A 144,179-nucleotide genomic window follows, 5' to 3' on the forward strand; every position below is an offset into this window, starting at 1 on the left:
TGAGGATCCTCACTTTCCAGATCATGTATTGAGATTGAAGAAAGCCCTTTATAGCTTAAAACAAGCGCCTAGAGCTTGGTATGATCGGCTTACACATTACCTTCTAGATAGAGGATTCAAAAGGGGGTATGCTGACCAAACTCTGTTTGTCAAAAATGATGAAGATTATCTCCTTGTGGCACAAGTTTATGTTGATGACATAGTGTTTGGGGCAACCATTGAAGATCGTGCTATTGAATTTTCTGAGGAGATAAAGAAGGAATTTGAGATGAGTATGGTGGGGGAACTCACATTTTTTTTGGGTCTTCAAGTCAAACAACAGAAGGAGGGTATATTTGTATCACAAGAGAAGTATGCTAGAAACATTGTCAAGAAGTTTGGACTAGACTCCAAAAAACATGCCTCCATTCCCATGAGCTCATCCACTAAATTGAATGTTGATTCTTCTGGAGTAGAAGTAAGTCCTACCTTATATAGGAGCATCATTGGGAGTTTACTCTAACTTACAGCCAGTAGACCGGACATTGCATTCAATGTTGGCGTTTGTGCCAGATACCAAGCTAATCCGAAGGAATCTCACCTAACTGCTGCTAAGCGAATCATTCGATATGTGAATGGTACTTCAAACTATGGTCTGTGGTATTCAAAAGACTCAAATGCTTGTCTTGCCGGGTATTCAGATACTGACTGGACTAGCAGTGTAGACGATAGAAAAAGTACTTCAGGCGGCTGTTTCTACCATGGTAACAATCTTATCTCATGGATGAGCAAGAAACAAAATTCCGTGTCTCTATCTACTACTGAAGCAGAATACATCGCCGCTGGAAGTTGCTGCACTCAGCTTCTTTGGATGAAGAAATTACTTCATGACTATGGAATTCCTCAAGAGACGATGTGTGTCTTCTATGACAACACCAGTGCCATCAATCTTTCCAAGAATCCTGTCCAGCATTCAAAATCTAAATACATAGAGATACATTACCATTTCATTCGGGATCTGGTAGAGGAAAGAGTTGTGTGTCTTGAGTTCATACACACCGACAATCAAAAGGCGGACATCTTCACCAAGCCTCTCGATGGTCCACGGTTTGAATCACTCCGTAAGACCATTGGTGTTGGTACAATTCCTTGACTCTCTTATGTGATGTGTGCTTCACATATTTATAATATGATAAGTTTGTTTGTGTTGGGGCACACACTAATTTGTTAGCTCTTTGTGCAGCATGATTATTGTTTGTTTGTCTATTTTTGAATATTGTTGCTCCTTTTTATGTTTGTTCAATCTTTTTCTTCTTTTATGTCAAAAATCCAAAAATCACATAAAAATTAGAAAATCAAAAGTTTGATTGATATTGTTGAGCTTTTGTCTCAAAACCTATTTTGTCTTGTGCCTTTGTGCTAATGGCTTTGTGCATTATCGAGCATTGCTTGTTTCTTTGCACTCATATCACTGTGAGAAAAATCTTGAAATCTATGTGATTGTTGTAAATAGATCTTCAAACTTGTCATGAATGATTAGTGAATGGTTATGTTGATCTTGAGACATGCATAGACTTGTGTCTATATATCTTCCCACTCTTTATTTTTGTTTTTGCTAAAAAGAGCTCACCAAATGTAAATCTCCAAATGAAAAGAGATATTGAGCTGCAAAAGCCTGTCGCACATTCTAGTACTCAACTAGGAAAAAGGGTAAGTGACCTTATATTAATGTAAATGTTTATTCGAAAAGCCAAAGGCTAGTTCTTTAAAGTGAAATATCAAATATCACTCTCACAATAAGAGGTGATTGTCTCAAAAGATCAAAATGATCAAATGTTATGTTTGAAAGTGGAGTCAAATGTAAAGCTCCAAGATATGTTATCAAGTTTTGTGGGAGGTCATATATACATATTTCTATAATTGAGATGGATCACTTGATCAAATGTTAATTGTGTATGCCTTGGTTAAATTGATCATTGAAACTTCACATTAGACTAAGGACTATCTCATTGTTGATATCCACACACAACACACAAGTTTATGTTCAATAAATGCCATATTCATTTGTGTGATTGTACTTGATGAAATGTGTTTTCACATGCCCAATCTTTGTTAATTCAAATATAAAAAGATTTTTTGAGTGTTTTAGGTGTTTTTGGAAAGTATTTTGTTTAAAAATCTGAACATTTCAAAAAACCAGTTTTGCCCTGTTTTGGCGACTCAGTCGCGGGTAAGTCAAGTCGCGAGCCTCAGTCACGTCTTCGCGGGTCATTTTTGGCGACTTGTTCGCGAGTGGAAGGTCCAGTTACGAGGGTTACTCAGAGATTTTCACGGCTCAGCTCACGACTCACTCGAGGGTAGACCTTCCAGTCGCGAAAAACACTTAGAAATTTTTTTTCAAACTTTTGTCTTTGAGTGTTTTGGCAGCTTGAACTGGCGACTTTGTGGCGACTCACTTCAGTCGCGAAAAACGCGTGTTTGGCAAAAATAGGGGCAGTTTTTAAATTTCTTTTAGTTTTCCCTCGATCTTTTTGTGACTGTTCATTGTCTCTCTCAACTGCTCTTACCCATTCACACCGTGCCTCCATTTTCGATCTCTATTGTTGCTTCTTTTTAGCTCAAAATCCTCAAGTAACAGGTATGGGTTTTCTATCTTGAACTCTATTTTACTTGTTTTTGTGTTTTTCCCTCTGGATTATTCGCATTTGTTTGTGATTTTGAGATAGTTTTTTAGCTCGGCTATTACTCTTTGTCCATGCTTAGCCTATGGAAACTTTTGTTTCAATTTTGAGCTTTATTAAATTGTTGGTTTTGTTCTTCATCATGTGCTTAGCTAGGGTTTGCTATTTGTTGGTTTCTCATCTTGCCTGATCCGTTGTTGATGTGTTGATTCAAAATGTTCCTGTGTTGACTGTGTGTTTTTTCTAAGTTGATTGTGTTGTTTTAATCTGACCCTCTCTACTGTGTAGCTACATTTGGGCCATTTTTGTCCCTCATTGCTATTTTCTAGTCATTTTCATCTAGCTATTACGGTTTCTTCATTATCCCTAAATTACCACTAACCCACTGCTAATAAAGTCTGTTGGATTGTGTTCTGTCATTTCCTCTATTCATGATTCAGATTAGACATGTCACCATTCAAGAAAGCAGCTGTGAAAGAAGGCAGTTCCAAAGGGAAGGAACCCGTCATTGATGTTGATGATTACCCACCTCAAACAAAAGAGACTCGTTCTTCATCAAAGAGATTCGATCCCAACAAGTTCAGATCCTATGCAGCCTATCAGTCTCATGAGAATTATTTTCAAAATGCTACACCATTACTAGAAAGAACTGTGGATCAATCATCACTTCATGACACTGACATTCCGAAATGGTTTGCTCACAAGGACTGGAATTACCTTCTCTCTGATCTAGATGACGCGTTTGAAGATTTGGTAAAGGAATTCTATGCCAACGCGATTGTGAAAGAAGATGAACTTAAGTGCTGGGTTAGGAAAAAGAGCTTTTCAGTCTCTCTTGCATATCTGGCAGAAATCCTTCACATCAACAAACCAATATTCCGACACTCACCGGTTTATGATGATCTTTGTCCTGATGAGGAGCTTCTCAAAGAAAGTCTTGGACAAGACTTGGAGTTCTCACCCAATGGAAAATCCATCAGTGTTTCCTCTCTTCCTCCAAAACTAAGAGTGCTTACAATTGTGATGTTTCACAATTTGTACCCTTTATCAAGCACTGGGTATATGAACCTCGGACGTGCTTTGTTTCTTCATGAACTAATCTCTGATGTAGAAATTGACATCTATGCTCATATTTTTCATGTTCTGCGCAAAACGGTTCTACGAACTGAGTCTCGAACATGCATTCCTTTCTGTTGTCTCATTTCAAGGATCTTGAAGCTCAAGGGAATTTATCCAACGGCAGATGAATCTCCTCTCTCGAAACCGAGTCCAATCAACATGCGTACATTCAATGCAAGCATTGGACATAGTCGGAAGAGAGCCAAACTAGAAACTTCTGCATCTCACAGTGGCTCTCATTTCAGCACTCTCTCCCTTGATGAAAAACTTGATCACATTGTATCCTCTGTTCACGAGTTGAATACAGAGATGTCCGGACTCACATCTACTCTACACCATCACAACACTCGATGGGATATGAAGTTTACCTCACTTCAAACTCAATTGGATCAAATTCAGAGAAAGCTGGAAGAGGATGTATAGCCTATTCCATGACAAAAAAGGGGAGTGATAGGCCTGATCAGAGGGGGAGGATATTACCTAAGGGGGAGTGTCTTTGCATTCTTCTTCAGTTTTAAGTTGATACATTGTGTTTTGTAAACTGATATATTGTGTTTTGTACCCATGTGCTTATGTAAGCTTTTAGGGTTAATGTTTTATGCATAGTATGTAGGCTTTATGGTTTGTACCTTGCTTAATGCAGTCTTTTATACTATGTTGAAATCAATACTTCTATCTAAATGTCTTGCATTTTGATTTATGTACTATCACTCTTATGCCCTTGTAGGATTGTTCCTAGATGCATATACTTTGTGTATTATGCATTGGTTACGTGTTGTGCATACAAGTATCTTGCCTGGTGCTTGTTAGCTTGTATGTCCTTGTGTTCATTCCAAGTGTGAATGAGCATTGTAATCACTACCTTGTGGTGATTACTTGGTTGATCAAGCCTTGATGTGAGTCTTCACTTCATCTTTGCTTGATCACCTTAAGCTTGTTTCATATGCATTTCATGTTTTTCTGCATACAATGATCATAATGTATTATTGTGTTTTAGGAGTTTCATGTTCTTATGATTCAAGTGCTTCACAGTTTTTAGAGTTAGGTGTGAGTGAGTTTTGTTCAACTGTTCCCAACTCACATGTTAAATCTAGAGTCTGTTTTAGGGTTTTGTCACGGAATAGCCAAAGGGGGAGATTGTAAGGTTGAATTTATTCAACCATCTAATTGACTTTATTCCGTGCCAAATTTGCTTGTATTTCAGCATTTAGTAACCCTATATTTAGGTGGGTTTGTTGTAAGGGTAGTGAGTGAGATAGAGTGAAGTTTGCTCAAGAGTGTGCAAGAAAACAGAGACTCGCGGCTTGGCCTCGCGGGTGACTCGTGGCTGCAAGCCGCCAAATGCAACACACGTGCCAAGCATGCCGAAAGGTGAACAGTCATGCTAGCTGGAGCACTACAGGACAACTGGCCATATGGTTATCTCACGACTGGATCTCGCGACTTAGTCAAGTCGCGAGGTCAAGCCGCGAGCCACCCCTGTTTTGTAAATCCTGACGTTTCACATTCCTCTCCCACTCCAGTATAAATACCCCTTTTACTCACAAATGTAAGAGAGCTTCCAGAGAGAATTTTGAGAGAGAAACCCTAAAGAAAAACAAGATTGATTCACCCACAATCTATACATTAGAGTCTCTTCAAATTCCTCAACTCTCTTCCTCTCCATTGTCAAATCCTTGAGAGACATTTTACCAAACCTTGTTCTCACCATATTCATCACTGTGAGAGGGCTGTTTGGATTTCTGAGAAGTAGTTAGGAAGGAACCAATCTTCATTGGTTGATGCTACGGTCTAGTAGCGAAATCCGAGAAGCTAGAAAAGAAAAAGGTTTGGCGCAACCTCGTTGGAGCAAGAAGCTTGGAGGGCTTAGGTGCACTGGGTAGATTAGGCTTGGAGGGTCTATTGTTGTCCATGTATCCTAACTATATTTTCTAGTGGATTGTTTACCGCTTGGAGGGCGGCGGAGAGGTTTTAAGCCGAGGGTTTCGGTTTCCTCTTCGATAACACATTGCATGTTGTCTTTGTGTTTGCATCTTCCTTCCCTTTTATCTTTGCCTTTTATTATCTGCTGTGGGTTGTGATTTTAATTTGGTTTAGATAGTTTATCTAATTCTATATTGTAGCTTATATTTATTTTCCGCACACTAGTTGTTTGACATAATGCTTGAATTGGTTAAGTTGTAATTTTGGAGTCTAAACGTTCAAGGGTGTTTATATACATATTTGAACTTTCATAAATTTTGTCCAAAGTTAAACTACTTTGGTTATATATACTAGATGAGATTAAATTCTATAAGGATGTGATGTAAAACCCAAGTTTTGCCCCTCCAATCTCAACATGTCACATCATCATATTACATATTAAAGAATGAGTCTGAGTTTGATTAGCATGGGGTGTAAAACCTATATTTTACACCATCTAATAAGAGATTGTCATATCAGTTTTTTACTTCAAACTCAAAACATCTTACCACACATAATAATATCTCAATAAACTCACAGAAAAAGTTGGATTTTCAAATGAATATTAGAATTGAGTTGTGGTTGTGCCTATTTTTTAATATGTAATATGATGATGTGATATGTTGGAATTGGGGGGTGAAACTTGTGTTTTACATTAGATCCTCATTGAATTTAATCTCTTAAAGAATATGTACAACCATACCCAATTAATTTTAATATACATTAATTGAAAATCCAACTTAACTATGAGTTTTATTGAGATATTATTATGTGTGGTAGGATATATTGAGTTTTAGGTAAAAAGCTAATGTAACAATCTCTTATTTGGGTGGTGTAAAACATGAGTTTTACACCCCATTCTTACCAAATTCAAACTCATATTAGATTGTAGATTATCTAACACTATAAATAAATGGGAGGGGATGCTATTATAGTATGAGAAATGCTAACAGATGCCCTTTGGGTATTGGTTAACAATTCATTTAAAGAAAATGTTTATGGGAAAAGAAAAGAAAAGGAATTGATGTTTTGATAGCTTTTTTCATTTCCCATAAATGTAGTGTCAAAACTTTTCTAAAATGGATTGTTAACCATTACCCAAAGGGCACTCGTAAGCATGACTCTTATAGTATTATGTGCAATTGTGATAAGTAACACCCCTTTGACATGAGGTGGGTCTCACAACTTGTTAAAAAGATGTTATGGGGTACACAACCACAAGAGAAAAGTGTTACATAGCATAGAGACACAAAACAAAAATTCATCTAGAGGGTCTGCCTTAAAATCAATAGGCAACAATCCAATACAATTAGAAGCACAAAAATGTCGTTATCTATAATCTATCAATGATATATATAAAACTAAAAACGTTTAAATTTTAGTTGACCTTACAATCAAGGTTGTCAAAATTGCAATCTGAATTGTAGAATTGCACGATCTTAAGATCCCACATTAAATTTTATTTCATTTTATCATCATTTTGAGTGCTTTATTTAAATATCGATCATTTTAGACATCTATATATATATATTAGCATGTAACTCATGCAAACGCATAGATGCATTTAAAATTAAACACAAATTTTATTATAAAAATATAAATAATTAGTCAAATTATTTATTAAAAAAAAATAACATGTAACACATGCATACATATAAATACATTTAAAATTAAACACAATTTTTATCAAAAAAATATAAATAATTAGTCAAATTATTATTTTTTAAAGTAAATGTAGTTAGTCACGTGTTAAAATTCTTACCTAAATTTAATACTAATTATGATAAATTTTTTTTCTAATTTTTAATAAGATAGAACATGTGATGGTCTTTGTTGTGTGGTGGATTTTATTGAGCATATGTGATTGGTTTTTTTTTTTTTTTTGTAATATCTTTTATATTTTATAATTCATTAATATTAGATTCTTAGTATTTTGCATTCATTAACTCACTTGGCACAAAGATTAAAAAAATTAAGTGGACACATGGCACAAACTTAAATAGATAATTATGGTATGGTCCCTACATAAATTTAGAAATATGGCGCAAAATTGGATTCTAATTTCAAATTCTAATTAAACTTTCTCTAAGTTTTACCTATTAATCTATATAAATATATATATATATATATATATACCATAAAGGGGGAAGGATGCACAGCTGATGGGAAAGAGACGAAAGTACAGTGATATTGTAATGAAAATAATGTACGTAACTGGAAAGTAAATAGCTTGAAAGTAAGAACAATTATAAGGCGGTAGAACCAGCCAAGTATATATGAAAATAATTCAAAGTAAATGAAAGAAATTTAGAACCGTCCGTTATGGCGATAATCCGTTCAAGGTGGTGGTAGCAACAAATAGAACAATGAACATAAAACTGAAAATACTTGTTATTGAAAGTAGGATAAACACTTACAGTAGTAGTAAATATAAGATCTCAACAGTTCTAGTTAACAGTTACAAAGCTTGAACTAGTCCTAGTTACAAGGTTTGTAGAGTTACAAAGTTTGTAGTGAACAAGGTAGTAATAGTGGAAGTAGGGTGAATTCTCTCTCTAAGAAGGCTTCCTAAGGGACGGAGTTCTAAGGGAAGAGAAATCTGAAGTAAACTTAAGTGAAACTCGTGTTAAAAACCTCCAAAACTTAAGGGACAACCCCCCTTAAATATGCAAAATTTCAGAGTGAACAGTGTCATAAACAGTAAAAAGTGAACAGTGTCAGTGAACAGTAATCCATGAACAGTAATCTGTGAATAGTAAAAGTGAATAGTATTTTTTCCATTTTTTTGACTTAAAAACATTTGAACTTTTTTGTCCTCTTCTTGGCTCCAACATTGTTAGGAGAAGTATGGCAATAGCAACATCATGCAAGGAATGTACGTAGATTCTCTTTTCTTTTTTAGAGACTTCAATATGACCTTTGTTAGCTTTATTGAAATCTTTGTCAGAAGCATCACTTCATATCATCTCTTCACTTCATATATCATCATTCCATGGCTTGTGGCTTTTCAGACGCATTTTGAATATTGTAACAATTTTGGCCGTTGTGCAGGCTAAACAAATAGGGGAATCAAAATCTTCCGCAGAATCCAGAGCATCATGAATCAGTTCCGGATTTTCAGCAACATATTTGTGAAGGACAATAAAATATTTTGGCTTTTGTGCAAGCCAGACAAATAAAGTAGCATCAGTCTTGTAATAGTAGTAACCTCAGGAATAAGCTCATCAATCAATAGATGGAGCATCGGATGGATAACCATCAAAAGGATCAAAAGGGCCTTGTGGAGAATCACATTCATGCTCATGGTAAATAGCATACTGGTTACAGAATCCACAATATAAAATTGGTTCAAACGTTGGAGTTTTCCCCGGGATGAGAAGACTCCTTGGATTACAATGATCAGCAATCTGCAAATGAGCAATGGCATCAGAATATGGTCTGGGACCAAAGACAGAAATCCTATCTGTGCTTCCCATAAAATGATAATTTTTCCATAAATTCTGAGCAACATTAATAATTTGGTTATTAAAACAATTTCTCCAACATTTTGCAAGAGCAAAAGGATTATCAAAGGATAATTGATAATTTCCTTCAAACCATGGCCCTTGGTGAGTGTGACCATTAAGGAGAATGAGATGCTTTGAAGGCTGGATGTTCATCCAGTTATCTCTTTCCCATTTTGGCAACGTACTCTAGCATTTGATGGAAACAAAAGGACTGTTAAATTCTTTAATAGCATCCTAAATAATTTGTGGGAGTTGGCTGGCTTGATAATGGCTTGTTAATTTTATAGATCTGATAAAGCCATATTCAAATATTTGTGAAAGCCAGTTAGGGTCCCTGTCATCATCCTCATATGAATCATTAGCAACAATTGCACCATCATCATAATTTATCAAGAGGCCAAGAAATGGGTGTTTCTTTTCATATACTTTGAGAGTACTCCCAAAGTGTTCTTCCCAATCAAGCTGAATAAAGACATTATCACCTTCATCTAATTCATCAAGATCAGGAATGGTGGCTATAACAAGTTTCTTAAAACATTTGAACCATAGGTCGAAAGACCTAAACATAGCCTTGCTTCTTAGAATACGGGATTGTATATCTGATGGCAAGTTGGCAAAAGCACTTCTTATCATAGATTGGGTCTTAAGACTCAATTTAGCATAATCAGCGCCCATTATAGTCATTTTATCCTTTGAATGGATATCCTCTTTGCCAAAGAGTTGACTAATGTAAGAATCAATTGTAATATTTGGATGGTTAACAAGATGACTTCTAAAAGCCTCATTTTCTGAAATAAGAATATTTCCTGGAACAAGGTTTGTAACAAGGTCATTTTCCGAAGCAAGGATTTTTTCTAAAATAAGATTAGCATAGTGGCTTATATAGGCTTCATTCTGAGCAGTAAGATTAACAAGGTGGATTTCGAGAGCTTGGAGGGTTTTTTCAAACAGGGAACGATTGTTTCTAGTAAAAGCAGTATAGAGATTATCAAGAATATATTTTATGGAATCTGGTAATTCACTATAGACTCCATTATGAAACTGTAAGGATCTGGATAAGACTTCCTGCGAAGCAATTATCATATCACCACTGGAATATGTCATATTAACTGGGACATATCCCTGAAGGGATGTTGATCCGCTGGGTTTTGCCCCAGAAGATGCGCCTTCATGCATTGCAAAAGGTCCCGCTAGGAGTCTTTTGTTTTGAGAATAGTCCTGTGTAGGAGCTTTTCCCTTGTTTTTCTTTCCCATAATAATCCACTTACTAGTGGTATAAATATGAATATTATTATTATTATTATTATCCCACTTATTAGTGGTATTTATCCGGCAAAGAATCATTGATAATGTTAGGATAATTAATAGTATTTAATATTTTGGTATCATGAAAATTACCTTTAAAATCATTAGTGAAATATTGGCAAGAATTCATCACTACTTCTTGAATAAGTTCATTCATGGGAGAATTCTTCTTATAAGACAAATTTTAAATATTAATTTCAAACTTTGAAGCAAATTTGAATTTTACTTTTTGTCCAAAAGGACCAGTAGTAAGTCCATCATGTTCAACAAGAAAAGGATATAAAGCATTTATAAATGGCAGACCAAGAATCACTTTATCAATCATGTTTTTAACAAGAACAGAAGGAATTTTGAAACAGACATTATCATGGCAAACATGAGCATTATTCATATTCGATCTTCATTTGGGAACCATTAGTAGAAACAAATCTTTCAATGGATTTTTCAAAATATTTTGAAGGAATCAATCCTTCTTGGATACAGTTCATATCCGCACCAGAATCAATCATAGCAATAACAGTGAAATGATAATCAGGAGAAACAACAATTTTAACTTTTGTAAACCATTTTGGAGGAAGTATTTTATTAACAAAAGCAAGTTGAGGATCAGTGAAAGTATCAAGAATACCTTTATCAAAAAGAAGAGCTTGTTGACAGGATTCAACTCCATCGTTGTGCTCATCTTGTTTATCTTGTTCATTATCAGATTTATTAAGATCTTTATCAATTTTTAACATTATCAATTCTTGTTTGAGATTATTGTTATCACTTTTCATGCTTTTAAATTCATGTTTTAATTCATTTATCTCTTGTTTAACAATATTAATTTCACGTTGGAGATCATTAACAGTTAATTCTTTAGATTTCTTTTTATTGAATCTTTCCAAAGTTTCTTCAAAGCTTATAGTAGATTTTGGTTTTTTACCAGTTTCATCTCTTATCAAATTTTTCTTAAACCTATCCAAATATTCTTTTTGTAGTTCAGGGTTTTGAATTTGATTTATTAGTTGAATTATTAATTTTTCATCTTCTTCACTCTTGGTGAGAGCATTAATGGTTTTAACAACATTGCAACAAGAATCTCTACAACCAATTTTAATATTAGGAGAATCAAAAGAATCATCAGCAGATTGATAGCAAGAATCAGTTGAAGAAGAAAAGTCATCTTCCAAAGAATCAGACGAGTTGTTTGATTCAAGGATTCTGAATAATTCTTCTTGCTCTTTATCATCAATATTTAACATGTTAAATTTGTTTTTTAACTTACTAGGTTTTTCCTTACAGTCTTTATTGAAGTGTCTAGGTTTACCACAGTTAAAGCATTTACCTTTACCTGATCTTTGTTTAACATATTTTTTAGAAACATTTTTCTTCTTAGCATACAAATCATTAGGTTTAACAGTTATTTCTGTATTTTTTATGGCTTTTATCATTTTTTTTACTTTTTTGCCTGGAAGGAGCAATAGGAGGCAAACCATATTGTTCACAGAAATTTCCCATTTCATATTTAGCTTTCTTTTTATTCTTTAATTGGTGTTTTAACAATTTTTCATCATTACACATATTGATACCAAGTTTTTTAATAGTACTGAAAATATCACCATAGGTTAAGTTATCATAATCAATAGAATCATTTTTACCCATTAATTCTTGTTTTACCTTATGAGAGAAGATAGGAGGCAGACCGTCAATAAACTTTTCTTTCCAATAAGGCTTATGACAATCTTTCCGGAGCATCACTTTGGAAGTAAAAACATCTTGGTACCATCTATAATCAGACATAGTTGGGCAACTCAAATTATTCAAATAATCAGAAACACAAGATGAAATATTGGATGGAGTACCAACAAAATGTTTGAGAATAGTATAGATCAAGGTATTAACACCATCAGGAATACCACGACCAATACTTTCATAAAAAATAGGCAAACCTTCATCATTCTTTTTAACAGCATGTTTAATAGACTCTCTAGATTCTTCAGTGATATATGAATCCCACCATCCACGAAGAGTACCAGAAAAACTAGTAACAAGTAAATTAACAATTTCAGGTTGATCAAGATCATGGTTATTTTGATAAGCAATACCAACCATAGACATGTGACTCATTTTATTAATGATTTCTTGTTCAGACAAACCATCAATATTCCATTCATAAAGCTTATCAACAAAAACAGAAAACTATGTTTGAAAAGATCTCTCTTCAAATTGCATATCAGGAGGAGTTGGTTTTGAATACCAGTTTTTAGTAAAAGACATAGGTTTGGAGTTTCCAACAAATCTTTTAATTTTTGGTAAATCATCATCAAAGATTCTTTTTGCAAAAACAGAAGAAACAATATCAGAATCTGTGTTTTCTTCAGAAACAATTTCTTTTTTGGAAATAATTCGAGCAACCGGAGTACTCGTAGTGGTTCGAGCAGCTGGAGTACTTGTAGAAGTACCTTCAGTTTTAACTTTTGAATTGGAAAGCATTTTTTCAACAATTTCAAGAGTCTTGGACTGAGAAGTTTTAAACATAACTTTTTCTCTTTAACTGGGTAAATCAATTAAAGGTTTCTCAATTTTAACAGATTTTTCATAAACAGGTTTTTCAACAATTTTTTCTTCAATACGGTCAAGTTGTTGACCAATAATATGCAAAAATTGATTAGTAAAATTGTTTTGTTCAATAAGACTAACAATGGGAGTTTGATCATCAGTAATTTTGAAAGGAGAGGCCTTCACTTCCTCTTTTGTCACTTCATCTTTCTTAGTAGTTATCAAAATTGAGTCAAGAAGAGGATGACTACACCTAATAATGGTTTTATCTATTTTAACAAAATTTGATTTCTTTATCACATTTAAATGTTGTTTTGAAACCTCATCTTTTGAAACATAATGGTTTTCAAGAAAATCAAAAAACAAAATATGTGTTTTCCATTGATTCATCTTTTCCAACCATTTTCTCTTAACACAGTCTTTTTCAGACTGAGCAAAATTATTTTGGAAATATTTTCTTTTAGGTTTGTTTTTTGAGAGCATAAACTCATTGTACAGAGAATCCCAATCAATTTTAAAATCATCGTTTAAAACAATTAAAACTCTTAATTGATTTTGGTAAACAGGAGGATTTTCAATAGAAGGAGAATCAAAGTCTGATGGAGTAACAGATACAGAGTCTTCTTCATCATCAACAGCAACATTGCCATAAGGAGAGGAAGATTCAGCTTTGGTAGAATAGAAAGGAGTGCTAACTTGTGAATTACTACTGGAAACTCCTTTTAGCTTTAAATCAGAAGGTTTTTCTAAATTCTTTTTCAAAAAATCAGAGGATTTTTCTAAATTCTTTTTCAAAAAATCATTGATCTCTTGATCTCTTTTTGAAATACTTTCAGATCCAGTAGAGGAGTTTCTTCCTTCGTTGATCCTTGATCTAGCAAAGGAATGTCTTCCTTCGTTGATCCTCAAAGGTGGATTGTTTTGAAAACTTATTTTAACAGTACTATCAAGATATTGTTGAATATGAGTGAGATCAAGTTCATCAAAAACAGGTTTAGCAAGAGGGGATTCTTGTTCCAACAACCAATCATTAGGAAGCTTAACATCTTGCCATTGAATCATTTTTGGAACTTGAATTTTAGCATCAGGGGTTGAACATTGAATTAGCATGGTTTTACCTGAAGGTTTTCTAGGAGTTTTAGCACATGGGTTCATTTGAGTACCCATTAGTCTATAATAAATGCGATAGATCAAAGCAAAAGGCTTACTACCTTCTTCCATATGATAACCAAATGAAGCAATATTCAATGTCAAAGCTTTAACAATATTAGGATCATCCAAAGCAAGAGTAAGATCAGGATAACAGTTAAAATAAACAGGACTATCATACATAGAAGTAGTAATCATACCAAGAATGCTATCTTTAAAAATCTTAAATCTAGCATCTCTTAAACACATAAGAACAGAAACATTAATACCCTTTCGGGTAAGTGGTTTAATAGCAACTTGAACCATACCAATATGCAAATAACTGAATTTTTTAGCAACAAGGGAGTCATTAATATTCCTTTTAGTGAACAAACAACATTTTTCATGAACTTTTGAAATAGAGAAAATTTGTTCAACAGTTCTAGCTTTGTAAGCAGAATGAAAAGTACTTTCAAAAAAACTTGTTTTATAAACAGTTTTAGTATCAAATTTAGGAATATTCCAATTACGAAAATTAGGGATCAACTCATTATCATCAATAGTGTGATCTTCTTCATTTACAATATCAGGAGGACAACTAGTCCTGGAGCTAACAGAGGAGTTGGATCTCCATAACCTATCCATACTATCCTAGGTTCAACACTTAGTTATCATGTTTTTCTCACAACCGTTGCATTTCGTAACACATAACCTAACCAACCTTATACCTCTCATGCCTTACACGCCCTTCTCTTGGCTCAAACGGGCCTTACAGTTAGGTTCTAGGAGTTCACTTTACGACTAGGGTGGCGCCAACAACGGTGATAGTGTCGAAAATAATTTTAAAAGTTGATGATAAAGAGCAAGAAGAATTATTTAGAATCCTTGAATCAAACAACCCGTCTGATTCTTTGGAAGATGACTTTTCTTCTTCAACTGATTCTTGCTATCAATCTGCTGATGATTCTTCTGATTCTCCTAATATTAAAATTGGTTGTAGAGATTTTTGTTGCAATGTTGTTAAAACCATTAATGCTCTCACAAAGAGTGAAGAAGATGAAAAATTAATAATTCAACTAATAAATCAAATTCAAAACCCTGAACTGCATAAAGAATTTTTGGATAGGTTTAAGAAAAATTTGATAAGAGATGAAACTGGTAAAAAACCAAAATCTACTATAAGCTTTGAAGAAACTTTGGAAAGATTCAATAAAAAGAAATCTAAAGAATTAACTGTTAATGATCTCCAACATGAAATTAATATTGTTAAACAAGAGATAAATGAATTAAAACGTGAATTTAAAAGCATGAAAAGTAATAACAATAATCTCAAACAAGAATTGATAATGTTAAAAATTGATAAAGATCTTAATAAATCCGATAATGAACAAGATAAACAAGATGAGCACAATGATGGAGCTAAATCCAGTCAACAGGCTCTTCTTTCTGATAAAGTTATTCCTGATACTTTCACTGATCCTCAACTTGCTTTTGTTAATAAAATACTTCCTCCAAAATGTTTTACAAAAGTTAAAATTTTTGTTTCTCCTGATTATCATTTCACTGTTATTGCTATGATTGATTCTGGTGCGGATATGAACTGTATCCAAGAAGGATTGATTCCTTCAAAATATTTTGAAAAATCCATTGAAAGATTGGTTTCTACTAATGGTTCCCAAATGAAGATCAAATATGAATAATGCTCATGTTTGCCATGATAATATCTGTTTCAAAATTCCTTCTGTTCTTGTTAAAAACATGACTGATAAAGTGATTCTTGGTCTGCCATTTATAAATGCTTTATATCCTTTTTCTTGTTGAACATGATGGAATTACTACTGATCCTTTTGGACAAAAAGTAAAATTCAAATTTGCTTCAAAGTTTGAAATTAATATTGAAACTTTGTCTTATAAGAAGAATTCTCCCATGAATGAACTTATTCAAGAACTAGTGATGAATTCTTGCCAATATTTCACTGATGATTTTAAAGGTAATTTTCATAATACCAAAATATTAAATACTATTAATTATCCTAACATTATCAATGATTCTTTGCCGGAATCGGACAATGATGCGTGGATAAATACTACTAATAAGTGGGATAATAATAATAATAATATTCATATTTATACCACTAGTAAGTGGATTATTATGGAAAAGAAAAACAAGGGAAAAGCTCCTACACAGGACTATTCTCAAAACAAAAGACTCCCAGCGGGACCTTTTGCAATGCATGAAGGCACATCTTCTGGGGCAAAACCCAGCAGATCAACATCTCTTCAGGGATATGTCCCAGTTAATATGACATATTCCAGTGGTGATATGATAATTGCTTCACAGGAAGTCTTATCCAGATCCTTACAGTTTCATAATGGAGTCTATAGTGAATTACCAGATTCCATAAAATATATTCTTGATAATCTCTATACTGCTTTTACTAGAAACAATCATTCCCTGTTTGAAAAAACCCTCCAAGCTCTCGAAATCCACCTTGTTAATTTTACTGCTCAGAATGAAGCTTATATAAGCCACTATGCTAATCTTATTTTAGAAAAAATCCTTGCTTCGGAAAATGACCTTGTTACAAACCTTGTTCCAGGAAATATTCTTATTTCAAAAAATGAGGCTTTTAGAAGTCATCTTGTTGACCATCCAAAAATAACAATTGATTCTTACATTAGTCAACTCTTTGGCAAAGAGGATATCCATTCAAAGGATAAAATGACTATAATGGGCATTGATTATGCTAGATTGAGTCTTAAGACCCAATCTATGATAAGAAGTGTTTTTGCCAACTTGCCATCAGATATACAATCCCGTATTCTGAGAAGCAAGGCTATGTTTAGGTCTTTCGACCTATGGTTCAAATGTTTTAAGAAACTTGTTACAGCCACTATTCCTGATCCTGATGAATTAGATGAAGGTGATAATGTCTTTATTCAGCTTGATTGAGAAGAACACTTTGGGAGTACTCTCAGAGTATATGAAAAGAAACACCCATTTCCTGGCCTCTTGATAAATTATGATGATGGTGCAATTGTTGCTAATGATTCATATGAGGATGATGACAGGGACCCTAACTGGCTTTCACAAATGTTTGAATATGGCTTTATCAGATCTATAAAATTAACAAGCCATTATCAAGCCAGCCAACTCCCACAAATTATTCAGGATGCTATTAAAGAATTTAACAGTCCTTTTGTTTCCATCAGATGCTGGAGTACGTTGCCAAAATGGGAAAGAGATAATTGGATGAACGTCCAGCCTTCAAAGCATCTCATTCTCCTTAATGGTCACACTCACCAAGGGCCATGATTTGAAGGAAATTCTCAATTATCCTTTGATAATCCTTTTGCTCTTGCAGAATGTTGGAGAAATTGTTTTAATAACCAAATTATTAATGTTGCTCAGAATTTATGGAAAAATTATCATTTTATGGGAAGCACAGATAGGATTTATGTCTTTGGTCCCAGACCATATTCTGATGCCATTGCTCATTTGCAGATTGCTGATCATTGTAATCCAAGGAGTCTTCTCATCCCGGGGAAAACTCCAACGTTTGAACCAATTTTATATTGTGGATTCTGTAACCGATATGCTATTTACCATGAGCATGAATGTGATTCTCCACAAGGCCCTTTTGATCCTTTTGATGGTTATCCATCCGATGCTCCATCTATTGATTGATGAGCTTATTCCTGAGGTTACTACTATTACAAGACCGATGATACTTTATTTGTCTGGCTTGCGCAAAAGCCAAAATATTTTATTGTCCTTCACAAATATGTTGCTGAAAATCCGGAACTGATTCATGATGCTCCGGATTCTGCGGAAGATTTTGATTCCCCTATTTGTCTAGCCTGCACATCGGCCAAAATTGTTATAATATTCAAAATGCGTCTGAAAAGCCACAAGCCATGGAATGATGATATATGAAGTGAAGAGATGAAGTGATGCTTCTGACAAAGATTTCAATAAAGCCAACAAAGGTCATATTGAAGTCTCTAAAAAAGAAAAGAGAATCTACATACATTCCTTGATGTTGCTATTGCCATGCTTCTCCTGACAATGTTGGAGCCAAGAAGAGGACAAAAAAGTTCAGATGTTTTTAAGTCAAAAAAATGAAAAAAATACTATTCACTTTTACTGTTCACAGATTACTGTTTACGGATTACTGTTCACTAACACTATTCACTTTTTACTGTTTATGACACTGTTCACTCTGAAATTTTGCCTATTTAAGGGGGGTTGTCCCTTAAGTTTTAGAGGTTTTTAACACGAGTTTCACTTAAGTTTACTTCAGATTTCTCTTCCCTTAGAACTCCTTCCCTTAGGAAGCCTTCTTAGAGAGAGAATTCACCCTACTTCCACTATTACTACCTTGTTCACTCTTGTTCACTACAAACTTTGTAACTCTACAAATCTTATAACTATAACTAGTTCAAGCTTTGTAACTGTTAACTTGTACTATTGAGATCTCGTATTCACTACTACTGTATGTGTTTATCCTACTTTCAATAACAAGTATTTTCAATCTTATGTTCATTGTTCTATTTGTTGCTACTACCACCTTGGATGGATTACCGTCATAACGGACGGTTCTAAATTGCTTTCATTTACTTTGAATTATTTTCATATATACTTGACTGGTTCTACCGCCTTATAATTGTTCTTAATTTCAAGCTATTTACTTTCCAGTTACGTACATTATTTTCATTACAATATCACTGTACTTCCGTCTCTTTCCCATCAGCTGTGCGTCCTTCCCCCTAAATATATATATATATATATATATATATTTATATAGATTAATAGGCAAAACTAAGAGAAAATACAATTAGATTTCAAATTAGAATTCAATTAGAGTTTAATTTTGCACCATGTGTCCCATCTGATCTAAGTTTTTAAATTTTTGTGCCAAGTGAGTTAATTCAATGTAAAAATTAGATTTCAATTAGAGTTTAATTTTGTATCACGTGCCCCATCTAATCTAAGGTTTTTTTTTTTTTTTGTGTGTGTCAAATGAGTTAATTTAGTGTAGAAAATGAGGTATCCAATATAAATAAACCATAAAATACCTAATCATATATTTAACTTTATATATAAAATTAAAAGAAGAGAGAGTTCGAATGATTTTATATTTATGAGCCATTTTTTTTTTTTTTGTATAACTAAAAACAGTTCAAATTCATAAGTTATTTATATAATATACCATGATTATGTATGGACTATTACTAACTAATTAATATATATTAACCAAAGTTTAAAGAAAAATCAATTAGAATCAAAATTGGATTTTGCTTTTATTAACTTTCTATACAAATTAAATTGTTTAAATTTTTATTGTTATTTTTTCTCGAAACTAATGAGCATATTTTTTATACTATTTATATTCAAATATTTTGTATGCAAAAATATTGAACGTAACAAACTGTAATTGAACTAAACGATCTCGTGCATCTATCCTCATTCAATTTAGGAGATACTATTTGACTAATTTATTATTCTATTTTGTGTTGTATTTAGTAGAATTTCACAGATAATAATTGTGAATTGGTATTGTATATGTACTATGTAATATCCAATAGTAATTTTTAAAATTATATACGTAATAACAATATAATGAGAAACTTGGCTTAATCAATATCATGAAAATTGCAAGAAAAATTATTTTAGTTCCTTCAAATGTCCTGGTTGAACTATATCCTATATGTTTAATAACTCAAACTAACATCAATAGCACCACTACAATTCATCACTCCTATGCATAAGCATAGGTTATATACTAATTAATATACATTATGAACATAAGAGATTTGAACTTTGATCATCTTAAAGCTTCAATTTTATGTATCAATTGATGAAATAATTCATGTATCAATCGGCTATATTAGAAAAATATAATTGTTATAGAGTTGCTTGTATTAGATATTAGTTTTTGTTATTTGTATACTATAGGGAAAAAATGGGAATTTAATTGATGTATTTAATTAGGCTTAGTGTTCCGATTATTTGCATGGGTTTTGACATTATGCAGTGTTTTGTTTTTTGTTTTTGTTTTTTTTTTTTTTTTTGTGGTGGTAATAATTTGTAACTAGTTAGTTTCTATTTGTTAACTTATTTTGGATTTTGAACTTGGAACTTAGAAGTTGGGAAACATTTTCCATATTTGTTGATAGTTTTTTTTGTGTGGATAAATTTGATAGTTTTGTTGGTAATTGGTTTCTATTTAAAAATTTGCTGCACTTTTTGGATTAATTGTGTCAACACTTAAGTATCTTTGTTTTGTTAGTATAAAAGTAGCGATATATGATATACAGATTACATCATATTGATGCAAATATATTCTTTCTTTTTTTTATGGATGAAATCATAATTTACGTAATTATTCAACATACAAAATTACTATCAATGTTTTTTTTTTCCCCCTTAAATTGGTTAATAGGTAGGATCTTACGATTCCTGATTCCACCTACTTTCTAAGATCTTACTTAGGATCCCAATTTTGTTAACATTGCTCATAATAATGTGTCACATATATGCAGCTTCACAATTTTATATGTCATTATTTTAATATATATTATAAATTTTAATTTAAATATATTTAAACCCTCCATTAGACTCTTGTTACATTATATTTTTTTCTAAATAATAGAATATATAATTCCTTAATTAAACAAAATCATATTAAATGTTCTAATGCTATAGTTTATAGTTCTATATATAAACACAATCATAATAAATATATATTAATATATTAATAACTACATAAGTAGTATTAAATTTTGGGTTTGGTTAATGGGTGTCTACTACCCTTAGTTTATTTTCTAATTGACTATTTTAGGAAAATGTTAATACAACTTTTATGAGAAATATAAAAGCTTACAAAAAAATTAATTACTTTTTTCTTTTCCCATAAAATATGTTTAAAAAAAATAAAACATTTTTAAAAATAATTCCTAAATTAGTGTCATTCATGCATTCATTAACTTTTCCCATATATTTAGATTTTTTTTTAATAAAAAAAAATTGTATTATATTATGCACCAATTACCGACCACCGGTCACTTATTACTTGGAATCTATGCACGACATTCTCTCCCATTTATTTTCATGGAATCATGTGCAAATTTATAAACAAGACTATAAAAATACGTATTAATTTCCCTCAATAAAAAAAACACGTATTGTTAGCCAAAGGGAAAATAGCAATACTTATAATAACTAGTTTGGGTGGCACGTGCAAACTCTTAAATGATAAAATTAAAATAGACTTTCTATTTGAAAAAGTATGAAATTATGTAAATAAAAATGTATGTCATACAATGTTAATCTCATTTGTATAAAAATTTTGATTACAAAAATTTAGGGTAGGTGTTTAACACTTTAACATATGAAAATTTATATTACTATAATAGTTTCTTAATACATATTTTGCTAAGGGCAATATCTATACACTAAAAATTTCTAAGAATGATAACGAATACCATCATCTTCCAACAATAATGAACTGAGTTTTGCTAAGACATTGTCACAATATTTAAATTTTCACAACGAATGATGTCATATGCTCTTCATCCAATACCTACAACCATCTACAATGAAAATTTTGTGTTATATTCATACTTCCTTTTTTTATCACCTTACATTTTATGAGTCTAGGTATGATGTTTAGCTTACTTAGTTTTTAATGAACACCCATTTTAAGCAAGAAGAAGAAGAAGAAAAAATAACAAAAGATTGTTTCATCAAATTTTCTATTAGATAAAATTATATCTCTAAAAGATTTAAACCTAGCAAATCAATGTTCTCTAAGTAACAAATTAAACACCCTATATCACCATTCCAATTTTTAAAGCATTATGACCACCTAAAACTCAAAATACTTGAAGAAAATTTTTGGGATATCAAAATTTAGTGGGGGTGTTTTAGACATTACACAATGAAATATTTTATGAATCATAAGATTTCAATAGGGTTTAATTAAGATAGAAAAATTATCAAAAAAAAAAAAAAAACTAAGATAGTAAAGTATGGGGTATTTGCTAGCTAATGTCCCAAACACTAAGGAAAAATTGCTTTATTTTAAAGTTTAGGGGGGAATTATGAACTATCCCAAACATAAAAGATGGAAAGTGTTTTTATATTCAGTTTTTGCTTTTTGTGTGTGTGTGTGTGTGTAAAACTATGTGTTTTTTTTTTTATATATACTTAAAATGATGCATTAAAAAAAAAAAAGCAAAAATACAAAAAGTCAACTCAAGATTTTAAAGTTTAGGGGGGAATTATGAACTATCCCAAATATAAAAGATGGAAAGTGCTTTTATATTTAGTTTTTGGTTTCACTACAAAAAATGCGGGCTTTAGCCGCGTTTCCAAAACACAACTATAGGCTATAGCCATGTTTTCTATAGCCACATTTACAAATGCGGCTTTTACTGCACAACATTAGCTCCCTGCGGGGTCTATAGTCATGTTTTTTAAAACGAGGCTACAAGTCTCCCTATAGTTGCATTTTCCCACCATTTATAAGCTGAGACTTATAGCTGCGTTTTGTAAAAAACGCGGTTATAGACCCGTTTTGGGCTGCGTTTAAAATGCAGTTATAGCCTGGACTTATAGCTAGGTTTTTTAAATGCGGCTGTAAACTACTTAGGGCACGTTTGGTAGACTGTAATAAATACTGTAATGTAATAGTTATTCCTATGGTTTAATTATTCAATAGTTTTGTTATGTTTTTATTACAAGGAATAATCATTTCTTTTGAATAGCTATTCTTTAAAATGAGGAATAACTATTCCTCTCTAAAAGGGTTGTAATAGCTATTCCTTAGTAAATGTAATAATTTCTAACATTAATATATTTCCAAATAAAAACTTTCCATATCCACCTAACAATTATGGAAATAAAAAATCATCAAAAAATAACTTATTTCTCTAAAATTTAAAATATATTATTTTCTAGGAAATATAATTGTATGAATGAGATATTTCCTAAAATAGATCATAAGTCTCATTCTTATGTTACAACTCATAACCAAACTAATGAATAGGTTTAGTTATTTCATTACAACACCTTTTATTCCTGGTAATAAAAATTATCATTCCTGTTGTAATCCACATTCAGTGTACCAAACGTACCCTTATTGTTTTTCTTTTGCCATTGGTGTTTAGATTACAGTGTATTCTTACAAGACATGAAAGCAGCAGTATTTGAGCTGCATTCATAAGAAATTATGATCTGTATCATCATGGAAAAAAGAGGTATATCAGCAGAAAGTCAAAGAAATGAGAAATCAATGGAAAATATGATCCTAAGTTTTAGAGAGCTAGTGAATCAACTCACAAATTGTTTTGCAGTAAGAGGAACAAGCACAGATGCGAAGGCTTGAAAGATATAATCATTTTGATAGCAGTTCTAATGATAATCCAAACCAACAACTTCATGGGTGTGGAAAAAGTTTGAAAGGAATTAACATATGAAGTCCAAAGTTATGACCAAAGTGAGTGGCAAGCAAGTTGGTATCTAACTCGCAAAATGCATATGTAGAAGGGCGAAAAATCCTAACCAACAACTTCATGGATGTGAAACAAGTTTGAAAGGAATTAAGATATGAAGTCCAAAGTTATGACCAAATTTTGGAGATTAAAACTCCTAGCCTATTAGCAAAGGTGTTGGTCAACAGACTAAAGAACTTGGCAAGCAAGTTGGTATCAAACTTGTAAACAACGCATTTGTAGAAGGGGGACAAATCCTAGTTTCTATACTCATAGAAAACGAAGGCATAGACAGCAAAGTTCATGACAAGATTTAAGGAATCATTTGCTAGGTTGATATTGAAAAGTCCTACAACCATATAGGTTAGGATAGCATTCTTTTAAAGTCGTCATGTATATTCCTTAATACAAACATCGAGTATCATGTTATCTCAAGGTACAGCCATCCCTGAATATGGCTCTGAATCAATTGATTCTAAAATTGGAGCTATTATTCTCAAATATTATCATGGAACAAATTCAAAAATATTGAGCTTGTGCCAATTCAAAAGAATTACCTGAGGGAAGGTGCATCATGGAAATAATTCTACCCCCAATCCATGGAACTACTTTTAGAATCCAATAACCATTGTTCAGTTCAATAGGAGTCCTTGAAAGTTCTACTCTTTTATGTCCAGAAACCTCTTCTATTTCTGGAATGCACTAAGCATTTTCTGCAATTAACAACCTACTTCATCAGCAAAAAGTATGACAATCAATAAAAATTAACGAATTGCATTAAAAAAATTCTTTTAGTGACAAGAAGTGTACAAATAGTACAAGATGCTCTTTAGAAAAAGAAAGCATATTATAATTTTTTAGAAATTGCTTGTGTTGCCATATCATACCCGTGCCCATGAGTTTCATAGACCTAAGGCACGTAAGTTTGTTTACATTGAGTGTCTAAGGAACCTCCATATTAGGTTGCTCTATCCATACTTGGTAAATGGGGCATGTCCTTTCATAGGCATGGACGTGGCCATAGAAAGCGATATCAACCCTGTACTTCTGCCAAAGCCTCTGCAAGTCATCCCTTCCCATGGGCTCTTCAAATGAGCCTTCTTCGCCAAACCAATCATTAGAGGAATACCCAAGGGGACGATGAGCAACAAAGATTAACCAAGGTTGCTTTCGTCTATCAACTGATGCAAGGCATTTCTCAAGGAACCTATATTGTTCTGAACCCTTTCGCCAGTCATGCTCACTATCAGCTACACAAAAGCGGAACATGCCATAATCCATTGAATAACTACATGTTAATGGAAATTGTGGTCACAAAAACATAGAATGACAAACAGACTCTACAACAAACTAATCTGTGTTAGAGAAAGTGGACCAAACTAACTATTGAACAAGGTTTGACAAGAGTTCAACTCATCCTGTGTTTTTGTGTGTGTGTGTGTAAAATTGTGTTTTTTTTTTTTTTTTTACTTAAAATGGTGCATAAAAAAAAAAAAGCAAAAATAGAAAAAAGTCAACTCAAGAAAATTGTGCACGAAATAGTAAATTTTGGCTCAACAAAATGTATGTCACAACTCTTTAACAATACCTTTATTATTTTATTACAGTATATTCTATTTTGACTTATAAAGAACTGATAACTCAACAGTTATGAAAATATTGTGATAACAACCTGTCACAACATTTCACAATGCCTTTATTTTCTATTGTTGTTGGTTTAATAATGATATTTTATTATTTTATTTTAACTTAAAAAAAAAAAACACCTTAATAATTGTAAAAATATTGTGATAAGCTCCTCGCTCTTTTTATATATAGAAATTAACACAAACCATACAAAAATTTAGGGCTAAAAGGCCTCCTGTGGGAGTAAATGAGTAAATGACAGAAAGACCATGCCTATTGGTTCTACTATGAACTTTCAAAAAAATGCTTTTTTTTTTTTTTTTTTTTTGAGAAACAAACACACACACAAGGAAGAGAGAAAGAGGTTCTAAGACCATTTGCATTGGGCCTGCGAAATGCCAAATGTAAGGAAAAGTTGGCATTTAGGCCCAAAGGAGCTTAGCATCCAGAATTGTAAATGTAGACTATTGCAAAAAGAAATTGCAAGTGTGCTACAGTGCGATTCTACATGTAGAATCATACTGTAACTCAATTGTAAAAACAAAAATATTATTTTATTCCTTTTCTCTCTCATCTGTCTCCTTACTCTCCCACTCTCTCAATTGTTTCCCACGTCTCTCTCTTTTAGATTTCTCCCTCTCCCTTTGCTCTCCCTCAGGCCACCGTTGGCCACCATCGCCCAGCAATGCCAAGCCCAAGCCGTGTCTCAATGTTTTGCTCTAATGGGTTTGCTCCGATGTGGGTGTTGATGGTCCCTTGGAAATCAGTAGGTTGAAAGTCTCGGGCGCTGATGATTTTTGGGCTTGATCTTGAAAACAAATACTAAGTCAGAGGGGACCGGCCAAAAGTCCTCCGATGTTAGTGGATTTATGATTCCAAGTAAGAAGGAAGTATTTTGTAAGAAGTGTCCGAATGAATACCTTTTTGAAGAAGAGCCCTTATATAGTATTCATCAAAGGCAGTTACCTCTCCAATCGTTGTAGAGTTCGAGGAATCCGCAGGTAACTTCCATAACTACCAAGGAAGTTATATCTTCTGGGGTTCGTCTTTTGAAAGTGTTAATTAAGGGAGAAATTTGTAGTCTTGGCAAGGAAACAAAAAATAGTTCCAAGTATGCTTAAGATGTAGTAAGCTCGTCCAACCAACTTTACAGACGGACGAGCTTACTTTTGGATGAGTAAGCCGTATGCCATCCCTCACTTCCTTAGGACGAGCTATATGGACGAGTATTGGAGTTGGAGTTTTTATAACACCATCAGGTGTGTTTGCTCCGATCGATGTATCATGGGTCAGGTGGTGGCGTGGGTTTGGATCGATTGTGGCCGATGGGTTTGGATCATGGAGATTGGTGGGTTTTTGGGTTTGGATTGGTGCTGTGTGTGTGGATCGGTGCTGTGGGTTTGGATCGGTGCTGTGGGTTTGGGTTGGTGCTGTTGTGGAACGGTGCTGTAGGTTTGGATTGGTGCCGTTGTGGCCATGTCTTGTGATTGTGGTTGTTGGTGGTGGTTTTTGGCAATTTTTTGTGTTTCTTTTCCTCTTGGTGGTTGTTTCTTGTGGTTGTTGTTGGTGGTGGTTGCTGGCCAGTGGCAGGGTGGTGGCAAGGTGGCTATTTTCATGTGGTTGTTCTTGCTATGGTTAGGGTTTGGGTTTGTTCACGGTGGAGAGAGAGAGACGGGGGAGGAAGGAAGAGAGAGGAGATTAGTTTTTTTGGTTATATATTTTAATGGATAATATATATTATTTTAATGAGTAGAATAGGAAAATAAAAGTTGGGATGCTGGAAGTATTGTAAAATAGTATTGTGTAATTGATAAAATAGCTTTTTGGAATGGTAAAATAGGATATAATAGAATTCCCGGATGCAAATTCTCTAACACAAAGGCACATCACAACTCCACTCAAAAGTCATGGTAACTTTTAAGAGAGAGTGGGGCAAGTTATACTACACATAACACACTCTCTTAAGCAATATAAGACAATTACCCATTGTTTTTTCTTTAAAAAAAAAATGCTAAAATACAAAACTCACCTTCTATGTTTCACCAAAATTCATTTCAGTTCTCTAACTTTAGTTTTGTTCATTTTAGTCCTCTAAATTTTAAGTTTATTTAATTAATACTTTTCTATCAACTTTTGTTATAGGTTGCTGCCAATTATAGTCTAAAAGACAAAAATACCCAAAAATACTTAATGCCACCTAACTACTTTTCAAGGACAAAAAAGTCATTACATTTAACACAAGCATTATGCATTGGCGCTTTATATATATATATACTAGTTAGGACAGCACATGCAAGGCACGTGCTTGCCATGGAAAAAAAAGTATTGTAGTAATTAAGGTCAATTTTAGATTTTATTTGTATTATAAACAAAAATATAAATCATTTTATTTTTAAAGTATATAGAGATTTACATTAATCAAAAGAGATATTAATTTTAAGAATTTTGATAATTATGTTGAAAAAAGTTAATCTCATTCATTTAAGAATTTCGATCAACCACAAAGTTAGGGTAGTTATTTAACATATAAATATTTATTTAACTATAATAGTTTTTTAGTACCTACTTGCTAAAGACAATATATCTATTCTCTAAAAACCTTCTAAGAATGATAACGAATATCATCATCTTCCAACAATAAATAACTTAGTTTTGCTAAGAAATTTAAAATAAAAAATAAAATAAAAGAAGATAACAAAAGGCTTGTATCATTGAATATCATCATTCTATCTTTTTAAGAATTTTTATCAATTAAAACTCAAAATACATAAAGAAAATTATTAGGATGTTAAAATTTAGCTGAAGTAATTTAGACATTACACAATAAAATATTTTAAGAATCAGAAACTTTCATTAGGGTTTAATTGAGAGAATAACAATATGACATATTTGCTATTTTTCAAAATATTAAGGGAAAAATTGCATAATTTTAAAGTTTAAGGCAGAATTGTAAACTACCCCAAACATAAAGGATGAAAAATGTTTTTTTCCTAAGTTTTTGTTTTTGTTTTTACGTGCAAAACTATGTGTTTTTACTTAAAATAGTGTGTAAAGAAAAAAAATATTTACAAAAAGTCAACTCAAAAAAATTGTATGTGGAATAGTGAATTTTGGCTCAACAAAGTTGATTAAACCAACAAAAATTTTCTAAAAGCACAATAGAATGATGCAACATTTTCATAATACCTTTATAATTTTGTTATATTTTTATTTTAACTTGTAAAGAATTGACAGTTTGGTAGTTTTGAAAATATTGCGACAACATCAAGATGTCTTAACATTTTTCACACAAAAAAATGTTATGTCCATGACATTTTCACAACAAATCATAAGTAGTAGGTTATTACAAGTTGTTATTGGTGGGTAAAAAAATAGTTTCATTGGTAAGTTTAAATTAGAACCAATAACAATTTACTATATTTGATTTGTTATGAAAGTGTTGTGAAAATTATTGTGGAAAAACCAAAAATAATATAGCAAATATACTACAACTTTATGCATTCATAAAAAATAAAAAAATAAAAAAAAAAAAAGGCCAAAATGTTAAACAAACCATAATTACTGTAGCAAAATTACTATAACTTTTCTCATTCACTCTTTTAATGTATAATATATATATATATATAGAAATATACATTGCACTTACAATTTAAATTTATATTGTAAACACATAAAAATTGGTAAATGTTGTACACATTTGTAAAATTTGTACAATTTTTTTTTTTTTTTTGTAAATGTATATAATATTTGCTACTTTTTGTGTGTATACAATGTAAGCTTATATTACAAGTAGAAAGTAAACATATAAAGATCCTTTAAAAAAAGAAAAGCTCAAACCAAGTTAGTGAACTTGAAGGAAAAAAAGGAGGAAAAAGGCAAGTCACTAAACCAAAAATTCTGTTCATAACACTATTCATGAGCTTATTCGCTCTTTTTATATATAGGGAAAAAGAGCACAAATTGATGACTGGGAAACAATAAAAATAAAAATAAGCAATGAACAGTATATATTAAACAAACCAAAAGTACTGTAGCTTTTACACATTCACCCAACAAGTGTCACAACATTTTCACAAAACATTTATTTTCAGTTGTAGTTGGTCACAATTTCATTTTTTATTATTTTATTTTGATTTATAAGAAATTAACACCTCAATAATTGTGAAAATATTGTGAAATTTGTTGTGTCAGTATAACAATATATATGCGGGTTCATATAAATATTTAAAAGGGGAAAAAAGTATAAACGGAAGATTAAAGAAAAAAAAAATGATGTAGCTACTGTAACTATTGTAGCTACAGTGCCACTTGAACAAACCAAAGTGACACTATAGCAATTGTTCAAAACTTGGGGGAAAAAAAAAGGCTCACTACACCAAAAGGGGCACTATAGAGGCATTGCCTCTTTTTATATAGTTAGTAGAAAAAAGAGCACAAATTGATGATTAGGGAAAAAAAAAAGTACATATTGAACAAACCAAAAGTAATGTAACTTTTACACATTCACCTAACAAGTGTCACAACATTTTCACAAAACATTTATTTTCAGTTGTGGTTGGTCATAATTTCATATTTTATTATTTTATTTTGACTTATAAGAAATTGACACTTCAATTATTGTGAAATTTGTTATGTCAGTATAACAATATATATAAAAGGAAAAAAAAAGTACAAGAGAAAGAAAAAAATGTTACTGTAGCTACAGTGCCGCTTGAAACTGTAGCTATTGTTCGAAACTTAAAAAAAAAAAAAAAAAAAAAAAAAAAAAAAAAAAAAAAAAAAAAAAAAAAAAAAAAAAAAAAACTGCCTCACCAAATTTCAACTATAAATGAATCAGATACATTGAATAAACAGTATGTAAACATTAGAGCGGCATAGCCGCTTTTTATATAGTTAAATAGAAATAGAAATAGAAATAGAAATATATATATATATATATATATATATATAAAATGGGCAAAGAAAATCCAGGAGGAGCGGAAGATCCTGGGAAAGGATCTACCTGGTGAGCTTTAATGCTTTCTTTTCATGTAATGGCTGCAACTTTTTCCAATACATAGCGTTCATTTGATTAAGCTGTCAGAATTAAATTTGTCGGCAATAATTGTAGGCCTATGTATATATATAAAGCGCCAATGCGCAAACAGTGTCTTTTTGGTTTGTTGGATTGGCATTGTAGCTATACTGTATTTTTTTTTTTTTTTTTTCATTCATCCCTATTGTGCTTTTTTTTTTTTTTTAATATTTATATAAGTTGACATATATATTGTTATACTAAGTTACTAACAAAACAAATTTCTATATATAAAAAGCATCAATGCGCAAATAGTGCCTTTTTGGTTTGTTCAATTGGTACTGTAGCTACACTTTTTCTTTTTTCCCAATCATCCGTTTGTGCTTTTTTTTTTCTTTAAATATTTATATGAGCTAATATATATATATATATATATATATATATATATACACATATATATATATTATTATATTGACACAACAAATTTCACAATATTTTCACAATTATTGAAATGTTAATTTCTTATAGATCGAAATAAAATAATAAAATATGAGACTGACCAACCACAACTAAAAATAAATATTTTGTGAAAATGTTGTAACACTTGTTGGGTGAATGTGTAAAAACTACAGTACTTTTTGGTTTGTTCAATATGTATCGTTCATTTTTTTTTTTTCTGCCATCGGTTTGTGCTCTTTTAAAAAAAAAAAATTATACGAGCTTGCATATATATTGTTATTCTTTCTGACACAACAAATTTCACAATATTTTCATAATTATTGAGGTGTCAATTTCTTATAAGTCGAAATAAAATAATAAAATATGAGACTGTGACCAACTACAAATAAAAATAAACGTTTTGTGAAAATATTGAGATCTCAGTTTCTTATAGATCAAATAAAAAAATGCTAAGTCTACAAAATTTTCACATTAATTTCACAACAAATCATAGGTAAGCTACTATTGATGGATAAAAAAGTGTCATGGGTCCATTTTAAATTAGTAAAAATTTGCCAACTAGAATTTGTTAAGAAAATATTATAGAGATAACATTTCTATAAAACAAATAATAATATATCAAACCGAAACTTACCACAGCTGAAAATAAAGATATTGTGAAAATATTGTGACAATTTGTCGTGTTCTTATACTTCTTTTTTGGTTTAGTCAAATTTGGTGGGCAAAAATCCACTGTTTCATGCACAATTTTCTTTTGTTGATTTTTTGTTTGTTGTTTTTTTTTTTTTAATGCATAGTTTAAAGTGGTTGTCCCAATTAAAAACTAATAACAATTTATTACTTAGGATTTATGGTAAAAATGTTGTGGATGTAGCATTACTCTAAAATAAAATTATAAAATATCATACCAAGGCCCACAATAGCTAAAATAAAGGTATTGAAAAAATATTGTGACATTTATTGTGTTCCTGGCCTTTTTTTTTTTTTTAGCCAATTTGTTGAACCAAAATTCATAGTTTTACACAGTTTTCTTGGGTTGACTTTTTTTTTTTTTTTTTTAAACACATTGTTTAAGTAAAAAACACATAGTTTTTCCAACAAAAAAGAATTATGGAAAAAAGTACTTTCCTCCTTTATGTTTGGGGTAGTTTCATCCCCTCCAATTTTAATGTTGAATAATTTCCTCCTTTATAATTTGTAAACAAGTATATAGTTCCTACTGTTAGTTTGTTACTCTTTTAGTTAAACCCTAACAAAATCTTATGATTCCTAGAATATTTCATTGTGCAACAACTAAAATGCCTCATTAAATTTGAATGTCCCAAAAATTTTCTTCATGTATTTTGAGTTTTATGTGTTAATCATACTTAGAAAGTAAAAATGATGATGTATAGTATTCTGTTTGTTACCTAGAGAACACTAATTATTAGGGGTTTAAATCTTCTAGATTTATAATTTTATCTAGTAGAAACTTCAATAACATATGTCTTTTGTTATTTTGTTCTTTTTTTTATTTGTTTTCTTTCTTAAAAAGGTGTTCATTAAAAATTAAGTAAGCTAAACATCGTAATTAGGCTTATAAAATAAAATAATAAAGAAGGAAGTATGAATAACAAAATATTCATTGCAAATGGTTGTAATTATTTAATTTGATGAAGAGTTTCAATTGTAGAATATGTCATCATTTATTGTGAAAATTTAAATATTGTGACAATATTTTATCAAAACTTAATTGTTAATTGTTGGAAGATGATAACATTTGTTATCATTCTTAGTAGAATTTTTTTTTTTTTTTTTTTGAGTACATACTGTCTATAGTAAATAGGTTCTAAGAAATGAAAAAATATTTTGTATCAAATGATACCACGTCATTCGTATAAAAATCCAATAAACGAAAGACATTTGTGCAAAAATAACTACCCATTAACACATGTCTTTTAATTGTTAGTGGGTTAGTTATTTTTTGCTAACATGTCTCACACTTATTGGATTTTGATATTGTTGACATGGTATCATTTGATACTAAATACCTTCTCCTATGAAATTATCATACCAAGAGAGTGTTTGGATTGCGTCTGCGTCTTCACGCAAATGCATTTTTCCTTTTTTTTTTTTTAAAAAAAAAAAACTAGCGCCTATTGCACTGTTCATGGGACATTAACAGTACAAATAGGCAAATGAACAGTGTTTTTCGTGTGAACAATAATCTAAAAATTATTTTTTTTATTATTTTCAGTTTTCAGTAAAATAAGCAGTATCCAAATCCACACTAAATAAATAGCCATATGTTTTTTTGAAAATAATAAATAGCCATATGTTAAATAACTATTCTAAATTTAAATATATGGTTTGATACTACTTTAAAAAAAAAAAAAAAAAAAAAAAAAAAAAAAATTCTATCTTAAATTTCCATCACTCAAGAGACACACGTGCAAGACCCTTACTAGTTATATAGAAAAGACAAAACAAAACCCTTATATTGCAATTCAGTGTTTTTTTTTTTTTTTTTAATGGAATCAACCTATTGTATATTAAGGGTAAAAAGGTTATTGCAATTACTAAACAAACAATAAACAAAGAGCAAGCAAGGTACTTGACAAAACACTATTTATAGGATCATTCACGCTTTTTTTATATAGGTAATAGAAAAAAAAAAACAAAAAAAAAAAAAAAAAAAAAAAAAAAAAAAAAAAAAAAAAAAACAAAAAAAAAAACAAAACAAAAAAAAAACAAACAAACAAACAAACTTTTTTTTAGAATCTATTTATAAAAAAGTTCATATTAACAAAAATGGTAATAAAGTAAAATGGAATAAAAAAAAATATCTATCTTAAATTTCCTCACTCAAGAGATAGCACGTGCAAGACCCTTACTAGTATATATAGAAAAAGACAAAACAAACCCTCAAATGCATACATTTTTTTTTTAAATGATATCAACCTACTTGTATATTAAGGGTAAAAAGGTTATTGCAATTACTAAACAAACAATAAACAAAGAGCAAGCAAGGTGCTTGACAAAGCACTGTTCACATGCTCATTTGCGCCTTTTATATAGGTAATAGGAAAAAAAAATCTTTTTTTTTTTTAGAATCTATTTATAAAAAAGTTCATATTAAAAAAAATGGTAATCAAGTAAAATGCAATAAATCTTGGGATACTGGATATCTTATTATATAGCATAAAAAAAACAAATCTAAGAGATGCTCTAAAGTTTTAGACTATTTAAGAAGAGTAATGACAACATTTTCACAATAATTTTATAATAAATTTTAGATGATAGCTTTTTATTTATTTATTTATTTATTATTGATTATACACTTGTGAGTATAAAGTGAAATCATGTCCTTAAAATATGATTTCAGTTAAAATGAAAAAATAGTTTTTTCCAAAATGATTTCAAAACATGATTTTTAAGTTTGTGGAAAGATGTGTGCAACAACCACTAACGAAAATTAAAAGCTTAACTTGAATTCACGAGATATTTGTACTAAACACTGGAGAAAGCCCAGCCCAACAAACATCATCAAAACAAGACTTCCCTGGCCTTGGAAGCTCCACCGACCACATCAAATAGAAACGGCTCCGCACTTCTACAGGTATTTTGTATTATATTTTATACTATTATATCTCTCCTAGAAATTTTTTTTTTTTTTTTTTTTAAAAAGAGAAAATTTTTTTTTTTCAAAACCTTGTCTGTTACGCGTCGCTGACTTCTCTTCTTCCATTTTCTCAATGATCAAAACTATCATATCTCTGCTTCAAACTCACCAATTATTGCACATATACATATACATATTGTAGTGTACTCTCTCTCTCTCTCTATTCATCTCGAGATGGAGAGCTTACCGACTACAATGAAATCAGAAAGGCGATGGAGATCTAAGCCTCTCCAGACCTCCAAACCCTCGCTCCTAATGGCCTTCTTCTCTTGCCTCGCTTGGCTCTACGTTGCTGGCCGGTAATCTCTCTCTCTCACTCTTTTTCCTCTCTTTCTACATTTCCTAGATTTCATTTTCCCTCTAATTATTCAAATTCTAGTTAAGCCAAATCAAACTAATCGTAACAGTTAGCATTGCTAGATGTAGATTTAGGATCTCTGATATTTCAATTACAAATTAGCGATTACAATTCCACTGCTATTGTTATGAAGTCGATTTGGAATTGGATCAGTAACAAATTGACCAAATTTTATGCATTTTTTGCAATAATCAGATTGTGGCAAGACGCCGAGAACAGAAAAGTACTTACTAATCTTCTTTACAAGAACTCACTCCAGGTCTGTTTTAATTTCCTCTTATTAGGCTCTCACTCTTTTTACAATTTCCACAAGAAACTTAATTGCCAAATTGCAAAAAGATCCCTGGGGTATAGGTTAGTTGCAATCTAACTCCTCTGCTATCAAATTTGGATTAGTGACCCTTGACATTTAAGAATTATCCAAATTTACCTTTCCATATTAATTTTTTGTTGATCATAACTGACAGAAAATGGTCACAAGGCGTGCACGTACACCGCACATGACCATTTTCTGTTAATTGTAATTATAGATGGAGGGGTCAATTTGGACTATTCTCAAAGGTCAGGGGTCAATAATACAAAATTGATAGCACTGGGGGTCGTTCTGCATGTTGCCCAAAATGTAATTGAGGAATGGTGATATGTGCTGGTGTCTGTTTTGTTTCTTGTTTTTCAATTCAATTTATGTTTAAGATGTTACTCTGTGTTATTGTTGCCAGAGACCCAAGATTCTTACAGTTGAAGATAAGCTTACAGTTCTAGGATGCAGGTACTGCCTTTCTTATTGTTCTTTTTATTGCTCGATTGTTGATATGATACTGTGTGTCACTATGTAGTGTTTGTATTGGTATCATCTATGGTGTTTGTTTTTAGAGATTTGGAGAGGAGGATTGTGGAAGCTGAGATGGAATTGACTTTGGCAAAGAGTCAAGGGTACCTCAATAAACAATTGCAGCAAAGTGGGTCTTCTTCTGGAAAAAGGCTTCTTGCTGTTATTGGAGTTTATACTGGATTTGGTAGTCGCTTGAAGCGAAATGTGTTTAGAGGGTCTTGGATGCCAAAAGGTCAGTTGGGTTTCTGATCACTCATTATGCTGTTTCTATTGCTTATTCATTCTTTGACGAATATTGAGATTGCAAATATTTTTGGAAGTCACATTTAACATATGGTCTTGGTATTTACATCCATTTCTTGCACTTTCTTGTATCTGAACACTATTACTATCTATTGATACAAGGGTGCATGTTGGTTAAAGTAATCATCGTCACAATATTTTAAACACTTGATCTTTTGCTTTTTTTCTTTGATAACGTCATGCTTACAGGGTTTTTTTTTTTTCCTTTAATTTTCATGTTGCGTTGTTTTGGATTGTCCTGCATCACTTTTAATCAATATTTGATTGGAGTTTAACCAATCAAGACATATTTAAATTATTTAAGCATTACATTTTATATATTTAAGCAAGCTCCTGAGGATTTTTTTTTTGGTAATTTTGATTTCAAGTCAAGATATACAAAGCTTTAATCATAATTCTCCACATGTGCTTCTTCTTCTTCTTCTTCTTCTTCTTCTTTTCTTTCCTTTTTACATGGAATCAATTACTCTTGTATCTCTATCTCTTTTCTTTACATAAATTTTTACAATGTTGTTTGGCATGTCTAAACTATGAGGTCTGTATTGCGAATGAGCATTTTCAAGCATATATACGCTTCTATTTTTAAGCGATGTATTTTGGGCACCTTTGTGGCTTTTACAGGTGATGCCTTGAGAAAACTTGAAGAAAGAGGAGTGGTCATACGTTTTGTAATTGGTCGGAGGTTTTTACAACAACTTAACCCTTAAATATCAGTATATGCCTTTTTTTTCTTTTTGCTGGCTCTTTTAGAATAACCAGTTCAACGATTTTGGTAACTAGAGTGTTTCTCTTTTAAATTTTCCTTTTCTTTTTTCTGAAATTGACAGTGCTAATCGAGGTGATAGCTTAGATCGCAATATCAATGAGGAAAATCGCTCAACAAAGGATTTCTTGATTCTAGTAAGTAATGTAATTAAAATTCAACCGGTCAGTTTTCCACCTTTTTGGAATTTGGATTATACAAAGCATGAAAGTTTGTTATTTTGATATCTTTATTAGTGCCAGGTCTTAACAGAGACATTTGGACATTTTGAATCAATTTAACTTAATCATTTAACTTCCAGGATGAATACTTTTCTTTTCTTATTTTCTTTTTCTTTTGCTTTTGCTTTCAATAATTAGGCTTTATCAGAGTATCTCAATACTGCTTAGCACACTGATTCTCACCATATAAATTGAACTTCTAATGCAAAGAAACTTTTGATTTCCTTAAGATGGATTGTTTATGCTCGAGTTTGAGTAACTTGCTTCTCATTGTATATCTTAGTGAACATGCAAAGCATAGAGTTTGACCTATTTTTCTTATAATGTATTAGGAAGGTCATGAGGAGGCTCAAGAAGAGCTTCCCAAGAAAGCAAAGTTCTTCCTCAGTACTGCAGTTCAAAAATGGGATGCAGATTTTTTTGTAAAAGTTGATGACAATGTAGACCTTGATCTTGGTAATGCTTTAACATATTCATTTAGTTTTCCAGAACATCACAGTTTGGTATATTCAGAATTTTGATACATCATTTACACTGTTTTCTGGTTTGGCAGAGGCGTTAATTGGACTTCTTGAACATCGTCGTGGTCAAGATGGTGCATACATTGGGTGTATGAAGTCAGGAGATGTGATATCTGAAGAGTATATATTCTATTATATCTTTTTTTACATCAAGTGTGATTGCTTTCATCCATGACAGATATTACTATATGCATGTCCCATATTGACTATATGGAGGGAAAGAAATAGGCAGATTTTTTAGGGGCATGAGCTTTCTGTTGAGAGAAGTCTGGTTTTATTTGATCTTTATTTTTCGTGGATATCATTAGATGGAAATAGTCCATCTGTTATACTGCCTTTTCAGATGTATTTTGATTGATATTTTGGGAGGATACTTTAGTATGCATCCTGAATGCCTAATTTTCCCCTTTGATATTTGATAAACTAAACTAACTTTACATACTTTAGCATACAACAAGGTGCTTACCTGAAATTATGTTGTTTTAAAAAATGTGTAGTTTATTGATTAGTTATTTCATAATGTTAAAAAGCCCTATATGGTAATATTTTGATAGCCGTTCACTTTTTGATATCTTGTAGTCATGTTAATAATTATACCTTCATTAATATCATTATTGACTGACAGAAGAACATACTCTTTTCTAAAAAATTTAAATTACCACCATTGTAGGACTTTTGTTGTTGGTAATGTAAGTTGTTCCTACATTGTTATATAGGACCCTTGTTGGCATGTCACTGGCATTATTTCTTTAAATTGTTAAATCAGTTCGAACAATAATATTTTCATTATCATCTGTATGTAGGACTCTTTTTGGCATGTCGCTGCTAATTCAAGCAACCTTAACATTATTATATTGCCACCAACAAATTAAATTATGTGTGTATTTTTTTTTTTTTTTTTGCCTTTCTGTCATCAATATTTAGTAGTGCATTTGTCAGAAAATAGAAGATTTTAACCTCTGCTTACTCTAACCTGAAAGCATTTTCAATCCAAAGGTTATTGAAATCAGCTTTTTAGCATCTAAATTGTTGTTCATTTTCAGGGGAAAGCCTTGGTATGAACCTGATTGGTGGAAATTTGGTGATGAGAAATCGTAAGTGATCTAGCTTGTGGATGAGAACAATTTGGAGTTTATAATTATTATTATTATTGTTAATAACAAATTTTTATTATTACTGTTATATATATATGGTTTTCATATATTCTTGTGCGATTAAGCATGCAATGCTTTTTATGTCACTTAATGTCTTTTAATTAGTAATGTGTTGTAACTGTATCGGGCAGTCTGCATCTGTCCTCCTTTAGAGACGAATTATGTAATTGACACTTCTTTTTATGATGGTGCTGCTTGCTGCACCGATTGCCATGATATGGAACTTGACCATGATTACTTTTTCTTTGTTCAGTTACTTCCGACATGCAGGCAGTGCTCTTATAATACTCTCCAAGAATTTAGCTCAGTATGTTAACATAAACAGGTTAGTTGTCAATGCCTTCACTGGGAAAACAGGATGTGGTTTCAACCAGAAATTCGGTTTTTTGTTTTGAGACTTATTATCAATTGAGGCCTATAAGTTGCCTGATGGTCAGCCCAATTGGTTTGTTCATGACTTTCATTGATTGTAAGCTTGCATATTTTTCCAACAGTGGTGTCCTTTTAAGTCCAAGTGATAAAAATAATTGATATATTTCAGTTAAACCATGAGAGCCGGTAAGCTGCTTAAAGATTTATGATAAGCTAAACTGTACAAGACCTTGGAGTTCAGTAGTTTTGCTAATTATATTGGCACCATTTCTTTCCTTCCACTGTATTAAACTGAAGTGGTTGAATTAGTAAATTTTTAATCCCCTTTGTACAAGTTTAAATCTCATTTCCATTTACTTATCATATGCAGTGCATCTCTGAAGACTTACGCTCATGATGATACATCAGTGGGTTCATGGATGATGGGTCTCCAAGCAACTTACATAGACGACAATCGCCTTTGCTGCAGTAGCATTAGACAAGGTGAATTGCCCTTATGCTTTAATTTTGATAAGATTGATAGTTTATCTAAAATTATTGACTATATCCTGATTTGTTCTTTTATTTACTGAATGTTAGTAAAGAAATGGTAGAGAATACAGAAAACTGATTCTTATAGTAATGACCCTAAAAGGGAAAGGCCTTGAAGAAACAGAGTAACCAATGGAACAATCTCTTCAGCATCAGACTAGAGCAGTTGATTCTAGGTTGAATTGCTAGGGTTTGGGTCGGGGTCGGGATCCGGGTGGGAGTATCTTAATGATTATGTTTTGGTAAATAGGAGTATGACCATGAATTTTAAGACATGGTAAACCAGCTATGCAACTCGTATTGACTGGTATCTAACTCTCTCATTTCCAGACAAGGTGTGTTCCCTGGCTTGATCAGAGGAGAAGGCTTCTTATCTGAAAAATATGTCCACTTTCCGAAATGGTCCATTCATTCATTCGGCAAGTTTCACATGAGCAACATCATTGCTTTCAGAACATCATGTCTGCACATATCTGTGAGAGAATTTTCTTGGATCAGGTGGCAACAGTTTTTTATAGGAATACATGTTTACCTAACTGTTCTATCATCTCTTGTTGGTACCAGCTGTAGTGGTAGCTGGATGCTCGTGTATAAATTTGATGAAATAATCGATGTTTTGTTTTTAGTCTACAGGATAGCTTCTTCATTTAGCTTTTGTTTCCTACAAGCTATGCCTGTGCATTCTTTCCCGGAGTAAATCCAGAGTTGAGCATTGTTTGGTGTTGCATAATTTAATTAATTTGTTAATTTCCCAAGTTATGGACTTGTGACTTGCTTTATTTATTTATTTTTTTTGTTGATGAATATGGACTTGTGACTTGCTGTCCAAATTTACAATCCACTTTTAAAAGGTCTGTAAAAAGACACTCAGCTTCAAAGTTAGGACATCGTTCTCAAATGCAATTACATCAGTGGTAGGCCAGTGTCAGCATTGGGCCCGTCTTTTGTAGGCCTAAAAGCTTTTATTACTTAATAATAATAATAAATAAATAAAGCTTTTATAGCTGGTTTCAATCTCATTTCCAATTCACCTCTTCCTTGCTGTTAAACTTAACTTTTTAAAAAAAATTCAAAACTTTTTTTTTTGGTGTGGATAATTAGACCAAAATAATAATAATAATAATAATAATAATAAGTCTGCATATATTTTTATGTGAATAAACTTGCATATTTGTTAGTTACTTTTGTCCCCTCCTTAAGCATATAAGTTGTTGTGTTTGTTTTGGGTGTAAATGATTTCTGGAAAATATTTTACACCTAGTAGCGTGTTTGGGTGCACATATAAAATAAAGTTTTTCGGAAAATTTTAAACTTTTGACTATAAAATAAGCCTTTTGACCTGGAAAATCATTTACACTTGTGTTTTACTTTCAAATGATTTCCGAACCCTAGAGACACCCAAAGAGAGAGAGAAAGAGCAAGAAGAGAGAAGAGAGAGTGAGCTAGAAGAGAGAGCACAAGAGGCTGCCCAGCCAAGCTCCGGCCAGCCCAGATCGTGTCGTCCCCACTGCCTAGATCACACACTGGCCAAGCTTCTTCTTTTTCTTTTTCTTTTTTTTTTCTTTTCTCTCTCTCTCTCTCTCTCTCTCTCTCTCTCTCTCTCTCTCTCTCTCTCTCTCTGTCAACTCTTCTTCTCCCTCTTCGATCGCCAGCCATGCACCGACGAGTATAGGTTGAGCTTCGATCTTGACAACTGATCGCAGGCCGTGCTCCACCAGGCTCTCCAACGCACCTCTCCGCCGTTTTCCTCCAAACCCATGGTGAGTTTCTCCCTCATCTTCTCACTCCACCTCACCGCTGACTAGTCAAACACCTCCTCCACCTTTGCATGAACTCGATCCACCACCACCATAGCTCGATCTGGAACGGTCTTACCATCCATCTCTTCGATTGGTCTCACCCTCCCTCTCTTCTCCACGGTGGTCTTCATTTTCTCATCTCACTTTTCCTCTCTAACCCGAACCAAACCCCCCACATATTTCTATGTTTGATATTCTTTTTCTTTGATTTAAGATTTTGTTGTTATTGTGGTGTTATGAGTGGTGGTGTTTTGGTGGATTTTGGTGGTAACGGAGCAATGGGGGCGGGTTTTTTCCTCTTCTCAATCTGTATTTTGGGTGGTTGGTGGTGGGTTGTGCTTTTCCTTGGTGGTGGCGGTGGCTGGACCAAGTGGTGGCTGGGGGCTGACTTGTGTTTCCCTTTTCTGAAAATAGGTTTTTTACATGTAAGACCAAACACAAGAAATAATTTTCACAACACAGTCAAACAATAGAACATGTTTTCCTTTTCCGTAAAATATTTTCCCCTGAATCTATTTTACACTCGGAAATGAATTTACATAGAGCCAAACGCAGCAGTCAAACGTACCAGGATTGCAAATGGGCGAATTTTGAAATGGGCCATAAATGAACAGGTGCGAAATTACCTCTTTAATTAAATAATTAATAATTATTAGCCATCCAAGCAAGTTATTTTGGATGGGTCCTAATTTATCCATATCCATCTATTACATGTGTACTATGGTTTTGTGTGGGAGTGGATAAACTATATGAAAACATCAACAGTCAAGTGAGACTTCTAAGGCATGATTGATCTTTTATGTGTAACCGGTTTAACCTAAACTCAAGATCCTAAGGGTCCTAGTGCAATTTAATGTATATATAAGGTCAAATTGTTCTCAAACCAAAAACACGAATTCAAGAGTTTTGTTGTGTGTGGGAAAAGTGTTAGATATCCCATGATACTTAGTTGTCTGACAATTTAATATCATGCAATGTGAAATAGAAAGAGCGTTGTGCATACATTAAGATTGATATATGTGGGATGGTATCAATGATTTTGGTTTGATAAACTTGGGGAAATGAAAATGTTTTGATTTTGAAAACATTTTTTAATATAATGAGTTGTCATAAAGTTGGCGTCAAGACTCAAGATGTGCTTAGAATCTTAACATAACTAAATACAACCACAAAATTACATTGTATTTTTAACATATTCATTATCTAGATCACATCATTTAATTAGGACTGGTGTGGCATATCAATTGATGATGGTTCAGCTAGACATGATCACTCACAGGATCTTTTATTTATTTATTTTTATAACTCGATAGTTATAAAGGAGGAGTGATTTGAACATTGGATGCGAATTTAGCTACAAAACTCTTAACATGTAATTAGTGTCCTAACTCTTAATGTCATGATTTTCAAGTGGCACATTTTTAACTGGTAAGGTAAATGTTATCAATGAGAGGATTTGGTATTGCATTTTAGATTAAAAAAGAAGAAGAAGTGATTTTTCTAAATACGAATGAGACCTGCATTATTGTCTGGCAGTTGAAGCTATAGTTGCAAAATACCACAATCACGTTAATATATACATATATATATATATATATATATATATTATATAACTTATTTATTTAAGAATAAAAATATATTTATTTATAACAATAAAGTGAAGTATAACATTAACAAGTTTACCCATAAATAAAATAAATAAAAGAGTATATCATAAACAAATAGAGTCAAATAAAATTTTAAAGGTTTATTTTTAAATGGTTCACAGGCCAAGGGAGGACATGAAAAATAATTAAGAAAGTGATGTATTTTTATTTTAGAAAATTTAATAAATGTTTATTGAAAACGTAATATTAGCCAAAAATACATAGTTCTGAGGGGCTGATAGCCTGATAGATAGATAAAAATTTGACAGATTGTAGGGACTAGGAATAGCGCGCGCGGAGGAAGTAGTGAAAGTGAGAGTGGGAGTCACACACTGACTCCAACCTAAACAACCAAAAGAATGGCTACGACGCTATTCAAATTCTGCAAACCCTTCGCTATTCCAATCCGAACCCCCACCTCCACCAGCACCAAAAGGAGCCTTATCATCCGTACTTGTCTCACTTCTTCGAGTTCCTCCCAGCCGTGTATTCCATCGCACAAGCTGTGGCTTTACAACACAATGAGCAAGAACAAGCAAGAGTTCAAGCCCAAAGTAGAGGGTAAAGTGGGCATGTACGTTTGCGGAGTCACCGCTTACGATCTCAGCCATATTGGCCACGCTCGCGTCTATGTCACTTTCGATCTTCTCTACAGGTCCATCTCTCTCAATGTATTTTTTATTATTATTTTTTGTTGTAATATTTTTGCCTATTAATATACAAATTCCAAAATTTCATTTTTAGGCAGATATCTTAGGCATTTTGGGTATCAAGTCTGTTATGTACGGAATTTCACTGATGTAGACGACAAGGTCAGTTAGATTGAATTGCTAGTTTATTTTATTATTTCTAAATTATATGCATTGAGCTTCTTATTGTAATCATAGTTTTAGGAGTTCTGAAATTGCGCCTTTGTTGAGGTTAACGGATTAGTTAGGCTCGGCCACATGTGTTTAGAAGACGCCCTAATGAGTATCTGTATTGGATCCATTCATAATGGAGTGACTAAAATTTTTTTTTTAGCACTCTTATATGTTGAATTTTTTTGGTAAAAATTTACCCCATTACGGTTTAGCCCTATCACAATTAAGTTCATAAACTTTCAATGGTTATACTTGACCTGGCCGCTAAAATTTGGATTAAAATAAAGCAGTCAGGGTTTCGTCCAAATCAACAGATTTATATTATGTGGATTAACAACCTTGTGGTTTGCCCAATAACATTTTCGTCTCTCAAGCTTTTGTACCTTGTAATCACTGCCTGCAACTTGGTAACACAGCCTTCACGTGTGCCCCCATCACCAACCAACAACCTTGATGTTCTTAAATGCCTTACACAATCTGCATGTAGCACTCAAAAGTTTGCGAACTAAATTGTGATAGGGCCAAATCACTCCCCCCCTCCTCTCACCCCCATTTTATGTCCTTCTTGATTTCTGATCTGTGAGACTTATTTTTCAGATTCTTCAACTTGAACCTTATAATGCTTCACTACGTGCGTCTTTTCATAGTATTAGTTGATTGTTACTTTCCCATTTGACATTTTTGTAATCTGGTGCTTTAGATCTTAACATGTTAATAGGGTTTGATGTTGTTGTGCTACAGGAGCTGTATGCCAAATACCAACTTCTTCTTTTTTGTTTTTTCACATTGGTATGACAGGATAGCTGAGTCTGCACTTTTCAAATTCTGTAGATAATTGCTCGGGCAAATGAATTGGGGGAGGATCCAATTAGTTTGAGCAGACGCTACTGCGAAGAGTTTCAACGTGATATGGTGTATCTTCATTGCCTGCCGCCTTCTTTTGAACCTCGAGTATCAGATCACATGCTCCAAATCATTGACATGATCAAGCAGGTGCCTTGTTTGATGTGGACCCATTTTTGTAGTATAATTGTAATACGAACAGTTTCTGCATTGACTTCATTTAAATTATCTTTTGTCTCAAGATCCACATCTATCTGCATTACTTGTTAGCATAATATGAGTAGATTCTGCAATAACTTCACTCTTTTCCTGTTAATTATCTTTTGATTTTCAAGGAGTGTATTTGCATCTGTTAATGTATCCATTTCCTTCTCTCTCTGGGATATGAAATATGATTTTGATTTATTGACATGCTTCTTGGCAGATTCTTAATAATGGGTATGCCTATAAAATTGATGGGGATGTGTACTTCAACATTGACAAGTTTCCAGAGTATGGACGATTATCTGGGCGAAAATTAGAAGATAATCGAGCTGGTGAGCGGGTTGCTGTGGACTCTAGAAAGAAAAATCCTGCTGATTTTGCTTTATGGAAGGTGGGTGTCTGTTAAAACTAATGGTTAAACACTTATTGAAAAATAATAATAATAATAATGGTAAAGCACTTGCATGATGAATACAAAGTGTTAAACAACTAAAGTTGGCAATTCTGATCTTTTTTGCATACCACCTAATCAGCTTGACTCTTAGAAGATTGTAAGGGGGTTCAGTTCGTAAAATCATGTTTGTGCTTGTGTGTTTTTTGTGTGCTACCGCATTTTTTTATGCGATGTTGCAACATAATCACTTATGTGACAGTAACATCTAACATGTTGTGAATCTGGTTGACTTGGAGGTGTAGATTTAATGTTACATGTAATCAAGACAATAAAATTCGATTGTTTGATTTGGACATGGATTTATTTTTTATAACAAAATTTTTCAATAGGAAATAGACTAGATATATGAAATTTTGTTAATAAATTCCAACAAGTTTTGGCTTATGCAAATCATCAATGCTGGTCCCCTGCATCGTATTTTTGCATATTGTTCTTATTGGTCCATTCCCTTTATAATTTCCAATTAGTGTGTGCATTTAAGTTAACTTTCTTTGTTGTCTTAGATACTAGAGATAGCTGGATAGTGAATATTATTGTTTTATCATATTTGCATCCAAGCTTCAGTTCAGTATTAGTCAATAATCATTGTAAAAGTTTATGAAATTTTGTAGTCTGCAAAGGAGGGGGAGCCATTTTGGGAGAGCCCTTGGGGTCCTGGAAGACCTGGGTGGCATATTGAGTGTAGTGCAATGAGTGCTGCTTATCTGGGTTACTCTTTTGATATACATGGTGGAGGAGTGGACCTTGTGTTTCCCCACCATGAAAATGAGATTGCTCAGAGTTGTGCTGCATGTAATCAGAGTAATATAAGCTACTGGATACACAATGGTTTTGTCACTGTTGACTCAGAGAAAATGTCCAAATCCCTTGGGAACTTCTTTACAATTCGGCAGGTAAAGGATTCTATCTAGTTTAGAGCAGTCATTTGTTACCCTACTTTGTTATATTCTATGGCAATTGACTTCATGATATTGCTTCGAGTCCTCCAATTTATTTATTTTTGTATCAATTTTAATTTTGGAATCATTCTTATGGTATAAGTATTTAATATTTTCTCAGGTTATAGACCTTTACCATCCACTGGCTTTGAGACTTTTCTTGATGGGGACCCACTACCGATCTCCAATCAATTACTCTGATGTACAGCTTGAAAGTGCTTCAGATCGTATTTTCTACATTTATCAGGTACCCAGAGAACTAATTGTCCTTAGACTAGAGAAACCTCTATCTCTGTGATGGATCACCCAAATCTTGTTGGCTATGTTTATGTTTTATTTACCCTTCAGTTTTGAGCCAACTTTGTTCTCTTGGCTAATCAGCTGTGGTAGTTGACTGTTCCTTCTTCTTGGTTCCTTGATGGTGGTCATTTCAGGGATTCCTTGGGTTTAGGTCCAGAGATACATGGCAGTGTTTCTACTGATTTTGAGAAATTCTTGTACTCTTGTTGATTTTTCCCAAAAATATAGATTTAAAACAAATGAGACCAGGAATACTGTACCAATAAATATTCTGATACATAGATTTCATGTTTGACATGTTCTCTGATTGTTTCCTGTTAAAGTGATGCTTTTCTACTGTTTTTCATTTTCATGATATCGATTGGTTGCAGACGTTGCATGATTGTGAAAATGTTCTAAGCCAGAATGATGTGGCCATTAGAGTAGATAGTATCCCACATGATATTGCATGCTGCGTTGATAGCTTTCAAGACATTTTTATGTCCGCAATGTCAGATGATCTTCTTACTCCTGTTGTTCTTGCTGCAATGTCTGAGCCATTAAAGACCATTAATGATCTCCTACATACTCGTAAGGTATTGTGTTTCAGATAAACATGTTTCTTGGTATTATTATGTAATTTAGTCATGCTTTTGTTTTATTGAATATGGTGTGTACATGTTTGATTTTTTGGTTTGACAATAAAATACAAGTGTTTAAACATTATTATGAGTTGACTGAATCTGAATCCTAAATCCATGCATTCCACATGAGAACCAAACTCGTTCATGACCAATTTAAGGGTCTTGTTTGGACCCAACTAAATTGCTTCCATATTTTTTTTGGCAGTAAATTTCATTACATGATTGAGATTCTCACTTTGTTGCTTCCTCCTGCAGTGCAAGAATGACTAGGTTTTACGTGTGCTTGTGGTGGGTTTAGGGTTAGAGAATTTGTGGATTCAGGGTGGAGAATTTAGAAAGGAGAGAGAGTGTTCAAGAATGACAAAGGTTTTAGTAGGAAAAGAAATAGGTTTGATTTAGAGTTGCAAAGGTTGTGAGAAGAAATTGAAATCAAATATGCCCACAAGCTGTGAACAGTGCATGTAAACAGTAATTCAAACAGTATGTGTGAACACTGAACAGTAATGTGAATAATGACAAACTACAAAAGTGAAGAGAAAGGGTAAAAGAACACACTAAGGCTAATGTCCTCCATACTCAAACATTCAAATTTTCTTTTCATCAACTCATGTTTGAGTAGAATGACACTGACACTAGATATTGGCTTTTTTCCTAATAGAACTAAAACTCCTACTTTTACTAGTGAACAAAATTCTAATAAGGTTCCGCAAGCCTAACTTCTAGAGAGTTTGGATGGAGAGGTAGGAGAGGGGGAATAGGGGGAAGGGGATGAGGGTGGTTTAATTCACTTTGTTTGGATGTTTTTCAAAGGGAGAGGAAGTGTTTTGAGGGGATTTGGAGGGGTAAGACTTAGCCCTCCAAACCACTTATTTTAATTTCCCTTAAATAGGGGAATTTGGAGGGGGAGAGGTTTCACTTATATTAAAAAATATTTAAATTGTCAAATTTTCCCTTATGATGTTAGTTTATATTTACTTCTTCAAATTGAAAGAAGAGGGATGTAATTATCAATTTATTTAATGTCTTTATCATTTCATCTCCTTTCCATTTTAGTGTTTAGAACATCCAAACAAAGAGGAGGATATTGATTACACTTCCCCTTAGTTTTCAAAACATCCAAATAAGTGGAAGGGATAACTGATCCCCTCCCCTCTCGTCTCCTTCCCCTTCATACCCTACACTCTACTCTCCCCCTAACTTCCAAACGCATTGTTTGACTAAAAAGGGAATGAACATAAAATGCTTAGAATCTCCTAGACAATGTCTTCAATTTGCAGTACTTGCAGAAATTACAATTCTGCTCTTGAATACAAAACAAACCATAACTTGTAAAATAAAAACATAAATTAAATATCCATATGACTTGACCTCTAAAACCATATGACTTTTGTTTCAATCAAACTTCATGCATTGATCCAATAAAATAAAATTTTCAATGTACAAAATCCATAAGTAGTAACAAGTTAATCTTCCATGACTGTATCTACTTTTGCTTCTTACTAATGATATAATTCCTACATCTCTTTCATTGTTGTGTCTTTGTATTCTATGAACTGAATGATCCATGCAGGGGAAGAAACAAGAATTGCGAATTGAATCCCTCACAGCTTTGGAAAAGATAATTAGGAATGTTCTGACTGTTTTGGGAATGATGCCCCAAAATTACTCAGAGGTAAAGAAAACTCATGTCCAGAAACTACTCTCTATTGCATCATGACAATGTTTGCTCTTTTTGAGGAAAATATTTTTGTAGGAATTAGCTTTTCGATTTCAGCATGTGCAGTCTAATATAGTCTGTCACTAAGTTATTGAGCAATGCATGCAGATTCTAAATTCTCATATTACTTTTTAGTATCATTGTTAGACAGCATTTTTTTGACCTTGATATTTGCCTCCTATATTAACATTTTTTCGTTTTCTATCAATTCATATAATTTCTGACCTCAAGGGATAGCACAATTGACTAGAGAACACATCTCATGAAGAAAAGGTCACTAGTTTGAATCGGCCCTTCCTTTTCCCTTGGAACCAAAACATATATAAAAAACTAGTCCTTTGATGATGTTTTTTGCCACTTGTCATTCTCTCTCCATTTTCTTACTTCTTTCTTTATTAATTTCAGATATTTAAATGGTTTTGGATGTGATATTTCTCATATCCCAAGGGGTTCACTGTTTTTGAAATTTGTAGTTAACCTATGCGTATGCTATAGGTTTTGCAGCAGTTGAGGGAAAAGGCTTTGAAGCGCGCTAAGATAACAGAAGACCAAGTCTTGAAAAAAATAGAAGAAAGAACTGCTGCAAGAAGGAACAAGGAGTTTGAAAAGTCAGATGCAATTAGGAAAGATTTAGCTGTTGTTGGAATTGCTCTTATGGACAGTGCAGATGGCACTACTTGGAGACCAGCTGTTCCACTTGCACTTCAAGAGCAGCAGGTGGTGGCAACTTAAATGGCTTATGGGTTCAACCTTTTTTAACGATTCATTTTGACGTTGTATCTAAGATTGGGGTGAACACAAATTTCCTCCCAGACATTTAAAGAAAGTGATTAGGGATTTTGGAATGTGGACTGTACGAGTGTTCACATATGTTCAGTGGTAGTGGGTAGAGATTTTACCATGATAGAAGAAGTTCAGTGAGCATCATTGCAAATTTTAGTATCCCTGTAATGATTGAAAAATTTGTTCTGCAAATGATTTATTGAAGTTTTTTAACCGCTTGAATAAAAGAATTCAGTGATCAGCCTAGCAAATTTTGGCATCTGTGTAATGATTGATACATTTTGTTCTGTAGTTGTCCCCGGTGTAAAAGAAGTTGTCAACAAATGAAAGCAACAAGCCTTTTTGCTTCGGTTGCTGATTTGAAATCCTGTATCTTCCCTGTAAGCATTTTGTTTTGTTTTTGTTTTTTTGTTTCAATAACTAGTTCTTTGATTCTGGATGAATATGTAAACATTTCATTCTTGCATTTCTTCATCTTGCTGAATAAAGATTAAAAGTAAAGATGCACTAATATTTCTGATCTAATTGTTACACAGAAAGCAGGATATATCAATTTTTGCTATGCACCTAATTACATACAGAGAAGTTAATATAAGGTATTTGTACAAATACAATAGAGAAAGGAGCTATAGTTATTGGATCTGATTGGCTTACATTTATTGGTTCCAAGGGTGGGATAACCCCAGATGAATCTACGGTTAGCATTTTCTCATTTAGAAGCATTATTTGGCTGTGTAAATCCCCATCTTTTGGGGTTAAGTGATATTCTTCTCTGGTAAGGTTAGCAATTTTAGATCCTCGAGACACTCTAGCAAATTTTGTTCTTGGATCTTGTAAAGGTGAAATACCAAGGCCAGTAGCATTTTCAGTAGAAACTCGCACTTGAACTGTTGTGTAACCATCAAGGTTGATCAAGAGCAATGTGATTCCTTGCTGCAAAAATGAAAACTTGGTGCGTTAGTAAAGTTCTTCAATTTTTCTGTTTGTAATCTTTCATCTTCCTCTCTATGAACCTAAAGATAGATCATACTCACCGTTTTCTTTGAACAGTGAGCATAAGCACGTATTTTGTTTGTTCCAGAGAAGTTTGTCGACAAAACGTTATTGCCCATCAAGCGGTGCCAAAGGAGGGCACTGCAAAATAAACGGCAATACTATTAATAGGCATTGAATATGCATCCTTTCACACACCTTTTTTTTTTTTTTTTTTTTTTTTTTTTTTTTTTTTTTTTTTTTTTTTTTTTTTGGTGTATTTGGGGGGGGAGGTTTCACTCGAAATATGAGAATAACCTGTAGTAATCAGGATTTGGAACAAAGGTGTTAGTGTCGAGAAGGCCATAGTTTCCACCAACCAAAGTTTGTCTACAATATGTTTTGGTATCAAAAGATGATGCCATTCCGAGCTGGTCCAAGTACCTATGTGTTATTTAATGGAAGACAAGATCATTATTCCACGCTACCAATTCAAATCATGGTGTGAAACAATTGGAGGGAAAGTCAGAAAATTTACCAGAAACTAAAAACAAATGTATTAGTGACAAGATTATGGCCACTATTAGAAGCACCTCCTGCTTCGCCAACCCATGCAACGGCTTGAGTCCCAGAATTCTTCAGAATGCTTTGAAGTCTACTATACTTTTGTGATACGCTGTCAAGAAAAGATGGATCTAGGATCTCTTTGATAAGGCGATCGCTACTGCCTATACTTGAGAAAATGAATAAGTTTCATTAAAAATGATCTGTCTAGGAAGGGTGCTCATTTCTTGTTAAGAGCTGGTACAGGGTAGAAAGTACAAACATAAGTTTAATTGCATTCCAAAAAAAAAAAAAAAAAAATTGAAGTAGAATATGCTTGATAATTGAGTTTTTACTATGCTAATGATGTACCTGGACCAAGGTTATAAATGTGGTGGGTGACCACTTGAAGAGATTTAGTTGTTTTCTGTATGAATTCTCTGAACCAGATTTCTTCAAAGAAACCTCCTGGTCCCATGACTACTGGCTTGACGCCAATACCAGCATAAATATTTTGCACGGTGTCTTGCAGAGTGTTTATGTCAGATGCATATTGATCTGCCGAAACTGTTGCTCCAATTCCATTCCCACTCAGTTCATTTCCTGACAAGTAACAAGAATTTTACATAGAGATTATGGAAACCTTTGACAATAAATATAGAAGGAAAAAAAAAATTGCGCTGTGATGTTTATTAAAACTTCTGATATTCTTTAGAAAACTAAAAAAAAAAAATGATTACCTTAGTAAATGGACGAAAAAGTACCATTTAGTAAGTTTCTTTTCTTGAACTAATCCTGCAATTAGATACTTTTATGATGTTTTTACGATTTTTTTTTCCCGGCTTTTATTAAATTACCTTGTTATTTTAGTATGAGGTAAGAAAGCAACCTCAAGAAAGAATGGTTAATAGCAAAACATGTCTGCTTGAGTTGCATTATGTTACATGAAGTTACTGTTGGATAATTGGGAAAGCAATATTAGTGAGGAGTGAAGGCTGAGGGTGCAAGTAAAATATTTCAATTTAATCAGAATGTATCTAAACTGCTTCCAAACCAGATGTACCTTCCAAATTTGTGCATAAGATTTCTTACCAAGCTCCCAACCTTGAATGGTATAGCCCTGGTTGACAGTGTATCGCATAAGAGATTCGGCATTACTAGAATTCCAAGCTCCTTCAGCAGAACCTTGGGGGTTTATCGTCTTCCCTCTTAGCTCATTTAGACCAAAAACAACAACAGCCCTGGATTTCAACACACAATGTGATACTGTTTAGAAACAGGAAATTGTGTATTAGCAAGAACTTGATATATAAAATAAATAAAGTATTTGATTTCTAACTAAGAATGTTTTTTTTTTTTGGTGTAATTATAAGTGTCACAATGTTTTTACCCAGCTTTCTTGAAGAAATTGTTTAGTTCATCCCAGCGAGTCAAAGGGAGGCAGCCTTTAGAGAATCTTAACAAATCTGAACTCCTTTGGACAAATGGGCTACACGGTTGTTGTTCATTGCTCTGGTATATTACTCTGTCTTGTAAGGTTCCACCTAATCTTATCTTTAGCGGAGAAAATGCTGCAATACAATCAAAGTTGACTCCTAACTTGGGTTAAATAAGAAATTGTTGAAGAAGTACATTTTATTGAGTTCAATAAGAAACCGTTAAACAAGTATTTTATGTAAAGTTTATGCAAATTGACTACTTACCTTTGATGGCATTCAATAATATTACGTTGTTAAGGTCCTACCAGAGGAAAAAAGAGAGGAGAAAAAAAGATTAGAATAAGCCAAATTAACAAGACTTGGCTCTGTAAATCGTTGACTATCATTTTCGTTCTCTTAGATGAGGCCTTGGGAAATGGGTTTAAATTAAATTAGCATCTGACAAGCTGTCATTAATTTATTATTGCAATATTGATATAAAAATCTCGAAGCTATTACAATTTTACTGCGTAAAAGTGCACATAAAATATAAGATTGATGAACTTTAATTACCTAAGTTTAAATTATTTTTAAATTATTGATAATGACAAATCATTTTGTAAACTCTATCTAACATCACTTTCTTTTTTTTTTTTTTTGGGGGGTTGGGTGTCTGTTTCGGCTTTTAGAACTTTTGTTTGGGTTGTCTTGATTATATGTGTACAGTTTTGTTTCGGCTACAGTAACTGATATTGAGACCGGTCCAAAACTATTGTAGGCTATTATACTTGCAGCAGAGCAACGCTACATTGAGAAAAATATTTTGCCAATAATTTCAATGGAGAACTAACTCAGTAAAGAAAATGGTAAAAACATGTCTGATTTGAATAGCAACATTAAAGGGGAATTAAAAAAGAAAGAAAAGCATGTTAAGGATGATCAACTTACTAGATTAAGCAGAGAAGTTCTGCCCCAGCTGCATGTTCCATAGTCACATTTCTGAGGAGGCCACCAATCCAAAGTGGCACAGACAAAATCATCATCTATTCTTCCAATTGAAGTGGTTCCATTTATAAAAACTTTTCCTTCAATGGTAGTTCCAACCCCAGATGTACTGCGTGGTGCCACAGGGGAGCCATGTCTGACCCAGTACAGCCAGAAAAACAAACAGAACAGCAGAAATAGGGAAGTGGCCATTCCATATATCAGAATCTTCTGTGCTGATTCTGTCCCCATCTTCTTCTTAACCGCAAGTGCAAGCCCGGTACCATTAAGATACATAGAGATTCTTATTGGCTGTGGATGAAAGAATTGTAATAGTTTTTGCTTGAGGGAGAGAGAGAGAGGGAGAGAGAAAGATTTGTTGAGATTGGAAGTCAATTCCTTTAATGAAGGACGAGAATATGTAATTTGCTATTCATTTGTATATGGAACTAGAAATTGATGGTTGACCGCCTCAATAAGAAAGACCAAGTTGTCAATGGATTATGAATATGAGAAGCAAAAAAGTAGAGGATCAATGTTAAAGAGTTTTTACATACCTATTTACTTTTGATTACTTCCTTTATACCATGAAGAAAAGCCTCCCTCAGAACAAGAAGATGAATGAAGTGCAACCTTCACCAGACCACAAATTAAGTATTTGTAGTCCAGAAAAGACCCATTTTTAATCACTATTTAAGCTCAACAAGGGTCTCTCTCAATGTGACATATATTATAGTAACACAACATTGACTAAAAGTCCACCAAAATGAAAAACAATACCATCTTTCTCATGAATTAGAATAGATAAATTAGGGAAAATATTCATTCCTTAGTAACAGTTATTTTTAACTTTTTTATGTAGAGAGATTTTGCTAGAAATTTATAATTATTCTTTTAGTTCTAGACAAAATTTGTCAAACCCAATTTTTTTTTCTTCATACAATCCAAAAAGCCAAAAACGTATCTCAAAAATTAATAATTAAAACCAAAAAGATAGGAAAGATAAAAAAATAAATAAATAAAAAAATAAAAAAAAAACTCACATCAAAGTCAAACTCTTTCTCCCCGGTATGTGAAACATATCAAACGTAATGTAATCAAACCAAATATCCAAATATCCAAAACACAAAGCAATAATGTTATTTAATAATGTAATTTATTATGTTTTCATGTGGCACCAATCTCATTCACAGTCATGTAAGTGTATTAAATCTTTTGTAATAATAGCTTTATGACTCTTACATAGTTAAAATACTCTTTTAATCAATAAATTGAGTGTTGAAATTTTCTACTATCCCTATAAATATTTTGTTGGATACATGATATATTTTTTTTAAATCATTTTACTGTAGAGACAAATATAGTTAAGATCATATTTGAATTACCCTTGACTATATTTTATTAAATACATTTTAGGTGATGTATTTTTTTTTTTTTTTTTTTTTTGCTGAATTAGGTGATGTGGTTAAGACCCTGTTTAAAAGAAGGAAGTATCTTCTCAAAATAAAAATAAAAGAAGGAAGTAAGTCAATTAAGTACTTTTAGTTTTATCTTTCAATATTTAAATTACAAAGTTGCTTCCTTTTATGCTTTTCTATTTGATAAAATAAGATCTTGGTATTTCTCATAGTTCTTTTTCTCAGTTCCTTGTTGGTGTATATTTAGATTATTGCTTCAAGGATTCTTTTGCAGTATTTCTAGATGGTGCTTGTATTTCTCAGTTCAGTTTTAAAAAAAGGAGCTTTGTAATTTGAAACAATGTCTTTTTCCAATCCATTAATAGGAGCTTTGTACTTTCTATTATGTGTAATCCTCTTTATGGGTTTACGGTTTATTGTGGTTTATGCTCCAAACAAAATATTTATAAACATTGAAAGAAAACTGCACGAAACTAATTTGTGTAGACCATTTTCTTCAATTGCACAAATTGTTTGTAATTATATTGTTTAGAGTCTAGACCAACTTTTTGTTTTCCAAATAAATTAAAACCTAATATCACTAAATAAGGCATTATAATATGATTTTCCTCCAATTCAGGTCAATAATAACAGCTATTCATTAAGAGTATTCAATATTGTAAATAAAATGACAAAACAAATACTTGCATAATAGAACATATTTGAATTATCGAAGGATAGAATAGTGAGGGTACAAACCTCGAGTCCAAATTTTTTGTCTTACTTTTTTTACTCTACTTTATACTTTACCAATAAAAACTTGCCACATGTTCACCAAATTAATTAAATATTACCATTATGACTTATTATTTTAACTACTAAATAAAACAAAATCCAAACACCTCCTACCACCAACACTGCCCTTCACTACCACCAAACATGCTAGCACCGTCAGCTGCCACCCTTGACTTCTCCAGTAACCAAAAACGCGGCTACAGAGCTGATCTTGGGCTGCGTTCAATGCACGCGGCTATACTTCTAGTGCTGGAGCTACGTTTGTGCAAAACGCGGCTCAAATACACCCTATAGCTACATTTTTGTAAACGCAACTTAAAAAAACGCAACTAAAAACGCATTTTTTGTAGTGCCACCATCACTCGATCCACACCACGTCAGACATTCAAGCCGTCACTACCCCTCACCAACCACCATCACTCCACCAAAAACACCAACAGATCTAGAATCACCATCATTCAAAGTAAGACTTTGTCTTTCTCAATTCTCAAATCCAAATCTTTTAGATCTCTCCATCTTTCTTGTTAAATTTTCAAATAATATATTAATTTTGGAAATGTTGGTACTGAATGTGTTGGATTGTTCATGGATTTTAGATTTGTTGGGTTTATTTTGGTGGTGGAGTGATGGTGGTTGGAGGGATTGAGATGGGCGGTGGGATTGGCTTGGATGCCGGCAGTGACCAGCAACGTCAGTGGTGGTGACCAGCAATGTCTGTGATAGAGGCTTCTGGTGCTGGCCAAAGTTTGGTGGTGGTGGACTAGTGGTAATGGCAGGGAGTTGTTGGGTTTTTTTATTTAATTTAGGTAGTTAAAATAAAAAATTCAATAATGGTAGTACTTAATTAATTAGGTGAACATGCGGCAAGTTTTTGTTTGTGGAGTATAAAGTAGAGCAAGAAAAGTGGGACAGAAGATTTGAATTGACAAACCTCTAGTAAGAGATCTATATCATGCATTATTTGGGCTCTTCCTATTGAGTAGTTATCAAGTTTTATCATTTCCACCATCAAAGCTAATGTAAGACATGTGAATACCTTTCATAAACTTTTTTTTTAATATATTCTTCATTGATTTAATTGGGTTATTATTAACATCTAAATTAAAGTAAATGGATATGTAAAAAGCAAAGTTATATGTAAAGTTAAAACCACCCAAGATGAATGTATAGACAATAAATTTTGTTTTTAATTATTCATTGATTTCATTGTTTATTTATAAACATCTAAATTAAAGTGGATGAACATGTAAAAACAAAGTTTTTGTTTTTTTTTTTGAGATAGTTTCAACGTATGGCGTCCAACCCCAGATCTCTTATTCAACCATTAGAAACTTTATTAGTTGAGCTAACTAAAACCTACATGTAAAAACAAAGTTATATATAAAATTAAAACCACCCAAAATGAATTTATAAAGTCAATCTATTTATATTTAGTATTGTCAAAAAACATTAGGAGTAACATATAAATAATAATAATAAAAATGATGATATGACTAATGAAATAATGGATAAGGTGGCACAACATGAGTATAGCAATATTAAATAATACACTTTCATTTTTATATTGTATATAGACTATAGATTATAATTCATAGCCTTCACTTCAATTATATAAAATTTTTATCAGAATTAGACGAAAAGTTTGAATTGAATAAATTTGAAATTTAAAAGACTCAATTGAATTAAGGTAAAGTCAAAGATTTGAAAAGAATTTTAATTTGCATTTTAGCGAATAGATTATAATTCATTGCCATCACTTCATTTCGTGTTTATTTAAGAATAGCTTATTTAGTTGAAACTGAAAACTTTTTGTTGAATGTACTGTAAATAAAGCTAAAAGGTAGTTGAAATACTCCTAGTACATTATGACTTATGAATAGTATCAAAAAGTGCAATAAGACTCATGAATAGTAGCAAAAATAAGCTGAATAGTAAAATAAAAAATAAAAAAAAGTTTTATAAGTGCAATATCATCAACATCACCATCACAATGATCATAGATTTGACATAGGAATATTCAATATTCACCATTCGCTATTCGCTATTCGTGTGGTTTACATTTTCAAAGACCAGTCAATACTATGCCTTTTAAAAAATCATTCTCTGGATAAGGATTGTCTTTAAAACGAAAAAGATTACTGATTTCTAATTATATTATTTGTTTACAGTGTTTTATATTATATTAACACAATAACACATTGTCTTAGTTTTATCATAAAATTAACAGGGAAAGCATGGCTAAGTCCAAGAACAAATTTCAAATTTTTATAGGAAACCTAACTAGCATTGGTTCTATAAGGAAAAAAAAAAAAAAAAAAACTGATGAATTCATGTTGTAACTTGCAATTCGCATCCTTCTATAATCTTTCATTTTTTTATTATTTTTATTTGAAGGCAATATAATTTATATAAACTTTAAAAATACTAAATCGCCTTTCCCTCAAGGGGAAAATGCTACAACAATAGAAACCAAAGGGTGAACATTATAATGCTTTTAATTTCGATTCTGTGTCAAAGGTGATGATGGTGTATTCTTTGATAAGGGTAATTATAGAATTATAGAATACTTTATGAAATGCATATATTCTATAATTTTCTGTTTGACAAAGAACTTGTTATGTCATGTGGATTAAGGCTGCTTGGACTTTGGTTGAGTCATGGATCATGAGTGGCCGTCACAAGCATCAACTCCCCTGGTTGAAAGAAATAGCAGTATCCAAGGCAGGTTCCAATTGCATTCGTTGTAATACCTAACTCTCTAGGTCAGCACTGGGTATCCCATAATTGATTAATTGTCATAGTCTTTCTCTTTCTCTAGTTTACTAAACAAAATAATAATTATAAAAAAAAAAAAAAGGGCTTTTTCCAAGGCAGGTTTCAATGGCATTAGAATTAAAACATGGTTTCTAATTTTCTACATTGAGTACTAGGAAAGTTAAGATCGAACTACAGATATGAGACATCATAAAATAATGTTATTACTATTGAGCAATCACTTGAATCTGAAGCTGTATGCATTGTTGTCAATCAAGGAATAGGGGCTTTGGATAAGCCATATAGTTGTCTGATTGCATTAGTCCTTGCTTGCTTTCTCTTAAAGGTAGACATTAAGCCACGATTCTTTGAGAACCATTTTTAAAACATCCAACGTGTAGTTACAAGTTTTTTTTTTTTTGGTGAGAATTAGGACCATACCTATAAAGAAACTTTATTAAGAACTTTGGTAATCTGCAGAAACAAAAGAGTTAATATCAGACGGAACATCCTCCATCCAAACTAATAAAGGGAAAGATAAACGAGCTCTCTGGGCTAAGGCATGTGCCACAGCATTGCCTTTCCTTACAATATGAGAGAGAAAAATCCAAAAAAGAATTAACAATAGCTAAAGTGTCTCTAACTAAATGACCAAAAGGTGAAGAGGACATATCCCCTATTTTAAGAGCCTTTATGATAGTTTCTGAATCACCCTCAAATTGACATTTTTGTAGGCCAATCTCTTGTGCAAAAATCACCGCTCTTCTCGCTGCCATCATCTCCAAACAGTCCACGGAATGAGGCTTTTTTATTTTTTCAGCTAGTGCAGCAAGCACCTGACCCGAGGAGTCCCTCACCAACACTCTAATTCTAGCTTCCTAGCTTTCATTGAACCATGCTCCATCAAAGTTAGCTTTGTAACTCCATTGCTACCGAAGGGGACCACTTACGCCTAGGTGGCTGTTTTACCACACTTCAAACCTCCATGAAGTCACGAGCGGCCTTCACTTGCTGCAGAAATTTTTTTGCAGCTTCTCCAATACTACTCAATGGTATAGTCTTCTCCCTCAACCTAACTTTATTTCGGTGAGTCCAGATGAGCCAAGCAGTGATCTCAAACAATTCACCTGCACCTGGTTTTGTCAAACATAGCTCCACAAGATCAAGGAACGACCCATAAGCTGTCATGCCTTCGATCACCAATTGAAGTCCACGCACCAAACCCTCCTCACAGCTTCACAACTCCACAATGCGTGGTTTGTATCTTCAGGCAGCCTTCCACATAGCTCGCAATGAGAATCATCCACGATTCTTCTTTTCATGAGATTTACCTTAGTAGGTAAACAATCTGTACAAGCCTTCCACAAAAAATGAAGTATCTTTCCAGGTACCTTTAGTTTCCAAATCCTAGACCACAGCTCAGCCATTCCTTCTCTGCTTGAACCCGAAGCATCTTCCCTTCTTGCCTCTTCACAAAGCAACTTGTAACCTGACTTCACATAAATTCCATTCTTTTCTGCACTCTAATAGAGATAGTCAGATTGAGGCACCAAACACAAGGGAATTCCCTTAATTTGCTGAGCTTCATGAGGGAGGAATAAAGAATCAACCAGCTGCTCATTCCAGCAAGCCTTATCTGATGACATCAATGCAGCCACTTTCAGATTTCCATCCAAACCCGACTGGACAGAAGCTACTTTACCACCTGAAAGACCTGGTAGCCATTTATCTTCAAAAACCTTTATTGATTGTCCATCCCACACCCTCCATTTTGCTCGCATTACAATCACCTTTCTTGCCCTCAAGATACTCTTCCATGCATAAGAACCAGATTTTTGTTTGGCATCAAAAATGGTACCTTTGGGAAAATATTTGGCCTTAAATACACGATAAAATAGTGAACTTGTATCATGACTAAGCCACCACACCTACTTGGCCAACATTGCATCGTTGAACTTTGTCAAGTCCTTGAAACCCAAACCTCTTTCAATCTTCGGTTTACAAAGTGTTTCCCAATTCTTCCAATGTATCTTCCTTCGTTCCCCTCGTTGTCCCCACCAAAATTTCCTAATTAACATTTCAATATCCTTGCACAAACCAATTGGGAGTTTGAAGCATCCCATTGCAAAAGTGGGAATGGCTTGGACCACCGCCTTCAAGAGCACTTCCTTCCCCGCTTGTGATAATAATTTCTCCTTCCACCCCTACAATTTCCCCCATACCCTATCTTTTATGTAATTCAAGCTTTTTTTTTCTATTTTTACCGACCACAGCAGGTAGCCCCAAGTACTTCTCATAATGCTTTATTTCAGGCACGCCGAGTAGTAATTTAATGGAATTTTTGGTCTCCTCTCTCATTGGTTTCCCAAAGAACAAGATAGTCTTCTTCACATTGATTTGTTGACCTGATGCCTTTTCATACACTTCCAAAATGGCTTGAATGGATTTCACTCCTCCACCTTTGCATGACAGAAAAGGAGGCTATCATCTGCAAAAAATATGTGAGAAATTTTTGGGCCACCTCTACATAGAGAAAACCCATTAATTTTTCCTTCATTTACAGCATGATGAATCAGACCATTGAACCCTTTGGAGCATAATAAAAACAGGTAGGGTGATAAAGGGTCCCTTTGTCTCAAACCCCTAGTTGGAACTATATTACCCCTCGGTTCCCCATTAACCATTATAGAAAAGGAAACAGTGCTAATACATTCATAAATCCAACCCCTCCATCTAGAATGGAAACCCATTCTCTCCATAATTTTCATCAAAAACTCCCACTCCACCCTATCATAAGCTTTACTCATATCTTGCTTCATGGCCATAGACCCACTCTTTCCTGTTTTTTTATTTTTCATATGATGTAAAGATTCAAAGGCCACTAAAATGTTATCTGAGATGGCTTTCTCTGATTGGAAGGCACTTTGAAATTCAGAAATGATACATGGCATAATTTTTTTTAACCTATTAGCTAGGACCTTTGAAATAATTTTGTACAAAATATTACAAAGAGCTATAGGTCTAAAATCTGACACTTTTACCGGATTCTTCACTTTGGGAATGAAAGTAAGATGAGTATGATTCAAACCTATGGGAATCTTGTCGGTATTTAGACAAAACAGCACCGCTTTTGTCACATCATCACCAATGTTCTTCCAATAGTGTTGGTGGAATATTGGAGGCATACCATCCAGACCAGGTGTCTTTAAAGGTGCCATCTAATTCAATGCCCTCTCTACTTCCTCCCTATTGAAGTCTCCGATCAACTCCTTATTCATCTCCTCATTGACTACTCGGCCCACATGTTGTGTTACTTCTTCAAATTCACTTGGATTTGACGACATAAACAATTTGCTATAGTAATTCTCAAACACCCTAGCCACCTTTTCCTCTCCCACACACCATACACCATTATGATCCTCAATTCCCAAGATACGATTTCTCATAAACCTTTGCGAGGCTTTAGTATGGAAGAACTTAGAATTCTTGTTACCTGATTTTAGCCAATGGGTTTTGGACCTTTGCTGCCACATCTGCTCCTCATTTGCTAACAATCCCACCAATTCACCTTTTAGCTTTGCCACCAACTCCACATTGTTTCCTTGTAGAGCCGAATTTTTTGCCTCCCACATTCTTTTTTTCTTTTGTGCAATTTCCCATGTAACATTCTTAAAGCACCGTTTGCTCCACATCTTTAATTTCACTTGACACTTTCCCACTTTGTTCACCACTCCACCCATTGGTGTATTGCCCTCACCTTCCCTCCAAGCCGAGTTTACTACATCATGACACCCCTCCTCCTCCAACCACATCTTCTCAAAGCGCCATGGCTTATTTTTCCTCACCGGTACCCCACAAGGATGGATTAACATTGGTTTATGATCTGACATACCACATTCCAAAAACCACTTTTGTCGCCAGGTAATTTTCAAACCAATTCATGGTACCCAAAGCTCTATCTAGATGTTCCCATACCAAAATTCCATTGGCAATATTTTTAAACCAAGTAAATTTGCTACCCACGAACCCTAAATCCATAAGCCCACACTCATCCAAAACATCTCTAAAATTTTTCATTTACATATATGGCCTCAATCTCCCTCCATTTTTTTCATGAGATTTTGTAATCTCATTAAAATCTCTAGCACATAACCATGGTACCGAGAACCTCCCATGTAAATTTCTCAAAAGATTCCATGATTCCATCCTTCGTTGTGTCAATGGTTTGCCATAAAAACCCATAAAGCTCCACCCATCCTCCTTATTTTTATTTATCAAGACATCAATATGGTTTAGGAATGAAGATTCTACACTTACCTCCACTCCCTCCTTCCAAAACAGTGCTAAACCTCCTCCTAAATTCACTTTAGACATGCCAAAATAACTTCCCATCTACAATCTATCCCTAATGTCACCTAGCCTTGCTTCTACCAGCCATGTTTCGGCTAAAAACACGACTAAAGGATCTTGTGCTCGGATCATATCCCCGAGCTCTTGAATTGTCTGCCAGTTCCCAAGTCCTTAACAGTTCCAACATAAGATACTCATTGTGTCTGGCAGGGCTAGGACTTAGCCTCCACCAATTCGGAATTTTTTTCTTCACTCCCCTTCGCCACTCTCCCCTTCTTTTTTTAAACCTCGGAATTACTCTCCCTTTCTGCCATACTCACTGCCAAGCTTCTTTTTTTCCCAACAACAATCTCCAATGGTTCCATGGAAGCAGCCTTTACAGTTTGCACCCTTGCCCACTTTCCTCCTTTATGCGGACTTGGAGTGGATTTGATTTCAGCTTCCTCACCTCTTTCTCCCACTGAACCACTGTCCCTAAGCAAAGGGATTTTTTGTTTGTCACCCCCTTCATACTCTCCATTAAGTTTCTCATTCAACCTGGTATCATATTTTTTAAGATCATTGTCAATCTCCTCTATGCGACGATGAAATAATTTGTTTGGGCATGCACGTGTGTTTAGCGTGCTAGACTCCACTCCCACCTCTAGAATCTTTGATCCCTCCTCACGTGCCTCGTGCCCTTTATCTCGTGAGTGGAACGTTGCTAAAGTCCATGTCTGCTCCTTAATTATCTTCCCTGAATCATGCGTCTGATGAATAGAGTCATTATTGGGGTTAAAGACTTCCTTATTTGGTTCCAAATCAAATACCCTACCTAGTATTTCAGAATCTGTTTCCAAGTTCGTAATGTTTCCCTTTACACCGTTCAAACCAGCATTTAATTCCTCCTCAAACTCCTCTGTTTCCATCTCTGACCTGCTAATTGTTTGCTTCCTGGATTTCTTGTTTCCAGCCACCCCACTTACACCGACATCATTCCTTCTCAACCCCTCATCCCCTTCCAATCCTGATTTATCATAGAATCCCGGTACATAAATCACCCTTTGATTCGTTGGGTTATAGGGTGCTGCTCTTAGAGAGGGCCCAAACTGCCTATCTTCTTCCTTTAGAGTTCCTTTGCTTTGTAACCAAAGCGAACAATCTCTATCACCAAGGGAAAGCCTCCCACACCAGAAACAAAAATTTGGCAATCTCTCGTACTTAAATACCACCCAAGTTTTCTTGCCATTCTCAAGAGTTATGAGTCTCCCCCGGCACAAAGGTTCAGCTATATCGACTTTAACTCTTACCCTCATGAAACAGCTCCCTTCCTCTGTTTCTGCACCAATAGACTAGACCACCTCCCCTATAATATCACACAATTTTTCAACCACCTCGGTTGTCATGTACCGTATGGGAATATCATGGACCTGGACCCATAACATCACCATGTTGAAGGACAATGATCTTAGCGGGATATCTTTTTCATACCTTGATAACGCCTTAAAATGTATAATTGTTATATATTTATGTGGGCGTTATCTCCTTATTACTATGCTTAATTTGTATAATTAAGCCATGATTTGCATTAGTCCCTATTATTTATTTTTACATAATTTCTTGAATAAGATGCTATTCATTGTGTGTAATTTTCTACTTTCAGGAAATCATGTGAGAAAGATGAGTTTATAGGAATTTGTGAGAGAATGGAGGCCAAACTAGAATTAAAGTGGAGCTAAAGGACCACACTTAAATGTTTAAGGAAAGAAATCAAATGTTTAAAGTGGATCGTCTACCATGATTGGAAGCTTCAAATAAGGAAAGAAATCAAAGAGGCAGAATCTGAAAAGGAAAAATCTGATTTGAGCACTGATCAGTATTTTGGACGTATCTCTCTTCTCAAAAATCCAATTGACACAAGTCTAGATGGGTTGGAACCATGACTTAAATATCTACAACTTTCCAGTTTTAAGTTTTTCAAAATTTTCAATTTTTGAAGGCTGAAATTAACTTACAAGTTACTTCTGTAAACCTGGACGGAAATTAAAATAATAAAAGTTTTATTTTCTTTGGACACTTAGACATTAGGGTTTTGGAAGGGAGGCTAGTAGAACGAATTTTGGCAGAGAAAACCTTGTATTTTTCTTTCTCTAATGGCAGCCTAAACTCTTTGCTAGGACTAGGGGTTATGTTTCTTTTATATGATATGAATATTTAATGTGATTCTTTCTAGGATTTTATCAACAACATATTTGATTGTTTAATTAGATTTCTTTTTATGTATTAATTCTTTCATGCTTTCAATAAGTTCAATCATGTTTTTCTTATTGTTTAGATGAATTTCTAATAGTTTCAAATAGAAATCAGGTTTTAAAGTGAATGGGTTTTTTTGAAAACTTTTCTAACCGCATTATTAATCGAGGTTATCATGCGTTCTTGAATTGTCTCAGTTCAACCGAATCATAAGTTTTAAATTGTATAAGAACAATCAATTATGAAATAAATATTTTCTTAGATCACAAAGAATTTCAATCAATATAGAGAAACACCCCGACGCCCTAGTATTTACATTATTGATTTAAATCAATTTTTATTATTATTCTTGTTAGCAAAAGTATTTTTCTTTTTCACCCAAATTGTTATTTAATTATATTGTCTTTGAATTTACCCTGCTCCTTGTAGTTCGACCTCGATACTTCAAGAATTATATTGCTATAATCTCCTGCACTTAAGAGTGAGCAAGCATCCCTCATGACCACCACCAAATGTTTATCAAAACTCCATGGTTGGTTCATCTAGATCCGATTAATATGTATGTATGAATTGTTTTAAAAAGCATTCCTAAGATTGTAATAATTGCCAATTATGTCGGTAAGGCTACATCATATCGCACTGCTGTGATAGAAGCCAAAGGGTTGTAATCCGAGGCAGAAGCCACCTTTGCCATCGTGCAATACCATTACCATATTTCCATATATAGTTGTTAAGGCAACCCTGGATGAATGCAATACTAGGTGCCAATTACAAATCAACATGCTGCTAAAGATTGATGTAAATCTCTTAAAACAATTCTGATAGCCTTTTGGCACTATTACTTTTTCTTTTCTTTTTTAATATATAGATAAGGATATTTATATAAAAAGAGGACAAAAAAAAGGTCCCAACCCATCTCAATTTTAGGGAGAAAAAACTAAAAGAGGAAGAGAAAATGCGAATATGAGTCCCTTCCCGTTACAAAAAACAGCCCATTGGGGAGAATGTCCCATGCAATTTTCCAAAGCAAGAGTTTTAGCCTTTCATGAATTTTGAGCTTCCACAAATACTTCCATTCTTGTTTTGATAAAGAAGCAGAGTCTTCAAACCTTTGTGACTGATAAAAAATGTAGGCTAATTGTTAAAAATAAAAAAAATAAAAAAATAAAAAATGGTAGGCTAATTTAACCGTGAACTCACCATGACTAGTGGGGATTCAAAACAGTTTGTTTCCTGCACTAGTAGGTAAGGAAGGGGATCTACAAAATGTTTGTAATGGTTTGGTTGTCAAAAAAATAATTTAATCATCTTCTAATTCCAAAGTCAAACCGTGAATTTTCTGAAGATATAAAATAATAACAAAATCATCCATTTGCAAACATAAACATAAGATATAATATATATACAAATAACTCGATTTAAGTATAAATATTAAATAAACTAATATCTAATATAAATATTAATAAACTAACAGATAAGAAATCAATATTATCAAATAAAATTTAAGTATAAAATAAATAAAGTAATAAAACGTAAAGAAGTGCAAGTTGTAAACCACTTGTTTAATTATTATATTATACTAGTTATAGACACGTGCGTTGCATGGTTTTATGAAAAAAACTTATAAAATAAATGTATAAATAATTATATATTTTAATAGATTCAATAAAGATAAAAGAAAAAAATTATCAAGTGTAAATAATTATCTCACTAAAATAAGGGGTAAGATTTCTTCCTAAAACTAAATTAAATAGATAATTCCAAATTGAATTTTAAATTGATAATTATTTTTAAAAAAAATGTACTAAACAATTGATAAATCTAAAATTAATATAATCTTGATAATATTATAAATTAAAATTAAAGTTGATAATTCAAGAATACAGGTGTAGAACATCTTGATAATTTGATGTAACATAAAAATCAAATGAGAAAATTGTTAAAATTTATCTATTAATTCTAACCATATTTAATAGATCAAAGCTAAGAAAATTAGTTTAAACAAAAGGCAACCAATACATAAAACCTAATCAATTTAATAAAAGCAAAATACAAAAAAAAAGAAAAAGAAAAAGAAAAAAGAAAGGAGTCTTTAGAAACTTGACAATGTTTTCGAATGTTTTGAATTTATTAATTAAAATCACATGAAGACAGAAAACCAATAATAATACTAAAGAAAATAAACAAAATGAAAATAATAATAATAATAATTGTGGGTCCGAGAGGTCTTCAATCCGACCCAAACTCTATCTGGGCCCAGGGCCCGTACCGAGGAGGTATCTTGCCGAGGACGAATGATCAATGGCCGGGGTAACAAGGGGAACGGCTGAGAACTTACCCTGTCCTCGGCATTCCAGAGTTTCAATGGGAAGACCAACATCATGGTGGAGGCAATCCCCAAATAGCCCCCTCAAGGGGATGTGAACGGAATGGGGCCCATAGGGAAGCAGGGTGTGAAATTGGACCAAGAAAAATGCGTCCCCTCTTCAGTAAATGCACCTGCCAATACCCAGAACTGATTAATGAGAAAAGACGTTTGGACGGTGTAAACTTCGATCCATGCAACTAATAGAAAGTTAGACGGGACGGTTGATGGGATGGATACAGAAATAAGCTCCTGCTTGACCTACAAGTGGAGGGTCAGGATCAACCAAGACGGACTATATAATAAAAAGGAAGGTGCACCAACCAGGAGGCTGGGAAAAATGGCCAAAATCCAGAGCCTCCCAGCCCACCTCCAGGAGAAAGACTCCAGGGGTGAAGGAAACATAACTATATACGAACACCCCGAAAAACCCACCGCCTGGTGACTAGGGCCTAGCCTTTCAAACCCACGCTCTACAAATGATATTGTTTGGGCCCTTTTTACGTGCGAACCCGACACTGTTATGGTCCGCCACGAATCGTGTCCTTACAATTGGCGCCGTCTGTGGGGAAGGCTTGTGTGTTGGTATAGGAGGTGGGTCGATAGAGTTTCTTTGTTATTTCTAACCGTTGGTTATAGAGTTCTAGTATAAAGTTCTGCTAGGGGCTACGTTTCTTGACTAGGGGCTTGGCTGAGGAGCTAACTCCCTTAAAGCCAAGGTCCCCCGTAAAGAGCAAACTAGGCACTTGGTAGCGTTAATCGTATGGATAAACTCTAGGGGCTTGGCTGAGGAGCTAACTCCCCTAAAGCCAAGATAAGAGAAAACTACGTTTTGGACAGAACCAAGGCATTGCATAGTCCTCGGACTCAAGCCTATGGGGAAACCAACTACCTGGATGTGGAAAACTAGGTTTTGGACAGAACCAAGGCATTGCATAGTCCTTGGACTCAAGCCTATGGGGAAACCAACTACCTGGATGTGGAAAACTAGGTTTTGGACAGAACCAAGGCATTGCATGGTCCACGGACTCAAGCCTATGGGGAAACCAACTACCTGGATGTGGAAAACTAGGTTTTGGACAGAACCAAGGCATTGCATAGTCCTCGGACTAAAGCCTATTGGGAAACCAACTACCTGGATGAGGAAAACTAGGTTTTGGACAGAACCAAGGCATTGCATAGTCCTCGGACTCAAGCCTATGGGGAAACCAACTACCTGGATGAGGAAAACTAGGTTTTGGACAGAACCAAGGCATTGCATGGTCCACGGACTCAAGCCTTGGGGAAACCAACTACCTGGATGAGGAAACTAGGTTTTGGACAGAACCAAGGCATTGCATAGTCCTCGGACTCAAGCCTATGGGGAAACCAACTACCTGGATGAGGAAAACTAGGTTTTGGACAGAACCAAGGCATTGCATGTCCACGGACTCAAGCCTATGGGGAAACCAACTACTTGGATGAGGAAAACTAGGTTTTGGACAGAACCAAGGCATTGCATAGTCCTCGGACTCAAGCCTATGGGAAACCAACTACCTGGGATGAGGAAAACTAGGTTTTGGACAGAACCAAGGCATTGCATAGTCCTCGGACTCAAGCCTATGAGGAAACCAACTACCTGGATGTGGAAAACTAGGTTTGGACAGAACCAAGGCATTGCATGGTCCTCGGACTCAAGCCTATGGGGAAACCAACTACCTGGATGTGGAAAACTAGGTTTTGGACAGAACCAAGGCATTGCATGGTCCTCGGACTCAAGCCTATGGGGAAACCAACTACCTGGATGTGGAAAACTAGGTTTTGGACAGAACCAAGGCATTGCATAGTCCTCGGACTCAAGCCTATGGGGAAACCAACTACCTGGATGTGGAAAACTAGGTTTTGGACAGAACCAAGGCATTGCATAGTCCTCGGACTCAAGCCTATGGGAAAACCAACTACCTGGATGTGGAAAACTAGGTTTTGGACAGAACCAAGGCATTGCATAGTCCTCGGACTCAAGCCTATGGGAAACCAACTACCTGGATGTGGAAAACTAGGTTTTGGACAGAACCAAGGCATTGCATAGTCCTCAAACTCAAGCCTATGGGGAAACCAACTACCTGGATGTGGAAAACTAGGTTTTGGACAGAACCAAGGCATTGCATAGTCCTCAGACTCAAGCCTATGGGGAAACCAACTACCTGGATGTGGAAAACTAGGTTTTGGACAGAACCAAGGCATTGCATAGTCCTCGGACTCAAGCCTATGGGGAAACCAACTACTTGGATGAGAAAATTGGGCACTAAACAAGACCTAGCTACCATACGCGACGTCGAAAATGGTTCCTATATCTCCGTTAAACGATGGTTAAAAATGATTCTAAAGCCTCTACGGGTGCAAATAAACTAAGGTGTGGGAAACATGATGATAAATGTATTGCATACATAGATATTCTTACGTGTTAAAAATGAATCAGCACAGAATTTGTGAACAAAATGCGTATCAACGAGGGTAGCTAACGATGTAACCAGAAGGAAAAAAGAAAAGTAAGATTTCATATATACATGCTCGAACGTTTGCACATCATCACTAAATTAGGAAGTTTTCGAAATAAAAGGAAACAAGTTAATCGTTAAAATAGACACGAATACAAAAGCCTAGCCTAGACTTTTACTTTTCTGCTTTTTTGTCGGTCACATCTTGGGAGATAGGAACAGGATCAACTTCGATGCCCGGAATGACGGTCCCTTCTGGGGAAGGCTGAACAGGGCCAGCGTTGGTACTCTGAGGGACCACAGCAATGGGAATGGCCTGTGGCGGCTGTGCAAGTGTGGTTGGCTCCTCTATACTAGACACCTGAACGCCAACCACGGGCTCAGTATCCTCTTTAGGTGCCTCAGGACCCGTATGCTGAGATATCATTATCGCACCCTGAAGTTCTTCTTCTTTGGGCGCCTTGCTAGAGGAACCGCTGGCCTGTAAGTCATCCGATGGGGTGATCTCTTCCTCGGGTTGATCACACGTAGCCGTGGAGTTGGTAGAAGTGGCCTCAAGGATGGCCGCCGGGTAGAATATGCTCTCCACCTTCCACAAATCAGATGAAGCATCCACCCCAGCTTGCTTCAATGCTTCTTCCCAAACCTGGGAGCAATAAAACCTACACACTCCAGGAATCTGCGCCTTAAGGATGGCTTGGGTCTCGGCGACTCCCATGTTGTAACCGTCATCTTCGGCTGTATTCTTGGCAGCCTCTGCCTCATTCCTGGCAAACTCGGCCTCCTGCTTTGCCCTTTGGGCTTCATCTCGGGCATATTCTGCCACTCCCTTTTCATGCACAGCCGCGGCCAGCTGCTTGTTTAAATCCTCGATCAGGTCTTTGGCTATTCGTAACTGGTCCTCGGCTTCAAGTGCACGCTTTGTTTAGTCCTTGGCCTGTTTTTGGGCACTAGCAAGGCCCGCCAAGACGTTATCCCTCTCGCGGGTAGTTATTGTTAAGTCATCCTTGACTTTGGCAAGTTCCTTTTCAGAAGCTTCGAGAGTCTTTGAGGCCGTTATGCACTTCTTGCGTTCGTTCTCGGCTGCCTTACTCCTGTCATGCACTTCTTCCTCCATCCTATAGGTTGCCTGGAGAGCCTGTCAAGAAAGATGAGCATGTAGTGAGTGACAAACCGGTGACAAGAGTTAATAAAGTGTTAGGTTTCAAGAAATCTTACCATGCCCAAGTATCTCTTAGTACTGAGAAAAACCTCCTGCATCCTCATTCTCCTCAGCTCATCCATGTCATTAGGGAGTAACATGGTTCTCCCTAGTGCATCCGCCACGTAGCCACCCTCGCCGTCTCCAAGGTCCCTCAGAGAGGCCGTCTCCAGTAATGGACCCCCGTGAAGTATTGGGGCAGGAAGCCAGGCGCTCGGTAGGGACTGGGAATCAATTCCTTTTCCCTTGCCTAGAGAAGTTTGAACTTCGGTTCCTTTACCCTTACCTTGGGGTCCGATCTTCAGTTGTTTTGTGCGCGGAGTCTCATCCTTCTCCTTAGAAGGTTGGGATTTTCCCTCGTCCACAATGTCCTTACCCTTGGGGCTCCTCTTTCTCTTGGAATCAGCACCTTCAGGTCGAGGAGGCCGAACTGGTTGGGAGGAAGTGGGAGGTTCGGGGCGGGTGGATTGTGGCTGGGACTTGGTGGAGGATGACCTGGTTTGGATTGTAAGGGGCCGAGGTGGTAAAGGAGGAGCATTGGGTTGTGGTGTCTCCTGGGTATCCTTCCCTGGTTGGTCCTCGAGGAGTTGGAGAAGGGGGGTCAAAGGTATTCGCTTGACTCCCATCTCGGCTTGAGAAGAGGCGCCTATTAACAACAATTCCGCCTCGGACAAGGCTGGGTCACCTATGTCACCAGGAGGGTCCTCGGATTGGTAGACTAAGTCAAATACCCCGAACCCTTCCTCCGGTTGATCTGGCTCACCTTCGTCCTCTGCTGCTTGATGAGACGAGGAGGGGCCTACCTGGGGAACGTTCTCGGGGACAGCTGGCTCCTGAGAGATTAGAAATCCCTTCTCAACTACGGTAATTTTGGGAAGCCAAGGACGGCGGGCACTGATCACGTGTTTTGCATCCCCAAATGACTTTTGAACAGGAGGGTACCCTAGTATTTTGTGAGCTGCTCAGACTTGGCCATCACTGTCATTCACAAAAAACGCCGCTTGTAAAACGGTCTCCAAATCCGCCCGATTGACTAAGTGAAAATGCCGTGTGTAGGCGTGTTCATCTGCAAAAAAAAAAAACAAAAGCAAACACATATGCATGGTTAGTTATCGAACAACATTAGATTAGAATGGCGTAAAGGGTTATCCCCCTTCCATTCCCGGTACCCCACCTGGTTCTCCTTCTACTACGGGGCATAGATTGCCATCGTGTCATTCCCCAGAGACGATAAGGAAGTCCTTGTTCAGTCCCTTATTGGAGTCAGGGAGGCACTGGATCAACCGAACCCTGTCGTCCCTCGACCTCATGTAGTAGGTTTTCCCTTTCAATTTTTGGAGGTTATAGCACCAGTTCACGTCATGATGGGTCAGTCTTAACTCCATCTTCTCATTTAAAGCGTCCACGCCCCCCAGAATCCTAAAAATGTTGCCGACACATTGGGTGGGGGCTAAACGGAAATGTCTGAGATAACCCCTCGTCACTGGCCCCATAGGGATTCTCATGCCTCCCTCAACAAAGGCGAGGACGGGAATTACCACCGCGCCTGTTCCCCTCTTATAGTACCATTCCCCCATCTTACAGTGCTTCAGGCTTACGTTGGGGGGAATCCTATAATCAACGATGAACTTATTCATCGCCTCTTCAGTATCGACCAACTTCCTCAATCTCAATTTAGTCGTCTTTGTCATTTACTAAAACAAACCTAAACCCGCGACGGGAAAGAAAGGGAACCAAAGAGAAATAAACTCAGAAAAGAAAAAGCACGAGTTAATGGAGGTAGGAAACTTACATAAAAGAAGAATTACGCTTCGGATAGGCTTTATGTGCTTGAGAGAGACTTGAATTAGGGCGGAAGTTCAGATGAACCCAGGATACACGCACTAAAACTCTTAAGTGCAAAACTGAAGAGACGGATCCATCTCCAAAAAATCTTTTATACTTTCTAGGGTAACTGTACGCCCTTTTCCCGCCCAAAGAGGCCAGGAGATCACCACCGTTCGATTTCCATCACACCGTTAAACGTGGGAAGCACAGAGTCGCCCGTATTTAATGAGGCCACGTTTCGCCTTCCAGGGGCACTAAGAACGTGCCTTGGGCAGGTGAAAAACCTCGGGAATCGATAGATGACAAGGATTGATAGGCATTGGCAGATCTCTGATGTCATCAAAACCCTCCTATCCGTCAAAGGAGACGGATAGCAGGATTTTGAGGGGCTATTGTGGGTCCGAGAGGTCTGCAATCCGGCCCAAACTCTATCTGGGCCCAGGGCCCGTGTCGAGGAGGTATCTTGCCGAGGACGAATGATCAATGGTCGGGTAGCAAGAGGAACGGCTGAGAACTTACCCTGTCCTCGGCATTCCAGAGCTTCAATAGGAAGACCAACATCATGGTGGAGGCAATCCCCAAACAGCCCCCTCAAGGGGATGTGAACGGAATGGGGCCCATAGGGAAGCAGGGTGTGAAATTGGACCAAGGAAAATGCGTCCCCTCTTCAGTAAATGCACCTGCCAATACCCAGAACTGATTAATGAGAAAAGACGTTTGGACGGTGTAAACTTCGATCCATGCAACTAATAGAAAGTTAGACGGGACGGTTGATGGGATGGATACAGAAATAAGCTCCTGCCTGACCTACAAGTGGAGGGTCAGGATCAACCAAGACGGACTATATAATAAAAAGGAAGGTGCACCAACCAGGGGCTGGGAAAAATGGCCAAAATCCAGAGCCTCCCAGCCCACCTCCAGGAGAAAGACTCCAGGGGTGAAGGAAACATAACTATATACGAACACCCCGAAAAACCCACCGCCTGGTGACTAAGGCCTAGCCTTTCAAACCCACGCTCTACAAATGATATTGTTTGGGCCCTTTTTACGTGCGAACCCGACACTGTTACGGTCCGCCACGAATCATGTCCTTACAATAATAATAAAAGAAGAAGAAAGAATGCACATCTGCATTGTCATGGGGTTTAGGCATTCACATATTGAAATAAGTTTCACTCCAAAAATGATATATAGGGTTATATATATTGGTAGAGTTCCATTTGAAATATAATTCATTTAAATCTTATTGAAATTAAAGATATCTAATCAATGTGTTTGTTTTTATCCCATAAAAATTGGAATTAAAAAAAAAAGTTCATATGAATAGAATGAAAAAAAAAATAGTTGATTCAACATAATGTAACATATAAAAAATTAAAAATTATAAAAAATAAAATAAAAAATAAAAAATAAAATAAAAAGAAGAAGAGAGAAAGAGAATGTGGTTGGTAGCTATAAGGAATTTTGATATATATATATATTAAATGTCATCAACGTAGAAATTATCAAAGGCGAAAAGCACATTTTGGTCTCTACATTTTCAGCCGATTCCCGTTTTAGTCCCTAAGTTTTTTTTTTTACCGCTTTTAGTCCCTCTCCAGAAAAACAGTTCCATTTTGGTCCCTACCGTTACATCATAAACGGATATTGCTGACGTGACAAACGACATTGATAATCAATAATAAAATAATGGTCTACAGTAACCTGACACTTCACTATTAGTTACTCCCGCCCTTAGTAGTCACATGCCACTCACGTGACGGTCCCTAACCCAAGCAAAACCCCAAATCACCCAAATAGAAATCTCTAACCCCCAAATTTCCTCAGCTCCTCGCTCATCAGTCACCACACGGATTGAAGTCCCTCACCAGTCACAAACTCAAAAACACCTTCAAATCAATTGCTCCTCGCTCACCACACAGCCGAAAACCATCTTGAAATCAACTGCTTTCCATGGATTCAAGCTCGATGTCATCGAGTGGAAGCTTGAGGAAAAGGGGCCCAACCCGATGCTTCTGCTCGGAGAAACCCGTTGTGGTCGTTTCGTGGACACCTGACAACCCTGGAAGAAGGTTCTATGGTTGTCCAAATTACTAGGTAAGATAGTATCTCTCTTTGTAATGTTTTTAAATTTCTGGGTTTTTAACTTTGGAAGAACTTCAGGTTCCCTTTAGCCTTTCTGTTTTCCTTCTTCATTTTCATTTCAATCTTGCAATCCCCTTTAGTCTAAGTCTAACCCCTCTCTCTTTCATTTACAGACCTTTTATTTTCTCTTAGTTTTCATTATTGTCTCGCTAAGACCATCATTTTAATCTTAAACCAACACAGCGTCATAATATTTGACAACCAAATTAATTTTGCTAATTCGTAGAGAAAACCCAAGTTGGTTTTCTTGTCTTGGGAACCCAGAATTTCTTTTCTTAAATAAATAAAAAATTTAAGGAAAAAAAAAAAAAAAAAAAAAACTCAGCTTGTTGCTGACAATATAAATTGTGCTAATACAAGAACATTGTGCTAATACTATTTTAGTTTCTGGTAAAGTAGTATTTGCTAATACTATTTGTTATTGTTTTTCATGATTTTGGTTGTTCATTTAACATCATTTATCTGGCTCTTGGGTGTCAGGTTGGACGCAAGTGTAAATTTTTTCAGTGGCTTGATGATGAAATCTGCAAGCGTGGCAAGGTGCTGATTCCGGAACAGAGGCAACGGATTTTGACCCTTGAAGCTGCCATTGTAGGCTACAGGAAGAGAGAGAAGAGGCTGCTCATTTGCCTGGGGCTGTCTCTGGTGATAAGTGGGATGCTACTTTGTTTGATGCTTCTTCTGGTTGGCTAAATAGGTGGGGGGAAAATGGGCCATTAGGTGGGTAGGTATTAGTGGAAAAAGACCTGAATTTTGTTGTATGTATTAGTGTTCCATGACCTGAATTTTGGTATATGTATTAGTGGAAAAAGGCCATAATTTGTGTTGGAATGTGTTGGTATGTAGTAGTGGGAAAATGCCTGATTTTTTGGTGTAATTCTCTTTGCAATCCAAGACTTTAGCAATGGAATATGATCTTTTTAATTAATCTATGATTTGTGTACCAATTTATTACATTGTTGTTAAATGTTTGTGCCAAAGCAGTTTGTGATATTAACTATGCATCAACTGTCAATTTTGATATTAACTGTGCAATTTGAGAAAGCATCCTGTTTTAGATAGCAATTTGACACAACAATTTGACACTGCAATTTTGAATGGAAACAGCAATTTGACAGCAATTTAGAGAGTAACTGGCTGCAAAATAAAAGAGGCAGCTCTTTATGTATTAAAGGAGTTGGCTGCAAAATATTTAGCATCACTCAAAATGAAGGAGCTGATTGTAACATATTTAGCATACCAGCAGCCTGCATAATTTACCAAACCTGCATAATTTCTGCATAACTTACCAAACCTGCATAATATGCATTTATTCATACATCATTACATCATTACACATTAATTCATACATCATACATCATTACACATTAAACTGGCTACTGCCCAGCACATTTCACCAAACTGCCCAGCAAAGCTAAAAACCAGCAAATTTGAGTTTAAGCCTTTTAAAAACCAAAACTAAAAACCAGCAAATCTGAATAATGGAAGCTGAATCATCATAAAAATGGGAGAATAATTACAAAATATTTAACACCAAATAACACCAATGATAGTTTTTGGTGTACCACAATAATTACAAAATATGAGATAAAGTCTACCAAGTACATTCATACAAAAAAGGACTTGGTCAGCCCATAAACATATGCCAATTGTTCTAGCAGTTACATAAACATATGAAGAGTGCTTCAACATATAGCACAACAAAAAAAAAAGGTCCTGCTTCAGTTTGCTATCTTTTAGCAGATCTCATTGCTGTCATATATCTTGCTGCATTCCTAGTTACATTTAAGGTCTCAGTAGTGACTGCACTTCTCTTCCTTTGTCTTTTTGGTCTTGGATTGGACTGGTTATCAGTGGGGGGTGGAGGTGCACTTGTGGTCACATCATCATTAAAGCTTGGTTGTGCCCTATGTACTGTTGGCTGAGCATCCTTGGCTGCCTGCAAGCACAAGCACAATAACAATTAATAGTTTGCCAACTGAAAAACAAAACAATGAGGATATTTAAGTCAAGGTGTATATTTACCCTCCTAGTGGTCCTACTGGCTTGGGATGCACTCCCAGGCAAGGAGGAGTTCCCTCCTACTTCTCCCTTGCAGCTCCTCTTGTTGTGTCCTAATTTCCCACATAACTTGCATTGTTTTGAGATGCCTAGGCCTCTATTTTTTCTGTGACTTCTAGGTTCATCAGGCTCCAGTGCCCTCTTCTTCTTAGGCCTGCCAGAAGGTCTCCTCTTGATAGGGGGTTGCACAGGTGGCAGTCCACTAAGTCCCCACATATTCTGGCCATTGATGGGTTCTATAATGGGTTCATAGCAATCAATGTAGGTAGTCCTTTTGTAGCAAGCATTGACATACTTTTCAGCATCTTCTCTGTTGAAAAATATACAAGAAATGGCATGGTAACATGGTATGCCAACTATGTCCCACTTCCTACAGCTGCATTTTTTCTCTTCCAAGTCCACAATGAAACTCTCCGGCCCATTCTTCACTTCAAACTTCATACGACTAGCCCAACATGCTATCCACTTGCTGCATGCCAACTTCTCCTTGTACAGCATCTTCCTTATCTTAGGACACAACTCAGATTCCACCTTCATAATCATTTCTCTGTTTGCTTGAAATCTAGTCATCAGATATAGCCTAATACACTCAAGCTGCAAGCACATAGAGAGAAAGGGAGAATTAATCATTCATGAATTACATAGGTCTATGGATCATAATGCACATGAAAGGGAGAATTATGTATACCATGGTGATTATAGGTTTGCTCCTGAACTTAACTATCGTGCTGTTGAAGCTTTCACACATGTTGTTCAAGACTGTGTCACTCTGGCCATCACTTTTGAACATGTGCCTAGCCCAGATAATTGTTGAGTGAGATTGCAGCCATTTGAATGCATCTTCATCCACCTCCTTTAGCTCATTCATTGCCCTCTCAAATGCTTGCCGATAGGTAGCCTTGGCTGCTTTCCAAAAAATGTCTCTAATAAGGACACCAGGATGATTTTTCCTCAAATTTTGGTATAAATGTTTGCAGCAGATCCTGTACTCGTACTGTGGCCAATTGTCAACAAAGGTGTTCACCAACCCCTATAAAGCACAATCATTTAATTCAGCAAGTAATGAAGCTACCATCAACTACAATTAATTCAACAAGCAATAAAGCTACCATCATACCTTTTGCTGGTTAGATATGAACACCCATTTGTTCTCATCTCCTATGTCAACAAGCAATAAATTAAGAAACCAGGTCCAAGTCTCCTTTGTTTCAGCCTCGACTACTGTATATGTGAATGAGAAGTATTCATCATTGGGATCTCTGCCAATAGCACACATCAACTGACCACCTGTCTTGGTTTTCAGATGGCATGCATCTAGACCAATGATTGGCCTGCACCCTGCCAAGAAGCCCTTCTTGCAACCTTCAAGGCAGATGTAGATTCTTTCAAAATATGGCAGCCCGGTTGCCAATCCATGCTCAGCTGCCAAATCACCATCATCATAAGTATGCACCTTCATCAATATTATGCTCCCAGGACTGCACCTTCTTAACTTATCACAGTACTCCCATAGTTGGTTGAACTGTGCAGTGTGGGTCTCATCAATAGCATCTTGAGCTTTCTCTCTAGTCCTACTTGTCTTGCCTGCACTTATGTTAACCACGTACTTCTCATGCATAGCATCCTGAATATCCTTAAGTTTTATACCAGGCTGTCTCCTAACCCTCTTCACTAACTTCTTCCCAATGTATGATGCTGTACACCTTGGATTTCTATAGCTTCTGCTGCATGTGTGTTCCATGTCTAGTGTCTTCAATCTAAAACTCTTCTCCCTTGGCACCTTTGCAAGGTAGGCAACAAACTTGCACCCTGGCTAGCATCGGGCTCTCACTCTCACCAAGTCATTTTTCACAAATTTTATACCCCACCCACCATTGACTGCATAATCAGTTATAGCATTTTTAAATTGTTTAGCTGAGATGAACAACATATCATTTTCAAACCTAAGGTTCTCAGCTTTGGCTACTGGCCTAAAGATTGGGTATTTACTGCTCCTAATAGAATTGTCAACCTCAACAACAGGGATGTCATCATCACTTGAATCATCACCACCCTCACTGCTTGATGATGATTCGTCAAGGCTAAGCAACTCTTCACTCTCATAGTCAGAATTCATGACACCACCACCCATTTGTCCTGGTTCAACCTCAACATCTTCAGCTTGATTGTCCCAACTATCAGGACTATCTTCACCAATATTCATTGGTTGCATTTCTGGCTCTTCTTCTAAGTCACTCCTCTCACCCTCACTACCCTCACTGCCCTCACTACCCTCACTACTCTCCTCAACTTGGTCATCAACAACTGGTGCTTTGCCAGCCCTCCTAGCACAAACTTGCTCATCATCTACCTCATGTGGCTCACCATGGTTAACATTAAGAAATTCAGCATTATCATGGCCTCTAAATTGTGAAAAATCAGGTCTGTACTCTTCATTATCATACTCATAATAGTGATCATTTTGAAGCACACTGTCACTAGCAAAAACCTCTAAGGCCTTAGCATCTACACCTACACCTTCTACTTCACTACCAGGTACTCCAGCAGCTAAGGGATCAAAATCCTCCACTGGTAACTCAACTGGTTCATGCACTGGATGCTCCAAAAAGACATGAATCTCCCCATATCCCTTCACCAAGTCAGTCATGAACATAGTAGTATCATCATCAACCACTTGATGAAAATTTGACCACTCTGGGTTCACACCAGGCATTTTATACCATAACTTATCTACTTCAGAGTAGCCAAAATCCCTACATATACTCTCAATCTCTACTTTTGACCACCTATCTGGGTCACAATTATCCACTATATCAACTATCCCTCCCACATACACTTGAGGGTTCCACATGAAATGCCCACCATGGTGGACATGCAGAGCAAAAAGCTCATCCATCTTGCATGCAAGTCACGGGAAGAAAACAGAATGAAAATGAAAACAGATATTAATAATACTTTGTTAGGCTAATAAACAAATAAAAAAGCATATAATACCGACAAAGGGATCACATGGACCCAGCCACTTCTTGAAAAGCAAGACACAATACAGACAATCAATGCAAATACCAACACAAAGATTCCATGGTTTATCAAAGGTCAATATAGTGGTCCCTAATAAACAATAGTGACACATAATACAAACAAATAATGCAATTGCCAACAAAAATACAGTCAGTATTGTGGTCCCTGATAAACAAAAGTAAAACAAACAGAGCCGCAAATAACAAAAGCAACACACAACAGCCAAACAATGCAAATCCCAACAATATTCCACTATCACGGTCAGTATTATGTCCACTACAAAAGCTATAAAGGGAGAGAGGAAGAGAGAAAGTGAGAGTGAGACACAACGAGAGAGAAACAGAGATAGATTGAAATTCCAGAGTAATAACAAAACACAACATCTCAAAATTCCCAAATTCTCAAAACCCAACAACTGAGATTCAAACCCAGAACGATTACCCAGCACTTAAAATGGCATTCATAACATAACGAGAGAGAGAGAGAGAGAGAGAGAGAGAGAGAGAGAGAGAGTTGGAGAGAAATACAACCTTCACAATCTGCTCAGCACAAACACACTGAAGCTTGCCGATTTGTGGGTTTTTTGTGCTTGCCGATTTGTGGGATTTTTGTGCTTGCCGATTTGTGGGTTTTTCGATCGGTCTTGTGATGAGCAACGGGTAAGGTAAGAGATTAGGGATTTTCAGCAAGTTCGCCGTTAGGTCTATTTGGGGTTTTGCTTGGGTTAGGGACTGTCACGTGAGTGGCACTTGACTACTAAGGGCGGGAGTAACTAACAGTGAAGTGTCAGGTTACTGTAGACCATTATTTTATTATTGATTATCAATGTCATTTGCCACGTCAGCAATATCCGTTTATGATGTAATGGTAGGGACCAAAATGGAACCGTTTTTCTGGAGAGGGACTAAAAGCGGTAAAAAAAAAAAAAAACTTAGGGACTAAAACGGGAATCGGCTGAAAATGTAGGGACCAAAATGTGCTTTTCGCCATTATCAAATTAATGGAGATATATACTATTTTTTGGGATAGATAGATATTATCAAATTATTGGAGATATATATCGTTTCTTGGGATAGATTTATATTAATCACCTCTTGAAGAATTTGGATTGTGTTTATCCCTTAATAATCAAGTTTTGTAGCTTGATGTTCTGATAAAATAATATTAATTTAATAATATTAAAATTTTGAAAGTTTAGATGATAAATATTATCTAAATTAAATTTTTGTATGTTAAATATTATCCCCTAATTTAAGAAATATATCCTAACAAATAAAAAAATAATGTTAATCTAATATTATTTAATGATAAGAATAAATTAGAGTCGTGATAGTATACTATTCTTTTTTAGTTCTTTAAAAATCTAAAAATTTAATAAAATTTCTACAATTTGGTGAAGTCACGTGTCACAACCACGACGTCTAAGCCCAACTTTTATTATTTAGCAAATATTTAATTTTGATTTGATTTAATATTTAGCTCATGTGACCCAACTATGGCTGGGTTTTTTTAACACAACGTGAAGTATATACTTTTATATCCTTAAAACTAAGATGCCACATATGTGAGAGAGGAAAAGTATATGCCTTGTAACTCTATCTTTGAGAGCTACATTTCGGGTCTTATTGGCCAAGAAAGCACAACACTATTTTTTATACGTAACCTTCATCTTCAGATTAAGTGACCGTTTGGATAGTGATTATTAGTGTCTGCATCTGCATTTTTTGTTTTATTTTATTTTATTTTTTGAAGCGCGTTTCTGTGGCTGGTGGCTTTTCCAGTGGGTCCCATGTATTGTTCACGGAACCCACAAATTTCTTTTTTCAACAAAACTTTCATTAAAAATAAGTCTCATGGCACTATTCACACATTTAAAAATTATTTTGTTTCAGTGAAAGACCTGATGCACAACTTTTAATTGTTATGATTTTTGTTTTTATCCACTTCGAAATATAGCAAGTGTAATTCAATTTTAATCAAATTAAGATTTTTATCCATTTAGAAATTATAGTTGAAGAAAACTTATATATATTTTTTTCTTAAAATCTAAAAATTTAAAAAAAAAATTCTGCAATTTAGTACCGTCACTTGGCGTAACTACGACGTCTAAACGCAACTTTTATTATATATAATATGATATGAAACATATAATAAATAACTACAGCCCTAAAAATGACTAAAATAAACAACTGCGAAGTAAAAAAAAAAAAAAAACCTTGAGGGAGGCGTTAATTTTTTTGGGTTATTTTCTTTTGGGTTTTTCAGAACAATTTCGAAAACTTGAGGGAGGCCGAAGTAAACACTAAATACTAGTCAGTGTATGTTTGTTTCTCAGTATCTGGGCGGGGACTAACTAGTATTTGTCATTTTTATTGCTACTGCAAAATCCACAAAATAGTGAAAATACTGCACTGGTTAACAAATATGAAAGATTAACACTCACCCAGAAGAATATTTCAACGAAAAAGGACAAATCTAAAAGATGGATCCCAGTACAGCAGACACAGCGATGGTTTTGTAAGAAAATTATTGAACTTCCTTACAATAAAGACAAAGCAAAAGCAAAATTTTGAGAAAAGACAGAAATTGGGAAAGTATACAAATCCTGGTTTAACCAGAAGATATACCTAAATAAGTTAATCAGAAAGAGATATAACCAGAAGACATAATAAAAATAAAAATATAACAAACGATTTGATTTTTCCATTGCTTCCAAACAATGAAACAAATGGCCCCCACTAAATGTAATAAAGAAGAGAGAGGAAAAAAAAATGTAATTTTTGAGATAAATTGAGGTATCAAACAATAAATTTTCAATAATGACATGATCACTTTTAACTATTATCTTTGAAATTTAGTCTTAAAAATTAAAATGGTGCAACTCTTGCATTTAATATTTTATAAAGAGAAGGAAAAAGAATTTGTTAGAAAGAGCTATAATATTTCTACCTCTTAAAGATGATGAAAATGAAATAATTGTGTGTAAGTTTTGTGAGTTAGTTTGTACTTATCAAAAAAAAAAAAAAAAAAAATTATAAGATAGTTTGCATTTGTGAGAGATTTTGTTTATGTTGGTGAGGTTTGAAGTGTTGCTTGTGCGAGTTGTTAGTGTTGTAAGGTTTGATTAAGTGTGACTGTAATTCATATCATTGATAGTGAGTTTTTTTATTAGCGTTGCCTAAGAATATAGGCATGAAATTAGCTAAATCATGTTAAATATTGTTGTCTCGTGTAGTTTTTCTTGCTCGTATGAAAGTGCTTCTTGTAACACCGAATTCCCCTATCGTACAACAGCTTTTGGGTTGAGCAACCACTTTTTGATCAGCTTGGTCTACCACTTATTTGGCTTTATTGTTCTCACCAACCATATGCTGTACTATTCTACCCATTCGAGTCTAGGTCTACTGTGCACAATTCAATGGCCATTCATGGGGTCAATCAAAAACAGCTTGACAAGCAAATGTGGTTGTACAAAGGGCCACCGCATAGTTTACGCCAGGACTTATAAATTCTACCCATTCGAGTCTAGGTCTACTGTGTACAATTCAACGACCATTCATGGGGTCAATCAAAAACAGCTTGACAAGGAACCTTGGAGCTGTTACGGCATTTTAAGAGCTGGAAAGTGAGACACCTTAAAAGGGACTACAACAGAGCAGCGCACAATCTTGCACAAGTCGCTAAGGCAAATGGAACAACTCAGCAGTGGAAAGGAATGGAGCCCCCAATGATACAGCAGATTCTTCTTATAAATAGGGCTAAATGTTAATTCTGTATTTGTTAACATGTAACTTCCTCTCCTCTGTTCTCTGTTGTATACCAATTTCAGTTTTAATGGAACATCATTCTAGAAAAAAAATAAATAAATAAATAAATAAAATGGAACATCCAGTTTCATTCTCCAAAAAAAAAAAAAACACAGCTTGACAAGCAAATGTTAGAGACCCATTGTACAAAGGGCCATAGCATAGTTTACGCCAGGACTTATGAGTTTTCAACCTAGTTCCAGTCCACCAAGGAACTTACTATACCTTACCTCCTTGTGCTAGCTCTAGAAATGAGAAAATTTTAGAGACCCATTCTCTCCAACCTTTTTCCATTTTTTCTAGAATTAGACAAAAGTTTCATTAAAAAAAAATTAGCAAGAGTTGGTTTGGAACATAGATATAAATGATGGAATAGGCTCACCTTCAGGTTGATTTTACCCTCAGTAGACTCGATCATACTACAGCTTTATAAAAAGCATGCTCAAATTAAATCTAAGCTAGATCCAAATCCTACAGAAACAAAGATAAACTTCACATAGTTTGCAGTTTGCACCAAGCGCATTTAGAATTGAGGATTTAAAATCAAGTGATTTTGAGAATAATAATTAGCATAAACTACATAATACAAATTTAAAACCACATTATTTGAGTTTTGGGATTTTACTCCAATAAAGATACTTGAGATTTTAATTCAAATAACATTTTATACTTGATCATTTCAAAACCATATATTAATATATCTCAAATCCATTTATAGAATTTATTAATAGGAAAAAATACTTGCTCGTTTGTATTTTTTTTTTTGGGCTAATTGCAACTTACCCACTTGTGGTTTGGCCAAAATTTAAATTACTTACCTGTGATTTGAAATTTGACACTTTACTCACCTAAGATTAACTCAATTAGAGTTCCATAACCCATTTCTGTTAAAAATGAGGCTAAATATATAATTTTACTCCCATTTTATGTCTCTCTCCTCCAAAAACATAAAAGAATAAGGGAAAATAAGATCAAAAAGTGAGGGTTTTGTAAAAATTAAGAACAAACATTATCCCCATTTGAGCAAAGGAGAAAATGAATACATGGGCTTGAAGGAATTGCTTAAGTTCATCATGCTGTGATTTGATTTGGGTTGCATAGTCATCTGTTATTACAAATATAAAGTTGTGACAAACATGTTGATGTTGCTGTTGTGGTTGCTATAATTGTTGTTGTTGGTCTCCAAAGGATTAGTGGAGGCAGTGGAGACCACATTGGGGTGATGGGTATTGTTGTGATGCTAAGAAAGGCCTTTATTCTACTGAACTTTGTTGAATCTTGTTTGAAATCGTGTTGATTTTTAGTAGAATCCTTACATAATTATTCCAACCTAGCACATCATGCACCATAGTCCATAATACTCCTTTAGGCCCTTTTCATTTTGTAGTTTTCTTTCTTCGTTGCCTTACTTGGGAGAAAAAAGAATTATAAGCTTTAAATTTTACTAAATATTTTAGACTAGGATTTTGAAACAGCAAGCTACTCCTGCCATGAGACTCTTTAGAAAATGCATGATGGGTTTGATGATGAGGGCTAGATGAAGGAATGCAAAAATCGCATGGTTGACATGTTTCCAAGAGAGGATCCATTTAGTGTTCTTGTTCCAACATGATAAACTCGAGCAATTTCTTCAAGCCCATGTATTCATCTTCTCCTTTGCTCAAATGGGACTAATGATTGTTCTTAATTTTTACAAAACCCTTACCTTTTTATCTTGTTTTCCCTTGTTCTTTTATGATTTTTATGTTTTGGGAGGAGAAAGACACAAAATAGGAGCAAAATTACATATTTAGCCTCAATTTTAACATAAGTGAGTCACAGAATCTTAACTGAAGTAACCTTGAGTGAGTAAAGTTCAAATTTCAAACTACGGATAAACAACTTAAATTTAGGTCAAATCATAAGTGGATAAGTTGCAATTAGCCTTTCTTTTTCTTTTTCTTTTTTTTAAGTCGTTTTAACTAAATAATGAAAATATTTTCATATGAATAAACCACTTCGAAAATTCAGGAGATGCAGATTTGCTCAGGCTGGCCAATGGGCGCCTATATGCGCACAAACTTAAATGCAGAAATGCAAACTAAAACTAAAGTTAGCTACATATAATTAGGGATTGAAATATCAAATCAGATTTGCATCATCTTTCGATTAGTCACCCAGGTAAAATACTACTACCTTCCACAGATTCCAACAAAAAGAAGTATAATTTTGAGACCATAAATTCAGTGAAGAGTTTTAGCACCTATTTGCTTGATACAACGAGGCCTCCAGGGCTCCAAACTTAATGTTTCCAAATTTTTTTTAGCTTTTAAATGGAGAAGGGATAGAGGGTTTGCACTTTTTCAAATAAATCCCTCAACTACTCCTCGCAGCACCAGGTAACAAGCTTGAAAGAGATGGAACCCCTTGGTTCCTCATTTCTTCTTGTGCTCGCCTCATTTCCTCAGGATCTGCCACCAAAACACACCAAATTAATATGGTCAGTAAGAGAAATGGAACCATAATGCAAACCCTATCAGCCTCGTGAAGCTCTCACCAAACATTAGGGTTTATCAAAATTACATGAGACAAGCCAATTAATGTTAATCTACAGCAAGTCAGAGCCTTAAGACCAGAGGTGAAACATAAAAAGTATGGGCCAGAGTACTTTACCCATGTTTTCCATTAATTTGGGCATTAAAAACATAACGACCAGCATAAATCCCATCATCAGACCCATTGGGCTCTTCACAACAGACATAACGTTAAAGGGTTCCCTTATCTGTAAAAGCAGAAACAAAATGAGATAGAATAGACAATAACTCCAAACAAACAAATTAAGAAGGAGAAATAGGAAAAATTAAGTCTAAATGAACCTCATAATAGTGTTCCACTCTCATTGGCTCTAAAGTCAACTCGCCAAGACCCCTCCTGTTCTCTGTCAGTGCTGCCTGAATCTTACCTGGAAATCTAGCGCTGACGTCAACCCGGACCTAAACACATTAAGAGAACATAATAATGATAAAATCTTATTGGTGATTAATGATAAAAATAAAAATAAAAATAGAGAAATGCTAACGAGTGCCCTTAGGGCACTGGTTAAAAATCCAGTTAAAAAAAGTTTTTATGGGGAAAAAAAAATAATAATTAATGTTTTATCAGTTTTTTTCATTTCCCATAAAAATAATGTCAAAACTTTCCTAAAATGGATTGTTAACGAGTGCCCTTAAAGCACTTGTTAGCATGACCCATAAAAATAAATGACAAAAAATGTAGATAGTAGAGTCCTACCGGAGAGAAGTAATAGCCTAAAGCATCAACTTCAATTAGATGAGTTCCCGCGGGCACATTATAGCTTTAAGCATACATATTAAGGATTCACAGAGTGCTTAAAGTATGATTCATCAGCATTCCTCCCAAAAGAATAAAATACAGATAATTTCAACACTGAAAACTGTGGGCCCAACAATTATAACAATGAAGATGATTTTTTTTTTTTTTAATTTTACATCAACAGTGCAGAAAAGAGAGGAACTAGGTTAGTGGACAGGATTTTTACTATGTGTAATCAGAAAACTCCAAGTGTCCTTAATCAAGGTGTGGAAAAATAGGATACAATGAAAAAGATCCATCATGTCTCAGAAAAGTAACCCTTTGGCCACCGTTTAGTATAACTTTGACATTTGATGATTTTGCATGTGCACCAAAACCTTTCACACCCATACCTGCCAAATAAATTCATAAATAATCCGGATCTCAAAAAAAAAGATGGGGAGGGAGAAGGGGGGGGGGGTGAACAAGAAGTGCAGTGAGAGGAAAAAGAATAACAACGACAACCAAGCCTTAGTCCCAAAATTTTGAGATTGGCAATGGATCCTCAATAATCAGGATTGGCCACATGTATTATTTCACAACCAAAAAACGTCAATGCATTGTTTGAGCACCAAAAACCAACTTGGAGTCCAAATCGTATTATCAAAGACAAAATTGATACAATAATTTATTGAAATAATTTCCAATTGAGATCTCAACATCCATGATCAAAGTGTTGCATTGGTACAGCCAATTGTCATTGGGCCAAATGGCACCTCCACCATCCCATAAGGATGGGGGTTGTGGTTCTTGTGGATGAGGTTATGGGTTCTGAGTACCCGTTGGGTGCATGAGTAAATTACTAGGCAAAAAAAAAAAAGGCATTGAATTGGAAATAGGCAATTACAGAAACTCTCCTAGAAGATAGAATTGACCCAACTAATCTCATCTCATACAAATAGACGGGCTAAACCTCTTTTCAGTGACCCTAATCATCTTCGACAAAGAACTTAGTCTTTTTTTGATAGGTGAGAATATTTTTATTAAAAAAATACTACTTCATCGACAAAGGGCATGAAGAAGCCTAAAGAATTACAACCAAAAAAAAAAAAAAATTACCAAAAAGACAAAGACTCTAAAAACATTGTAATGGAATCACAATATATAAAGCCCCATGCACGAGACCAACCAAATAAGGAGCTAGAAAAAAGCTGCTAGCAACTGACTATGTGTACACTCCACATCTTCAAATGAGCGCCATTTACATTCCTCCCAAATAGTCCTCATTATGCATAAAGGAACCATGTTCCAAATATACAATGAATACTCACCTTTCCCAATTTATCCAACCAAGAAAAAGATGAATCACCTTCTCCAGTAAAACCCAGTGGATCCCAAAAGATCTAAGAACAAAGCTTTACAAATCATAAGCAACCATACAATGATTTAAAAAGCCCACCATTTGCAACACCAAATTACTATAGTATAGCCTCTCTTAATGAGATTGTCACACATAAGTATATTCTCTCATGCCGCTGTCCACACAAAAAAGGAGGCCCTCCATGGGGCTTTCAAAGCCCAAATACCTTTCCAAGGAAAGGGAACAACATTGGAGCAAGCATTAAAGAAAGACCGTACATCAAATTCTCTGCTCTTCTTAAGTTTCCACACCATCCTCTCTATGAGGGATATGGGAATCTAATAGTTAGAGAAATGAAGCCACCTAGTCTTACTCCCAGTCATTAAAGTCCCAAATAAATCTAACATCCCAACTACTACTCCTGCCCATGTACTATGCCTCATTGAGACTCCATTGAAGCCTCTTGATTTGTGGAATTATCATACAAGACAAGATAAACCAACCTCAAAGGCTCCTCATTACACTAGTCATCATGCCAAAACCGGATATGGTTACCCAAGACTATATCAAACTAGATGTACAGTAGAAACTTATCCCATCTCATCCTAATACTCTTCCACAAACCACACCCATGAGAAACTCGAACAAGTTTCTAAGTCCAACCACCCCACTCCACACTGAACTTCAAGATCATTACATGCCTCCATAACATTACACACCTCCATAACCGTGTTACCTCTACCCCCAACCGCCAAAGCCACTTCCCCAACAGAGTCTAATTTAAGGTCATAAGCTTCCTAATCCCCAAACCACCATTAGCAATAGGAGTACATACCTTGTCCCATCCCACCAAATGATGTTTAAACTCCTCCCCTATCCATTCCAAAAGAAATTCCACTGTAGTTTCTCAATCATATTTGCTACCCAAAAGAATGGTAAACCCATCTTTTTTTAGGCTCAGTAAACCCCCAAGTTTCCCCTCCCCCCAAGAGTCCAACCCCATCCCATGGTATTAGCCAAGGTCGGAGGGCACTCCTTATTCTTGTATTCTTTTTTTGATAGATATGATAAATTTAATTCAATAGCATCCACTCCATTTTTTTTATGTATTCGATAGTTACAGTGGGGGAAGGGGATTTGAAACCTAGATGTCTTCATTGGATGACGCCAATTGAGCTACAAGTTTCTTGGCAATGCGTCCATTCCATGATGATTGTTCTATAATTTCAGGCAAAGATACCAATTGTTTTTGGTGTAGACGGGTTTCAAACCCAGGTCACTTATACTATAATGCAACGCCAGCAGAGAGCTCAATTTCAATTTCACAAGAGGTATTAATAAACTACTAGTACGGGTGATTCATTTTCTTATATTGCAATTTGCAATAGATATTATACCTTAAGACTTTTTCCAATGCTACACTTTTCTATGTTCACATGAATGGACTGAATCTAACTCAAACTAGAACAAGATATATAATAGCCATACCAAATTCGTTCCAATTTTGCTACACTGCAATTAAATTCAATTTTTTTTGTAAGTAAAGGAAAAGAAAAACATACTTTGAATCTTCACTCGACCAGTAATGGTGTAACCGTCACTGTAAACGAAAAACAAAAAATTATATATCATAAAATTATAATTAAATTAAATAAGTGGAAAAGAAATTAAGGTTGCAAGTCTTAAAATTCGTAGATTTCTACGTTTGGATAACTAGAAAACTAAGGAAACTGCATCAGCTAAAGCGCTTAAGAAACATTTTTATGCTATTTGATTTTAAGGAAAAATATAAATAAGATGTGAAAACCTACCCAGGTGAGATCGCGAGAGAGAAAGAGAGCAAGGAGAGACATAAATGCACGAAAAGTACGAGAATAACCGGTTTGGATCTCATGGTTCGGGGTTGACAGAAACAGCAAATGTTTTTGTTTAAAAGCTTCGGAGCTTATGAGAATGAGAATTGAATTGAGATTTGAGAGCCAGAGAGATCGACTCGGACTCTTCAAACTTCACTTCCTTGCGTTCTCAGATTTCTTCTATACGGTTGTTTGCTCCCGTGTTACCGATCTTAATGTGTTCTTTTTTTTGTCGAGTCTATCAAGACGGTATGATACTATGATTTATGCAAAAGAGTGGGCCCCGCCTGGGCTCAAGCTTAATATCAAGCGCTTGAGAAAAGATCCATTACAATTTACAAGTACATTATTTGGTTCGGAGAAGTGCTCCTAATACTTATAATTAATTAAAGGCTTAGTAATATATGAGTTAACTATGTAATATTATTTGCTAGGCTGAGTGGGTAAGGCTCGGACGCTTTGTGCACCACACCTAGGTCCGAGTCCCACTGCTTGCAGGTTTCCGTTGGTGGGCATCCTTAGTGGGGTTGATCCCCCACACGAGCATTATGAGAAAAGAACCTCCGCTGTTGCTCGGTGCCCTGCCCAGGGGTTTAATATAACCATAAACGCCCCTATTTTTTTTAACAAAAAAAAAAAAGGATAATTACAGTAAACCCACCTGAGGTTAGGCCCGTTTTCATTTTACCTACCCGTGGTTTAAAACTTTACACTTTACCCACCTGAACTTCAATCCATTATCCATCCGTTACCCACCTTACCCTCAAACGTTAGAAAAACACCCTTTTATTAAAAATAGAACATAACACGGATCAAACACGAACCATTAAATCTTTTCCTCATGAACACAAGAACACAACATTTGTAAATATAGTTCAAAATTTTTAGTTACACACATCCAAAACCAATTAAATCCTCTGAATCCATACCAAAATCCCTCTCATTATTCAAACCCAAACTGTAATAAAAAAAGTTTTAGAACCCAATCATAGATTAAACAGAAAATAAAAACAAACCAAAGAGAGAAAAACAACACCATTGTTCATCCTGCCGATGGTGGTGGTCAAGTGCTTCGACCTAAAGTTTGATGGTGGCTTGTACGGCGGTTTGTCTGTCATGGCGGTGGCTCATAGTGGTGCTAACAGCGGTCATTGAGGTTAACCACCATTAGCAAGCCAAAATCAAATAAAACCCACAACCAAAAAAAAAAAAAAAATTTGAAACCCACGAAATGTTGCCATCCACTCCACCACCACCACTATTAGAACCCACACTCAGCACCACCACCATGCCCATAATCCACAAGCCACAACCCATAACCCCACCATAATCAAATCATTATCAAACCCACAACCCAAAAGCAAAAAAAGAAAAGAACAAAAGAAAACCACCGCCGGTCGAGATGGAGGCCGAGATTGAGCTCCATTCTCTCTAAACCACCGCCGGCCCTCTTCCTGGATATGCTCCAAATCCCCGAGACAGAGGCTGAGACCGAGATGGATGCGAGAATGAAGGAAATCAGATGACACGAGCTCGTTCGTTCACCAAGGAACCCGAGATGAACGAAGGAAATTAGGCTATGTGGGTCAAGTCCTTTGCCTGCTTGTTCGTTCACCAATACATCTCCAATGACTGCATTGGCTCAGATGGTGCCATCGAACCCGAGCTCATTACCAGAAGCGCCTGTAATGAGTCAAGCAAAAGGAAAATTGCCTTCGAAGAAAGGGTTAAGTACTAGTATGATTGTGGCTGTTGTGATAGTTAGGCTGTTGTGATAACTGGCCTGTTATGAAATTGTTGATATTGTTATAGATTAAAAATAATTTCATTGAGTCATTTGATTGGTGTGTTGTTCCTCCACTTTGTTCTCATTGAAGTTCATGAGCAATGAAAAACCCCTAACTTTTTTATTCTTGTTATATTTGTTTTAGCCTAAAAATGTGTTTTTCTAACGGCAAACGAAGAGGTGGGTTACAGAAGGCTAACAGAACTAACCTTAGGTGGGCAAAGTGTAAAATTTTAATTTTAAATCACGGGTAGGCAAAATGAAAATGGGTCTAACCTCAGGTGGGTTTATTGTAATTATCCAAAAAAAAAAAAAACTATGTAATATTATATTAAACTTACTACTAAGCCCATTAACTAACTTAAACTTCTCCCTCAAAAAAAAAAAAAAAAAAACTTAACTTAGGTTGTTTTTCATTGAGTCATATTGTTCACAAGCTTATTTATGAATATATATATATATATATATATATTAAAGATTTAAAAAGTTAATTATGGCTTCAAAAATGTCAAAATTACCCCCTAATTCAATTAGATAATCCTTATTCTTAAAAAATAAAAATGAGGTTAAAATTGTAATTCAACAAAATTAAAAAACAACTAACCATCTATGATTTGTTGTGAAAATATTGTAAAAATGTTGTGGACGTAGCAACTCTCATTTAAATATATCTCACGCACGTTTGATATATTTTTTTCTAAAAACCAGCACACACTAAACTCAACAGTTTACTTCATTTCAAATCCTAAATTTTAGTTTCTTAAAAATTCCTTCTAGTGTAACTTCGCTAACAATAGATAAATTCAAATTGAAAAATTACATTAAACTCAAAAAAAAAAAAAAACATCCTCGTCGCACGTGCGAAGCGCATGTGATGAGGCTAGTATATATATATATATATATATATATATATTGGCTTGGGTTTAGCTTATTTATTAAACACATAAAATTAAAGTTTAAATTTGACTTATTTATAAACAAACAAACATGAATGAGTTTAATAAAACACCACTTACATGCTCCGCCTTTTTATGCACAACTTAATTTACCCTACTTACATGCACATTAACTCATCACTTGAGTCTAAATATAACACCACACTAGAATACAAGGCAAAAACACTGTTTATAACAAGCAATAATAATTAATAATTAATAAAACCCAATAAATCCCATTTAATAATGGAAATTACTTGAGGCACTGGATTTTATCCTCACGAAAATTCACATTATATTGTAGTTGGGCCAAGTAATATCAATTTTTTTAGCACTGCTCCTTAATAACCAGTTTTTTTATTTTATTTTTAGAATCTTCTTAATAGTTACTTGGCATGGACAATTCAATTTAAATTAAACCCTTTAATTAAATTCATTAACTCATACACTGTACAACATAATTTTCGGGTTTCCACACCTCCTTTGGAGTTCTATCATCTCACGTATATCTCCGTATTCTATGTGTGCACTTATTTTATTTGTACAACACTCATATGTTTGCCTATATGTCTGCCTATATAAGAGCATTTTTTTAATGGTAAGCACCCCAAAGTCCTTTGTCCCGTCATCTTGGGTCTGAACTTTTATCATCATCATTGTTTACATCTAGCACCATTAATTATCATGAACATCACTGCCAATTCCACCACCTAAACAACCAGTTTCTCCATTTAAGAAGGCTTGGTAGAAGAAATATTTTTATAGTATAAATACACAAGCCCACCAACGGGTCTCTCAAATCTCAAGTCAGGAGAAAATTATACTATGTATTCGCTCCTCTCAAATTTCAAGCTAAAGGAAATTATACTATGTATTCGCTACATGTAGCCTCCCTCTCATAGCAAGTGGGTCTCATCCACTCTGAGAGAGAGGCTAAGTGGGACCCACTTGTTGTGAAAAGAAGGTTATATGTAGCGGATACATAGCATATTTTTTCATATTATTTCTGAGTCAAAATGAGGCATAGAGTGTACACTATATACTCATTACCTCGCATATTCCTTGTTCCCTTTTATACACGCCATTATCATTCAGGCAACTGTATTTTTAATTTTTTTTATGGAACGGGTACTTTGTGATGTAATATGATGCATCGCATACCAATTCAATTGGTGGGAACTATAAGACTACCCGTTTCAAACGTTTCAATTTGTTATGATTTCCATTCTTTCACATTCTCATACTATCGCCAAGTTTTCATGCTGAGACAACAATTGTTAAAAGGGATTTGCTGTTGTTTACTGCTTCCAATCTACCTAAAATCGTGAATTTAATAGTAACCTCCATTCAGGCTATATACGAATATGGTTGAAAGTATTGCTCAAACGAGAATATGGTTGAAAATATTCATAATAAAAATCAACAAAAAAGCATGAAAGGGATTTTCATTTGACTATATAAAAAAAAATACAGTTGGGTTTTACAGTTTACACTCAAACTTAGCGTAAAGACGAATCCCTTTTTTTACACTCAAAAGACAAAAGTTCATTTACACAATCAACTATAGTACAATTACATTCATCACTTTCCTCTTTCCAGCCAAGGACGCAAATGGCAAAGGAACTCTCAACACAATGAATTAGGAATACGGCATCCAACAGTGCAGAGAGATTGGCCCGAGAAAAGATTTTTTAGATCATCCTAAAAGAATTAAATGAAATGCTACAAGCCCAACTTCTTTGAGAACCAGTCTGAAAGATTAGCTATTACAAAACCAGCAAATACCTGAAATGACCCCAAAGGGAACAAGAAATTTCAGGCTTTAAACAATAGATATACAGCCAACCTCAGAAATTTGAATCAATACATTGTATTTTGAACAGCATCTGAATATAACAGCTGGTTCTGGTCATACTTTTTTTAGTTGCATTAATTGAGTTGCATCTGTTGAAATTACCTAAATAAATTATAAATGAAATGAACTAATTTTATCTCCAATGAAAAATACAACACAGTCAATGCACATCAAAAATCCAAATGCCACCTACACATATAACTAGAACAGAAAATATAGAAAATGTTGGAGAAGGATGCGAAGCTGGGTAGCTCCATAATAACTCTCTCTTCTCTAGAATTAGAATTAGGTCCATATCCAATCACAGCTCACATAATAACTCTTAAGTGGTTCCATCATTTTCACCAGGAGGTCAAAAACATTTTATGAAATCTAGCCATTATCTAATTCAATAAATGATGTCAAAGGCCTTCCCCATCATGATGTGCATTAACAGAAACTTTGAGAGCAAACCAGAAGATGATGGACACTGGATAGTGGATAGGACCTGTAAAGTTATTCAAATCCTACCACTTCCCCATGTCTGAGTACTAACTGCCTCTCCATTTGAAGCAAAATGAAATGGAATCCCACTCAGCAGCATTAAAATGCTGACTAGGATCTTTCTGGTGGCTAGTCTTGCACCATATCTCTTTCTTCAAGTAGAAAAATAATATAAAAAATAAAAATAAAAGAAGAAGAAGAAGAAGATTAATGTATGAGACTTTTTAAATAAAAAGGGAAGCAACCAGATCACATTCAAAAATGCCCTAGTCTTACTGTGACTTGTAATCGGTGCCAAATACCCAAGAACTACACTTTCCACCTAATTCACCTAATATGTAAAAGTATACTTAGACGCCTTAAAAAAAGGATTTACACAAGGGCAAAGAAAAATCTCCATAGACCAATGCATCTTTATAATAATACCTGAGTTGAGCCGAGAATGTATATTGCTGAATAATGACGACCATGGATCATCATGTCAGCCAGCATAGCAAGAGGGATGGTGAGTGACATGCCCAAAGTGGCCACCAGTGGAGTTGTCCATACAACACAGAGTGCCCTACAGAGAAACGAGATAATGATAAAGAGAATGAGAAAATACGAGTTCATGATCACTGATTTATAAACATTACTTTTCACATACCAAAAGTAGTCAGAGAGGACACTTCCAACAAAGCCATTGGCAAGAACAATTTCATCCATCTTAGCAGAATGAGGAATTGTGAATTTTGGTTCAATGCCCAAAGCTGTCAATGGCCAAACTGAAAGGGAAACAAAAAAAGAAGGAAAGATATTCATCTAAACTAGCGGTACTATGCATTGCTTATTATATGAAAGAGACCAAAAAATAATAAATAAAAGATCCAGCACATATTTTACTCGCTAAGTCAGCCATTAGAAGAAAAAAGGAAAAGAGTATGTATTTGAAATACAATGCTAAAGTGTCTAGAAGTTCAGATCTAGTGTCCACCAAATCTGGCATGGAGCCCTAGCTTATTTCCAGCCCCTAGTTTTTCATGGTCAGTTTCAGAAGGTGGTAAAAAAAATGAAGGTTAACGGACTAGAGGAAAATTTATAGATGAAAAAAAATAAAAAAGCAAGACTAGGAGGGGTCATTAGAGTCAGATGAGGTGGTAGTATGTGCAATTAGACCTTTGATTTCTGTAAGTTTTAAGCTACTAGCTGGGTTTGAAGACCTGGACTATTAGACCTCTCCAAAAGTGCAAGTGGTCTAAGCTGCCTACTCCATCAGTTAATGCATTAATGCTTCTCAATGTAAAGAGGAGATATGAATAATCCCTTGTTTAGTTGTTTGGCCATAAACCATTCATTGAAAACTCCACTAACAATCCAGTAATATTTCTTCTCAAAGTTCTTTTGTAAACTTCTGTACTACCCAAGTTATCATTTTTAACAATCACCAATATTGCTAATATTTTGAAAGATAGAGATTCACCACAATTTGACTCCTAAAACTGTGGCTAACAAAAACAAACATTAATAAGGAAAAGAAAAGTCCATAATTAGAATCCACTTCATCCCAAATTGTTTCTAAAAATAAATTTAAAAATAAAAAATTAAAAATCTGCAGGGTCCCCAAGAAAATATCAACGAAACCTACGTAGACCTAGAGCAATAGCATTATAAGCCAGAAAGCCTCCAGGCCCTATTGTTAAAAATAGTGAACTACTATAATGGAGAACATAAGGAAACTTTGGAATATTTTTGGGTGCTAGTACAAAGGCCATTCTTAAATCAAGATTTTGATAATATGACTGTTTACTAATAATAAATAAACAAATTTTTAAAAAAGGAGAACAAATAAAGAACCTTATAAATGCATTTGATGGCTGATTAATAAACTACTTGCCAGTCAAGACTCTTACCAAGCCACCATAGTGCTACAAGCGTAAATAATCCAATATATCCAAACAACTTTTGCACATCAGCCCTTTCTCCTTCTTCACCCGTAAACTTTTTAAGAAGCACTGCAGCAATGATGGTGAGAATAAGATATAATTGTTTGTCAAATTAAATTTAAATTGAACAATAGAACTGAATAACAGAGAAAATCTCAAACCTGTAAATAAACCATATGACACAGCTGAGAGGAGGCCAAAAAGATCCCCAACAAGAGTACGTTTTCCACTGCTGACAAATATCAAATGTCAGTGCAAAAAACACACATTACGAACAGAAAGTTGATGGAGAATATATGTTAAAAATATAGCCAATAAGCTCTTGCTCAAATGGCACTTCCTCTTCCCACAAGAAGTATGTGACTATATATATATATATATATATATATATGTATATATATATTGAAATGTGAAACAGATGGCCTGCATAATCTGCATTTATATACTCAATAGGTTGGGATTTTGTCACTCAAATTCTTAAACTGGAATGTGAAAATCTTCATGGCACAGCAACTAAATTCCACCAAAAGTTTTCAGCATAAAAAAAATGGAGGTTTAGAATATGGAGGTTAACCATTGTCATATTATAGTAAAAGGGCATACAGCGTATCTTTCAATAGAAAAAGAAGAAGAAGTAAAGCTGTATTTTGGATCTTGGTGAAACTTTGACCCCTACACCCCCACCCCCACATACGTACAGCTTCATTGAGCCTTGCATATCTGCACATACTTTGATGACATACAATACCAACATCACAAGCCTTGCAGTATTTTCCACATCAAACAGCATCAATAAAGCCCTCTATTTCGTCTTCAATTGAAATTAAGTCCTATATATAATAAATTTCAGGATTGGATATGATAGAACCAATAAAGATGGAGTAAAGGACTCACGCAGAAGCATTCATTTGTGAATCATCTGCTGCCCAAGTTTTTCCCATGGTTGTCATAGCCACACCAGCCATGCTAACAAAGACAGCAACTACTTTTGCAATGTTTAAAGAATCTTGGCCCAGATACGCACCAATGAAAAGAGTAAAAAGTCCTGAAGTAGAGGATAATACTGTTGTACTCGCAACACTTGTACGTGCCAGTGCAGCATTCGATAGGTACTGCAAACCAAAGGAAAAAAGAATCAATAAGGAATATTTTTGGGTCCTCATACTAAATCTAAACCCTTAATACATCACAAAATGAAATAATAGAATTTCCATGAATATGCTTGTTAATTATGCCAGCATCAAAAGTGCAAAGAAAAGCCTATGAATAACTAAAAGAAATGTCAGAAGATAACAAAAGAATGCAAACATAACTGATGTAAATCATGTATACATATATCACATTAGACGGAAAAAACTCAAGTTCTACTTCACCTGCCCCCTCACAGTCTAGTAGTGGGTAGGCTGGTAAACTTGAGGCATTCACCTCCTTTTCAGACATGTCCCTGTACAAGGCAAGGATGTGTGATTTACAATGCCATGACATACATTTTTTGGACTAAGCAACCCCTCAACATCACTAGAATCCAAACTCACTTATTTACATTTCCAAGCAATAATGTTCAATATGTTTATCCAACACTGCAGTAATTCCTACACTCTTCACCTTGAGAACCTTATGAAACAGCAAACATGATGAAAGGACCCTTGAAACAAAAGTCCAGTTGACCCAAAAACATCTGTGGCACCTAACAGACTAATGCATGGAAAAACAAACACAAGGCATCATAACTACTACACAGCACCAAAATAAATCACACAGATGGCATGCACCCTTGTTCAGTTATTTTTAAAAAAAAAATTTCCAACTCAGGAGCACATGCACAAACACTGAATGTGTCATTCAATCAATGGGGAGCGAATAGACTTGTATCCTTCTAAAACCATTTTACACCATGGTATCAACAAAAATTTTGATGGTTTATAACCCCCCCCCCCCTTCCAAAAAAAAACACACACACACGCCCCAAAAAAATTACAGGTATATACCAAAATTAGTAACATTTGAAAAGCCTTAGTTACGTGTCTTAGGAGGATTGAGTGGTCATGGTACAAGCAGACTTCTAAAAGAGACATTATGATGAAGATACATGTAGAGGAAGAATCCATTTAATTTCTTGCAGATTGATGCCAATTAAACATTCATCTTAAAGTGAAAATGGATCTAGGGATAAGATTCATGATCAACTCTTTAACAAACCAAAATGGAAAATATAAATTTGAAGAAAACAGCCAAGTGGCCCAAGTGACTTACCTCGGTTATAAACCAGATTGGGGCAATATAAAATCCATAAGTAGCAATTTCTCTGGGTGTAAGCTCTCTATCTTGTTTAAGTATGTAAGCTTCATCTTTCTCTTTAGCAACCAATGGCCTTCCTTCTGCATGAGGTGAAAGATCTGCTTCACTGTCTTTTCTAGTCAAAGTTGTCGGAAGTTCCAATTCATAGCTTTTTTGCCCACCATTGTATTTTACTGGAGAATTAAGACCGGCAGAAAACTCAGCCACGCTTTCTGCATTTTTACCACTTTTAGAAGAGCGACGTTTTAGAAAATTACACAACCAATCCTTTAGGAATGCTATTGGGAGGTAAACTACCATAAGAGAAGCTCCAAGATATGTTACTGCAAAAGGCTGCTTATAGTCTACAAATATGTCCTGCAAATAAGATAACTGTCAGTTGAAACCTGGCTACATGTTGGTATGGTGTAGCATTACGTCAGTGGTTAAAGAAAAATGCATTGCATCAAAGATTTGAGAAATCAAATTATAACGAATTATGATACCCATAGAATAAATATGCAAACAATCAATGAAAGAAGAAACCCCGCCTCATATAAGACCCCCGTAAATTGCAAAAAGAAAGATAAATGTTTGTGATGAATATATATGCAGAAATACTTCACTTCAAGCTATAAGAAAGAATCAATTACCAAAAGCATCCCTAATCTTCATAAGATTGCAAGAAGAATATTACTTTCAAATCTAGGACCATGGCTGAGTTTTTCTGGTGGCTTTATTTTTTCTGGAGGATCAATATGACCATGACAGGAACTTCAATTTCATTTACATATTTTTAAAAATAACTCAATATCTACGCAAAACCTATAGGCACAATAGTAATTTAATTCGAGTTGAAAGAACAAAAAAGGATTTGATTAATAGGGAGGTAACAAAGAGTATGCCTTTAACTATGAACAAAATAGAGGAAAAGGATATATGTGGCCAACCCGAATTTAATTGTGATTAAGCCTTAGTTTTACTATTATTATGATTTGAATCCTGAAGGTCTCCGTTGTAAACACTATATAGTGTAAATTGAGCTAAAAGACTCCTAGTAGAACTAAGCATTAATTGAGCTGAGTTGCATTGACTTTTAGTCCTAACGAATTACAAAACTAGATTGAGCTAAAAATTCCATAACTATATGAACATGGTTCATCCTCATCAAGCATCCAATGAAATGGATACAAAATACATAATAATAATAATAATAATAATAATTCAAAACCCAAACAAGAGACAGGAACTCATGATCCATCAAACATAGATGTAAGGCATATAAATTCATAACCATGAATGAGACTTAACCCAAAAAAAGGTTGGAAGAGCTGACCTGGGTGACTTCGGCAGAGGTGACCCATATAACAACAACAGCTCCTATGAGACACAACCCAGCTCTGTATCTCCAACTCATCGAGAATCAAAAAAGCAAAGGCAAAACCCAGATACAAAAAAGAGAGATCTGAGGTGGGAATGGTACTCTTCTCAGATCTTGTTTGAGATATCAACAACGCCCACCGACATGTAACAATGAGAGATCTTGGGAGGGAACGTTTCAAGAGTGTGTGTGTGTTATAGTTTGCGTGTGAGTGTGAGAGAGAGAGAGAGAGAGAGAGAGAGAGAGAAAGTAGCTAATTTGGGAATAGAGCGGCCGTTGAGAAACAACATAGGCGTTGTTTTTTGTTGGGGACAGGATTCTTTGCAGAAGGATTAAAAAAAAGGCAAAAGAAATGGTTTGATGAAAGAGAATGAGAGGGAATTGTAGAAAATTTAAGGTCGGTAGTTAAAGTTAAATTCCTCTCTGGCTTTCTGTCTCTCTTGCCTTATTTTATTTTATTTCCTTCGAGAATTATCCCGGGGAAAAAAAAAAAAATATATATATATATATATATATATATATCATCTCATTTATTTTCTATGGAGTCCGGTCTCTATTACACAGAACACATGAACAATGCATTTAGGTTTATAAACAGTAATTTTAAAAGTGAACAGTAATCAGAAAATAATTTTTTATTATTTTCAGCAAAATAAACGGTATCCAAACGCATACTAAGTAGGGAAGAATGAAATAAGTAAGAGAGAACATTCATTTCTCTCTATTTTCTTAAAACTTCAAATTTTCATTCCCCTCGAAATTGGGAGGAATGAGAGGGAATAGAATTAGATTTAATGATTTTTTTACTAAAACTCCAAAAATACTCCTATATATTTAACCATTTATTTTAAAATAGGAGTCTAATAGTAATATTGTCATAAAATAAATCCATTACATTCTCTCTATGTTACTTCCAAATAAAATTACTTATATTTCATTAATTTTCATCCATTCCTATTCTTTTATTTTAAAACATCCAATCGAAGTTATTTAATCTCATTCCATTCCATTCCATTATTTTCTATTCATTTCCCTTACTTAAATACATTTCTTTCCTTTCCATTCCCTTTATAATCATTACATTCCATTCTATTTCATTTCTGTAAAAACATTCATTTTCATTCCTTAATGATCATATGGGTATTGATTTAGAGAAAATTTTTAGAAAATTTTTATGGAAAAAAAAAATTGATTTTTGGACAATTTTTTTTTTTTTAAATAATTTCCATAAAAGTTGTATTAAGACTTTTTTTATAATGACTTATTAACAAATGCTTTAAAGGTATTCGTTAACAAGACCCTCTAGTATTACTCTCTAGTAAGGGTATTCTTTTTTCTTTTTTTTTCTTTTGTTAGTTTTGAGTAATATTAAGGAATCAACATTTTTCACAATTTGGGATATATTTTGTAGTAATACTAATATATGTGGTTTAATCTAATTAATCTAGTGAGGATCTATAATCGATTGAAAAATGTATGGGACTAAGGTTTGATTATTATAATATTATTATTATTATAGAAATTATATATTTTTATAATTCTTTCATAATTATTAACATAATAATATGTGTGTGAAGGGTGTAATCTCACATTCATTTGGATCTATTAATAATGTTATTTTTATTGTGTACCAATCAGTCAATCACAATAGATTATGATTAAAAATTGTGGGAAATATTATGCTTATCATCAATTTATTGTTTAAGTTTTAATGAATTTGTTTCCAAAAAAAATATATTTATTGTATTTAAGACGACCTCGAATTGTCTTTCATGTCTCCATCTTTCTTACCTTATCCTTAGCTTATCCTTGTTTCATGGAATTAAACATAAAAAGGGAAAGAAAAAAAATACCTAAAGGTTCCTTTACTTGACTCTCAAAAAAATAAAGGTTCCTTTACTTGAATATTACTTCTCCAAAAAAAATTATGTGAAACTTTGGCTGTGATGCAGTCAAACTTGTCTTGCCTATAGTCGGTATAGATAACATTATTTCTATATTTTGATTCATATGTACTAAATGCATCTTAATGGTAACTCGTAAACCAATTAATGTGAAATTATCAAGTAGTAATAAAAGAAATTTTCATTAAATTATAGCTAACAAATGTGTTCTGGCATTCGCTCTTAATGATAACTCTTTATCATCAAATACCAATCAATTTTTGGTGTAGATAAGGATTAAATCTCAAATCTTTTATATAATCATTAAAGACTTTACCAGTAGAGTTAATTAGAACCCACAACCAATATGCCAAATTAATAAACTAATTTGGTTTTATTTTATACCTTACCAATGCAAGGCTATCCTAAAAATGATAACCTTCCTATAAAAAAAAAAAAAAATGAAAAATGAAAAATGAAAACCTTGCAATGAAAGCAGACCTTAGAATACAAACGACAAGTTATTAATTATCATGCACACATCTGGATAGCACGTTATTTTAAAGCATACTAAATGGCAATTTTGGAGACCATCTTCTTTTAATAGGGAATTATTATATGAATTAAATAAGACAATGACATTATAATAAGATGGGATAATAAACATCATCAATAATCATAATGATTTGAAAATGAAATAAAGAAAAATGTGTTAACATCTCTTGTAATTATAATTTTAAAATAATCATAAGTTTGTTTGTGTTTCAAAATTTATTCATCTGGAAAGATTTATTGATTATAGATTTTGTAGTAAGTGTCATGCAAATTTTCCCCGGAATTGATTGAGGATGTCAACAAGGAAAGTTTATCCTATGAATTACACATTTCTGAACCAAAGCATGTTCTCTTTCTCTAGCCCCCCCTTTTTTTTGTGGGTGATGATATTTCTATTTTCTAGTAATAATCCTTTAAAGTTTTAAGGTTGAATATTCAGGAATAAGGCCATTAGAATATTCCCATAACACTACCCTACATACAGAAGTATCTTCTTCGTCACTTAAAATATTCGTATATTCCATGATTATCTAGCCAACTGCCGATGTGAGAGAGAGAGAGAGAGAGAGATTAACTAATTAAAATTTCTGGTTGGTGGATGTTATCTTATTCCATCACATTAGGGTCTTTTTTTTTTTTCTTTTTTTTTTTGAGTTAACATTTAAGCTTGTGATAGACATCCATTTGAAACTTTAGATTGAAGCCAATTAGTATCTTTATCTGATAATAAAAAGCAATTATTAAGAGCGGATGCAATATGTTAAAACTTTTTATAACAAAATATCAAAACTTTAAAGTCTTTTACATTTGACCGAAAAATAAAATTATAAGGATGATTTTTTTTTAGGTCAAAATAACCACTATGTGTGGTATCATAGAAAACTAAGGTAATATAAGCTAAACTAGGAGGCATAGAGTTGGGACGGTGGAGAAATTAATCAGAAGGGCAAGGAGTTCTTGTTTGATTAAACAAATGAGTGATGAGGGGAATGTCATGCTCTCTGAGGCCAAATTTATGATATTAATATATTTTATATGTAGAAGTTTATGTTATTAATTTAATTCCATTGATTTGCAATTTACATTCTGTCAAATCGAATATTTAACTCCTTCTCAAAAAAAAAAAAAATCAAATATTTAACTAATCATCATATATTTATTGAATTCTCGAACAAATTTGCATTATAACTTAGAATTTAATTTCTTTGGTGAATTTGTATCAATCACTAATTAATTAAAAGGTGATGAAGTATTATTTGTCTTTTTTAAGATAAATAGTAGGGAAGGAAGAGGTATGATTCAAATCACAAACATAAAATACCATAAAAGATGTTGTTACCATCAAACTATCACTTTGAACTCACGTTGAATAAATCAAGGGAAAGGATTTGCAATGCTAGTAACATATTTAGTTTGAAGGGTAATGACAAGAAAATGACTTAGTGGACCAGGGATTTGTTGATAATAAATACACATTGTTGGTCATGTAAGGTTAATATTAAAGAAAGACTAGACTGAATTGTTGGTTTCAAAATGCAACAATGAAGCATTGGCTTGTTTTGAGTTCAGAAGTTCTGACTTCTGAGTTCTGACCACACATATATTCTCTTCAGTACAGTAGGTGAGCATAAAAAAATTTCTAAACCATTCAGGTATTAAACGATGTGGATTAGATATCTCTCTACCTTCAGAGTGGAAAAATCTGTCTGGAATAATCAATTACAGGGCTCTGCTCCTTTCATACTCACTAACAAATTAAAAAACAAAAAAAAAAAAAAACCAAATTAATGTCTCTTTAGAAGATGGAATGTGGTCATTGGTAATATTCATTCTAGAATAAACGTGAAGGAACTTCCAAGTTAAGGAGCCATCAGTTAAAATTTGGGCAGTGAAAACAATTTGCAAGAATTACAGGAAATGTCTTATCCAAGAGCAATGCATGTTGAAACAAAAATCTCGCATCCAAAGGCTCATGAGTGCAGACTTAATACGTACACCTCTCAACCATCATAAGAAGAAGGAAGAATTCAATTTACTTCCTTGAAGAAAATCATGGGAATTGGATCTCATTTAGAGAGGAAATAAAGGCTTGCTTTGTAGAATATTTCATCTGTCTATTTTCTTCTCAATATTAAGGTTTGAGGTGCATATCAAATGAGAACAATGACTTCTTTGTCAACTTCTTGAGGATGGGAGGAGAGTTTGTCTGATAGGAAATTGGTGCTAAATGAGAGGAAAATCTGCCTGTTTGACGAGACTTTTTAATGACTTTTCGATTAGTTATTTTCCATGAGTCTTACATCCGGCTAAAAATCGAAGAGAATGAGTGAGTTTTTAATGGGGGCTTGTAAATTCATCATTTCAATTTTGTTTGTAGTCGATAGCATACCTTAGAGGTACCAAAGAGGAACCAGAACATGGCTGTTGACAATAAAATGATAGAAAATTTTGTCTAGGACCTTAAAATGACAACTTTTGACCTAGAAGTATGTTTAAATTGTTATGTAAAACACTCAATCATGTATTTCCCCGGAAAATTGTTGATACTTGATATAAAACTCATATAGCAAGACATGTGTCATTTGGAAAATTGATTCAAAATTCTGGAACTCATGTTTTTGATCGTTTGGTTTTGAGTTTTCCAACTCATTTACATACATGAATCAGAAACTCTATGCTCTTGTTACCTTGTACACACATTGATCAACGAATTAGGCTCAAAATGAAAAATGAGCACACTTCATTTTAGCTTTTTAGCGGTAAAAAACAATCAGAGCCAGTGGCACTAGCATTACAATCGCCTCCATCCAATATCCACCACAGTCCAAACCACAACCTGCAAACAGAATATCAGCACTGATTTCTGGTGCTGAGGTTGTATAGTGTTACCTAATTTCAAACATTAGTGTTACTAATATGGGACATATGGCTACCAAATACACCACCACAATAATGCATGGGGCCCATCAGTTTTATGTTGGGTGTTACAGTCAACCTCTATTGAAAATCAAGATCATGACTAATCTAAACCCTAAAATTAAAAATCAAGAAAAAGAAAAAAACCATTTGTTATAGGATCACACTATTTGCCACAATTGCCACAATTTTTGTCACAGCTAGTTGATTTTGAGCTGTGGACAATCACATTTTAAAAAGACCACCGTGCACAATAGACCATATCAATTGTGGCAAAAATTGTGCATCTAAAGGCCAAAACTTTCTCTAATAAAAAAAAAAAAAACCCTAAATTCTCTCCCAAAATAAAACTATAAACCCTACATAAAAAATAAAATAACATCATGCTTCAATCGAATTTCAAGGTGAAGAACCCCATAATACCTCTGATTCAATGGTGGCTGACTCTGCTTCAGAAACAGAGGCCGCTCTGACTCTCCTCAATATTTCCAATTTAACTTCTCTTTTCTCTACTTGATTTAACCCTTCTCCCACTTCTATTTGCACTGCAAACCTTGCAACACAGCTTTCAAATGGATAATTCTGCACAGAATCCCTATCTTTGCTCTCTATTTTCGTTTCTGGCTCTGTTCCCTCACAAACTCTCTCATTCTCTGGCTGACTCAATTGACCTTTCTCAAGATCTTCACTTCCATGTTCCAATCTTTGCATCTCCATGAGCTTCTCCACCAATTCTTCTCCAAGAATTGCTTCAATCACTTCTTTCCTCCCAAAATAAGCAAGTTCAAGAATGCAATCCAAGGCTGCAGCTTGAATAGGCAACTCTTCCGAGCTCAAGAGATTGATAATTCTTGGGATTTCACCATTCAATTCCATTTCATCTATTAAAGGAGTTCTAACAAATTTGATCAGTGAACAAAGAACTTGAATTGAACAACATGAACCCATTGAAACCAAGGCTCCAACAATGGGACCCATAAAAACTAATCCCACAAAAACATTCTTATTGAATCGAACTAAAGCATCTATAACAAGAGCCGCTTGGTCTCGAACCCGATTCGAACACATTGAGTCACAAAGTATAGTTTCTAGAATCGAAAACACCTTTGCTCTCAAAACTAAATCTTGAAAATCTCTATTGAAACCTTGGCACACCCGATTTCTGAACTCGATCAAAACCTTAACCTTTTGGTCCTCGTCTGCCTCGGAATCTTTCAACGTTCTTGCAAGAATTTGAACATTATCTCGGTCAAGGATTGCTTGAATTTCAGCCTCGATCGTGAATGCAACTTGGGAAATGTTGTAGCTTGTGATTTGTCGGCGGAGGAGAGAACTGAGGCTATATCCCTGAGATTTTTCAAGCTTTTCGAGCAGAGTATTGAGGTTGCAGAGCAACTGAGAGAGTTTGAAAAGATTTGGGTCAGTGGAGAGAGGGCTGTCAGCCTCTGCTTCGAGCTTTGAAAGAGCTTCAAAGGTGGTTTTGGATTTGGAAAAGTCGGTGTTGGTTAGAGAAAAAAGGTTGCTTTGTAGATCCTTGGAAGCCATTTTTAACGCATCTAGTAGTGTTAGAAGTAGAACACGTTGACTTTGTAATTCCTCGTGATCAGATTCGTCTGAGTTCATGGCTGCTAATTAGAATTGAAATAGCACAGTGAGACTGGGAATTAGCGTGAGAGACAGGCAGGGAAGCTAGGAAACTCAACAACAACCGGTCCAAAACCAAAAGGCAGGACCACAAACCAACCAACCGTTCAACATAGGTACCGTACGTTGCCCTTCCGCAAGAAACAGCCCAAGTAACCCTCTTTTGTTCTATGTGTCGGTCCAAGGGGTAAAAAGAAAATACACCATACATTGGATACATGTTTTTTTCCCCTCATATGAAGTGAGGTCTACCTCCATGTAAGAGGAAAGAAACATACATCCGATGCATGATATACCACCTTAAAGTAAATAATACCATTTTCTTATTATTTTATAAAAAAATACTATGTTCACAATATTTTCACATTAAATTTTATATAGCAGGTTATTACAGGTTGCTATTAGTGAGATAGAAAAGTAATTTCAGTAATAGGTTCAAATTGAAACTAATAACAACTAACCACTTATAGATTGTTATGAAAATATTATGAACGTAGCACCTCTCTATTTTATAAGGAAGAAGTAAATGTACTTTTAAAGCTTCAGTTGAGAGTTCATAAACAAATGGTATAAAATAGAATAATTATAATTAGAAAATTGAAAAGAATGGAATATAATGTATTTAAATACGAGAAAGTCATGGAAAAAAAAGGGAATGGGAAAAGAAAAAGGTAACTAACTTTTTTTTTTTTTTTCACAACTTTTAATATTTTTTCATGAAAGTGGTATTAAAATTGTGGTACCCAAACCCAGTGGTTTTACCTATAGGGAGGAAGAATTTGAGCTCCCAATTTATTTGTTGGTAGGTTTCCTTGCACTCCTACTAGGTTTAGCTTCAAACCCTGCCTTGACAGCCCAACCCTCTAACTCCTGCTCCTCCCAAGCCTAGTCTTTACCATTCCTTGAATTCTCCTCTCTTCCTCTCTCTCTTCTTCTCCAGTTATTTTTCACCCCTTTTTGTTTTTCCAACCTCTTTTTCCATTCATCTCTCCTTCCCTTTTATAGTCTTTCCTTAGTGGGGATCCAAAAAATTACATTTGCATCAGTTCCCATGTATTCCCACTTCTACCCAAAATCCCAAGTAAAACTAGTCCCTTCTAAGAATTCTCTTAAGACTTACACTTGACGCCAAATAGTGCTTGGTAGCAAATTTCTCCAAGGCACCACAAGTCTTGACTGTTTCCCTTTTGACCATCCCTGGCCTACTTGTCGGTACTGGGCCTATCCCGGCCCAACTACATTAGGCCACCTTCGAGTGCTGATCCTATGCCCTTGTACTTTTGCCATTGGGCTAGGCCTACCCCAACAATGCTGGGCCAGTGTTGGTCATCGACCCCAGGTCCCTACAAAAACTTTTTTTAAAATTGTTCATTAACAAATGCCCTAAAAGTATCCATTAAGTGAACCCTAATTATAATTTATTTTAAACTTTTTGCTCCGAAACAAAAAAAAAGATTATCTACAAGCATCTTAAATGACTTTAGGGGGGAAGTGCTTATTACAACAAAAAACGACTTTTAAGCCTAACAGCAAGATTGGTAGTAGTGTGGGTTGTAAAATTTAGATTTCTCCTAACCCAACTAAACTTATAACTAGAGAACGATAAATTAAGTTCAAGTGAATTACAAATAATAGTGCTAATGGACCAATCAACTAGCAGTTTGGCACTCTCATTCTATTCAGACTGTCAACACAGACTTTAGCATCATTTTCTATAACAACCTGCATCAAATTCTCTGCAGCAGCAACTTATATAAGGCCCATAGAAAAGCTGATGCCTCAACTTGCAAAGGAGAGAACAACTCATGTAGTTGGGCCTAGACTTTGAAAACTTCACCATAACTATCTCTTGCCACCACTGCAAAGGCAATTATATTACCAGCGATAGTTGCCAACTCTTAGGTTCATCATCTCTATCTAGCATCCTCATCGGTAATAACAAACACATATTCCTTGACCCTGTGATCACTCTTTTTTTTTTTTTTTAAGGTACATTGTTTTAAATAATCACATGCATCCATGTATACAACTAAAGTTGTTTTACGTTTGGTTAACCTTATAATGCCATGTCACATAAGCTTTTGAAATTTCATAATTTTACACATAGTTATTATATCATATTTATTTTTAATTAAATTTAAATTATATTCTATATTTAAATTCTTATTAGAATCTCTTCAAACAGTAGAATATAAAATTTCATATATAATCACCATCATAATAAATGTCTAATTCTAGAATATATAACTTCATATACATTTTGTTGTTAAGAAGTTCGAATATACAAACTTAATCATAATAAATGTCTAGGCTAAAGCGAAAACTACACCCTAAAGTTTGGGAGGTTTTTAAATTTTACACTTTGAAGTTATATTTCGTTTGTGTTAAATAGAATCATAATAAAATTTCATATATAAACACAATCATAATAAATGTCTAATTCTAGAATATATAGTTTCATATACATTTGTTGTTGTTGTTGAGTAGTTCAAATATACAAACTTAATCATAATAAATGTCTAGACTAAAGTGAAAACTACACCCTAAAGTTTGGGGGATTTTTTAATTTTACACCCTAAAATTATATTTCATTTGTATCAGCAACCCATCTATTGGCAGATTAATGACATTTTGGCAACCCAAACATGTTCTAGTCATCTGACATATAAAAAAGTTGCCACATTAACCAGTGCAGAACAACGTCGTTTCAACAATGATCTTGTCAAATGGTGACAAAATTGACCATTTCAACAAGTTTGGCCATTCAGTATGGGTGTGTTTTGCACTTTAGCTAAAGGAAAAAAAAAATGTAAATCATTTTTCTTGACTTGGAATAACACTGTAGTTTTAACTCTTAACATATTAATATTATGTGTTATTTTTAGTTGAAGTGACATTTATTTACTACCTTATCAACGAACCTAGAATAATTCGAATCAAAGTGATATGTAATATTAAAAATAAAAATTCATAATATTTAAATATAAACGGATAAAATTAAAATGACCATAAACTTAAATGATGCAATTTGTAATTTAATCTAACATTTTCACAATTTCTTTACATGATAAGTTTTTATTTTTTTAATTCCATTTTAAGAGGTAAGTTATTATATTTCTAAAAAATAAAAAAAAGGTAAGTTTTTTTTTTTTTGAAAAAATAAAAAAAAAAAAAAAAAAAAAAGGTAAGTTGTTATTAGTGTAACATTGATTTCATGTGTGCCTACTAATAACATTATTTTTATTATCACTCATTCACAATATACCATCTCAATGTAAATGTAATTTTTTATTGTTTATTTTAAGATAGCAGTGATGAAACATTTTATCAATATTCAAATTTCCACTAATTGTAACTACCGAAATTTATATAAATAAAAATAAAAATAAACTTATTATTAATAAGTTATTACTTACTTATCAATTAACTAATAAAAAACCAAAAAAAGAAAGTTAAAATGAGTTTATAAATAAATAAATTCATTTAAAAAAAAAAAACCGTGGGCTGACAATTTTCCATAGACAGAGTCTTACATAAGAGAGTTGCAGAGTCTGCAGCTCTGTGCTGACTATATAATAGGGACACAAGAACAAACCGTTGGCTGCTATTTTACGCTCCTAAAACTCAGTTACACCAAACCAAACCAAACCACCATCAAGTTATCAAGTATCAACCAAGCTTTTTCCTACTCTGTACGTTACATTTGTTCAGGTACTCTTGCAGTCTCTTTGAGTAAAAATATGTTTTTGTACTTGTAATATAAGATCTTTTGTTATTTTTTCTCATTCAGATTATGTACTCGTAATATTTTCATCTAATTGTCAATAGTTGTTGTGCTTGATCTTTTTGTTTTGATGGGGTTGTTTGATAAAATTAAAAACTGGGTTTGGTGGGCACTGGGCTTGTGGATCTAAATCGGACGGTTGAGAACTGAAAATGTTTTTAATCAGATGGGTCATGGTAGTTATCTTTCAGACTATGATTCCTGGGTTTATTTTGACTTCAGTTCAGTTATATGGTAGTAATAGATTAGATTCTGCTCTGTTGTCAATTCATGTTTTCTCATCTTATTGGATTAACAGCAATGCTGGTGTCTTTTGGGGTGCGGTTAATATTGTACCAACATCTACATATAGTTCTCATCATCTTAAGCTTTGTGGGACACGGAGATGCGAGAGTCACAAGTACTTTTGTTCGTTCCGAATGGCCTTCGACTGATATCCCTCTTGAAAATGAAGCCTTTGCAATTCCAAAAGGTCATAATGCCCCACAGCAAGTAAGCATTCATCTATGTTCACTTTGTGTTTGCAAAACTTACAAATTGGCAACTTAGAAATGCGTAGAAATTAATGCATGTGTTTAGTATTTTTGACTATGTAAAGAGTCTAGATTGTCAAATAAATGGTTAGAAACATTGCCTTGGCTTTACCATCTGGTTTTGCTAAGGGTTTGTTTCTTTACAAGATCAAAATTAGATGTAGATATATTGTTTATGGGTTTTGGGCCTTTTGACTGTCATGTTGGCTTTGACCCTTGATTTGTACAGAGACACATTTCTGAAAGACTTTGACAGTTGTAGTAAATCTGCATCTAAACAGAATAGATGCGGTGCCTTGAGCTTTTGTTAAAAATTAGGGATGAATCACTTATAGAAAGTATGTGAATGTTATCAGTAAAATTAAAACATTTTCTATCTATAGTGTTGGGAACACCTTTTTGAGGAAGGATTTATCCTTACACTGTGATTGGAAGTTTAGCATGGAAAAGAGAGGGGAGGAGAAGAGCAGAGGGAGAGGAAAGGATAGCAACTATTTCTTTTTTTTTTTTGGATGATAACTAGAGAAATCACATGGAAGTGTTTATCTCTTGTTTGGTTGAGAAGACAAAAGAAACAAAAAGAAATTGAACGTACATCATTTTTCCATCATATCCTTTTTCTTAACCTCAATCCATAGTTATATCCAAGGGGTAAAAGGATTGTTTCACTAAATTTCATTTAAATAATCTCACTTTTCCTCTGGATCCACGCAGTTTTTGGCAGAAAGGTGGGGGGCCAAAATTGGTGGGTTTGATAAGGGAGTTGGTGTCCCCTCAAATCCTCTCCTTTCCCTTCTTATGAATATTCAATCAATGGATGTTGAGGATCCTTCTCTCAATCCCCCAATCCAATTATATGGTTAGATTTCCAGAGCAGCTGTCTTGACAATTTCTACCTTTTGTGCTTACACTTACACATTGTTTAAATACAAAAGATCATAGCATTATGTTTATGATGCTAGATTGGGACACTTGAATTGATTTACCATCAACTTGCACTTTTACTGAGCTCTGTGACATACAGTTTGGTACTCATTAGAAACTAGCATGCATTTAGATGGAAAATTTCTTCCAACTTCACAAAATGCTTAGTTTGGGTCTTCACATGGTGTGAATGTGCACCTCAATACTCTTACTTCTAAATCGTATAAGTTGATTGAGCTGATGGTTCCAGCACCCCTTGTGGTGCTTGGGCACTGGGGTTCAAACCCCACCAGCCTCTATTTACCTAGCAAAATAAAAATGTTAATTTATTATTAGAGATATTTAATAATGTTGATCGTGATTGATACTATTAGAGATATTTAATTATTATTTGAATCTTATTCCCATATGTGATATAATTTCATTATGACTCCATGTTTGGTTTAATTTGGGGACTCTATTTAAGGGCTCAAAGTTCACTTTGGTTTAGAAGTTTTCTTCTAGTGCTTGGTGTTGATTCCAAGCAAACTTTGCTGTTGATTCCTAGGTTCCTATTATGCTTGGTGCTGATGCCTAGGTTTTACTCTAGGTGCTGATTCCTAGGCACTGTCCTTTAGTTCTATTTTTCTTTTCTTTCCCAAACACGTCCCCATTTTTAGAGTTTATTGTCCCATATAAGCTTATGTCCTTTAGTGATGCTTGTCATTGGCATGATGTGTGACCAACTGTAGTCATGGATGAAATTGGGCTGAAATTTAGTCTATAGAAAATCTCTGAGGTTGTGAATAGCGTGGAGAATGGACATTATTTCATTTTGAGTGGGTTAGTATGTTTTTTTCTGCCCTTCTTAAATACTACAGCTGTAGTACTATACCCTTCACCGCCCGCTATATTTACACCATCATTTTTTTGGTGTAGGTGCATATCACTCAAGGTGACTATGATGGAAAGGCTGTCATAATTTCATGGGTTACAACTGCTGAACCAGGGCCCAGTAAAGTACAATATGGCGCATCAAAGGATAACTCTGAGTTTACTGCTGAGGGCACAGTGACAAACTACACCTTTTACAACTACAAGTCTGGCTACATTCATCACTGTCTGGTTGATGGTCTTGAGGTAACTATAAACTGAAATGTAATATCGCTTTTTATCGTGAGTACTTAATTTAATTAAGCATACAAAATATTCTTATTATATGCCATGTTCTTGTAATTGATCTCCTGGATAATGTCTACAATTATGAACAAAGTACTCAAAAAGGCACCCAGTTATCCTTTTTTTTTTTTCTTTTGCTTACAACAAGTTAGGGAGTTTTTTTTTGGGGGGGGGATTCAAACCTAGTTTCTTCCCCCTGCAAGAACTAGACAGTGCCATTGAGCCACAAGGCTCTTGGTGGCACCCAATTATCCTTAATAGAACTGATATATCTACTTCTTCTCTTATGCATACACATCCACTTGTGTATGGCAAAGGTAATCCATAATTGATGCTCATGCAAGTTTGGCCTCAGGGGACTGTAACCCATATAGGGCAAGTTAAGATAATTATTGGTACATTGGAATGACCCACCTAACCCCAAACAACCAAAAAAAAACAAAAGTCCACATCTCTTTAGTGATATCACAATGAAGAAGTAGATTGTCTACTGTTTCCTTATTTTATTTACACTCACAACACAAATCTGCAATGATTATTCCACACTTTCTTCAATTATCTGTCATAAGGATCTTTCCAAATGCTGCTTTCCAGGTGTAGAATGCTACTCTTGGTGGCATATACTTTTCCAAAGCATATTTTGTGTGTTACACAATTATGGTGTCTCACAGCACCTCTCTCTGATTTCTCATTTTTGTTTTAGTTATGGTTATATGTGTGTGTATATATATATTTTTTATTGTGTTCAGCCTTTTCCTTTTTTTGGTCTTTTATTGCATTGATATAAGTTTTATAAAAAATGTCTCATGAAAAAAATAAATGCTTTTGCCTTTGTTGCATATATGTAATACTCTTAGCAGGTTTCCACTTGTCAACCTACTGAGGCTCTTTGCTGAGAACAGTTATGATTATCTATTTTAAAGTGGCAAATTGTAGGCATTGTAAACTTATTGTTATATTGTGTAATATTGCGATCTTTTATTTTTTTTAGTATTATACTAACATGTACCGATATCTTGTCTTTAGTATAACACCAAGTATTACTACAAGATTGGAGTAGGTGACTCTTCTCGTGAATTTTGGTTTCAAACACCTCCAAAGATCGATCCTGATGCTTCCTATACTTTTGGAGTTATTGGTAACATATTCTTTTATTTTATATAAACTCTTAAAAGAACAATGTTAAGGTTTTTTTTTCTTTTTTCTTTTTTCTTTTCTTTTCATTATTATGTAATTAGAAGATTTACTATATGAATGACGATTCACAATTTGAACAGCCTTTGAATGGAAAAATAGAAACAGACTATTTTTCATTCATATGGGACTGTATTGAAAATATAACAAAATGGTGTCGTTGGAAGAACAGCTAATTATATAGGACTATATGCATTGAGAATTTTCTTATCTTCAATTGGTTCTGTTCATTTTAGGTGATTTGGGTCAAACATTTAATTCTCTTTCCACTCTCGAGCATTACATGCAGAGTGGGGGACAGACTGTCTTATATGTTGGCGATCTCTCTTATGCTGATAGATATACATATAATGATGTTGGTATTCGATGGGATTCATGGGGCCGCTTTATTGAGCGAAGTACTGCATATCAGCCATGGATTTGGTCAGCTGGGAATCATGAAATAGAGTATATGCCTAACATGGTACTATGACAATATTTTACCTTCTAAACTTTCAGAGTCCTGTTGTTATCTTTCATCTATTTGAGCTTACTAATTACTTCTGTTCCTATGTGTAAGTAAGCATGCACACATTGATGCTGAGTGAAGTACATACATACATGCATTTGTGTTTATATATATTCCTCATCTTATTTGACATATATGTATGCATTAAGTGTCACATTGAGCTTTATTAGTGGCCTTGTTGATATTGCAAGAGCATCTTGTGGCATGCAATTTGTGAGGTTGATGCTTATTTTGATATGTTGCTTCACCTTAACCAGATGTATCCAATGAAATTGCCAAGAGGCTTGGTAATGATCTATTCTGAAGTGCTAGAGCTGTCCTCTAGATGCCAGTTATTGTGTTTATTACCAGCGACTTGCCTCTTAAGGATTTCCTGACTTTTTCTCTTGTTGGATGTTTGATTTAAGAAACTATGTGGTTACTTCTTTTTTGATACGACAGAGTTTCAGTTTGTCTTCCAGTATTGCTCAAAAACTGTTTGCTTATCTGAGTTCTTCTAAAATTGAGATATTCCATTTCATAGTGTACATTTTATTTTCATAAACCTAATGGTGCATGGTGGCATCTCACTTAAAATCAGTTACCACCAGTCTTCGTCCCATATTTGATGGAATGAGATTTTAAATGACTTAACACCATGTGTACTTTAGATTTCTTAGAATCACACCTTAAGCATGAATTTGTCTCTAAGCAAATGAAGAGGATCATTTGGTGGGCTATGTTTGCTAAATTCATATGTTATGAGGCTGGGGATGGATCCAAAATTAGATTCTGGCATGATATTTGGTGTGGGGATGATAGTTTAAAAAATAAATTTGCTGAGCTATTTTTGATAGCAAGGAATAGAGACACAACGCTGGCAGATTGTTTAGATTGCTCTGCTTCATAGGAGGCATTCATTGGAATCCGTCATTCTTAAGAGCGGTCCACTATTGGGAGTTAGAGTCCATGACTTTATTTTAGACGAGTTGTATGCTACCAAAATTATTAGGTGGAAGAAGAAAAAATGGTTTGGACTCTCTGTAAAAGTCATGGATTCTGTGTGAAAGATTACTACGAGGCTTTGAGAACAGCGGCTGACAAGCTTTCCTTGGCAAAATATATGGCAAGTTGAGTTCCCATGATGTGTGGCTTTTTTTGGTTTACCTAATGAATAAAATCTTAACATTGTATAATTTGAGAAGATGAGGTATTATAATCCTTAATTGGTGTTGCATGTGCCAATCAAATGGAGAGTCGGTAGACAACCTATTTCTAACTGAGAAGACATTGCGAGAAAACTGTGGTGTGTTGTTTTTTGTTTGTTTGGGGCGATGTGGGTCATGCCAAGATCTGTGAATGGTTTATTGGCTTGCTGGAATGGTCACTTTGGAAAATATAATAAGGCTGAAGTATAACCCCCCCAAACAAAAAAAAAGGGGGGGAAATAATTGCATCTAGGGGTTTTACTAACACATGCTAGATTATCTAATTTATTGATATATTACCAAATCTTGATAGGTACAACATTGTACTTGATAGAATCTCTTCCACTACAGTTGATTGCTTTCCAAAGTTTCTATATAAACATAGGTTTTTTTTTTTTTTTGGTTGAAGCCTATATCTATAAACATGGTTTTTGTTGCTTTTAAATTGCCAGACTATAAGTATGATGTTATCCACTTCTGTTATTATGATTTGTTACAAATGATTTCATATTTTGTATTTTTCAGGGGGAAGTTCTTCCATTTAAGTCATATCTGCAAAGGTTTTCTACACCCCATACTGCATCCAATAGCAGCAATCCTCTTTGGTATGCTGTCCGGCGGGCATCTGCGCATATTATTGTCCTATCCAGCTATTCTCCATTTGGTAATTTGTAATATCCTTGTTTGTTGTCGCAGTGATGCATGCTGATCACCATTTTGTTATGACATTTTATCTTTAGATATGGTTATAGTTATATGGCTATGATAGTCATGATTTCCTAGGTTAAAGTTTTTAATGCCCTAACAGTATATAAAATTTAAGTTTTTTTCAGTGAATAGTTTTAATGTGTACTTGATAAAAGTATGGTTTATAGTTGCCATGGTGCTTTTCTAATCCAAAATTTGGAATTCTCTTCCTCCTAAATCTGAAAGGCTTGGATCAACCATAACGGCAGTTTTCACATGGAAATAGATTGCTCGCTTTTCTTTTTTTTCAATTTTTCATTTGTTTTTCTGTAGAATGTACGTATTTCTAACCTCAAGGAGATTGTTAAAAATTTTCAATCAGTGAAATATACACCTCAATGGATGTGGCTGCGTGAAGAGCTAAAAAAAGTGGATAGAGAGAAGACACCTTGGCTTATTATTCTCATGCATATGCCCATCTACAGCAGTAACCTAGCCCACTATATGGAAGGTGAAAGTATGCGAGCTGTCTTTGAGAGCTGGTTTGTCTGTTTCAAAGTTGATCTCATCTTTGCTGGCCATGTACATGCCTATGAAAGATCAGTTAGGAATTTCTTTCCTTTTAGTGTCCATTTTCTATGGGTAAATAAATAAATTAACATAAGCACAAGTATATATATATTGTACATTTAAGCTAGGATATTCTTTCCTTTTTGTGCCCTTTCTGGTACTGTGTTGAGTCTCTTGTCGATACATATGTCTTTTCGTTCAACAAATAGGAATCTTATGACACCACAGCATCCAAAACCGTCACTGATCCCCTGCCTCCTATTATTGAATTCTCACTATGTTTTAAGGTCAATTCTTGAAGTGTATCCTTAAGGGCCGCAGCCACATGGATTATGAATCTGCCCCAAGGCCACATTGTGCATATTTTATTTTTTATTTTATGAAATTTTACTTAAATTCTTCACTCTTCCCAGATAGTAAGGAATATCTTTGAATCTTCTCTAGATCAAAGCACAAAAAGATAGAACTTCAAAAGGGAAGAAGCAAGTAGGTAGGTAGGCTATACCAGCCAGAAATTAATCTTCTTAATATATCTTTCATCACACATCACCAGTATACTGAAGTGCATCAGGCAGAGAGCACAATTGCTTTCACATGGTAGCACCCCACATTCCCTATATATATATACACATACCATCGGACTTATAAAGCAGAGAGCACATTCTATGCTTTGACAGTTTGTTCAGATCCATTTTTGTTATAGTCTGACTTACAAGTAAATTTTACAATATCATTTGAATGCAAGGTTTCCTATTGTACTTATATATATATATATATATATAGAATGGTGTTTATAATGTTGTTCACTCATGCAATTTCACCTAAAAACATCAAAGTTCCAGCTTCATCTCAAAAAAAGAAATGTTTTTGATTTGTAGTATCGCATCTCAAACATACATTACAACGTATCCAGTGGTGACCGTTACCCCGTACCTGACAAATCAGCTCCAGTGTACATAACTGTTGGAGATGGAGGAAATCAGGAAGGCCTTGCTGGAAGGTAAAGAAAATTGTATCTTTTGAAAATTGTTCAATTGTTTTCAATTTTATTATGAAGTGGAATAACTTTTTGAATGTTTCAAGGTCCCCAATTATTTCTTTGCTGCATTTACAATTTCACTGTACATTTTTGTATATCCGGATATATGTACTTTCTTTGTAGGTTTTGGGACCCACAACCAGATTATTCTGCATTCCGGGAAGCCAGTTACGGTCATTCTACATTGGAGATCAGGAACAGAACCCATGCGTTCTACCATTGGAACAGAAATGATGATGGAAAAAAAGTAAAGACAGATTCTGTAGTATTTTACAATCAGTACTGGTGAGTATGATCTCTGTCCAACTCTTTTTCATGAAACACTTCTGAATGCAAATGTTCAGTCTCTGCCTGTCTGACCTGATTATAGAAACTCATGGAAATATGAAGGGTTAATGTGGTATCTGTATCTGGCATATATAAATGCTCAAGAATCCTAGAGCCACTTCAAACATGCTATATTCTAATAGTATTTGTATGTAGAGTACATCTGAATCAAGACAGTTAATTCAGTTCTGCCAAGACAAAATTTTAATTGTAAAAAATATTGAGACGGTAAATCACTACCGTAATCATCATAGTTTTGTTGTGGTTAAGAATAGAAAATGACACTCTCTAGATGCCAACAAAGGTTGCAGTCATAATTTTTTTTTTTTAGTCATTATACGTTTCATTGGTGGATATATATTGTTATGTTTGGCCATATGGATAGCAGGATGCAGGTCCTAAAAAACAAAAGAGAGAAAGAGGTAGAGTTTTTCTTCTTCTTCTTTTTTGGGGAAGGGGGGAAGGGGTGTTGTTGATTGGATTCAATGATTACAGTTTAGTCCTATAATGTTAGAATGACAACAGGCACTGATCAAAAATTTTATAAGGACCATAGATGCAGTAAATTTCTGATATTTGGATTCAGCTTTTGCTGATTTTCTTAGTAAATGGCTTATCAGTGTGACTACTAGTGTTCTGTGATATGCTGATTTGAGCATTCTAGTCAAAACTACATGGTATATCACTATTTGTTGCTCCCATCTGTCAAAATCAAGTGACTCCAAATGCAAGATACCTCTCAGTAAAACTAGTCACCCATTAACATCTCAGGAGTGTAGTCATTAGTTGTCAATTACATAATCATGAAAATGTTCTCATTAAAAAAGGAACTGGCAGTTAGTAGTTGTTAATTTCATGAATTTCCACCTCCTCCCTTTGTAAGAGTAAGGTGGTGGGTTAAATTATGGGTTCAAGACCCACCAAGTGTGTAACTTATCAATAAAAAAAAATATTGCAACTAACATTGTCTTTTATGTAGGGCAAGCAATCTACATAGGAGGAGGGGCCTTCAAAAGAGTCATTGTAAACTCTAGGAGAAATCAACTGCTGAAATAATTGGATTGAGTTTCTTTACTCCTTGAAGCTATTCAATTACATCCATAGATCTGTTGGTGCATGTGGGTTACTAAAGTCTTTTCCACTGCTGGGATTTGTACAAAGTATATTTAGTCAAAGAAAATTTTGGCATTTGGACATATGCGGAAACTACTTTTCATTCATGCGAAGTTTATATATAACATGGCAAAGAAGTTTATTTTGTTGCTGTTGCACTTGAATTAAGTAAAAATTTTGTACATGGGATAATTTGTAGAAATTTCACAAAGTTATATAATTTTTATCCATTTTCATGGAGATGGTCAGATGGGAGCTTATTCTTGGAGACTTTATGAAATGTTATGACTCCATTGTAAAGTCGATAGTAAGAGGTGTTTTCAACAGAAGCATTGTATTTCTGGGAAAATGTTTAATTGCTTTTTTAATTTATTTTTTGCTGGATACAAACTGTTTCTTACAATCAAAAAGATGCACTGACTATTACTTAAGATGGATTTGGGGGAAATTTCCTGTAACTATACTGGCTCATGTTATCAAATGCGCTATTCCTGATCATAATTTCGGTCGATATTCTCTTCAGACAATGGCTTAGACCACAGTTATAGCAAGTAGAATGAGTGGTGCAGGAGATAGAATTTAGAAGCCTACTTATAGAGCACGATTGGAGTGCCTGCTCATGAATGTGTTAGTTTCCTAGAAAGTGTGTACAACTTATAAAACCCCTTAGAACAAAAAGATATCAATAATTGATCTAATTACAATCGATGTTGAATTCACACAATCAAGATCCAAGAATTTGGGTTAATATATAATAAAAGATGTATAGTTAAGGTTGCTGGATATACAGTTCCAACTGGCATACGATTTGCTCTTAATCCACCAGGTTGTGGGTAGAATGCAGCCATTTCTAAGGAAATCTCTGTTAGGTTGTTAGCAGCATACACCTCTAAATTAATTCATTCAGGGATGTCTTCTCACTACTTTTATAGACTGGCTGGCACGGCATATTGGAAACCCAGTACAGAGTTGCCAGAGCTCATTATGTTTTGACTTGGGCGGATTGCTCTAGCCATTCATTATAAAAAATTAAGCTGCATCACTGCCCTAACATTACTGAACTAGTCTATAAACTGGTATATATCGAGTATATTGTATAGCCTTGCCAACGATCAGACTTGAATCCAGCGTCAGCAAATCATTACTACATCTATGTTGCCGTATTTTATCCAACATTCAATGGACATACTTGCAGAGAGGGTAAATTTCCGACCTATCATAAGCTGACACATCATACTACTAGGTCCACAACGTATGGTCAATTACAAAGAACCATGTATTGCAACTAGTTTCTACTATCACTATTCAGAAACTAACAGATATTTGCCAAGTGTCCTTGAAATAAAAACATAAAATGCATACAAAATGTCAATCATACATCGGCATGTGTAAGTAATGACATAAGCAGTTCAATCGAGCGCTAACATGTATCACCTTGAAAATCAAGACATTTCGGCCAATCAAATGATGCCATGTGTCTTGAAGAAAAAGTCTTAAAGATCCTCTAACTAGGCTGTGACATGTGTCACTAATCAAACTTCGCCACGTGTCGCTCACCCACCCCGAACTCATATAAATAGAAGCTTTCCTAAGACATTCCATTTTCCACACGCCAAGACATCTGCACTTTAAGCAGCATCAAAAAAGACTTAGAAGTATAGAAGCTCTCATAGGAGGTTCCATATAGAGTTCAGGGTGGCCGTGGTCACAGGAACACCCTGACCTCAAAAAAAAAAAATTATTATGTATAAATTTTAAAAATTTATAATTTCTTTATTCTTAAAAAAATTTTGTGACCACTCTAAATTTTTTTTAACCCCAACATAATCAAAATTTGGCAACAAACATTTTTTTTTTTTGAGAATCTAATTTGGCAACAAACTTAGTTGTAAACTAAGGCTACAACTTCATTCAAATCAAGACATTTCAACCCAACAAATGATGCCATGTGTTTTGAAGAAAAAGTCTAAAAACTCCTCCAACCAGGCTATGACATATGTCACCAATCATATTCCGCCATGTGTCACTCACCCACCCCAAACTCCTATAAATAGAAGCCTTCCTAAGGCATTTCTATTTTCCACACACCAAGACATTCACACTTCAAGCAACATCAAAGAAGATTTAGAAATATAGAAGCTCTTTGGGACGGTTTCACATAGAGTTCAAGGTGGTCACATGACCACCCTGACCTCCAAAAAAAATTATTATTATGTATAAATTTTAAAAATTTATAATTTTTTTATCCTTAAAAAATTTTTGTGACCACCCTAAATTTTTTTTAAGCCCAACATAATCAAAATTTGGAAACAAATTTAGTGGTAAACTAAGGCTACAACTTCATTCAATAATTTTTTATTAGATGTGAATTTTGACAAATCTGTCATTTAATTACATTTTTTTCTTATATCCTCCATACTTGCAAAATTTCAAAAAAATCAAAGATCAATAGCTATATCATCAATCAAATGTTTAAATTTTGAATTTTTGTAGTTTAAATTTTGAATTTTTGTATACATAAAAAATAAGTTTATGAATCAAATAATAAATATTATCCGATTAGCATGAAATTTGACATGTGTTTTAAAAATATAGAGAACATGCAATTCAACGGTTAGATTTTCAAAATATGTAACAATGTTAATTTGTTTAATGAGAGTTATAGCATTAGGCTACAGCCTACAACTAAGTTTGTAATCAAACTTTGTCCTTATACTTTGGTTTCCTTAACAATATATTATGCCCTTATAAACAAAAAGAAAAAGTCCAAGAAAAATTTTATTTAATTAAAATTTTGAAAGAGATGTATCTTGCAACATTGATAATGAGACTATCATATAATGATTTTAAAAAAAGAAAATTTGTAAAAGGAAATTGCAAGACTTTATGTGTTTGCGTGTGTGTATATATATATATATATATATATATTTGTTATCAATATATGAAGTTTTATTTTTTATTTGATTTTGTATAATTTAAGTTTCTTAATGGCCACCTTCAAAAAATTTCCTGGAGCCCTCAGTGGAAGCTCTGCTGGAATCAAGCCCTAAAGCTTCCAGGAACTTCAAGAACTTCAATCTCGAATACGAAGAACATTCAAAGCAGAATCATTCAAATCATCTTTCTAAATTTCAAAATTTACTGGAATCAAGCTCAAAAGCCTCCAGAAACTTCAAGAAACCATAAATCAGTGAAGTTTTAAGGATTCAAGCCTCCAAAGCTCTGAATAATTTCCACTACAAACTTTTGAAGACAAAGAACATGCGAAGAACACGAAGAACAGAGAATTTCTAACAAGCTCATAGTCTGAAATTCATTGTAATTCCTTTTCAAGGGTCTTCAATCCATTCTTCAGCCAAATTGAAGGATATTTGGTGTTCGAGTCAAAATTACATTACCACAATTCCAATAAACAAGTCTTTTAAGGAGATCGAATTAGAAGATCACTCTTTTGTAATTTCAAAGAATTGTACCACACATTGATCAATATAAATTCATATTTGTGAAACTATTTTACTTGTTTGATTTATTTCAAGCTAGAAGTTTAGTCATCCACAATACTCTCTAACACATAATGATTGATCCTGTCAATGTCAATCGTTGTTCCATTTGGGAGCTTAATTTCTGAAACAAATTAAGAGAATTAAGAATTAAGGAGACTATAGTAACCTGGTCTGGTTCATTACATGCAGATCTGGCATGCGTACAACACCATTGCATGTCAAATCTTTTTTATTTTATTTTATAAATTTTTTGATAATGACAAGGAACCCCCTCAAGCTACGGGCCAGTGGGACCACTCCTAAGGAGCAAACCCCGGACGCCTACATACCCCACTGAGCAGGCATCAGGTAAATTGCGAGAAGTCAAACCAGAGACTTCTGGGTTTATGTTAGTCCAGACTCTTTCCCTTGCTGCTAAGGCACCATTGCATGTCACATCTTCCCAATTGATCACAAAAAAAACTAAAGGTGGCATATTATGCAACATATATATGTAATGTCTCTCTCACATCTACATGGCATCGTCAAGAACATCATTGTTACAATGCCTGCTAGATGTCGATAGCTTGAACCGTGTGAAAGTTGCTCTTCCAGTATGTGATCTCAAACGCTTTAGGGGTCTGCTTGACGTGCGTCCAAACTTGCAAATACTTGTATGTATGTATTTTGAGTTCCTTCTAGGAAGTACCTGTCTGATTGAATCAATAGAACCGGTTCTAGTTTCTCCTCAATTCTTTCCCATCATATTCTGAGTCTTGAGTCATTTAGGATTTACTACAACTCAAACCAATCCTTTTTATACTCATTGGCGTTGGTTGTGTGATTCCTCTCTACTAGAGAAATGTCCTCCATCAAGTACTGAAGTAATTCAGTGATGACTTTTCTAGTTTCTCCTTACATTAACCTCATGTTAAGTTGCTTAAAATTTGCTGTGGTTGGATATTCGTTTGCTGCTCATTTGCATGCATTACTTGATAACAAATTAAAAAAAGGGTAGTTGATTTATTTCCCCACATTTTAAGTCACTATGATGGTTTCCACCCATTTTCACCAAATTTTGAAGGCTATGCAGTGTTCAACATGACTACCTCATCTGAATTATTATTTTTCCCTTTCTTTCTAAATGAAAATTTACTAGTCACCAGAAGAAATTCTCTTTAATGGTTGTGTTGATTTTGAACACTACCTGCCCACCTGCATAATCCCCCCACATTTAATAAATAAATAAATAAATCATGGCCCTTCAGAATTTTGTCAAGAATTCTTCTGTCATTCCCTGCCTAAACCAAATAATGTTTCCATCAATCACTAACATAAATTGGAAGTGTTCAAACAACAAAAAAATTTGAAATTTGGAATTTACATAAATAAATGACCTGTGGAAGTTTACAAAAGCTTGAATATCTTGTGTCCTATATAAACATCTGCCTTCTTATTGTAATCTATTCAGTCTCATCTACATCAACAGCACCGAAAATGTAGCTATCCGCAAGTGCCATGCCAAATAATTTACACCAAGTCTGTGCTCCCTTGAGATTTTTTTTGTAGCGTTGACATAGAAAAGCAATCTGACTGGTGTGTATGGCAAGAGAGGACTGACTGAAAATCTTTGAGGTTTTGCCTTGGATTTCCTTACAGATTTACATGCTATTAACAGCCAATGCCATTTGCCTATAAGGATGGTGAAGGAATTGAAGCGAAATTAAGTCAACTCACATGCCTTTTATGTTACACAGATTAAAAATCCCGTAATTTATTCTGTGGAATCCACTTTAGATGCAAATTAAGCTTTCCTGATTTAGCACCATCTATTTGAAAACTGCCCTGAAATTCCCCTTCTAATATGACCCTAGTGAGTGTCATGACGACGCTTCCTATTTTGTCCTGAAAGATCCATAAAGTTTGATAGGGTCAGCATGCTTAATGACTGAAGCAAGAAAGTTGTAATAATCATTGTAATTTGAAATGCAGATGATGATGCAAACAAATGGTGAGCACGAGCTACATGGTATATGATTTGTAACCCATAATTCATTACCCTTGTATCCACATACTAGTTCTGTAAAGTACCAACACTACATGCTTGATGCCTCATCCAATGGATTGAGTCCACCTAAATCAATCTTATGAAGTGGTGGCCACATTTTAGGAGGCAACTGATATTTCCAATGACAACCATTTAAAAAAAAATATATATATATTTTTACAGATTTCTGGGGTAACAGAAAGTTTCTAGCTAATGTTTTATAACTACCTTGATTTTCAATGCAACAGTCTAGCCAATGAGAACAAACTAAAGAAAGGAGGAGAAGAAGAAGATAATGAAGGATGGAAATATTGGAAACTAAATTAATTTGCACAGGATGATTTCGGCATCACAAGAAAGCAGCTGAAGAGATATGAATCTGATGTATCCTGCAACATATTCTACATGAAGAGGATTTAAAGGTTTTTCCCTGTGTATGCATTTCAACATGTCCTTGTGTGAGAAACACTAAAAAAATCAATTTCATAGTATTTTAGAGAATAAGTCATATACTATTAGAATCATTAAACACTGATTTCAGACGCAGAGCATAGATATATCATCTGGCATAAATATGCAACACAAAAATAATCAACGTACCTAATATCATTCATAATAGTGATGTTTTAAACCTCTAAATGATTATTTTACACTATTATCCTAATTTTACAGAAACATTTGAGTTGAAATAAATATGCACCTACACTTTTGATAAATGAATCCTTACATGCATGATATATTGTTGGGTCAGCTTGGATTCATGATATATTGTTGTGATCTGGTCAATCTCAGGATTTTGATTGACAATTTGAATTGGTTTCTTTACAAATAAACCCGAATGGTTAGATTTAAAATTTAAATAGTCAGATTCCATAAATGCATTTCTAGTATATAATTTACAGGAGAGAATCATAATAGTTTATTAGATTCTTAAATGATCAATGGGGACAAACTCAAACCAAGCTTGGCATCAAAAACAAAGAATATGATGAAACTTGTATTAAAACGTTACCTTTCCAAAAGTGTCATGGTCCCAAACTTCTGCTATTAACATTTCATGTAATGCATCCTCCACAACAAAGTCAAATGTTTGATTCCAGGCTGGATTTAAGTTGTTATTTAGGACCTAAAAAAGCAGACGGAATAATTTCTAGAATTTTGAACTGAACATCATGTATATAAATTCATATCTAACTATAGAATAAAATGTTTAAATGGCTCAAAGAGAGTGGTTAAGAGAGTCCACTCCATAGAATAATTAGAAGCCAAAAGTTAAGCATTCAGATGAATGCCATTATTCAAAATAGGAAACGAATTTGAAAGGCATGGTTGATTTATTGTGATTGAGAACATAAATCTCACCCTAGTCCTGGCTTTTGTTTCAGATTTTTTCATAGTAAGGATGACATAGGGGTCGGCCTTTCCCATCAAATCTACTACTGGCAAGTCTTCAGCAGATATTACTGTCACAGATAATACTCCTCTTACAATGACTTTGCTCTTCTTATGCAATGTATTTTTTCCAAGACCACCAACCTCTGTTCCATCAGTTCCACTCTTCAGGGCCTTCTCCAAAGCGGTCATTGAGTATTCAGGATCAAAAGGGTTTGTAAAGCTACTTTCTGTGCCAATAGGACAGTACAAGAGCTCCAACTGCACCTAAGGCCATGAAAAATGCAGTAGATACAAGTTCAAGAGAATAACTAGTATTTAACTTGTTGAATTTCTTACTGAATGTGGCAATAGAATATTATAATGTGCTAATAAGCTTAGTACATAGATGAGAACTTCATGAAGTAACCGTAGTACTTTGGGAAATTTTCTGGCTGTCTTTTAACTTTTTGGTTGAGCTATTGTCCAAAGTTGGGGAAGCGGAAGTTAATCTGTGGCAGCTATATCAACACAATGTTCTTTTTTGTCAAATTATAATTTTGGTCCCTAAACATGCATTAGAATTCAATTTTATCTCTGAACAACTGATTGTTTCGATTTAGTCCTTAAAATTCTAAAATTTTTACAATGTTACCTTACCTTAACTTGTAGTTACTATGCAAATGGCACTTACTAATGTGGTAGACGTTTTTGTGCACATGTCCTTTTGTTGCTTATGTGACACATTAGGAAATGTATTGGTCTCACAAAATCAAGACATTTGGAGGCATGTGACTTTAATATTTGATAAAAGTAAATAAATAGAAAATATTTATGGTCCCTAAACCTTGGCTTTGTGAGACTCTTATGTGGCTTGGTATGTCATGTCCGCATTATGAAGAAATTTGTACAAAAAAGGTCTATCGCATCAGAAATTTCCATCCATAACATTTGCCTCATTTTTAAACCTCCAATGACTGAATTGAAATAATCAGTAATTTAGGGTTGAAATTAAAATTTGACACATAGTTCAAGTGAAAATTATATTTTGACCTGCTTATTAGGGTCTTCTAATCTTTTAAGCCATTGTTGGTTCTTATTCTGATAGCTAAGCCAATTCAACAAATCCTTATACCTTGTGATCAAATACCTTAAATTATAATGCAAATATTATAACACCTCTTAACTTTGAAAAGACGAGATGTCTATTTTCTCTACATACCCAGCACAAATACTACAATTTATCAAAAGATATGATGGAAAAGAACACTCCTGCAGCATTCTCACCTGGCCCCTGTATTTAGTGTCTCTTTGAACCTCCAAATCCTTCACCAGTTTCAACCACACATCCTTAACTTTACCAGGCTCAAGGACCTTCAGTGGCACTTGAGCACAACCAATGAGTTCAGAAGCCTGAACTCCTTCATTATCATAAACTCTTACAGTCAACTTTTGGCTAGATGCATCTTCAACAATGAACTGAAAGTGCTCATTCCAGACTGGATTCAATTCGTTATTCTGAATATATAACAAAGAGTTTCCTTTCAACCCCAAGAAAAATAGCTGAACATGTTTACAAAGAAGATTAGTTATCTTACGATTGTTTTACTGGTTTTCATTCTGTCACGTAGTGGACGTACGAATACGACAGCATAAGGATCAGATTTCCCAACGAGGTCCTTATTCAACAAGTCCTTTGCTTGCACTAACTTCACTTCTAATGTTCCAACAGGCTTCAACTCTAAGTCACTAGGGTATTACAGAAAATATAGACAACTCGTTAGAACCAAAAAAAAAAAAAAAAACAAATTTGTTTTGAATTTTGAGCATGCCAGTATGAACATAAAAGAAAAATTTTCAGAAAAACAAAAATGTAACCAGTTATTGCTTTTAAGTTTTTACATTATACATATGCATGGACCATCCTGTGATGAGTGTGGGAAATAGGAAAAGGAAATTTATCAATGGAGTATGAACCTGGATTTTGGATGAAGAACATCTTTAGTGTCAAAAATTGACCTGATTGAAATACAAGCAAGACAACTATCCTCTAAATTGAGATGGGTTTTATTGTTTAGGTTTGAATCGTAACCTTTATAGAAAGTGCAATCCAAAACACTAAATCAAATCCTTATTTAAGCTCTCTCTCTCTCTCTCTCTCTCACACACACACACACACACACACACACACACACACACAGACATTTTTGTAAATGAGCTCACACATATATATTGATGTTATGCATAATGGAGAATTGCACATAGTAAGCATAAACATTCAACATAATATTATGCCTATAAGCCTCACTAGAGTGAGGCAACTAAATTCCAACTGTAAGGAAAGTCTAGCTACGATGAGGTCCACTTAAACCAATTTCAACCTAAATACCCAATCATTAGCCTTTTCCAACACGATTTATTGTGTTTAGATTAAATTTAGGGTGTCCTAAAATCAAAACTACAAATTATATTTGCTTTGAGATTTGATGTACCTTTTGCTAATATAATACTTGAGCTAGTAAAATTTTGAAGATCAACATCCATTTCTTATAAATGGAACTAAGCCCAAAACTAGGGCCCTTAAATCTGAGGTAGAACCAGCCTGGCATAAGTTAGACATGGCTCAAGATGCCCAAGTTCCGAGATGAAAGGCCATGATCAAATTGGCATACCTCAATTTGCAGCCCTAGGTTTAAGGGATTTGACACAGGTTGCATCCTGAGTCAAATTTAACAATGGATAGGAGTTATCAAAAGATATCACCCAAAATTTCAATTGTCACTAGCCCTCAGTGAGCTTTGACACGAATGCTATTGATTGAGTACATGTGGGTTATTCACCAAGGTTGCATATAAGATTTGAGGATTTGAAATCAAGGGATTTCAAGAACAATTCTAGTATAAATTACAACAACAAAGCCTTAGTCCTAAAATTTAGGGTTAGCTATGGATCCTCAATAGTCATTGGGTCGGTCACATGAATTCTTTTTCTCCATTCTATCCTATCTGAAGTCATGCTCTCTATTACTTCTCTAATTGACATGTCTTTTTTTATTACTTTTACTAATGTTATTTTTTGCCTTCCTCTACCTCTTTTAGTTCCCTCAACTTGGATCAACTCACTATTTCTTACCGGTTCATTGCTCACTCTCCTCTTAACATGATCAAACCATCTCAAGTGATTTTTAGTTCCCTCATCTTTTCATCAATAGGGGCTACCCTTTATCTTTAAATGGATTTTTCGAATCCTATCTTTCTGTATCCCACTTATCCATCTTAACATTCTCATTTCCACTACACTCATTTTATGGATATGTTGCTTCTTAACCGCCCAACATTCGGTACCATAGAGCATAGTTAGTTGTATAGCAATCTTATAAAATTTTCTCTTTAACTTAATAGGTATTCCAGTATAAATTACTTGACATAAATTTAACCACACATGATTATGTAATCTTTAAAGATTTTGCTCAAAGAAAAACACATGTGATATTATGGTTTGAAATGACATCACCTTACATCTAGCCATTTCAAATCCTCATATTAATAAAGCTCAAATCCTGTCATAAATTTCATCAATAGAAACTTCTATTATCATTTCATACCTCATTCAAGTCTTTTAAAATAAAGATTGAAATCCAAATCCATCTCTTCAAATTTCTTTATCCAAATGAAACACTGATGAAGTTTTTCAGAAGAAAAATGCTCTATGAATCCTTATATATTTGATAGCCTATAAAAAATAGGTTCTTTATTAAATAAAAGAACATTTTCAGTATGTCATTCTTAAGCACTGATCAATTTAATAAGTTAAAAAAAGGAAGATAAAATAATAGGTGATTATATATGTGTGTGTATTATTTGAGATGAGGAAAAAGGATATATAGTTCCTTGTAAACTAGCATACCTATAATCCCCAGGTAATATGGGTATAACTTTCCGAACTGGCCATGTTATACTATCTTCAATAGCATCCCGTATGGTTTCCTGAACAAAATAAATTTCATTAGACTTTTGTCTTGTTCATGATTTAGCTTTATGAGCTAAGATATAGTGACAGAATGCAATGCAGGCAGAGTGGTTCACATCTGCTTTAATATCACGTGTGATCTTTCATTATATGCCATATGAAGTTCCTGCAAATATGAATTAACAAAGATAGGACTACTCCAGCTGGTACTTCTTGTTGGTTTGTTCAGCCTAACCAGAGGGCTAGTTATTAGACCAAATTAATAATTTCTTCCAACACTAGTCCAATAATAACACATATTCAATCACATCATCTCAATTGGCATCTGGGACCTAGGTGTATGGATTGTGGAAATTCGACTAGTAAAATCTTACTGTCTACATCTTTCAACTCAATGAAATGAGATGATATTTTACTGTTACTTCCTCAACCAGCAAAGAAGAACTTGAATAAAGGGAGTCCGAAATATTTTATTAGAAGCTAATCTTATTATTAAGTGGTAAACTCAGGTTACTCACCCTGCTTTCTTGTAAAAGTTAAGGGGGGTTCTTTTATTAAATTTGTAAAGCCAAAACTTTCCTGAATAATTTTCTATTTATGAACAAATGTTAAGAAAAAGAATTAGACTCACTTAGATTCCTTTAGAAACAAAGCAGAACCATTTTGTATGCTCAAAAGCCAGAATGATAAAATTTTAATCTTTTAAAGGCCTAAAACTCACTCATTTATGCTATAAAAATAATAAGAAAATGTTAATCCCCCTAGCTCTCTGTCTATAGATATTCTGTTATCACTTTGAAATGGCCAGAGTGAACTCTCTGTCTCGAATCAGCTACATCTTCATTTGGATAAGGTAATGAAGTGAACAGCTCATTGTTAATTTTAATATGCAATTCTAGATCCATACATGCTAGACATAAACCCCATATCTGTGGAATACACCTTACGTGAAATTCATCAGACATACTATGAAGGTGGTAGAAACAACAGAATTACGAGAAGGCAAAATTTGCTCAAACCTCAATAGCATCAGAAACCCCTGGAATTGCTGATACATCACCCCCAACAATTTTAAGAGTAAAATCCAGCTTTTTCTGTAGCCAGAAGCCAAAAAACAAATGGGATATCAATATTAATGGCATCACATCACATGTTTATAAAGTTATATGGAAAATATGGTCATAAACATATTTACAAAATATTTCTCAATTTCTTTTGAAGAATATTATTTATGAATACATGTCTACAGATACATATCTCTGTATAGAAGTATTCAATCTGGCTTAGTACACGCATGAGAAAGAAGCACTTGTATGTTTACAAGGACGGACCTAAGATTTTAAGTTAGCGGGGCCAAGTATAAAGAAAAGTATTAAAAAATTATAAATCCACAAAATCATTATTTCTAAATACATTAAGATGCAATCATTTACCAACAAAGATAAAAATAAAAACAAAAACAAAAAATGTTTTTTTTTAATACTAGGTTGGTTAGGATTTTTTTTTTTTTTTTGGTGTTGAAGTTAGAGCATTCACAGTACTAGTGCTAAAATTTTAGTTTTTAGCACCTCAAAAAATTACTTCATCTATTTTACCACCTTACTTTACAATACATCTAATATCAAATTATTCAAATGTTCTATTTTTTTTTTTTTTTTTATACTTCATTTAAAATAATATAAACAACTCATTAAAATAATAAAGGAAGAAAGAGAATTTGACTTTTTTAATTGAAGGAAAAGATATAATCTTAATAAAATATTGTATATTTTATTTTTAACAAATTGCTACAGTCAACTGGCATTTATACCAGTTTAATGTAATTGAAAAAATTTAGCTTTAGCTTCTTTAATAACATATGATTTTTTGGTTCTTTGATAGTAAAATAGTTTTTTTTTTACTAAAATACAATCACCATTGTGAATGTTTTTATTATTTCTATTAAGTTTTTGAGTTGGATAGTTGCTATTTAGATGAGGCTAACTAGGTTTATTGAGGAGAAAGAGACTCAACTAAAAAATTAAAATATATAATAACTACTATAAAAAAAAAATAAAAAATTGGACCCGGGGGGCCCGAGCCCCCTTGGGCTCCACCTGGGTCCGTCCCTATATGTTTATAAATGTCACCTCAGTGAGGTTTCTTTTATTCTAGTTGTTAAATTAAGCGTTAACAAGGTTAAGGAGGAACAACTATAATGATTAGGAACTCACCTTTTCACTCAGTGAATAAGAAACAGCTCCAAAACAAGGAAACACATCAACAAATGGCTTGAAGATTAACTTGAAAACCCCAGTGAATCCAATATTTTTTACCTAAATGAACAAGTTAGAACAGAAAACAAAATTGATGAGGTATCTATTAAGATAAAACACAATAACACAAAAAGCTAAATCTTATATATTTCATGAGAGCCTATGCTTCATCAAAACAACAAATTTTTGGTATATATGAAAGCGTACATATTCTTGCTAACGGTAATTAATACATCCAAAAGGTAGACAGTAACTGGAAATCTTCATTTCTCCACAAGTAGAAATTCTGAAAAAATGGTGTTAGTAGGAAGTGGTTGGAATTTGACATTTTAAGTTCAAAGTGACAAATGGTTCTGTGAAGTATTATTACATTTATCCACAACAGAAAGAAACTTTGTGTATCAATTTCCATCCATAAGATATTAGTATATCTTGAAACAAATTGCACTCTAAATGAAATAATTTAGTTGTCCGTAACTTAGACTGTAGACCTGACTTATTTGCATGGACATTTTAAAAAGCAAATTCCTGCATTTTTCAAAATGGATAAATGAAGTCATTGCGCAAATGTTGCCTAGTGGCACTCTTTCTCGCTTTTTTGATTACTTTATTTCTTCATTACTACCTTTTTCTTTTCCAGTAGCACAATTTTCTGTCTCTTAGAATGTTGCAAATGATGCACCAGTCAAGCAATTTGAATCTTGACATAAATAATCCTAACCACATTCTATCCAGGCTATTGAGGTTAACACAAAGTAAAATGCTGAGCTTTAAAGAGCTTTACAGGGACCACTAAGTCAGCATACAGTTAACTCATCTGTGGCAATATTAGTATAATGCAACTGAGCCAGGCCAACAATATTTATCAGTTACAAATTAAGATTTTCTATAAATAAATTTGGAAAGGAAAAAATCACATGCGAAGCTTGTTGTCAGTATCAATAGGATTTGAAAGCTACAAAATAGAGTATTAGATTCCTTCACATACAAATTATGACAACCATTAATTACCCCAGTATTCAGATACTTAGATCATACCTTTAAACAACATACAAACAATGTATCTAAAACACAAAACAAAACTCATGTTGGTTGCTGATATTTTGACCATTGAAACTCAAAAATATCCAGATTTTAGTGAGATAACAAATTTTGGGGTAAAAAAAGTCAATAATTTTGATATGCTTCTATTAGAATATACATGAACCTCAATGAAGCATAGGGATGTATTCAATTTTCCACTAAAAAAGGAAGTCAAAAGTTGTAATTCCTCACAGATCACATGGGTCAGATTAAGTATCTATACTGAGCATAAGCATGATCAGTATTGAGCATGAGCAGTAAGTCAAAGGCTTAAAGCTAACCTGTATAGGTAATGCCACACCGAGTTTGGTTTTAATATCAAGTGCAATATGTGGATTACCATCCCACTGCATCTCCAACTCCATAGTGACTCCCTGAGCATCACTTTCACTTTCAATGATGGAAACTCCTAAGCAACATCAATTACTCAATTAGTGTCACTACAAAATCTGATGAATGAGTAAAATCAACATCTTCTCTTAGAATGTATCAACACAATTTACACATTGTTTATGATTTCCTTATTGTCAATAACCTTATCTTACTATGGTTTTGATTATGATTTCCTTCAATTTTGGCTAATGGACCTGAATAAGGAAAGACTTTCCTTATTAGTTTTCTCCGCATAAAGCTAACTAAATTCCTTTTTTCAATTCAAAAACTAAGTTTTTGAACATGTTTGAATTTTAAATTACAAAGCAACACATGATATTTGGCACTTGAATTTTTTTAATTTGATGTGCATGTCTTTTATAAATTTTTTCATGCTTATGTGAGCACAAAAAAAAAAAATGCTTATTTTGATGCTTCTAAATTTAAAAAGAAAAAAAAAAAACTAATGTTTTCCCAAATCCCAAAAACTTTCAATTATCTCTTGGTATTTTTTTTTGTTTTTGTTTTACAAAAACAATTGAGTTTTGACAAGCATATTACAGGAATAAGTGTAAAAGTAATACAGAAAATCACACATTAGAGAAATGATGATATATGCTATTCTGGGTGTCATAGACACATTAAGTAGACAATTAGAATAAGATGCATGCCATCTTAATCATACAGCAACTGCACACCCATCAACCGATGCTGTAATCAATCCAACTTTTCCTCCTTTGAGGAAAAAAAAATTAATCAAATTTACCTGTAAATTGTGGAGCCACAGTGCCGAGGGTCAACTTGGAGAACTTGAGTGAAGCTAAGATTGCTGGTCTATGTTGCTCAAGAATTGGCTCCATTTTGTTTCTTATCAGCTCTGATGTTGCCTAAAAATAACAACTTCTCATTAATACTACATCAAATGCAACAAATACTCAGCATTGGCGGGGTGAAATTCATTAAAAAAAAAAAAAAAAAATAACAACCTCATCAACATATGGCCAAATCTTTTCAAGTTGGAGATTAAGCCAAGTTAACTGCAATTAAAAAAGAAATTAGTGTAAGAGCACCGATCAATAATGAATAAATATTTTGGATGCCAAGAATCTTGTAACTCAATTGACGCCTTCAGTGTTTCCAACAGAAACGTCCAAATTCAAATCCCCTCTCCCATTGTAACTTTCAAATTATCCAAAAAAAGAGAGAAAAGAATGCATACATATAAATATGCATGCATGCAAACAGACATACATAGATATATGTGGTTACGAAACTGTAGCTTCTAGATTGAACTTAACTTCTGTCGCTGTGAAAATACGACCCAAGTTGGATAAAAATCATCTGGAAGAATCTTTCTTGAATCCTCCACTGTCATTCTTGAAAATCCTGCCACCACCTTCGCCTAGGATCAACATAGATATCAAAATAAATGAACAAGAAGATATCAAAATTTGAATTGAATCAAAATCAAAAGCATTATTCCAAACGTAAAAAAAATTATAAAAAGTGTATAACAAGATGGTAATAAATGTGATTAAATTGATAACAAGAACGTGAATTTTATAGACATACCAAATTTGAACGGCGCTTGGATCGGACTTTTTCATAACGAGCAAAAGCTACGATGAACCCAATGCCGAGGGTGACACCCATAATCATACCCACGTAGAAAGACATATTTTTTCAATACCCAAAATTGAAAAACAAAACGAACCCAGAAGTTATGTATTAGTTTCCGAGATTATCTTTAGCTTAAACATAAATTTCTTTGTGATTCAAGGGAGACCCATTGTGAAAACAGTCTTTTTTTGGTCACATAGACAGAGAATGAGATTGAAGGAGAGCTAACGTAGAGAAATAAAGAGGCTACCACCTTAATTGTTTCATTAATTAATTAAATATTAATTATTTGATCTATATTTGGATCGAAGTTTGGTGTGTATAGAAAGAAAGAAATTGATTCTTTTCTTTTGCCTCCTCTATTCTTTTCGTTCTCTATTTATAATTTTATATTCTTACGCTAAACTGTCGGTATGACTCTCAAAGTAGATCTTTTACATGTATGCTTTGTCTGTCGGGTGCAACTTTCACATTATTCAAAAAAGAAGTAAAAGGTTGGAAAATATGTTGGGAGGTTGAGTTCGATGCTTTTTTTCCCAAGCACATATTGCAATATATATATAAATATATATATATATATATATTGCAAAAAGAACCGACATTTAGTTTTCATTCATTATAATTTGAAGTTGCTATATTTTCACCGGGTAATATTTATGTAACTTCATTTTGTTCCTTAAAAAAAAAATGTAATTTCGTTTGAAATGACCATACCTAATCAATGTATAGGGCTTTAGTGGATGAGAAAAATTACGCATGACATTTACTTTTGAACAAAATACCTTAAAATAATAATTGTTGCAATTTCATCCCGAGATATATAAGAAACATAAAAGAACTATAAAATCTCAAAGACATCAAAATTTATAAATAAATCAAATTATTTTTTGAGGTTCACCGGTAAAAGTTGAGTAGAGATCCAATTCTCTGATGGAAAGTGTGGAGGTGAGGGCCCAAGATCATATATTGGGCCTAGAGCTTTGTCCGAGGACATTGATAGGTCCGAGGATGAACAGATAGTTATTAGGGGTTTTCAATTAAAGTCTCATAAGTAGGGAACAAATGGAGGATGATTCGAGAAGGAATTCCTCCTCGGATATGATGAATATAGTTCAGAGTACGTACTCCAACAATTAGAGTGATCCTCCAAGAAACTCCAATGATAGGGACATGCCTCATGAACATATGAAAAGGAATGAAACCTAAAAATATCTAAGGGAAAGCTGCCACCATTGCATTAAACGCACTGCAGTTACTTTTTTGGCTGCATTTATGTGGAGAAGACTTCTGAACAGTGCTACTTTGGCTACCACAACTCACAAAAAACCAGAAAGGGTATTTGATGGGACAGATACTCAAGTAAGGGCTCAGATGATCAACAAGTGTAGGATGAAGATGGTCCAAATGAGGATATATAATGTGAAAGGCTCTTCATGAAGAGGGATCGGGAAAAATAGAGAGAAAAAGACTGTAGTAATCTAAATTATCTTTGTATCCATTTGTAATTAATTTATACAAGGGAGACCTCCTCGAACTGAAAATATTAAGATCAAATCTCTTATCTGTGTTTGACAGTTGTTCAAATTAAACCTATCCGTTGTTTAATTCATGAGGACCTAGTTCTTCAACCCACTCTCTACAAATTTATTGTACTGGGCTCATTGGGCTAACATCCCATACGTTTTGGACTTGGATCGTAAATTGAGACCCTACAGAAAGGAAGCAACACTTGTGTACAAATGATAAGGAAAAATTTTCTTGATCATTTCTTTATCCATATCTTCTTTTGGTAAGTTTTGAATTTGGATAATTGTAGTAGCGGGTTTGGAGGTGGAGTTTTGAGTTTTGAATTTGAATAATTGTTTCAGTGTTTCATAATGGTTTCAGTGGAATTTTAAATTTGGATAATTGTTTTTTATTTTTTGGATAAAAATTTGGATGGTAATGGGTTAAGTTAAACATTTATGTCTCTATTAGTCTATTTACTATTTTTATTTATTTTTATTTTTAAATTTCCCTAGATGTATAACGTGAGAGAGAGTTTATCAAAAAAAAAGAAAAGAAGAGGGAATGAGAGAAAAAAAGTTGTTACGCCTGGTGTAACTTTAAGTAATATTATACCACCCAGTATTTTTTTAATTAGATGTGAATTTTGATAAATCTACTGCTGGATTACATTATCTTTGTATATTCTTTATGCTTATAAAATTTAAAGATGATAAAAAATCAATAGTCATGTCATTAATCAATTATTTGAATTCAAGTTTTTATAGTTTAAAATAATACATAAAAGATTAGTTTATGGATCGAATGATAAACTACGTTCGATTGACATGAAAATTGGCATGCATGTTAAAAACATATAGAACATGTAATTCAACGGTTGGATTTTCAAAATATAAATTCAATGACAAGTTATTGGGTGGTGTAATATTACTTAGAGTTACACTAGGTGAGTTACACCAGGTGTAACTTAAACCCAATCATCTATGTATATACTAGCCTTTTCTTTTAATAGTGTCATAATTTTTCATTCATTCCAATTTGAAGGTTACTCATTTTCTCATTAATATTACTCATTTAGAACTACTAATACAACCAGGATTGCCATGAGACTAGATTAAAAAAAATGAACAAATATTACAAGTTTATTTTGTAGCAAAAAAAAAAAAAAAAACCCGTGTTTTATTTTATATATAATTTTTATTTTTAGAATTTAATTTATAATTTATAAGTGAATAAAGCAATTTGAAAATCAACAAGAGAGTGACCATATTTTTTAGGCAGTATTTTAGTGGGAGTTAGAGTTGTATTTTTATCGAATTGTCCTTTAGTTTTGTCTCTACTTAAACATAAGAGTGTATGAGTATTTTTGAACTAAAAAAAATGAGGATTCCAAATAGAGGAACCTCTTGAATAGTAGTATAAATAGATTAAATAGTAGTATAGATATAGCATGGATGAGGCAAAAAAGATGGTTAGGAAAAGCTACTTTTTAAAATTTTAGCTTGTATCAAAACAAAAAAAATTAGCTAAAATTTAGGAGTTAAAAAAAACGTGAGAGAGTGTGTGAGTGTGAGAAAAAAAAAAGGCTATATATATATATATATATGTTTAAATGTGGAGGAGGCAGAAAGGTGGTTAGGAAAAACTACTTTTTTAAATTTTAGTTAAAATTTAGGAGTTTTTAAATAATTAGCAATTTTATATGTCTAGCCCTATTATTTAAACTTTTACTTTGGACATACAAAAATAGAAGTCTAAACAAGGGAAGCCCTTTAAGTGGCGTTTGGTACGGGGGTAATGTTTTAAGATTCCCAGGAATGTTGAAAGATTCCTACATTTGGTTGCAAATCATACAAAGGAATCAGATGTCAGGGGTATCTAGATTCCCACATAACCCTCTTCTTTTAGAAATGTGGATACTCTTTGAAACAGGTGGGTATCTAGATTCCCAAGTTTAAAAAAAATTACATTTGTTGTAAATTTACAATTTTACCATTTTTCACTTATCATTTAACCAATGGAGATAAAACATACTTATAAACAAAAAATGGAAATAAAACTATGGGGACCTAAGGATTGAGGAAGGATACAACAAGCTGTGACTATCATTATAAAAGCATTTTAAGCTCGAGGAGGGGATTCGCCCGAGGATAGGAGGAGAAGGAACAAAATACTTCCGGAAAGTTTGAATGGAGAGAATGGCGTTCAGAGAGAAAGTCAAGGTAGGTGAAATAAGTTTTCAGTGAAAGCTCACCTACTGTCTCTGCATTAAATGACTAGCAACAACTTTATCAGCTGCATTGATGAGAAAGTGACCTGAACAGTAGAATTCATAGTTAAGCAGCTCCTTCTACCACCTTCAACAAAAGTTTAAAAGGACAAGTGTCCTAAGGAGAGTCTGGAGGATTGTAGATGGAGGGATAGGATGCAATAAACTTAGGAGTATATAAAGAAAGAGGACTTCCAGATGAGAGGGGGGAGAAAAAATCAAGGAAAGAAGAGATTAGAACAAGAACAGTGACAGAGAAAAAGAGAGAGAATAGTGTATCTCCTCATGTAAGAACATAGTTCTCGGGCGAGCTTGTAAAGAATTTTTTATATACTTAATCTTTGACTTTCACTTATTCCTTCTCTGTCTGAATCCTCGGGCTATGCCCAACTTGTTTTATCCCACTCTCTTTACAAATATCTATTGGTTTGGGCATAACCTAGTAGTACCAATTTTACTATTCTAAGTGGGTTTGGGCCGCTTGATTTTCGTGTCCTTACAAAAACATAAAACAAATCATCAATATCTATTTCTTTATTTTTATCTCTTCCCGCCACAACAAAATAAATGCTAAAATAAAATAAAATATTTATATCTTCTATTTGGGATTGATTATTTGCTAAAATAAAATAAAATTTTTATTTTTATTAAGAAAACATGATGTTGTGATTTTCATAAAGAACAAGAATTTAAATAGTTATTTTTGTATTATACATGTCATTTTGAAATGTTAGACTATTGTTTTAATGAATTTGTCTTAATTTATAGTTTATATTTTGTTTGTTATTATTTATTTAGAGGAAGATTTAAAAAAATTGATATTGGGTTTATAAATCTAGGGATAGTATGAGAAAAATAAATAATTCTTTTAAGATTGCTATGAAAAAACCAAACATAGGAATAGTTACATTCGAAAACATTCAGATTGCAAGACATCACATTCCAAGGAATCTGGATGTCGTGAGTAATGTGGATTCCCCCGTACCAAATGCCGCCTTAAGGGGCTTCTCCTATTTGGGATTAACATTTTGGTAGTTCAAAAATACCCCTAATATCCAATGTTTAAGAAGAAACAAAACTTGAGGATAACATTGTAAAATTACATCTCTAACTCCCAAGTAAAAAGTCATTTTTAAAATCCTAAATTTTAGCCTATTTATCTCTCCCCTTTTTAATATTGAAATTTACTCGTTTGTTATTTTTTTCTTATTCCCTATATAAAATGACAAAAAGTTTTTAACTTTTTAAGGTTAAAAAGCCTAAAATGCAAATTGCACTCTCTAAGTTTGGCAGAGATTCGTTTCGGTCTTTTAACTTTACTTTCATTCAATTAAGTTCTCCAAATTTTAAATTTATTCAATTTAGGTCTTTTTTCCAATTTTGTTAAAAAATTACCATAAAAAAATATTATTTTCATATGAAAAATAAATCTATAAAATTAATAAAAATATTTTATAGAATTTTTATCTAAGAATTTATTTTCCAAAAATTGCATACTTAACATCAATTTTTTTTTTTAATGGAATTGGATAAAAGACCTAAATTGAATAAATTTGAAATTTAGAGGACTCAATTGAATGAAAATAAATTTAGAAAACTGAATGAATTTTAGCTAAACTTAGAAAGTCCAATTTGCATTTTAGCAAAATTTTATCACCAATAGTTTTGGTTAACAACATTTTTTTTTTATATAAAAAATTTATAGACACTAGCCTCATCACACGCGCAAAGTGCGTCTGATGAGTTTTTTTTTTTTTTAGCAAAAAAAAAAAAATCAGTGAATAAAGAAATTTAAAAATTAATAAGTGAGTGATTCTATTTTTTAGGCAATGTTTTAGTAAAAGTTAGAATTGCATTTTTACCAGATTATCCTTTAATTTTGTCTCTACTTAAACATAGGGGTGTAAAAGCATTTTTGAACTAAAAAATGAGGAATCCAAATAGGGGAAACCCCTTAAATAGTAGTATAGATTAAGAAAAATTACTAAATTAGTACTATGAACGATTATAAAATGGCCAAAAGTTTTTGACTTTGAAATTGCATTACTACTATTTTTCCTAAAAATTAGTACACACTAACACTATCTCTATTTAAAATTTTAAATATATCTTATATGAGTATTTTTTTTTTTTCTCTAAAAATTAGTACACACTATCTCTATTTAAATATATCTCACACAAATATTTTATTTCATAAAAAATTAGCAGACACTATCTCTATTTAGATATATCTCATACTTATTGTGGGGCCCGAAATCTGAGGTTCCAGCCCACTTTGTTTTAAGGGCCCAAAGCCCAGGCCGAGGAGCCCTACTGCCAAGGACGCGCAATGAAAGCTCCTTTAAGGCCCAAGGATGTGGCCGAGGACGACTTCACGTCCAACATCTCACAAAAACTCCTGAAGAAAAGGACAGATTCAGTACAAGAGCAGCACAAAGGAGAAACCTGCCAACACCTTAATGTGGAGCCCAGCGCCTGACAAACCCATACTCATACCATGCTATCCAGCTTTTTCCCAACCACTCTGACGTATGGATTGATAAGACGAGTAACTACCCCAAACGAGGAGAAACGGACACGTAGGTAAAGAATGGGAAGGGAATACTAGTATAAAAGGGAAAGAGAGCTGAGACAAAAAAGGGGAGGCCCCCGAAAAAAGGAGCAAAAGAAAGAAAAGGAGGAAGGATGGTGAGAATGTAATGCTCCTCGGACTAATTCCGAGGAGCCAAACCTCTCAAACCATATCGATGTAAGGCTCAGTCATAGTGTCCAAACCTGCCTTTGTATTAGCTCTCGTGAAACCAGGACCAGACCGCTGCCCAGCGCTCAAGGGTAGGCCTTTCCAAACCCACTCTCTACAAATCATATTGTTTGGGCCCTTTACATGCGAGCCCAACGTTACCCTTGGGTCGTTTAAAATCGTGTCCCCACAATTGGCACCGTCTGTGGGAAGGCTTGCGCGTTGGCGCAGGTGGCGGTGGAGTC

At 34.2% G+C, this 144,179-nt stretch overlaps 10 protein-coding genes across 20 annotated transcripts; 3 read left to right on the forward strand and 7 right to left on the reverse strand.

Annotated features, from left to right (window-relative positions):
* Positions 1-24,661: 24,661 nt before the first annotated feature.
* Positions 24,662-25,000, reverse strand: LOC115961019 (probable inactive purple acid phosphatase 27). Its single transcript, XM_031080075.1, has one exon. The coding sequence runs from the start codon at positions 24,998-25,000 to the stop codon at positions 24,662-24,664; it is 339 nt and encodes a 112-aa protein (XP_030935935.1).
* Positions 25,001-34,334: 9,334 nt separating this feature from the next.
* On the forward strand, positions 34,335-40,289 carry LOC115974912 (hydroxyproline O-galactosyltransferase HPGT3-like). The gene is made up of 13 exons (XM_031095479.1): positions 34,335-34,416; positions 34,622-34,778; positions 35,033-35,096; positions 35,557-35,606; positions 35,711-35,901; positions 36,594-36,654; positions 36,800-36,872; positions 37,289-37,412; positions 37,510-37,597; positions 38,521-38,571; positions 38,885-38,956; positions 39,374-39,486; positions 39,865-40,289. The coding sequence occupies exons 2-13, from the start codon at positions 34,654-34,656 to the stop codon at positions 39,885-39,887; spliced, it is 1,035 nt and encodes a 344-aa protein (XP_030951339.1). The 5' UTR covers positions 34,335-34,416; positions 34,622-34,653; the 3' UTR covers positions 39,888-40,289.
* Positions 40,290-43,221: 2,932 nt separating this feature from the next.
* LOC115974914 (cysteine--tRNA ligase, chloroplastic/mitochondrial) lies at positions 43,222-50,332 on the forward strand. Of its 5 annotated transcripts, XR_004088034.1 has the most exons (11): positions 43,222-43,634; positions 43,728-43,791; positions 44,674-44,835; positions 45,110-45,280; positions 45,955-46,236; positions 46,403-46,528; positions 46,953-47,156; positions 48,775-48,876; positions 49,417-49,638; positions 49,997-50,084; positions 50,241-50,332. XR_004088034.1 is itself a non-coding variant. In XM_031095482.1 (10 exons), the coding sequence occupies exons 1-10, from the start codon at positions 43,339-43,341 to the stop codon at positions 50,009-50,011; spliced, it is 1,644 nt and encodes a 547-aa protein (XP_030951342.1). In that variant the 5' UTR covers positions 43,222-43,338; the 3' UTR covers positions 50,012-50,143. The 5 variants fall into 5 exon arrangements, 4 of the variants coding, with proteins under 4 accessions (XP_030951342.1, XP_030951344.1, XP_030951343.1 ...); XM_031095482.1 differs by lacking the exon at positions 50,241-50,332 and having other exon boundaries at positions 49,997-50,143; XM_031095484.1 differs by lacking the exon at positions 50,241-50,332 and having other exon boundaries at positions 43,237-43,634; positions 44,641-44,835; positions 49,417-50,143.
* Positions 50,233-54,289, reverse strand: LOC115974913 (heparanase-like protein 3). The gene is made up of 9 exons (XM_031095480.1): positions 53,586-54,289; positions 52,923-52,959; positions 52,610-52,790; positions 52,312-52,460; positions 51,592-51,822; positions 51,215-51,404; positions 50,995-51,120; positions 50,739-50,838; positions 50,233-50,637 (listed from the first exon to the last, which is right to left on the reverse strand). Exons 1-9 carry the CDS (start codon positions 53,916-53,918, stop codon positions 50,272-50,274), a joined length of 1,713 nt encoding a protein of 570 aa, XP_030951340.1. The 5' UTR covers positions 53,919-54,289; the 3' UTR covers positions 50,233-50,271.
* Positions 54,290-76,893: 22,604 nt separating this feature from the next.
* LOC115961030 lies at positions 76,894-77,552 on the reverse strand. Its single transcript, XM_031080083.1, has 2 exons — positions 77,190-77,552; positions 76,894-77,103 (listed from the first exon to the last, which is right to left on the reverse strand). The coding sequence occupies exons 1-2, from the start codon at positions 77,439-77,441 to the stop codon at positions 76,894-76,896; spliced, it is 462 nt and encodes a 153-aa protein (XP_030935943.1). The 5' UTR covers positions 77,442-77,552.
* Positions 77,553-86,133: 8,581 nt separating this feature from the next.
* LOC115974916 (ER membrane protein complex subunit 7 homolog) lies at positions 86,134-90,798 on the reverse strand. The gene is made up of 7 exons (XM_031095487.1): positions 90,515-90,798; positions 90,266-90,303; positions 87,648-87,756; positions 87,323-87,386; positions 86,908-87,024; positions 86,705-86,813; positions 86,134-86,502 (listed from the first exon to the last, which is right to left on the reverse strand). The coding sequence occupies exons 1-7, from the start codon at positions 90,595-90,597 to the stop codon at positions 86,408-86,410; spliced, it is 615 nt and encodes a 204-aa protein (XP_030951347.1). The 5' UTR covers positions 90,598-90,798; the 3' UTR covers positions 86,134-86,407.
* Positions 90,799-94,699: 3,901 nt separating this feature from the next.
* Positions 94,700-101,606, reverse strand: LOC115974917 (uncharacterized vacuolar membrane protein YML018C). Of its 2 annotated transcripts, none has more exons than XM_031095488.1 (8): positions 101,154-101,606; positions 99,794-100,195; positions 98,435-98,652; positions 97,702-97,772; positions 97,508-97,609; positions 96,265-96,382; positions 96,045-96,180; positions 94,700-95,065 (listed from the first exon to the last, which is right to left on the reverse strand). In XM_031095488.1, exons 1-8 carry the CDS (start codon positions 101,232-101,234, stop codon positions 95,003-95,005), a joined length of 1,191 nt encoding a protein of 396 aa, XP_030951348.1. In that variant the 5' UTR covers positions 101,235-101,606; the 3' UTR covers positions 94,700-95,002. The 2 variants fall into 2 exon arrangements, with proteins under 2 accessions (XP_030951348.1, XP_030951350.1); XM_031095490.1 differs by having other exon boundaries at positions 97,702-97,769; positions 101,154-101,604.
* A 4,753-nt stretch (positions 101,607-106,359) lies between these two features.
* On the reverse strand, positions 106,360-108,319 carry LOC115974920. The gene is made up of 2 exons (XM_031095496.1): positions 106,976-108,319; positions 106,360-106,472 (listed from the first exon to the last, which is right to left on the reverse strand). Exons 1-2 carry the CDS (start codon positions 108,173-108,175, stop codon positions 106,428-106,430), a joined length of 1,245 nt encoding a protein of 414 aa, XP_030951356.1. The 5' UTR covers positions 108,176-108,319; the 3' UTR covers positions 106,360-106,427.
* Positions 108,320-111,707: 3,388 nt separating this feature from the next.
* Positions 111,708-121,468, forward strand: LOC115974919 (bifunctional purple acid phosphatase 26-like). 4 transcript variants are annotated; one of them, XM_031095492.1, is made up of 10 exons: positions 111,708-111,907; positions 112,279-112,472; positions 114,356-114,556; positions 115,622-115,733; positions 116,026-116,252; positions 118,010-118,148; positions 118,554-118,813; positions 119,620-119,741; positions 119,904-120,065; positions 121,087-121,468. In XM_031095492.1, the coding sequence occupies exons 2-10, from the start codon at positions 112,281-112,283 to the stop codon at positions 121,139-121,141; spliced, it is 1,470 nt and encodes a 489-aa protein (XP_030951352.1). In that variant the 5' UTR covers positions 111,708-111,907; positions 112,279-112,280; the 3' UTR covers positions 121,142-121,468. The 4 variants fall into 4 exon arrangements, with proteins under 4 accessions (XP_030951352.1, XP_030951354.1, XP_030951351.1 ...); XM_031095494.1 differs by having other exon boundaries at positions 118,554-118,774; XM_031095491.1 differs by lacking the exon at positions 111,708-111,907 and adding an exon at positions 111,994-112,156.
* A 4,564-nt stretch (positions 121,469-126,032) lies between these two features.
* LOC115977897 (synaptotagmin-4) lies at positions 126,033-137,632 on the reverse strand. 3 transcript variants are annotated; one of them, XM_031099925.1, is made up of 13 exons: positions 137,372-137,632; positions 137,097-137,201; positions 136,786-136,836; positions 136,566-136,686; positions 135,709-135,836; positions 134,303-134,404; positions 133,109-133,183; positions 132,027-132,106; positions 129,719-129,869; positions 129,408-129,638; positions 128,112-128,408; positions 127,762-127,875; positions 126,033-126,607 (listed from the first exon to the last, which is right to left on the reverse strand). In XM_031099925.1, exons 1-13 carry the CDS (start codon positions 137,474-137,476, stop codon positions 126,461-126,463), a joined length of 1,707 nt encoding a protein of 568 aa, XP_030955785.1. In that variant the 5' UTR covers positions 137,477-137,632; the 3' UTR covers positions 126,033-126,460. The 3 variants fall into 3 exon arrangements, with proteins under 3 accessions (XP_030955785.1, XP_030955788.1, XP_030955787.1); XM_031099928.1 differs by lacking the exons at positions 137,097-137,201; positions 137,372-137,632 and adding an exon at positions 137,051-137,091; XM_031099927.1 differs by lacking the exons at positions 137,097-137,201; positions 137,372-137,632 and having other exon boundaries at positions 136,566-136,676; positions 136,786-136,820.
* Positions 137,633-144,179: the final 6,547 nt, after the last annotated feature.

Source organism: Quercus lobata, chromosome 2, assembly GCF_001633185.2.
Source record: "Quercus lobata isolate SW786 chromosome 2, ValleyOak3.0 Primary Assembly, whole genome shotgun sequence".
Taxonomy (NCBI): Eukaryota; Viridiplantae; Streptophyta; class Magnoliopsida; order Fagales; family Fagaceae; genus Quercus; species Quercus lobata.

Bases quoted from the DNA above. Each gene is read 5' to 3' on its own strand.
- LOC115974913 (XM_031095480.1), bottom strand. From the start codon at position 53,918: ATGTATCTTAATGGTACCGGGCTTGCACTTGCGGTTAAGAAGAAGATG. The intron at 52,791-52,922 runs GTAAGTAGTCAA...ATTGTATTGCAG, and splicing joins ATTATTGAATGCCATCAAAG to CATTTTCTCCGCTAAAGATA. The intron at 51,823-52,311 runs GTAAGAAATCTT...GTTACTTGTCAG, and splicing joins CATTCAAGGTTGGGAGCTTG to GAAATGAACTGAGTGGGAAT.
- LOC115974914 (XM_031095482.1), top strand. From the start codon at position 43,339: ATGGCTACGACGCTATTCAAATTCTGCAAACCCTTCGCTATTCCAATC. The intron at 43,792-44,673 runs GTCAGTTAGATT...CAAATTCTGTAG, and splicing joins TCACTGATGTAGACGACAAG to ATAATTGCTCGGGCAAATGA. The intron at 46,237-46,402 runs GTAAAGGATTCT...ATATTTTCTCAG, and splicing joins ACTTCTTTACAATTCGGCAG to GTTATAGACCTTTACCATCC.
- LOC115974917 (XM_031095488.1), bottom strand. From the start codon at position 101,234: ATGAGTTGGAGATACAGAGCTGGGTTGTGTCTCATAGGAGCTGTTGTT. The intron at 98,653-99,793 runs GTAAGTCACTTG...TTTGGTTTGCAG, and splicing joins CAATCTGGTTTATAACCGAG to TACCTATCGAATGCTGCACT. The intron at 96,383-97,507 runs GTAAGAGTCTTG...TTTCCCTTTCAG, and splicing joins TGTAGCACTATGGTGGCTTG to TTTGGCCATTGACAGCTTTG.
- LOC115974916 (XM_031095487.1), bottom strand. From the start codon at position 90,597: ATGAGATCCAAACCGGTTATTCTCGTACTTTTCGTGCATTTATGTCTC. The intron at 90,304-90,514 runs GTAGGTTTTCAC...TTTCGTTTACAG, and splicing joins TCTCTCGCGATCTCACCTGG to TGACGGTTACACCATTACTG. The intron at 86,503-86,704 runs GTAAAGTACTCT...TTTTGGTGGCAG, and splicing joins CAAATTAATGGAAAACATGG to ATCCTGAGGAAATGAGGCGA.
- LOC115977897 (XM_031099925.1), bottom strand. From the start codon at position 137,476: ATGTCTTTCTACGTGGGTATGATTATGGGTGTCACCCTCGGCATTGGG. The intron at 132,107-133,108 runs GTTTGAGCAAAT...TATTTTGTTCAG, and splicing joins GGGTTTCTGATGCTATTGAG to GAAACCATACGGGATGCTAT. The intron at 127,876-128,111 runs GTGAGATTTATG...CTGCTTTTTTAG, and splicing joins AAACAAAAGCCAGGACTAGG to GTCCTAAATAACAACTTAAA.
- LOC115961030 (XM_031080083.1), bottom strand. From the start codon at position 77,441: ATGTGGGGACTTAGTGGACTGCCACCTGTGCAACCCCCTATCAAGAGG. The intron at 77,104-77,189 runs GTAAATATACAC...TTGTGCTTGCAG, and splicing joins CCAGTAGGACCACTAGGAGG to GCAGCCAAGGATGCTCAGCC.
- LOC115974912 (XM_031095479.1), top strand. From the start codon at position 34,654: ATGGAGAGCTTACCGACTACAATGAAATCAGAAAGGCGATGGAGATCT. The intron at 36,873-37,288 runs GTAAGTAATGTA...ATAATGTATTAG, and splicing joins CAAAGGATTTCTTGATTCTA to GAAGGTCATGAGGAGGCTCA. The intron at 38,957-39,373 runs GTTAGTTGTCAA...TATCATATGCAG, and splicing joins CAGTATGTTAACATAAACAG to TGCATCTCTGAAGACTTACG.
- LOC115961019 (XM_031080075.1), bottom strand. From the start codon at position 25,000: ATGGATTATGGCATGTTCCGCTTTTGTGTAGCTGATAGTGAGCATGAC.
- LOC115974919 (XM_031095491.1), top strand. The intron at 112,473-114,355 runs GTAAGCATTCAT...TTTTTGGTGTAG, and splicing joins GTCATAATGCCCCACAGCAA to GTGCATATCACTCAAGGTGA. The intron at 114,557-115,621 runs GTAACTATAAAC...TCTTGTCTTTAG, and splicing joins GTCTGGTTGATGGTCTTGAG to TATAACACCAAGTATTACTA.
- LOC115974920 (XM_031095496.1), bottom strand. From the start codon at position 108,175: ATGAACTCAGACGAATCTGATCACGAGGAATTACAAAGTCAACGTGTT. The intron at 106,473-106,975 runs GTATTATGGGGT...TTCTGTTTGCAG, and splicing joins CAGCCACCATTGAATCAGAG to GTTGTGGTTTGGACTGTGGT.